The following is a 144,179-nucleotide window of genomic DNA, read 5'->3' on the forward strand; positions in this document are numbered from 1 at the left end:
AGGCCCTCCAGCAACCCACTCTTTCTGTGGTCATGAGGTTTATAATAAGTGTTATCTCAAGTTCTTGCCACGATGTCCTGCCACAGGCTCACAGCAGTTGGGTCAAATGACTATGGGCATAAATCTTAGGAACCATAAGCCAAACAAGCGTTTCTTCCTTTACATCGATTCTGTCAAGTATTTTGGCATGGTAATGAGAAACTAATGCGACCTTCCGAGAGGTTAAACTGAGGAAAAACAAAGCAACAGAATGAGTTCTTACCACAGTACGATTCATTGTTATAAAAGTAGACACACAAACCAAAACACCCATTTATTTTGTGATATGTATATATACTGGGGCATATTTCAAACATAAGAGAGGGTGCCTCTGTGTGTGTGTGTGTGTGTGTGTGTGTGTGTTTACAGGTGTGTTTCATGAGGAAGCCACAGGAAGCTATCCAGCATGTCCTGCTCTGCTTTTCCCCTTTGAAATAGGGTCTCTCACTGAAGCTGAAGGCAGATCCAGGTATCCTTTTATCTCCAGCCCCTACAGTGCTTACAGTGCTGGGGTTACAGGCTCATGCTGTTTTTTTTTTTTTTTTTTTTGTGTGTGTGTGTGTGTGTGTGTGCTGGGATCTGAATTCACTTCTTTAAGACTGAATAGCAAGTGCTCTTATTCACTGAGCTATCTCTTCACCTCCTTAGTCTTAAAAACAATTGTGTGTGTGCTCACCTATGTGTGCATGCACGGAAGATGGAGTGAATGTGGAGGTCATAGAACAACTTGTAGGAGACAGTTTTCTCCTTTTACCTAAGTGTGTCCAATGGATGGAACTCAGGTTGTCAAGTGTGGCAGCAAGCTCCTTTACCCATTCAGCCATCTTGATCTCACACTCCTTTCTTCTTAAAAAAAAAAATAAATGTAGCCGGGCGGTGGTGGCGCACGCCTTTAATCCCAGCACTCGGGAGGCAGAGCCAGGCGGATCTCTGTGAGTTCGAGGCCAGCCTGGTCTCCAAAGCGAGTTCCAGGAAAGGCGCAAAGCTACACAGAGAAACCCTGTCTCGAAAAACCAAAAAAAAAAAAAAAAAAAAAAAAAAAAAAAAATAAATAAATAAATAAATAAATGTATATGGTGTTTTGCCTACATATATGGTTGGCTGTGCACTACATGCGTGCATTGTCCAGGAGGTCAGATGCCCTGGTTGGAGTTTCAGAAGGTTGTTAGCTGCCATGTGGATATGCTGGGAATTGAACCCCTGTCCTCTGGAAGAGCAGCCAGTGCTCTTAACTGAGCCAGCCATCTCTTCAGCTCCTCACCAGCCTTATTCTTGCTAGAAGCAAATGTAAGCGAGTCAGTGTGCTCCTCTAGAGCAAGGCACTACTACACCAAGGTCTTAAGTATCTCTTTCCATCCACCATGCCAAGCACTAGCTCCCGGTACCCTAAGAAGAGCTGCACTCGTCACAACCTGAACATGTCCAAGTTTCATTCTGAGGGGCCGACTTTAGCCTCTCTTAGTTAAAGTCTTACTGATTTTTCAGAATTTAGTTTATGTCTCTCTTCCAGGAGGCCGTTTGGGACATTTCCCTTGCCCCCACGTCAGCGCTGCAGGATTGTATTCCCATACACCGGTCCCCTACCCTCAGGCACACACTGCGCCCTAATTGTCCGATTTGGCCACTCAAGTGTCCCCTAGGCCCTGAGCTAAGCTAGCAGGGTTTGTCTGCGTCAGCAGCGGGCTAGCTGGGCAGAGCAGCCACCAAATAACCGGAGAGTTACTCTCACAGGTGCAGGACAGCCCAGCCCACCGTCCTCTTCCCCGCTTCACTCTCATTGGCTCAGCCTGCCCGCGCCCATTCCCCGCCCCTAACCCGCCTCCTGGCCGCCGGGAGGCCGGGGGAACACGCGGAGAGCTCTGCGCACGCGCCGAGAGGCGGGTTGCTTGCCTGGGGGCGGGGCGAGGGCCGAGGGAGCCCGATGGGGGGCGCGTCGTTGCGAGGCAGTTGCGTCCTACGGCGCGCGCAGCCCCCGGGCGGGGGCGGGGCCGAGGCGGCCGCTGAGGCGGCTCCCTGCCCTGGCCCCGCCCCCTCCGTGCGCCCCGCCCCCTCCACCCACCCCGCCCCCTCGGCGCGCTGCGCTCCGGCTCCCGCCGCGCTCGATCTCTCGCCGCCCGCGGCCTTTCGCTCCGCTTGCCCGCGGCCGAGAGCCGGACCGGAGAGTCCTTCTGGTGGGCGGCGCGGGGCTGCGCGCGTCCGGCATCCCGGGGCCGCTCGGGCCGGCCGGCGAGGGAGCCCCTCGGCGGTCCATGCATCCGCCGCCGCCCGCCGCCGGCGTCGCGATGGATTTCGGGCAGAACAGCCTGTTCGGCTACATGGAGGACCTGCAGGAACTCACCATCATCGAGAGGCCGGTCCGCCGGAGCCTCAAGGTGCGCAGGGCCGAGAGACGCTCCCCTCAGGGCTGCCCGCCCGACCCGGCGGCGTCCGACGGTCCCTCGGCGCTCCAGCGCCAGTCGCCGTGTCACCGCAGCCGCTACAGAGCCCCACTCTCCGCCGCAGCCCAGGGTCGGCCTGTCCCCGTCCCCTGGCTGGAACCAGTCCGGCCCCTTGACTGAAGCCAGCCCCTTACCCTGACTGGAGCCAGCCCCTTACCCTGACTGGAGCCAGCCCCTTACCCTGACTGGAGCCAGCCCCTTACCCTGACTGGAGCCAGCCCCTTACCCTGACTGGAGCCAGCCCCTTACCCTGACTGGAGCTAGCCCTGTCTCCTGACTGAGGCTGGCCCCTTCCTCTGACTGGAATTAGCTGGGTCCCTTGACCGCGGCCAGTCCTGTCTGGGAATTGAAATCAGCACTGTCCCCTGACTGGAATCAGCCCCGTCCCCCGACTTGGTCCCTCGACTGCGGCCAGCCCTGCGCCCCACCCGGCTCCGGCCTCCCCCGCGAACGGCCAAGCCGCTGTTCTTGTGGCCAGCCTCCGTGTGCCCCTCATCCGCAGCCGGCTTCTTTCTGGGTCCGTGTTCCCAGGTTCTGGTCGCTGGCCCACCCTCGGGTTCACACAGCCCTACCTCCATCTCTCACCCGGATATTTCAGGTCCCATCCATTCATGGTCCTTCCCCCACCTCTGCATAAGATCAAGCTTGGGTCTCCGTGCCCAGGGCAGCATGGCTTCCCTTCACCTCCCAAAGACAGGCACCCTTCCTAGAGTCGTCCTAGTTTAGGGTTTCAAAGCCTCTCTCAGTCCTTTGCCCCCATCCAGAGTCACCATGCATCCTTTTCCTCCCAGCATCTCCAGGATTGTAGGTGGGACCCTGCTTCCCAACTCCCTTAAAGGAGCCAACCTTCTGTTTGTCCCCCCCCCCAATATCTCCCCCACCCCACACAGAGTCATCTTCTCAGCCTTCTGAGTCACCAACCCTCATCCTCACAGATAGCAAACCTAGTTTAAGGACCCCTTCCCTACTCATCTGGCTCCCTCAATAGCTCTCTTGAACCTTTGATTGCCTTTCATTCTAAGTTTATTCGGTTCCCAACCCAAGCTTCCAAAGCTTGTCCTTTTCAATCCCATTCAGCAGTCTTCAGTCCAACCCCCCTTTAAAGCATTTCCTGGTGTGGAAAAATGCTGTAGAGTCTTATTCTGTTGGAGATAAAAACATGTGAATATATGTATATATGTCCACATGTGTTATATAGGCGAATGAAGTTGATTCCAGTGAGGTCCTGCAGTCTATAAGTTAGAGCAAAAACAATCCCCCCTCCCAGCACTGAACTGGAGACCTTTGTGTTTGCTAGAATGTAGAAGAACCATCAGACTCTGGATTAGTTGTCATTGCTATAATTGTGAAACTTTTTCACCAATAGGGTCTTCGAGGGTCTTTGGGAGGCAAGAATGACAAATGTTTGTATGTCTAATTTGCATATTGTACTTGACAGACACCAGAAGAAATAGAAAGATTGACTGTTGATGAAGACCTCAGTGATATTGACAGGGCTGTTTATCTGCTCAGGTATGTCTCAGTCTTTCTGTCAAATTGCTGCTCTTTGCCTGTGGGGCAAACATGAACTGTTTCTGAAATGTCATGTTTCAATTGTTGTTGGTGTTCAGATTTACTCTCCCACTTGGAGAGAGTACTTTTGCATGCATCACAATTATGTTGTGAATTAAGTTAGGTTTGGGCTTATGAATTTGAGAACTGAAATCAAATAACATATCTAATTTAAAGAACATTGCCTGGAGGAGGAGAAGCAGAACAGCTAATGGTTTGAATTGAATCACATCCTTTTAAAATTCCTTTCCAACTTTGCTCAGTTAGGATAGATAAGATTTAAGGGTAGCTTGTGATTAATTTTTAAGTTTATTGTAGAGTATGAATATTACATGCTATTTACTGTGTAGAAAAAAATTCACAAATACAGATTTGTGCTCAGGATATATTATTTATATTAGTCTTGCAATGTGAGCTTTATAATGCCTGAGAGTTTCTTTTTTTAAAAATTGAGTCTACTCCCATTTAAGTTTCAGACCATCTCGAAGGCTCTATAGAGTAGCTTAAGACAAATCGTTATGTTGTTGCTATATATGTGTCTGACGATTCTACATTGTATCAGACACAAAGGTCTTCAGTCCCGTGCCTGGGGAGTGGGGGAAGCCGGAGCAGGACTGTTCTTACTCTTCTAACTTGTAGACTTCAGGACCTTGCTGGAATCAACTTCATATGCATATATGAACATATTAATACAAATGTTATGAATCATTTAGAAAGGTAAATATATTGATGAAAAGTCTTCAGAAATAGAAAATGTCCTAGGCATTTTGTATATATTTAAGAATTATTTTCACCTGTGTATATATTTTTTCCTTTTGGTAAATTAGTATTCGCTTTTGCTGTTTGGAATCAGATTTTGAAAACTGCTGTTACCTCCTACGATGTCTGTTCTTGTTTCCTTTGCTTAGGTCTACTTTACTAGTTTCAAGTGCTGGCCAGCTTCTTATTCTGTTCTTGATTATAGATGATAGATCATATTTCCAGTCCCATGATAATTATTGAATGATTATATAAGAAATTCCTTCTCTAAGATTCTTCCTCCTCCTCTTCCTCAAGGCCAGGGCCTTGCTCATGTGAAACAAACTGTTTACCACTGAACTGTATCCTCAGCCTCTCTCCAGGACTTTTCTTAATTATGATTTAGCTCCCGGTGGCAACCTGAGTTTCTGTTCTTACTGTGCATCAATATACCTACCATTCAGACCCTGTTGATCATGGTCTTCAATGATTATACCAAACAAAAACCAAGCCAAACAGATAAACCTACAGATAGACAGACAAACAAACACAAACAAGCAAGCAATCAATCAATCAAGCAAAGCAAAGTGAAGGCGAGCGTGGTGGCCACACCTGTAGTCCCAGTGTTTGGGGGAGGCTGATGCAGGAGAATTGCTGAGAGTTCAAGGACAGCCTGGGCTACATAGGGAATACCAGGGCAGCCAGTGCTTCATAGTGAGACCTGTTCCTGCCAATTGGCTTTCACCATAATTATTCTTCTGCAAATGACTAGACAGTTTAAAAATACTGGATACATTTCTCTTGATAAGCAGCAGTTAATGGTCAAAAATAAATTCTGCTTATTCCTGTGGCATGCTTTTTTTTCTTCTTTTAGTGTAAACCCTGGCTTATAATCGGGAAACTGAGAGTCTTACTCTACTTACAGCTGACAGCAGATACCTCATTCTAGATGTCATTGATAAACCTTTTTTTTTTAAGTTTGTTTTTTCACTTTGCTTTTATTGTTGATTAGAGAACTTAAGTTGTCTTCCTTCCTTCCTTTCTTTTTTTTTTAGATATAGAACATAAGTTTCCTTTAGTCTGGAACTTTATAAAGAGCTTATGAGGCAAATCCTCCCCTCCCAGTCCCCTTTTCAGAGAAGAGAGTTTAAAAAGAGATCATGTGTGTCCTTTAGTTTCTTATGGATAGGGGATCACTAGTTTGCTTGTGTGTGGGTTATCCAGCTAGGGTCTTCTTTTGTATTGCTACCCTCTTACTACCACCTCCTGGGGGCAGGGGGGCCAGGGGGCAGGGGGTAGGGAGTAGGGGGAGTAGGGGGGCAGGGGGTTTCTTTCAGGCCTGCCTCTGGAGGGATTATGGCAGGATTGCCTGAAGGGTTCTTTCTTCTCCAGGATTCAGGGGAGGGGACTGGGTTGTCTCATAGATGTATTCAAACTGTCTCTTTTAAAGCTTGCTTTCTTATCTGCTCTCTTGGAGTGAGCTTTCTATTTTAAATAATTTATTCCTTTAAAATATTGTTCTGAATATTCTAGAACCTAATAGGGACTTAGGTCTTTTCCCTCTGTGGATGATTTTCAGGTTTAATTTTGAGTGCTTCACTATTCCTAGTGTTGGATATGTATATTTACTACTTTTGTGTGTTATGTTTGCTTCTTTAATTCTCTTATTGTGTATATTAAAACTCTGGAATCCTTTAAAATATTTATTTTATGTATATGGATGTTTTTTCTGCATGGATGTATGTGCACCACATGCAGTCAGTGCTTGAAGAAGGCATTGGATCCGATTGAACTGGAGCCCCAGTCCTCTGAAAGAACAGTCATTACTCTTAGCCACTGAGTCATTTTGGAATATTAATAATTCTGAATTAGAATTCAGTCAAATGTGTAAGCTTCAGTAGGTGAAGCTTTACATTAATGGAGGTTCTCATAGCATTTAAATTGAATCCAACATCCAATGACAGAAAAATTCACTGTTTAGTCTGAAAGTGTGACAGGTCAGTTATCATTGCCATTTTAACAGAAAGTTTAGAATGTTATGATGCTTGAAGATTTAACACAGATGATTTTATGGTTTTTGCATAAATATGATGCTGATAGACCCATCTGTGGCATTTAGCACTGAAGCAAAACAACTTCCCAGTAGTCACAGCTTGTGTCTTAGTCAAACTCAGATCGCAGCATCTTTTTCCTGTTCTCTCTCTTCTGTGTGATTTTGGCATGTATTTTAGGAATGTACTTAAAATATGTGAATAATTTTATTAGAGAAGAGTCTATGCATACTGTATTTTCATTAAGTAAATTTTCATTTTCACTCATAAATCTTGAATTGTTTCCTAGATAATCGTAGACCCTTAAGGCATTAAAAATCCTTGGTAAGTGTGACTTCTTTGGCTGGGCATTGTGATATCCTGTTTGTTCCTCTATTTTTTTATTTATTTATTTTTTTGGAGACAGGGTTTCTCTGTGTAATCCTAGCTGTCCTAGAATTTGCTCTTTAGATCAGGTTGAACTTGAACTTACAGAGACCCACCTGCCTCTGCCTCCCAAGTGCTGGGATTAAAGGCATACACCACCACTGCTTAGCTGTTCCTCATTTTTTCAAATGGCTTTACTGAACTGTGTTTCATATTCCACATGGTTTTCTTTTGAAGTGAACAGTTAGTGGTTTTCATGTATTCACAGAACTGGGTAACTAACACTACTGTCAATTTTAGAACATTTTCATCTCCCATAAAGCTTGTACTTCTGAATCCTTCCAACTTTTGGGAGCTACTTACTAATCTGTTTCCTGTCCCCATGGACCTGCTTATTCTGGCATTCCTATAAATGGGATGGTATATGATGTGGCCTTTGAATCTGACTTCTTTTACTTAGCAAAATGTTTTCAAGGTTTATGATAGATCATCATTACTAAATACCTTTTTGTTGGTAAATAGTGTTCGATTGCATAGGCATATAGTAGTTCTTGCTTAACTACAGACCATATGTTTCAGGACCCCCTACTGGATGCTGAAACTGCGGAGTACTGAGTCCCGATATTTAACACATTTTCCATTGTTACTAAGCATAACTTTTGTAGTTTGAGATTAGACAGCAGCAAAATAAGCACAAATGTCTTTTTCCTTATCATTTTTACAAAACTATCTTTTCTACCATTTGTTTTAGCAACTCTAGTATACAGCTTTTTTTTTTTTTCTTATTGAGAAGTTCACCTTCTCACTTAAAGGAAGCACTTCATGGCTTCTCACTGGCATATCCAAATTGCCAGCACTACTAGCCGTATGCTTTGGTCATTACTAAATAAAGAGTGCTTAAAGACACACACACACACACACACACACACACACACACACACACACACACACAGAGTGCTATACTGGAAGACATTATGAGAAGGTGATAGTAACTGAGGGTGAATAACAAACCACAGAACACAAAATCTTGTAAGGAGGAACTATTGTACCACATTTTTGTTGATTCGTTCATCAGCAGACAGACATTTGGGCTGTTTCTACTCTTTTGGAGCAGTAATGTTGATTTTTTTCACTGTCACTTGAATCCACGTGGTCATCCTTCACTCTGCCTTTCCTCATCCCAGCATATCCCTTCGTCAGACCTGTCTGACATTTACCATCCCAAGATCCAGCTGCACTCTTGAACCAGGAGGCCTTCCCTAATGCCAAAGCTTCTTCAGCTCCCCTGTTGTTTTAGTACTTTCCTCCCTCAAAAGACAAGTATTCTTTTATGCTCTCTAACTTGTAAGTATTTTCCTGACCAGATTTCACACTTTTGAAGGACAAGTCATGTTATGTTATGTCTTTAATTCTTTCTTGTTCTTTTTGTGATATGAATACACACACACACACACACACACACACACACACACACACACACACATTTTTATTTTTTGAGACAAAATTTCTCTGTGTAATAGCCCTGGCTGTCCTGGAGCTCACTCTGTAGACCAGGCTGGCCTCAAACTCAAAGAGATCCACCTGCCTCTGCCTCCCAAGTTCTGGGATTAAAGGTGTGTGGCACCACTGCCTGGCTGAATATATACCTCTTAACACAAGTATGTGTAAGTATATTTAAGTTGGCCAAAACCCTTAGAGGAATTAAGCAACTTGTGATTGTATGTATGTGTATGTGTTTGTGTGTGCACATGTGTGTATGTGTGTGCGTGCACACATGCAAGAGAGTGTTATGGGATCCTATTCTATTAGTCATTGCTTTTGTGATTATAGGAAAGCTACTAAAGTTTTGGAACTTTGATTTTTTTCATTTGCAAAGTGAAAATATCCCTGTTTTCCAGAAATGTGAACTGTGGGGAGCACTTAGCACACAATGGGTACCCAGTTAATTCTAGCCTTCAGTCTCTTTTCTGCTTTCCCTGCTTCTCCAACACTCAGAGCTCTGCATACATTTCAAAGTCATAAAGAGGATAGTGCTATTGCTTTTTCCTTCCAATAATTTAATGAGTATAAGTAAAGTTATCAAGTGCACTTTGTGATAGATATCTGGTAGCTTCCTTTGCTGGTAGTACCCATCAGAAACCAGACTCTCCACAGAAGCATTTTCAACTGAATGACAGTGAGATTGGCTTGCAAATGTTTAGATATATTGCAAATGGTGCCCCATCTTAGCAATGTGCTATTGATATCTTGCACCGAATGTGTTCATTAGGTAGTGTACCTAACCCATCTTTTAATGTTGCTTACTTTTAAAGTCACTTGAAAGTATTTCCCACTTTGTGCTGTGAGTTTTCAAGCATTTTGTACTCTGGCTGTCAAGGAAGTTCAGGGGTAATGAACATAGGGCAAGAAATTGTGGTTCCCACTAAGAGCTCCACCTCACTCTGTGTTTAAAACCCCAGTGAGGTGGTAGCCAGGGGCAGTACCAATGATTAGCTTTCTGTCATCTAGTTTTTGATTTTTATCTTTAGAATACCTATTCCTCTTGCTATCTGAAGTAAACATTTGTATGGAAAACTTCACTGGATGCATATGTTTTAAAGAGCTTCCATTTCCTCACATATATTTGATTTTTTTTCATTATTGTGATTTCTAGTTTTGAGACCTTCTGCTGTTAGTGCCATTTAATTTATGGTGAGGTCCTACAGTGTAGCCTGTTCTTTCTACTCTTCAAATTCTTATGGTAAAATTAATGAATTTGGAATCTCACTTAAAGAGGGACTTTGTGTGTGTGTGTGTGTGTGTGTGTGTGTGTGTGTGTGTGTGTGTGTGTGTGTGTGTGTGTGTGTCTGTGGTGTTATCCTCTGAAGCAAACTTTGAATATACAGAGAAATGCTCAAAGGTCATAAATATACAGCTTGTTGAACTTTCATAAATGAAGACAGCTAAGGAGCTAGCATGCATATTAAGAAATCAAGCATTATCTATTGAATTAGCCCAGTAGCCTCCCACAGACTCATTCCTTTCCCTCCAGCTTCTTGATAGGGACCACAATCTGCTTCTGGTTTATTTGTGTGTATGTGTGTGTCTAGTCTCTTTGCTGACATTTAAAGAGAGGTTTATCCATATTGTCCCGAAGAGCAGTAAGTAGTTTGTTTTCATTGCTGTATGATATTCCTGTAGAAATGTACACAGCTTATGATGCCAATGATGGATGTCTACCTTGCTTCTAGTTTGGGGCTTTACTGCAGAATGCTGCTATAAGTATTATATACAAGTCTGTAGTAAATAGATGTATTGCTTTTAGTTATCTTTTCTAGAAATAGAACATTTGGTCATAGCATACTCCTATGTCCAACTTGAAGAACTGTCTAATGGGTTCTGAAGTGCTTTTCTCAGCTTCTGTTTCTGTCAGCAGCGTACAAGAGGTCCCAGCTGATATATTTTCAGGAAACCAAGTGACAAACTTCCTAGCACACCAGAGATGACTGTCTGGTTACCAGCCTTTGGGTGTTTCTGTCCTTTGTCCCGACTTCCTCACGTCTGCTAGCTTCTCTTCTTCCCTACAGGAGAGTTTCTGTACACTTTCACAACTGGTGCTTATTCTGCCTAGGCTATGATTAGAAGACTCTTGGTTACAAGATATGAGACGTTTTGTGTATTTTTGTCAGAAAGAGAAGCAAAGTGAATGTTAGAAGTCTTTGTTTTTTTTTTTCCTGTAAGTACCACCCTGGTCCCTGTACTTTTAATGAGCCCAAGAGGTCCCATTTTTAAAAATTGCTGAGGTGCCATCCTCTGTGAAATTGATGTCCAACTGATTGATCCCTTTACATAGAAATTTCAGGACTCCTATTGTTTGTGTAGGACCATTGTTTTCTGCATTAAGAGAGCATTATAGATGGAGCTCAGATACTTGTCTTCCATCATTACTAATGGCAGATGACTTTAGTTCTTGTCAAACTATGAATTCCCTGTTTTGGAGAAGTTCTAGGTCTCTGAATATAAGAGGTTTGGAGATGATCCCCATCTCTTTTTCCTTGTCTTCTGTTCTGAGGACAACTTCAGGAGATGTCTGCTTTCTTTTCCTCACATACTGAAGCTGCAGGAAGCTCTCTCTGTGGATCAGAAAGCAGAGCGGTCTCACGGTAGCTGCAGGAAAAGCTTCAAAATAAAAAGCGAACTATTTTCATCATTGTAAAAGTGACCCATATAATGTCATTGGAAAGGCCTGGAGTTTAATAGCATGATACTGTTGTGAGAGAGCTGGGCAAGCTTTCATCTTGTTATTTCAGTTATTTAGTTACTTTTTAAAGTACTTAGAACTTTCTGTAATAAAATATCATAGTATTATTTAAAATAAATGATTATATACACTTGAATACAATATAGACCAAGTCATGTAGCTATAATAAATGTCAGTTTTATATACATGTATATTTTCACAAATAGCTAACACATATATACTTTGGGGATGCAGGTAAGGATTGAATTTTATTCTAAAGAATACATAATGGGTTCCCAGTAAACATTTGGAATTGTATTCCTTAGCTTGCAGCCTTAGTTGAAATTGACAATGGTTTCTTAGTGCTTGCATCAAGGATTAGTGTTTATTATATGTAGCTAGAGTTTTCCTGCCTGGCCCACAGTCAGGACAAATCTCTCTCACCTGCCAGTCCCACAGCCGCTCAGACCCGACCAAGTAAACACAGAGACTTATATTGGTTACAAACTGTATGGCCATGGCAGGCTTCTTGCTAACTGTTCTTACAGCTTAAATTAATCCATTTCTATAAATCTATACCTTGCCACGTGGCTCGTGGCTTACCAGCATCTTTACATGCTGTTTCTCATTGTGGTGACTGGCAGTGTCTCTCTGACTCAGCCTTCCACTTCCCAGCTTTATTCTCCTCCTTGTCCCGCCTACACTTCCTGCCTAGCCAATGGCCAATCAGTGTTTTATTTATTGACTAATCAGCAACACATTTGCCATACAGAACATCCCACAGCAATTATACAAGTGATAGAAATCATATCTGTCTTCAAATATTTAGGGCTAAATGAAGGTCATAAAACCATTGAACAAGTTCTATTGATCATTTAAATCTGTATATCTTTTGACATGGACATTTAAATTAGTATAGTATCTTTCATGGGCCATGTTGGCCGTCAGAAGTAGGAGGCAAGGAAAAATGCTAAGAGTTAGTAGTTTCTCATAGTCTCTGTTTCTGCTATATCCTCATAATACTCTGGTGTATGATAATTACATCACAATTGTTGAATATCTTATCTTGTTGAATATCTTGATCACAGGCCTCATAATGTAATCTTCCTTCCAATCAGAGATGTTAATAAGGGAAGAGATTTGTAGTTCAGCTAATGGTTACTTTATAATGAATCTTATGAATTGAAATAGAAACATACCAAATATTTATCAAGCATTTACGTGCTAGGCTTCTCCTAATACAGATACCTGTATTCAAGGAAGTCATAGTTTAGGAAGCAAATGAATTTTATGGATTTTTGATGGTATAGAAGTCATCCCTAATTCACAGGTATTTTTCTCATTGACAGTCATATGTGGAGACTAAGGCTTACTTACTTACTTTGATAAACCTTGGATAAGTCGTGTCTCTTCTCTGAGCCCAAGCTTCTCCTAATCTAAGTAGGACTGGTAATATCTACATTGTAGGATAGGCGAAAGGATTAGAGGGAATGTACGTAGGTGGCACTGGATTGATCCAGAATTGTATGTTCAGCAAAAGGTGATTTTTACTTGCCTTTTAAATCACCTGTTTTCAGGGCACAAAGTATTTCACTTTTGATACAGAGGAAAATTTCCACCCAGAAACTTTGTGTAGTCAGAGTTTTTTGTCTGGATTTCTAGGTTGCAATATCCACCCCCCTCCTACAATTTTATGAAAATAATTTTATTGAGATATACTTCAAATAAACTAATCATACATTTTGATGATTTTGAAAAGCAGATCCCTTGTATGACCAGCATTTCAATCAATATATAGAACATTTACACTGGTGTCATTTTGCAGTTAATCCCTCCCCTGACCCTAGGCAACCATTGATGTTTTTTGTGACTGTTGGTCAGCTTTACTTGTTCTAGAATGTAGACATGTGTTTTCATATCTCTTGGAGAAGTACTTTAGAATGGAATGCAACGAGTCATCGGCGAGTATATTTTTTCATTTTTATAGCTTTGAGATACAATTGACATCCAGTAAGCTGTACATATTTAAACAGTGAAATCTGGTAAGTATTTACACATGTACTTATCTGTGAAACTATTATGATCAGTAATAAACATATTAGCCATCCTAGAAAGTTATTTTGTATTCCTTTGTCATGGTTTTTACTTGTTTCCCAGCTCTTCCTTCACTCAGGACAATTGTTGATCTCTTTTCTGTTGTTGTAGATTAGTTTTCAATTTCAGGGATTTTATGGACATGAATAGTGAAGATTATCTACTCTTCCTTTATTTGCTATAATTACATTGATGTAACACGAAATCTAATAGGTTTTTTAATAAAAAAAACCTGGGAGCCTGGTGTTGGGGTAAATGCTGAAAGATCAGGGAGACAGAGAAACAAGCCACTGCTGTGTCTCACCTCTAGAACTCCTCAGCCTGAAAAGCCTCAGCCAGTAGGACTCTAGCTGAATGAGCTTCCTCAGCCGAAAAGGCTTCTAGTTCCTGTCTCCTCACACCTTATCTATCTTTCTCTGCCCAGCCATTAAAGGTGTGTGTGTGCTTCCCAGTACTGGGATTAAAGGTGTGTGCTACCACGGCCTGGCTCTGTTTCTCTCCTAGACTGAGTCAATCTCATGTAGTCCAGGGTGGCCTTGAACTCACAGAGATCCAGATGGATCTCTGCCTCCTGAGTGCTAGGATTAAAGGTGTGTGCCACCACTGCCTGGCATCTATATTTAATGTAGTGGCTTGTTCTGTCTTCTGATCTTCAGGCAAAGTTTATTAGGGTACACAATATATTTCCACATGTTGAAATTCATAATTTTTCATGGATATGAGATATTTTGTTTATCTATTCATCAGCTGATGAACATTTGGGTAGTTTGGGGGGGATTTGTGTAGTTTTTGAGTGTTAAAAAATAAGTGACTATAAACATTAATTTACAAGTCTTTGTGTGAGCTAGGCATGGTAGCACATGCTGTGGTCCTACAATGTGGGAGGTTAAAAACAGGAGGATCAGGAGTTCAAAGACAATCTCAGCTACATAGTGAGTTTGAGGTTAGCCTGAGATACGTGAGACCCTGTTTCATTTGTGTGTATGCGCGCGTGCGCGCGCGCACAGGAACACACCATCCTTGCTCACTGTTAAACAACTAGAAGTGGAGTGACTGGGTTGTATAAAGGGTCTATGCTTACACTTTTATGAAATAGCTAAACTGCTCTGGAGTGATGGTACCATTTTATGTCAGCCTGTTTGAGCATTCTCCTTAATTTTAAGCCATGGTGATTTGTATGTAATGATATTCCATAATAGTCATAATTTGGATTTCACAATGGCCAGTAGAAGTTATGTGTGTTAATGAAGCAGCCATAAATAAGCAATCTTTTTTGGTGATGTGTCTGTTTGAATCTTTGCTCATCATTGGACATCCTTTCCAAGTATTTTCTTCCAGCTAGTGACTTGCCTCTTGATTTTCTTAAGCGTACGTATCTTTTGAAAAGTAATATCTTTTAATTTTGTTGAGGCATAGCTTATTGATAGTTTTCTTTATCGTTACTACTTTCTAGGTCTTATTTAGGGGATGTTTCCCTAATAGGTCACCAAGGTCTTTTCCGTTTTTTAAAAAAGGAATTTTAAGAATTTAGCTTTTGCATTTTAGATCTATGCTCCATTTTCTTAAATCTTAAAATTTTCCAAATCTTAAAATTCTACAAGTATTAGATGTAAATGCTATAAGGATTAGAGTTAATGTTTCTTCAATATGACTTTAGCAAGGGCCAATTTGCTTTTGTAAAGTCAGGTATTTGGATTCTGTTTCTGTCACCTAAGCTCTTCAGTTGCTGTGTTTCCTGGTTCAGGTGTTCAAAGTGATAGGCTGAGCCTGAGAGAAACTATCCTTTTGATTCTAAGGAGATTGGACATCAGTTTCATATTCCAACCGCTAGGTGGTGCTAACAGAGATGACTGTGGTGTGAAACTGCAGGATGAAACTGCCAAAGTGGACAGGAAAAAGCCTGTGGGGCCTCAACCCCACACAAAGAACCATAGGGAAATGAGGAAAACGGGGAGCAGAAGAGGCGATGTATTGTCTAGTGTCAAAGTGTGTATGAGGTAATAGATAAGTTAATTAGCTTGATTCTGGTATCCACTCTACAATGTGTACATTTCTCAAAGCGTCCTGAAGGCTCGCTCTCTCTCTCTCTCTCTCTCTCTCTCTCTCTCTCTCTCTCTCTCTCTCTCTCTCTCTGTGTGTGTGTGTGTGTGTTTATAAGTTGTCAATTTACCTTATAGGAGATAAGATCTCACTATAGTGTATATCTTGAATGTACATAAATTTTGTCAGTCATACCTCAGTTAAGCTTAAAATCCCTTCTTTTATAGGTTACCTAGGATATTTGTATTTCATATATTAAGAGAAATGGTAAACTTGCCTAAAATAGTTATTTTACTGAGGAACATCAAGAAGAAAATTGACTTTCTCTTAAGGAAAACATGCAGGTGTGAAGTGAAGAGTTATTTAGGAAATCATGAAAGATGTTAGAGGACTAATAGGTAACTGTTTTAATCAGACTCTTGCTTTGTGGAAATCATGCTTTCACCCTGAGAGTTGATTGACTTTGAATGAGCTCCATAGTTGCTGTCTTTACTGTTATGAAGTAAAGGCCATGAGAGAGGTTATTTGTATTTCTAAATCCCTGTTTAACTCCCACATTCTATTATATCCTATTGTTTCTTGTCCTTCATGTCACAGATGGCTGGCTGAAGGTCTCTTTGTTCTTTTGGGGTAGAAATCATGAGCAGGCAACAGGAGCAGCTCCCATTGTGTTGATGTCCCTGAGCTCTTGAGTGCCAGAGGCGTCCAGGCCAGGCTTTCAAACCTAGAGCCCGTAGCTCTACAGTCCTGAGAACTAGGGACTCATGGCTCCACGCTTTCTAGGCCACAGACTGACTTACAGCTTGATACTCAGGTCAGTGCTTTACTGCTTTGGGCTGTGAATGCCTGTTGTTCCTTGCACCCAGCAGCTAGTTTTGCTGCTCTTGAACTTGGGGTGTTGGTGCCCTTGCTTCTTAATCCTTGGCAGCCCTATAGACCCTCTTTTATTAACTCTGGCTGCATCCTTCCCTCTCTGGTCTCTCTTATTCTGCTGTCCTTTATTGTCACATTCCTTAGTCTGTACTCTGCTACTCTCTGAAACTCTGAAGCCACCTTCATGTCTCATATATATCACAAAATGGTATATACAATGAATCTTCATTCATTGATGAGCACCTAGGCTGAGTTCATAACTTGGGTATTGTTAGTAGTGCATCCTTAAATAGTAGTTTGTTGGTTCACACAGTAGCTAATTTTGATTCTTTTAGGTATATACATAGCAAAGGAAATTCACATTCCTCACATTACCTAACAAGGCCTAACCCCCAGCCCAAAGCCCTGGGTGAGGCTTTGATGTGTCTCATTAGCATTAGGGAGAAGGAGTCCTTGTTCCACACAGCTTTTCCAGACTGACTTGGTTGACTCAAGATCCCTTAAGTGTTATAATTGATTTGTTTGTATTGCATTTCTTCTGACTCAGTTCCTTATTTACTGGCATATCAGTCAGATGAGCAGACAGGAACTATTATGTGTTATTTGGACTCTATGTGGGTCATGTTATCCACTCTGGATTTTAGTCATCATCTCCATGATATCATTTTCAAATCCGGGCTGTAGGTAGCTGTTCTTGACCTTTTTCCCCTTCCTGAACTTCAGGCCAAGATACTTTGTTGGCCCTCTGGTGCTGTACTTCTACAAGGTGTCTCCCCTAGAATGTCTTGCTGGCCTTCCAAATGTGAAATGGAGTTCACTTTTTAGTCCAAATGTGTTTACTTGTTATTGAAGCCTGACTATCCTTTTGTATCATTTCAGTTGTATGTTCTTCCTTTTCCCATCAGTACTCTAAGTACCCAGCCACTAATTGCTACGTGACAAAGCCTATTCTAGGCATAAAGCATTATTAAGTTGTGCTAGAGAATTGAGACCAGTGCCTGGTAGTCAGCATTTCTGAATAAGTACTTCCTGCAAGATTGACTTCATCAGTCCACTTGTCTGCTGTAGTTCAGGAATTGGGCCTTGTCCTCTTCCTGCAGTAGCTACTTGCCACCTCGTTTTTATAGGTGCCAGGCTTCAGGTCTCTGTCTTCCAATGGTTGCTTGCCATGTTACTTTCCCTTCCGAGCTTTTCTCTTACATCATCTTGCTTAATCTGCCCATCCTGTTAGGCAGTAACATCAAAAGTATGTTTTAGAAGCATTTTAACAGGATTTTCCTTGAAACGTTTTTAGTTAATGGGGAAATCAGAAGCTTGTTAAAAAAATCTAATGGGAAGAGCTTCCAGAAGCCTTCCTATTTTGCATACCTTTACACCTTCAGCACTACCACTATAGCTCAGGAATGAAAGACCTTCAAAACCTCCCATTTACTCTGCACAACACTACAAAACTACAATCTTCACTATTATGCTTATCTGCCTGTATCCTCACCAATAGGAATACACTTTAAATTGTGATTGGCTCTATACAAATGCACATTTGTGTGTGTGTGCTTATTAATACATGTATTTATAAGGAAAATTTAACAGTAATTATTCTATGTCTATGTCTAATAAAACATCAAAGTTAACACCAAATATAATCTTAATATGGAACTACAAAATGGGAAAAATTCAAAGTAAATTATATAAAGATAAGATTTAATGATAGCTCAGGTGTTTTTGTATTTTATAAGTTAGTTCCATCTCAGGTAAGTGGAGATTTTATCCTGTGTAGAGTGTTGTGAGGTGTGAGGAGAGGGAAGTTTAAGCTATTTCTGTGATGTGTATTTGAGAGTCAGAGGGCTGTTTTGCGTCTCTGGTAAAAAGAGGTAGCTGGAAAACCAGCTTGGTTTTAGGTAGTTGAGGCCATTCCACAGCCAGTGGTCTTTTTGCACCCAATGATGTGTTTAATAAAGTTGAGTACTGTGGCTCTTTACAACACACACAAACCCCTGCAAACATAGCGTTCTGATAGTAGAGGGAGCATCACAGAACTCATCAGTAAAATAATTTCTATAGCATTGATATTACCAAATAAACCATCTGATAACCTAACCCTTGTGGCAGGATCAACTGAGATCCTTTTTTTGGTGGAATTGGGGATCGAACCCAGTTGTGTGTGCTAGGCAAGTCCTCTCCCATTGAGTCAGTCCCCAGCCCAGAGAAATTATTTGAAAAAGATTGACTGTTGATCTGCTTCTTAGAATGGGATTGTGACCTGAGGGGATGCACAGCCATAGATTATGGACTTAGAAATTGTAGGGTGAAATCTTGCCTGTAATCTTTACTCATTGATAACTTTGAATGAGCCACTTTCCCTTCCGTGGGTCTCAGTTTACACAAATATAAACTATAGCAATGTATTTCTTCTATAATGTAAAGATTAATGAGATACCGTAGGGATAGTGTTTTGCCTCATGTAGTAAGCAGGGCCTTCAGTGTTAATTTTTCTTGTACTCTTGCTTTAGTTATGTTAAAATATATATATTAATTTTTGTGATACTAAGCATGGTCATTATAATCAGGTTTGATGGTTCTCTGACTTTATGACTCTTTTAAGGCATTGTTTTGAAGATTTAATGTTGATTTTGATGAATAAAGAAATAATTAAATAACTATATAAAGTTTAGTTTTTGTTATGATCTCAAAGCAAGTCCTGTTTAGCACTCAGCTCCTCATGAATTCAAACACACTGTCTCAGTAATTTCTGTGTTGTGTTTTGACCTTAAGTGAGAGCCACTAGGAAGGGCTCCTTGGCTCTGTAGGAGCTCAGGTCTTTTAAACCCTGCACTTAGTCAAGTCTCAGATACAGTAGTGACTGTGTCATCCCATCTTTTGTGGGTAGCATCCACTTCACTTCTTTCTTTACTAACTGGTTTAAGATTAAGTAAACTATATAGATTGTTTAGGCTAGGAAAAGAGAGGACATTATGCTATATAGTTAATATTCTTATCATGGGAATCTGTCTTCTCTTTGAATTTTGAGCTTTTAGATCGTTAGAATAGGGTACTGGACTAGTGATAATGCTTTAAGAATATAGATTCATTATAATTGCTGGGGATCAAAGCCAGAGTTCCTTATATGTTAGGCAAACATTCTGTCATTGAGCAACATCCCTATCTTAATCTATTGCAACTTTGTGGGATTGGACAGGGTTTTATAAACTAGAGCAGGTAGTCTCATTTTGAGAGACTAGCGATAATGTTTCTGAATTTTCCTTCTTTCCCTCCCTCCCTCCCTTCCTTTCTTGATAGAGTCTTGCTATGTAGCCCAGGCTACCCTCGAGCTTCTGTCTTTCTCATTCTCTCTGTTGCTTGATATTATAGGTATGTGCCCTCCCCCCTCACACACACACACACACACACACACACACACACACACACACACACCAACCTTCCTTCCTTGGTTGTCTCAGATTGATTACCACTTTGTGTATTCTTCCACAGTAGGGGCCCGCAGAGCTTAGCTTAGGAGCAAGCGTGGAGTGAATAAAGTGGAAGGAGAGGTTTGGTCTTGGTTATACAGTCAGTTTGTATTAGTTACTTTTCTTGTGGCTGTGATAAAAGACCTGGTAGAAATGACTCAGTGAAGGAAGACTTGATTTTGACTCATAGTACAGAGGGATGGTGGGGGAGGTAGTGGGTGGCTTCAGTTGTTGGTGGGGGGACTTGTGGCATGCTACACCATGGTAGCAGATGTGAGCAGAGGTAGTTATACCAGAACCTTAGATGGGCTGTAACCCTCAAAGACTGGCCTCAAGTGTTCCACATCTGCCACCTATGCTCCATCACTTAAGTGTCTGAGGCCTCACCAAATAGCACCCCCATCTGGTGACCAGGGGTCCCAACATGAGCTTGTATATATCTACACATCCAACATTAGCAGAGGCTGTGTAATGTAGTGATTGGCAGCATGGGTTTTGAGTTGTGCAGGATGGATAGCTTTGGAACCTTTATCTTCCTAAAGAGGAAATAGAATGTAGCCTGTGATAGTATTTGTCCACTTGATAAGATAATTGTGAGAATTTGCCTATGTGAAAGTAAGTCAGGTGTTTATTAGCACAGTGCCTGGCATATAGTGTAGCAGACACTATTTTATCTTGTTATTAGGGGGAGAAGCAAAGAAAAAACATTTTTGGTGAAAGTTTAATTGATGTAGCATTGAGAGCAAGGCTGGCACTGAAGAAAGGAAACCGGGAAGAATGCTAATGTTAGGAACTGGAGAATCCAGGGCTGAGGAATTAGAATTGTGATGAGTGTGAAACTGGTCTTAACCATGGAAAAAATGCAAAGTCAAGGGTTCTGGCCAGCAAGGAGATCAGAGTTTAAGGTTCTGGGCATGGTAATAAGTTCCAGCTTTTGACAATGAGAGTGGAATGCGGATGTGAAATAGAGGCAAATAAGTATTTACCCTATGTCTGTGTGCCAGGTATGGGAGTCTGTAAGATCTGGGCAAAACACCCTTGACTAGAGGAGGTTGGAAACTGCCAGTTGGTCACTTAGTCACCTGAATGGTGTTTACTATCACAGCAGAGGGTGTGGCAACAGTGACAATCAAACTTTATTGTGGTAACAAATGCTTGAGTTTTCATTGGCTTAATGTATCACCGAGGAGGCTTTTTAAAATAGGTGCATCTCCCAAGGGAAAGTGAATAATTAGTAACACTAATTTAGAATTTGAAAGATAGCTGTCCTACATCCATTTCTTTAGTCTTATATTTTCTCCTCTTCCCTTTTTAACCTCTAGTGTACAACTTAGATGATTAACCCAGTTCTTTTCAGTGTTAGAGAAATGGCTTGCTGAGTGACTTTAGCGTGAATTGTTTGTATCCTTTTTGTTTCTGAGTGAGTATCCTAAAAAGGAGCATGCCCTAATGACTAGGGCAAAAGGGAGCCATGGGGCAGCCCGTGAATGTTCTTCATGCTTGGCTTTCAACAGAAAGCTGGAGGTTTTGAAGCTTTGGAAACTTAATTTGTTTAAACAGAAAGGGTAAGATTAATCAGATAATTATTTAAAGACTGTATATGCTGCATTAGGTAAAAGATTTTGCATCAACTCCTTTATATGGTTTTGGGTTCCTTCCACTCAGTGATGGTAGTGCAGATGTGTATTAACTACATACACTTGTATAGTAAGCAGTGTCAGCCTCTGAAACATTATTGCTTTGTTAATATCGTATTGCTACCAAAATCAGTGATGGCATGATTTTTTTGTTGTTAAGTAACTTGTTCATTTGGATACCCAAATAATTTTATTTTCTTTAAAGTTCAACAATTTATTTAAGTGATGATTGTGCTGTATTGATTTCTTGGGAATATGGTATACTCTTTCATTTTTTTTTAATTTTAGAAAAAATTTTTTGAATTATATGTATGGGTGTTTTATCTCTGTGTGTGTCTGTGCACTACATGTGTCCTTGGTGCCTGTGGAAGTCAGAAGAGGGCATCAGATCCCCTGGAACTGGAGTTGCAGACAGAAATGAGCCACCATATAGGTGTGGGAATCTTACCTGGGTCCTCTGCAAGAGCAGCAAGCACTGTTAACCAATGAGCCATCTCTGCAGCCCTTAATTAAAAATTTTAAATATTTACTTATTTTTTTCCATGGGATGAATGTGGAGGCCAGAGGACAACTTTGTGGAGTTAGTTTTCTCCTTTCACTTGTGTATAGGTTCCAGGAATTGAACTCAGGTTGTCAGGCTTAGAGGCAAATGCCTTTACCTGCTGAGCCATTTTGCCAGCCTTAAAAAAAAAATTGTTTTCTTTGACCATTTCAGACATGTGTCTAGTGTACTCTGATGACTCACCCTCTCCTTCTGCCTCCCTCCCTTCTTCATAAAATGTCTTCCATATTCATAACTTTGTTTTGTTGTGTCCCCACTGAGTTTAACTTGTTAGGTCTGTGTGACAACGGGATTGAACTGTTCTCTGGAGCCTCTAGGCTCAAAAGTAGGCACACAACTGGATACTGTGCCTCCCTCCTCCCAGAATGTTAGTTGCCAGTAGTTGATTAGTAAGTGGTGGGGTCCTTTGAGCCCCTCCTCACCCATAGCTCTGTTGGTGGGGCCAGTGTTATCTACGCCAAATGCTCATGTTCAGTGACGAGACAGCATGACCCAGGCTACTCTTATAAAAGAAAACATTTAATTTGGGGCCTGCTTGCAGTTTCATCATCATGGCAGAGAGCATGGCAGCAGGTAGGTGTGGTGCTGGAGAAATAAAGAGCTACATCCTGATCCATAGGCCAAGAGAGGGACGCTGAGCTTGGCATGGGCTTTTGAAACCTCAAGGCCCACCCCTAGTGACACATGTCCTCCAACAAGGCCATACCTCCTAATCCTTTCAATCTTTTCAAATATTTTTAACTTAAATGAAATTTCTTGCTTAGTTTTAATCTTTGGATTCTCCCTATCAGCATGTTGTATTCTGTCCATCTTCTGTATTATGTTCTCTCATAGCCTTTTTACTTTCAAATCTTTTATTTTTGTATTTAAAATTTCCCCTTTTCTCTTCAGCAGTGATTGTTTCATTCACCTTTTTTCTAGTTGAGTCATTTTCCAACTTCCTGCTGAGTTCTATCACCTCAATTCTACATTTTCATAATTAACGATGACTGTGATGTTTTTATGTCTTATGCATTTTAAAAATTTTCTTTTGCAGACAAATAGTGGGTTATAGTTATATGTTTTATGGGCTCTGTCTCTTGTGATCAGAACTACTAGTCTTTGCCTTATTAGAAAGTAAGTACTTTAAAGAGAACTTTAAACACACACACACACACACACACACACACACACACATACACACGGAATTGGATTATAATCTTTAAACCCTATTTTCAGGGTTTTAGAGCCCTTTTTTGTTACGTTTTGTAGTGTTGAACATAGGATGTTTTGCCTTTTGAGGTCCAGGTGTTCAAATACATGAACCTATACTCACATTTAAATAACAACCGTAGTATATTTGTTTATGTGACTGATGTAATACATTACCACAAACTGGGTAACCTGGAACAACAAGAAATATTGTTTTTATAGTTCTGTAGACCAGAAGCCCAAAATCAAGAAATCAGTGGAACTCTAGGGGTACACCCAGTTTTGGCCCTTTAGCTCCCTGTGGGTGTCAGCATACCCTGGCTTGTGGCTGCATCACTCCCATCTCCATTTTTGCGGTCAAATTGCCTTCTCCTGTCCTGTGTTTTCCTCTGAATAACTCCTTTATACACACATGGTATATTAGACCTAGATAATCTAGAATGATCTCTTCATCTCAGGATCCTTCTAAAAATTAAGAATACACCCCAATATTCCAGGATTAAGATGTAGACATATTTTAGGGGTTCCTTTTCAACCTATGACAAGTAATTTAGTTTCCACCTTCTGACCATCTTTCTAGATTAGCATAGTCCCCTATTTCATGCTAGTCTCTTTTCTTTCTTCATTTTTTTCTTTAAAAGATCTACTTATAAAGGTAAGGACAGTGAAATTATTGTGATACTCTGTATTCCATAGTGTGCTGTACTGCAACAGGCTAAGACTTGCTACATGGCAGGACAGCTTCATTCACAACTAGAACATATTTTTTATGACTGAAAAAAACCTACACAATTCTGAAGAAAAAAACATATTACTTATACTATTTGAAAACCTTATATTTAAAGCTCACATACATTTCATAAAACCATGAATAGTTCTTGTCATAGTTACTTTTCTGTTGGTATGATAAAACACTATAAAAGAAAGAGTTTACTGGGGTCTTACAGTTGCAGAGGACTAGAGTCCATGACCATCGTGGTGGGGAGAATGGCAGCAGGCAGGCAGGCATGGTGCTGGAGCAGTAACCGAGAGTAGAGCTTACATGTTGAAACACAGTCTTAAGGCAGATAGAGGGAGACTCAGAATTGTTCTTTTGAAACCTTAAAGCCCACCTCCAGTGACATTCCTTCTCCAACAAGGCCACACCACCTAATCTTTCCCAAACAGTTCTACCAACTAGGTACCAAGTATTCACATATATAAGCCTATGGGGGCCATTCATCTTCAAATGACCACAGTTCTTTTTGAAGAGAAGTAAAAATAATTTTAATTTATTAAAAGTATGTAAATAAATAAATGTTATACCATAAGCATTTAATGTGTTTGGTATCTGTTCAGAACAGGTGGCATTTCCCTTCAGTACTTGACATGCTTACAAAACTTGTATCATTCAGGCTGTACTTTAAAGGAATATTTGTAGTTTATGGAAATGTTCTTTCCAGAAGAACTTGAATATTTCCCAAAGTACTTATGCTTCTAGAATACCACAGAGATTATTTTGGGAAAAAAGCCTTAATGCATGTTAGACCAAAAAGGACTTATATAAAATGTCCTAGTGGCCTGTAAGAGCTTTGAGTGTATCTTTTAGAAGTTTCTTGCAATTCACAAAGCCAATCTATACAAGCTATTTCAGTGTACTCAATATTGTGTTTTGGCCTAGATTATTTTAGTTTATTATTATTTAGTTATTATCTTACTATATTTTTATCATTATATATTTTTATAAAGTATAGCAAACAATCAGATTACAGAACAAAGTATGCTAGAATTTTAAAGTATTAGTAAGATTGTTAACATTTTATGACACGTATATATAAACAAGAAATCTTATTTTAGCATAACTGTAATGTCTACATGTATTTGTTATAAGATTCATTTAATAAAATTTTATAACTGGTTTTACTTTTGTATCTCAATGACGTGTTTAAAACATTGTAGAAAGTTATTAAAAGCAGTCATTTTTCAAATTAACCCATTTAATTAAAAATTCAGCTCCTAATTTTAAATTTAAAAATTTGCATTTTCCTTGTAAGTGCTGGTCAAGATATCCAAGGAACAAGTGTGATTGCAAATCTTCCATTTTTGATGCGACAGAATCCTACTGAGACACTTCGGAGAGTCTTACCCAAAGTCAGAGTAAGTTGGTATGAAATAAGATTTAAGTTTCTTGGTTTTTTTTCCGTCCCCCACTAGCATGTTGTCACTATTGAGAGAAAATTTCAGAGCTTTGATGGCTGATCTTTTACACCTACTAATGGAGTAGAAGAAATGTTATTATGTTTATTTTGAATTATGATAAAAATATTTAGGAAAATTAGTTGTAAAGAGTTCCTTGGTGATTTTCAGTAAAGGTATTTTAAAAGTAAATTTAATATCTTAAAAATGTGTAACTATCTTTATAAAATTATAGATATATCATTTAATATTGTTTTCAAAATTTTCAAAAATTAGCACACTAATTTTATGTCTTTGCTACTGATAGTAATTTAACTAAGATCCTGCATGGTGGGCTGTGGTGATTTCTGAAGAATCCTCAAATGAAATTCATTATGGTCATCACAATTTTAGTTTACATGGATTTCATTCCTTCCTAAATTTCTTGAGAATTAGTTTCTTGTTGTGAACATATTTTCTCTATTGTCACATTTTTCCTCAAGTACATAATGCCCATTGATTATTAATATTTCATGCTAGATATTTAATAATTAATATATATTATTTGCATCAGTGTACATTTGAAGAACTTTTTTTTTTTTAATAACAAGTATTTTGTGAGCAATCCGGACAGTGGTTTGTGTTCTCTAGCATCTTAACCACTAGTAGGGTCAGAGGGTGCCTGTGGTTGGAAATAGTATTTGCTAATAGTGAGTTTATTTACTTACCTTCAGTTTTCCATTTGATTATAACTGTTTACAAATTAATTTATACATATTCAAAACTAATCGATAGCATATCTTTGAGTTTTGTTGTTTGGAATTATTTATGGCATGGTTCCAACTACTGTCATTTTCATAAAAAGCCCATATTTCTGTAAGACAATATGAATTCTTACTGGCTACCATGGGGATTCATGAGTGCATTAAGCTTTGTTATGTCTCTTATCCCAGAATCGTGCCTAATTTTGAAGTGAGTAAGCTTATATAAATCAAGCCTACTTGTACATTCGATTTTGGTAGTGTTAACTGACCTAACATTGTCATCATGACAGCCAGAGGCACCAGTTAGATTGTAGAAAGTAGTTCATGTAAGTAAGACAATGTTTTTAACATAAAAAAATGTCAAACATTCTGCATACCATGTTGAGTTGGCTAAGTCTGGTCCACAGAGATCAGACTGAGCATCCAAAGTACATGCTTTGTTCCCAAAGAGGCCAGAAGAGGTTATTAGGATTCTGGGACTAGAGTTATAGATAGTTGTGAGCTGCCATCTGGGTTCTGGGAATTGAATCCTCTGGAAGAGCAGCCATCTCTCCAGCTCCTAGCATCCAGTTGCATAAAACAAGAATAAAGGATGTAAGGTAGACATCAGCAGCCTTTGGAGGTTCTGAAATAGTTCTGTCAAAATTTTGCTAATGTACTCATAGTAAAGGCATTAAGTAACTCCTAAGAAACTCTGCATGTGTGAGGAAATGCTGGGTTCATTTCAGTCCCCAGCACCAAAACATCTCCCCTTTAAAAGAAAAGAAGAAAGAAGAATATGCATTCATTTTGTATATACAGTGTATTTATATACAGTTTCAAATATTTCTTCTGAAACTATAAGGTAGGCTTGAGTTATGGAAGCTATGTTTGCTTTTTGTTTTTTTGAGACAGGGCTTCTCTGTGTAACCCCAGTTATCCTGGAACTCTCTGTAGACCAGGCTAGCCTCAAACTCAGAGATCTGCCTGCCTGTGTGCTGGGATTAAAGGCATGTTTCACCATACCTGGCTGAAGATATGGTTTTAATATAGAATATTTCAGCTGATTAATTGGATTCAAAATGAGTACCCACTAATGAGTTTGTTTTAAGAAAATCTTTATTTATTGAATGATTTCCTTCTTTTTATTTTATTTTATTTAATATTAGTTTCTAGTCAGAATCTCATGTAGCCCAGGCTGATGTAGAACTCAGTATGAAGCTGAGGATAACACTGAGCTTCTGCTGATTCTCCTGCCTCCACCCCCTAAGAACTAGTATTAGAGGATTATATCCCCATGCCCAGTTCATGTAGTACTGGGGCTTGAACTTAGGGCTCTGTGCAAGCTAGGCAAGCACTCTGCAGTTGAGCTATAGCTCCAGTTCTTCATTCTTTCTTCAGGATAACTAGTAAGCAAGCATTTGTTAGGACTTCCATTTCTCATGCCTGCACTGTTTGAAGGAGATACAAAAAAGGTAGAAGGGTCTCAGGTGGGACCCCACATCAGGAAAGTCCTTAAGTCATGCAGTTGGGTGAAGGGGCAGCAGCATGCAATAGAGTACTGTCTGGTTCACACTTTGCATAAAATCATTCAAGTGAAGCATAGGAGAAAGCTTTATGGGGTAAAAGTGATGATAGTGCTTTTGTAGACAGCTTCATATGCAATGGAAGATGGCCAAACCTTTACCAGTGCATTTTAACTGGTGAAACTGTACCTGTTTGCAGATGATTTTAAAATCATGTGCTCAGAGATCATAAGACTTACAGGTACTTCAGGCTGGCACATTTTCAGGTCTGCCTGGCTTATTCCAGAGATGAACTGTGATAATGTATTTCTCATAGTCAGTTTCTTCACCTTGCTATCCTGGTGATTTCTTAATTTATGGCAAATCCTCTTTGTATTTATTTACTGAGCACTACTTGTCAGGTGCAAGGCACAGTTATAAACACCGAAGTAGAGATGAATAAAAGACAGGGAACTTGTTCTTTAGGAGGCTGTAGTGCAGAAATGACCCAGACTTTAACAAGTAATCAAACAAAAGGCTGACTGTCACTTGTGATAAGTGCTCTGAATGTAAAAGGACAAAACTGGGACACTGAGACAAAGTAGTAAGTTAGCAAGAGAACTTCCATGCACTGGGAGGGCAAGGAGAGCCTCTTAGCAAGACTGTGACAAGCAGGACAGCAGCAGGTGGCCTGAGAGGCAAGAACTGGTGGGACAGTGATAAGTGTAGTTGGGGCTAGTAGGAGGTGGAGTGTGGACAGAGAACAGGCTGGACAAATGTCAGTGACATCGGTTTTGAGGACAGCGGAAAGCTATTGGTGACTTTGAACTGTGCTCATTTTGATGAATGTGTAGATCACAGACTAGAGTGGGACAGTTCCAGAGCTTCAGTACTGGGCCTCTAAAAGTCAATGGCAGGTTGGATTAAAATGATGAATTTAAGCAGTGGAGCAGTGTACATATATGTCTCAGATGCATTATCAGGATGAACAGAATTCCATAATGGATTGGAATAAATGAATTCCAATTGGGTTGGAGTTGGAAGCAGCTTCCAGATGGTTGGTGTGAGCATCTGGTGGTTTTCAGTGTATTAGTAGAAGATCTGTTGAGTCCACAGGTGATAATAATCTAAGTACTTGTTAATATTGGTCTTTCATGATTCACTTTGAGAGGACTTAAAAATATAAGCAGTAAGTATTTTATTCAGGAAGTAATTATTCCCAAGGACATTACCACATTTGTGACTCCAGACTAAACAGCTTTGAGAGCTCACCCCTTACCTTGCTTCACCCAAAAGAACATGAGGAAAAGGGATGTTGGGGGCTTTGCTGGTCTTACACATTATAAAATTGTACTGATGTTATTTTTTTTTACTACATTTCCCTTTAATTGTTGCTGCTGTGTCTTAATGAAAATATGTTTTAAAGGCTACTATTTTCACTGTTTTAGAGATGAAGAAATTTGACCTTTTTTTTCTCTTTTTTTGAGACAAGTTCTCTCTAGATAGTCTTGATTGTTGTGGAATTTTCTAGGTAGACAAGGCTGTCCTCACAAAGATCGTTCTGCCTCTGCCTCCCAAGTGCTGGGATCAAAGCTGTGAGCCAAGATGAAGAAATTTAAACTTTAAAGCAGGAGAGATGGCTCAGCAGTTAGGAATGCATATTGCTCTTCTAGAGAATCTGAGTTTGGTTCCCAGCACCCAGACAGGATGGCTCACAACCACTTGTAACTCCAGCTCCAGGGATCTGATGCTCTCTTCTGGCCTCCATGGGCACTGCATGCATATGTGCACACATGAACATGTGTGAGCATGCACACGCAAACACATACAATTAAAAATAAAATCTGAAAAACAAAATAAATAAGTAAAATATTAAAATGCCAGCAACAAAGTTAGAATTATAATTGAACTAATTTCATTTATTTCCAAAATTTCCTTTCTAAGCTATATCCAAAGTGGTTGTTGAATTGTTTTGTACTTGTCTCAAGGTGGAATTTAAGTAAGAATCAAGAAAGAAAATATTTGACTTACAATTTAAGTTCTTTTTTTTTTCTGGAGCTGAGGATTGAACCCAGGGCCTTGTGCTTGCTAGGCAAGCGCTCTACCACTGAGCTAAATCCCCAACCCCACAATTTAAGTTCTATAAATGTGAAAATACTTCAAGATATAGTTATTTTACTCATGTTATGCAACTTAATCCTATGGTCATTATTGACCTAGTATTTTTCCTTCAACTTAATAAACTGAATTCTGAGACATTAGATTTTAATATTGAACTTGTGCTTATGCTATGCGGAAGTGAAGGGAAATTGACTGTCAAGATAAATTTCTAAAATTCTGTATCCTTTTATAAAATTACAAATGAGGGTGATATTATTACACTTAAGATAGCATAATGGGGTCTGTTATAACACAGCACCAAACATTTCTTCCTGTTGAACTTTTGAAGTAATTTCATTGTTCATTTACTTATATTTTTCTCCAAAAATGTCATAATATTTATTGTACAATAGAAAATGTGTGGTGTTAGACACAGAAAATAACTATAGTGAGTACTTACTAAGGTTTACTGATCAGACACTGTACACTGTTGAATGTTTTATACATTTTAGTTTCTGAGTCTAGACAACAGTTCCATGGTGCCCATCCCACAGAGGAAGAGACAGCTGAGTCAATTTACATTCCCATCAGAATCAATCTACCTCAAGACCCAGCTATACCACTCTTGAGCATATACTCAGAGAATGCACAATCATTCCACAAGAACATTTGTTCATCTATGTTCATAGCAGCTTTATTTGTAATAGCCAGAACCTGGAAACAACATAGATGTCCCTCAATCAAAGAATGGTTCCTTCCTTCCTATTTCCTCCCCCTCACCTCTGCCCTCTCCATCCACTCCTCCTTTGCTTCTGTTCAGAAAGGGGCAGGCCTCTCATGGGTATCAACAAAGCATGGCATATCAAGTTGCAGTAAGACTAAGTACCTCCCCTTATATTAAGGCTAGGCAAGGCAACCCTGTACGAGGAATAGGGTCCTAAGAGTCAGCCAAAGTGTTAGGGACAACCCTTGCTCCCATTGTTAGGAGTCCCACAAGTAGACCAAGCTACATAACTGCCACATTTATGTAGAAGGACTAGGTCAGTCCTATGCAGGCACCCTGGTTGTTGGTTCAGACTCTGAGTTCCTAAGAGACAGGCTAGTTTTTTACTGTGGGTTTTCTTGTGATGTCCTTGACCCCTCTGACTCCTACAATCTTTCCCTCTCTCTCTTCAGCAGGATTCCCTGAGCTCGGCCTAATGTTTGGCTGTGGGTATCTGCATCTGTTTCCATCAGTTACTAGATGAAGGCTCTCTGATGACAATTGGGGTAGTCATCAATCTGATCACAGGAGATGACCAGTTCAGCTTACGTATCCACTATTGTTAGGAGTCTTAGCTGGGGTCAACCTTGTAGATTCGTGGGAGTTTCCCGTGCATCAGGTTTCTACCTGACCCGAAATGCACCCCATTTCCAGTCATCTTTTTCAGTACTCTCCCCCTCCATCTACCCCTCAACCCAATTCCTCAAGTTCCCATGCCCATTAGCCCCAGTTCACCCAGGAGATCTTCTATTTCCCTTTCTCAGAGAGACCCATGTGTTTCCCCCTCTTGGGCCCTCCTTATTACCTAGCTTCTCTGTGTCTGTGGATTGTAGCATGGTTATCCTTTACAGCTAATAACCACTTATGAATGAGTACATACCATGTTTGTCTTTCTGGATCTAGGTTGCCTCACTCAGAATGCTTTCAAATTTCCTGATGTCATTGTTTTTAACAGCTGAGTAATACTCCATTGTGTAAATGTACCATACTTTCTTTGTCTGTTCTTCAGTTGAGGGGCATCTATGCTGTTTCCAGGTTCTGGCTATTACAAATAAAGCTGCTATGAACATAGATGAGCAAGTGCTCTTGTGGTATGATTGTGCATCCTTTGAGTATATGCTCAAGAGTGGTATAGCTGGGTCTTGAGGTAGATTGATTCCCAATTTTATGAGAAACCACCATACTGATTTCCATAGTGGCTGTACAAGTTTGCACTCCCACCAACAGTGGAGGAGTGTTCCCCTTGCTCCACATCCTCTCCAACATAAGCTGCCATCAGTGTTTTTGTTCTTAGCCATTCTGAGCTTAGTCAACCTCCTGATTGGCTGATCTGATTGTAGAAATCTCTAGTGTGTAATTTACTTCAGGCCTCAGCTACCTTGTCTGATCTGCAGCAGTGGCACACAGGACCTATTGCTTCTACTTTGCTCTCTAGAAGCCCCTCATACCGAGAGGTCTTTAAAAAGAACCAACCAATCATGTTTTATACTCTTGTATGCAAAATATCACATCAGTGATGAAGTAAAGTGACATACTTTCCCCTTCTTTTGCCTCTCTTCCCTTATCCCCAAGAATCAAGCCCTGATCCTAGGTAACTATAAATGTTACCTTATTCTAGAGCAAGGTAATTTCTGAACTTGGGTAAATAATGGATATGGAGATAGGGAGATTGTCTTGGATCATTTGGCTGGGGCCCAAATGCTGTCACATGTCTCTTATAAGAAGAGGGCAGAAGATGAACAAGTGGGAAAGACAGCAGTAAAGGTGGAGGAAGATGTGGGAAAGCCAAGAAATGATAACACAATAGCTAGGCATGATAAGGAAGGGATGCTACACTGCCAACTGTTTCAAGAATGTGGCACTGGACATCTTGGTCTGAGTAATACTGCATCAGCACCTCTGGCTTCTAGAACTGTGAGAGAGTAAATTTCTGTTGCTTTAACATAGTTAGCTTCTGTTAATTTGTAATAGCAGCTACAAGAAAACTAAAATAAATAGCTTTTCATTTCAAATAGAATAAAACTTCCTATCATGCCCTTTCTGACCTTGGCATCTACTGTCTTTCCCTCTTTTCCATAAAAGCAGAATCTTTGTCACTCTAGTTTGTCATTTTATCCTCAGAGCCTAGAATGGTGTTTGGAAATAACAGATACTCACAGCCAACTTTAGAAAGAATGGTGATTGAACTGAATGTTCTGAGACAACCAGTGTCTACCCAAAAGAGCCATGACGTGTTTGACACTCTGGTCTGACTCACTGAAGGATTCTTGAGTGAAAACAACATTGATCACATGCTTTGATACTGACTTTTTCTCTCAGACATCTTACAGGAGTGAGAGGAGCAGGTAGCAGTACATAATAGAAGACAAAAGAGACATAGTCTATTAAATCAATATGAAATTTGACTATTTAAAGTTGGTAGATGTGATATAGCAATATTTTGATTCTGCAAAGATCCACTACTTCTACTTTTATTACCATTTGTGACTTTATTTTCACAAGTAGATACAGTAAGAAAATACCAAAAATATCTTCCAGTGTGAATAATACAGCATTTCATACTGACTAGAGATAGATTCTTAAATGATCTTGTTTTGAATTTGAATAGAAAGCATTTACTTTGCAAATAAAGATATTTGTGAATGAAAAGCTGAATGCATTTTTAAAAAGTCTTATTTGAGGTAGTACAGTTGAATGGACAAACAATAATGATTTGTGGAACACTTAATGTGGGGCAGGCACTGTGCTTCATGCCTTAGATACATCCTTTAAACAAATGTCAGCCCCATATGATGTATTATACTCGTTTAAAGCTGAGGAAATGTGTACTTAAAGCTCAATTTTTGACTGTAATGCTTTGTTAGAAGGTTTCTAAGAAGTATGAAAGAAAATAATTGGTTTTGATACTTCTCTGAAATAAAAACAGTCTTAACTAAGGAATGAGGGAATATAAATGAGCAATACAAACTGCTGTCTTCTTTGGTTTCAGAAAACGTTCCTCTCTTCCTCACCACAGTTGACATTTTCTGAGATAAAAGTTTAAATTCCGAGAAAAGCAAAAGGGTTTTATGAAAGCAACACAATTATACATCTGAAACAGAACATGATGTTCCAGGACCCCTGCAGGTCACAGATGGCTTGTGGTGGAGCATAGCATTCCATTGGCTGACACTCTGATTGCAGGCAGGGAAAGAGGGGAGGGGAAGGATTCCCACAGTGGTATAAGGTTAATGGAGGTTTCCAGCATCAGAGGAAGAATCAGCTGTGCAGGAGGCCTTGTGGTCTAGAGCCATGAAGTTATAGAACAGTCTCCCAGTTCACCAAGAAAGAGAATGGAGACAACTGGGAGGAACTGGAGCAGGGACAGACAGTGGGAACTGCTCTTTTGTGCTTTATAGTGTCAAATAAAATTATGTTGACCATAATCTTTCAAGGATAATGTCTGTTATGTTTTTTCATTTTATCTTTATTTGTATTTAAGGATAAAATAGATTGACATTACTAATTACTTTATAATACTAAAGATCTATGGAAACATTTACAAGTATGTAGATTGGACATAAAGGAAGAATAATATAAGCAAGAGAATAATTTTTTTTTTTCAGTGAAACAAAGTCTGATATAATCCAGGCTGGTCTCAGATTCTCTATGCATTGAAAGATGGCCTTGAACCTCTGATCCTCCTGCCTCAGCCTCCCAAGTATCAGGATTACAGGCATGTGTCACCAAGCTCAGCAGTTAATATTTTTAATAAATCTAAAGTTTGATTTTTTTCATAAAATTCTAGTAAAGAACAGTGTTCATATATTTGCTTCTTGGTTATTTAGTCATCCATCTTGCCTGTAATAAAAATGAGTTGGATTTTCTCAAGTTCTTTTTAATGTACAGTTGAGCTTAAAAGAATATGAAACAATTCCTGGGTTCAAAAAAATGGTTAGCTCCACTCCCTCTTAGGTTGTAGAAGAGCTGTAAGAAAGTATTATTCTCCTTCTAAAACTAGGTTAGCTACTAAATCCACATGCTTGTATATTTTCTTGAGCCTGTCACAGGTCACCAGGCTGCTACATGAGTTGAATTCTAAAAAGCAAGATGATGATGAATCCTTTAAAGAAGGTGGGATATAGGGACACTGACTTTTTTGTTTGTTTGTTTGAATGCAGACTCTGTGTTGATCTGGCTAGGCTGAACTCATAATCCCCCTGTCTCTACCTTCTGAGACCAGCTGCAGATGTGCCACGTAAGAGTCTGTATCAGGTTAGAATAACTTTCGACTTTGAACTCACCAGCGCCACCCATACATTTCCTCATCTATGGCCGGCCGAGCAGTAGAGCTAGCTCTCCTTGGTGCTGTAGGCATGGTGGTGATTAACTACTACTGAGAGAGGAAGCAACTGTGCCTACTTCCCCAGAACCTTCTCTTTGGTAAAGCATAGGCTTGATGAGGGAAGAGCAGTGAAGACCCATTGTTCTGTAGGAGTGTCAGAAGAAGCAGCAGCCTCTTCTGGAAGAGATACCAGGTTTCCTTTCTTCATTGACATTGACATTTTCATTGACATTGAAAGGCAAGAGAATGTTAGGTCTAAGACTCTGCACCAAATAAAGCATAGAGATCTGCCAGTGGGGGAGTGGCAACAAATTTGACCCTGCCAAATACTACCCTGCTCCAAGAAATAGCCAGATAGGTACACTGAAAAAGCTCCATTCTTGCAGCCTGGACTCAAAGATCCTGACTAAGATGACACAGAGTCAAGGATGAAAGGCTCTTACTTCTCCCACTAGCCCAACGTACAGCCATAAGCAACAGAGCTTTACTAATAGGAAAGATAAAGTATGAAAAGAAACCCCTGCTTGAGAGGTATTGTTGGGTCATGGAGGAGAAACCTTTGGCATTACAGACTGCATGCTAAATACAAAGTAACAGTAGCCCACTGTTGGAGGAATCTAAAACCAGTGATGCCATAGAGGTTACCATAGCAACAATAAAACTTAAACCCAGGTGAGGTACTAAGTAGATTTATTTGCCACCACCCCAATAACCTTGAGAGGAGGCATGTTAGTTTCAGAGCTGTTATATCTGTCTTCAATAAATAGTATCGATTAAAAAATTGCTAAACTCCCAAATCAGGGGAGGAAATGACCAAGTATCAGTGATGACCCAAGAAGTATGAGATAGGTAAATAACTGTGATTAACTTGTTAAAAAATGATGTGCATGATCTATAGGGCTTTCAACAGAGAGATGGAACATAAAATAGTCAAATGAAAATGCTAGAAGTGAAGAGTAATTAATGTCAGACATGAAGGATGTGTTTATTGTTTGGACACAACTGGGGAATCAGTGAACATGAAGACAGATATTAGCCAAGCCAACCTCAAAGACAACGAAGAATGCAAAACTTAGCAGAGAAGTGACCTTGGATACAGGTTGAATCTCAGAAAGACAAAAGGGAAAATGGAAGAAATAATGGCCAAGACTCTGAAATTAGTGAAGGACAAGAAACCATAGCTCCAAGAATATAAGGACACCAAACAGGAGAAACACACACAAATGCACATATTCATACACAAACACACATACATAAACACTCTCCCAGGAACATGATGATAAAAACTACTGAAGATAAGGGAAAATGAGATAGTCTTGAGAGCAGCCAGAAAGAAAGGAGCAGGAAATATTACTTAGGGGAACACAGGCAAGAATTTCTGGTTAGAAGCACACTGCTGGTGGGAATGTGAAATGACTCAACCACATGGGAAGACTGAGTTTCTCAAAAATTTAAATATGTACTTAGTATGGCACTCAGTTGCTTCCCTTCTGTGGATTAAGACTGATACTGATGTTTTCATAGAGACTTGGTCATGAAGGCGTTGAAGTTCATGGCTAGTTACTTGCAGCTAATGCTGAAAACAACTGAAATCTACACCCATAGGTAATGGATAAATAAATTGTAGCAGCATAGCCATGAGGTAATGCTTTTGTTTTAATGAGACAGGGTTTCACTATGCATTCTAGGCTCACCTTGAACTTGTATAATTCTGTACCTCAGATTCCCCAGTGCTGGTATTATAGGTGTGCACCACCATACCTGTACTACAGGCTCATTCTAAACGTCGTTCATTTTAGGTACAGGATTTTAGAGTGCTTACTGGCAGGGTTTTGTTGTTGTTGTTGTCTTTTGGGGCACACATACGGCGTCTCTAATCTGTGGTTTATTTTATGTTGCTAGCTAAAATTTCTGAGCTATCATTTTTTTTTCCAAATGTGCTTCTATTTCATCCCTTCTAGGTTTCCCATTTCTCATATAATTAGACCTTTTCTTAGTATCTTTTGTCTTTTACTTTTTCTGTCATTTTTCCTCTTTGTGATTTATGTTGGGTGTTTAGTCCTAACCCATTGTCCAGTTCACTAGTTTGTGTCTAACCAATTTTAATTTTGATTACTGTATTTTTCTGGTCTGGAAATTCTACTTAACTTTTGTAAATCTTCCACAACCCATTTAAATATATTAGAATTTTCTGTTGAAATTCTTACTGTATTTTTTGTTTTCTTTAACTAGGCAATGTATTTGATACTATCAGGACCTGGAACTCCTTTTAGTGTGTTTGTTTTTGAGACAGGGTCTCACTGTGTGGCTCTGGCTGGCCTTAACTCTTTCTAGAAAAGGTTGGCTTTGAATTCAGAGATCTGCCTGTCTCAGCCTCTGGAGTGCTTAGGATTATAGGCCTGTACCACCATGCCTGCCCAGTGTGTTTTTATTTTCTGCTGGATTGCTGATTCTTTTCCATATTGTCGAATCTCCTCATCTGCCTGGATATTATGGATTCTGTGCCTGATCTTATATTTGCCAACTTACCTGTTACATAGTTTGAGGCCCACAGGATAGCTCCATTTGGTAGGGAATATTTTTCTTCCAGTCAACTTAACTATTGTCATAAAGTCTCTTGTAATTCCATTTCAGGTATAGGATGTATTATGATTCAGATATAAATAACTTTGAAGGTACTTGGGTTGAAGACTTCAGTCCCAGCTGGAGGATTGTGGAGAACTGATTGAATCATGAGGATGTTAACTTTATCAGTTGATCATTCATTGATGATCACAGGTGATGATCATAGGGTTACTCAAAAGTGGGGCCTGCTTGAAAGAAACAAGTCATTGGGTATATGTCCTTGAAGAGTAGATCCTGTCCCTGGAACCTCCCCCTCAGTTTTATGATAAAACTATTCCTGGGGTGATGCAACACACATCTAATCACCCCAGATATGGAACCCATGACAGAACAAAGTTTGGATACCACCAAAGTCCAACTTGATGAACCAGTGAGTTTTATTGGGTTTACTTACAGGAGTATGAGTGAGGATTTACTTACAGTAGCGGAAGTGACTCAAAGACAGCTACATTACCAAGGTCCACCCCAGCATGGGTGACAGGAGCAAACTGTAGCTTGCAGGCAGTTCAGCAGGTTGGAGGGGGTTCTTTCCAAGTAACTCTGGTCTAAACCTTTTCAGGCAGCTTGGCTGGTTTCTGTTCCTCCCAGGCAGCTGGTCTGGTCTCAGAGTCTTCTTTGAAGCTTCATTTGCCTGAGAATCATGCAGCTTTATTGTTTACTCTGGGAGGGAGGGGCCTAGTGAATCCTGTCAGTCTCAGGGACTTCCTGAATTTATTTTGAGTTATTTACCTTCCTGCTTAAGGAGCATTCCTGCAAGATGGAATGTTTCAATCTGTGGGGAAACTTAGATGCTAGCTCCTGAGTCTCCCCTTTCTTTCACTCATGAGTATGCAGCTCTGGCACTTTCTTCTGGACTCTCCACCTTCTCTGCTTTAATATTCTGCATCATCATGGGCCACGGAGTTAGCCACCTGTTGACCAAAGCTCTGAGCCAAATTACACTTTTCCTCCTCTCAGTTGCTCTGGGCATTTTATCCAAGTTCTAGAATGCTGACTGAAGCTAGAGGGTTCTCCTCTGATTGAAAGAGGGCTCCCAGGGCCCCAAAAGCCTAGCAGAGTTGTCAGCGTCTTTAAGCTGCCAGCCTCTCCTGACCCTCGCCTAGAATCAGCAACTATTGAAGAGAAGCAATTCAAAATTACATGCTTGATTTTCTGTATTTGCATAGTTTCTTGGTGGGTAACTTTTCACTACCTTGTTTATTTCTATGTATTTTCATGGAGACAATTTTTATATTTTGTCTAGATTTTTAAAAAATGATCCTTGTTGGGAGTATTGATGAGAATTACCCCATCTGCTATTGCTAAGAGAGGAAGTTCTCTTTATTTTTCCTTGTTTTAATTTCAGAATGTTAACAATGAGATTTATTTATTTATGTGTGTATGTATGTAGGTATGTGTGTATGTGTGCACGTGTCTGAGGAGACCCTGGAACTGGAGTAACAAGTAGCTTCTTGTGTGAGTGGTGGGAACCAAACTTGTGTTCTCTGGAAGAGCAGTATGTACACTTTATACCTTTTTTTTTTTGGGGGGGGGGGGGTTTTCGAGACAGGGTTTTTCTGTGTAGCTTTGTGCCTTTCCTGGAACTCGCTTTGGAGACCAGGCTGGCCTCGAACTCACAGAGATCCGCCTGGCTCTGCCTCCCGAGTGCTGGGATTAAAGGCGTGCACCACCACCGCCCGGCCAGTATGTACACTTAACCTTGGGCCATCTCTCTAGCCCTCAGAATGTTAACTTTAAATTTTTTGTTTATGTAACTGCATAGGTTTTAGGTATGCATATATCCCTTTGCTATTCCTGTAATTACCCTTGCACTCACACAGGCCAATTAATTAATTTCTGTGTTATGTTAGCAATACCCGAGAACCTATAGTTAAATATTTTGTTAAAGATTTGTTACAGATATCCTTATATAAATGTTATTTCTTTTTTTAAGATTTATGTATGAATATTTTGTCTGATGTATGCATATGTACCAGGTACATGTCCGGTGCTCTTCAGAGGTCAGAAGAAGGTATTAGATTCTCTTTGGAAATGAAGTTATAGATAGTTCTGAGCCACCACGTGGGTGCTGGGAATTGAACCTGGGTCCTTTGCAAGAGCAGCCAGTGCTCTTAACCACTGAACCATCTCTGCAGACCAACACTGTGTTCTTAAACTCCTATTTTTTGTTGGGGTGAAAATTGTTTCCAGTGGTAGTTTCCCACTTTCAACTCTGTTTTCTCTTAGGAAATCTCATAAATCCATCTGTATGGATCCACTTATTGTCTTTGGTTTACTATTGTTGAGCTAAAACACAATGACCAAAAGCAGCCTGGGGAGGAAAGGGTTTATTTGGTTTACATTTCTTGAGCCACAGTCCATTGAGGGAAGCCTAGGTAGGAACCTGGAGGCAGGAACTGAAGCAGAAGCTATGAAAGAACACTGCTTTACACCCCACAGCATTACTAGCTTGCGTTCTATAGCTTACTCAGCCTGCTTTGTTGTACCAGCCAGGGCCACCTGCTGAGAGGTGGCACCACCTCCCACACCATTATTGAAGAAAATGCTCTCCAGGTTTGCCTGTAGATAATTTGATGAAGACATTTTGTCAACTGAAGTGCCTCTTCCCAGATAGCTCTAGTATGTATCAAGTTGATAAAAACTAACTAGGGCATTTAAAGAGGATGAAATCTGTATGTATGGTATTCTGCTTGTGATATCTATTTATGCCTCAAGTCAGCAACCCAAAACTGAGCTCATGGAATTTCTTTTTGTTGTTTTACATTTACTTATTTTTATGTGTGTGAGTGTGTGTGTGTGTGTGTGTGTGTGTGTGTGTGTGTGTGCGTGTGCGCGCACACAACTTGGCAAGAGTTGGCTTTCTCCTTCTACTATGTGGGCATTGGGGAGTAAAACAGAGACCATTAGGCTTCTTTACCCACAGAGCCATCTTGCTGGCCTGCTCATGGCATTTCTCACAATATCTGGGTTTCCTTCACTGTCTTCTATCCTAAGGTGTTTCAGTGTTCTCCTAGCTTAAGAATTCTCCAGGTACCTTTGGTTCTTATACCTTTTACTCTCTTATATAGTCTTGTTTATTTTATGTCATAATACTTCTTGAATTTATCTTCTTTCCCCAGCCACACTGCACCCATGCTGGTCCCAACAGTTGTGCTGGTTTGTTTGCTCTGGTAAGCACAGTAGCTTTTCAAGGTTACCCTAATCCTTGCTTCCCTCTCGTGGTATGCTGCTTTCCTACTTCTAATTCCATTTCCACTCTTAGTAGGAAGGACATTTCAAAGCATTTAGAACTGCAGTGTGTGTCTTCTTGTGCTTAAAGGGTCTGAGGCTTTGCCTAATTGAGCTGCCTATTCACTGCCAAAGCAAACCCACCTCTTTGCTCCAAGCAAATGGACTACTCTTCTAGTTCTCTTGTTCAGCATGTTTCTCCATACTCCTCAATGCTGGATGCTTGGACCGCTCTCTTTATTATACTTCTTGCTTTCCTGTGTAGTGGGTAGCTGTTCTAGCTATGACCTTGGAGCATTACCCCTAGTGAGGTTTCAGGTAACTGTTACACTTGACCTTGAAGTCCATCTCCCTGGGGCATGGCCACTCGGGACTCTTAAGACCTGGGATGCACATACACAGCTCTCTCTTCCAAGCCTACATATATTTTTACATACATTGTAAACTGTTTAGAGTTTTATTCCATCTGAATCTGTCTTATTGTGAATCTGTAATCATTTTTTGACCATTGATTTAAACTGCAGTGTGGCTAGGACTGAAGCAGCAGTCCTGGCTGCAGGCTCTGCCCACCTCAGCTTCCCAGCATGGTGGAGGTATGTTTACCACCAGCTCTGGGGGAACCATGCTCACTACCAACTCTGGGAAACAATGGGTCTATGCCTCCATCCAACAACATGTAGCCCAGAAACCTTTTTTTTTGGGGGGGGGGGGGTCTGTACTAGCCAAAGCTAAACTCACCATGCAGTGTGCTGCATGGCTTGGAGAAACCTCTATGTACTATGGTGGGAATTCTCCATGCTGTAGCTCAAGTCTGCATGCTGTAGCTTCTGTGTATCACTGCTTGCCTACACACAACTAGGAAGCTGTTTTTAGCTCTGTTTTAGAATCTTTTTTTTTTTTTAAAGCTTTCTCAGATTTGGGTGGAAATTCTTGCTACCACATCTGGGCGCCAGAATGTGGTCAGAAGTTTTCCTGTGTCCTGCCTGGCCCCACAGCTGCTCAGATCCAAGTAAACACACAGAGGCTTATTTCATTATGAACTGGATGGCCTATGGCTCAAGCTTCTTGTTAGCTAGTTCTTATAACTTAACCCATTTCTATTAATCTATAAGTTGCCACATGGCCATGGCATTACCGGTCTGCTGGCATCTTGCTGTTCCTTGGGCAGTGGCTCACATCTCCCCTTACTCTCCTTTCTTCTTTCACTATCTCTCTTGGATTTTCCTGCCTGGCTCCATCCTGCCCTGTCATAGGCCAGTGCATTTTATTTATTAGCCAATGGGAGTAACACATATTCACAGCATACAGAAAGACATCTCACAGCATTCCTGCCTCCTCCTGTTCTACCCTCTGTACAAGTTTTCCTTTCTCCTTACACAGGTTGTTACTTCTCAGGAAAGCTTTCTCTGACTTCTCAGATATTATCTGCTAGGGCTCTCATGGTGTCTTAAGCTTCTCATTCTTAGCTCTCATCACAATTTTAACAGCAGAATTAACAGTATTATTGGAACGTAAGGTACACTGCAGGTCTTGCTTGATTGCTAAGTCTTTAGCACTCAGCATAATCCTTGAATGTGATTGGTTATTTCTTGAGTGTTCAAATGTCTATGAATAGCAGGAGTCATTTGAAGGTAGAGAACCAGATCTTGATTTTTCCCAACTACTCAGGCCTCACCCTGATTCTGGTCCTTAGCAAATGTGAATGAAATTAAAATTCTGTCAGTTCAGAAATTTGAGTCTTGAAAACACTGGATCTGAGAGAACATGAGCTAGAGTCAAGATGGAAGAACCTCAGCATTCCCCTCCCTGCTGTATCCTGGCTTACTAACACTACAGGCACAGTAGGGAGCAGCACCAGGTGTAGACAGATTTTTCTTTGGGCTACCAGCTCACAAAAAAATGACATGGAGACATTAATTATGAAAACTTGACCTTAGCTTAGGCTTGTTTCTGACTAGCTTTTATAACTTAAATTAACTCATTTCTATCAATCTACAGGCTGCCACGTGGCTTGTGTCTTTTACCTCTCCTCCTGTATGTCCTGCTTCCTCTGCACCTGGCCAGTGACTCTATAGTGCTTAGATTCATCTCCTCTTCTCTCTCTGCCCAGAAGTCCTGCCTAACCTCTTTCTGCCTAGCTATTGGCCATTCAGCTCTTTAGTAAGCCAATCAGAAGGCACCTTGGCTAAGACACATCTTCACAGTGTACAAAAAGATTATTCAACAACAGCCAGGAGCTGAAGAGACACTTCAAGATGGAGCTCTGCCCTGTCCTAGAGGCTTACAAGGAAGGTCCTGGCTGCCAGACTCAATCTGAAGGATCAAGTTGAAACTTAGTTCCATTGGCATAGACACACATAGGATCAGAAGCACATCTGTGAGCATGCACCCCACCCTACCTGGCTCAACCTGGTCTTCTCCTCTTCCAAGACATTTGACTGCCACTGACTACAAAGAGAATGGAGGAGCAGCCTTCTTGCCATCTGTAGAGGAGTTGTCTTTGCTGCTCAGAGAGCATAGTTGCTTTTACTGGGGCTGGGAGTGCAGGACCCAGCTAGATCCTCCAAGGACACAGGAACCCCCCCCCCCTTTGTGGAGGGGTGCTCCCTGCAGCTCTGGAAGCCTTAAAGAGGCTCTAGGTCTCTACCTGGATATCTGGTACCCAGGCAGAGATGGCATATAATACAATGAACCAATCTCCAAGGATTCCAGAATGCTTGGGGGAGGACATTCTTCATACCTCACAGGGCCACATCTGATTTCCCAGTCTGCAAATACTTGGTTGCAGCCTTCTTATTTTTTGAGGGGGCTAATGGGGCCCAGGCTTCACTCAGTGTAGGAGAGGATGACCTAATTCCTCTGCCTCTACTGTGCCCAGCTATTTTTTGTTTTTGTTGTTGTTGTTTTGTTTCTGGTCTGGGATTTGGAGCCTCCACCTCCCAGATGCTGGGCTACCCAACCAGGGGTGTGAGACTTTTGGTTGTTTTGTTTTTCTTATGTGAGATCTTTTCTCTTCTCTTCTCTTCTCTTCTCTTCTCTTCTCTTCTCTTCTCTTCTCTTCTCTTCTCTCTTTTTCCCTTCCCTCCCTTCCCTTCCTCTCCACTCTCCTTCCCTCCTCTCTCCTTCCCTCCCTGCACCCCTCTGTTCCCCTCCCTCCTCCCCTCCCTGCCCCCTCACCTCCTTTCCCCTCCTTTCTGTGTGTGTGTGTGTGTGTGTGTGTGTTTAGTTGTTTGTGTTTGGGTTCCCTACTCCACTTTGAGGCAGTTTCATTCACATCCTAGTTTATTGATGATTTTCAACTTGCTTGTTAGGGACTTGTTGGGTTTCATTTCTGTCAGTGGCAGATTGATAATAAACTTATTTATAGAAGCCTAAAGAGCTTTGATTCTTACTAGACTACTTTAGAGAACAAGTTTAGGTTAGAAAAATATGACTATTAGGAAAACACTATTTCCATTTGTAACAAAATTTTCCCAGGGGCCTGCCCTGAGAAGATTCCTCCCAGAGTCCTGGGGAAGATGCTATGTCCAGCATGGGGTTATCTGAGGGAAAAGAATCTATGTACACCATGCTCTTACATCCGTTTACTTTATTTCTCTAAGACAAAATTCTATCTACACAGCTTCAGTTCTGTCCTGACACTCAGTTCCTCTCTGTACCTACTTTTTCTGTTTTCACATAATCCTAACTAAACTCCTATGCTTTTGACCTTATCTTCATCCTCTGTTCCTTCACCCTCCCATCTTTCCTTCCTTGCTCCTTACCCCTGGCCCTGAGAAACTCTGCCTTCTTCTCTTCTCTCCGGCCATTCAGCTCTGTCTACCATCTATAGAAATTCTCCTTGTTCGCTTCTCTCTGGCCATGCGGCTCTGCTCACCATCTACAGAAACTACCTTATTCTTTCTCTCCTGGCCAGGAGACTCTGCTCTGACCAGGAATCCTGCCCCATCCTTCACTCCACCTCCTTGCAAAACCTCCTTGGTTCTGAGTCAATTGCTCTGGAATGCAGTTTTCCCTGTCTGGGGAAGGGAGGTCTGAGCTTCATTTGCACAAGAAACAAAGCTATTCATCTACAGCCCACCTGTCTCCTAGGTCTTGTAGGGGTGTTAGTTACCTAGTGGATCAGCAGTAGGTCTAAGAAGCTAAACTCTTCACCAATATGGCCTAGTAGGATATGGGCACACAAGAATTTCATAGCAGAAGACAGCTGATATATTAAAAACTGAATAACACCATCTATTCCTTGATAAATGGCTTCCTCTAGAAAAATGCCTTGAATTTTCTAGGTATAACTTTAATATACAGCTGAATCTCTAAATATGTTCTTGTGGCCCGCTAGACATTTGCTTATAGAAATCACTAGACTTTCCATTACTACTGTTCACTAAAGAAAACAGTTTATAGTTTTTTCCCCCCACAAAATAGTTAACTAATTAAATACTTTATGGATCATTTGAAGTGGTTATTATAGATATCAAATCTATTAGTAAGTATTTCTTTCATGAACACACTCTTTGCAAAGTGTTAAATTGTTACTTTGCTTTTGAAATTGAAGCTATAAAATCCATTATTCTAATTAATTATGTATAAGAATGACTTATAAAACTGCTGAAAGTGCAGTTTTAGGACCTTGCTTCTCTCACTCCTCCTCTTCTTCTTCCTTTTCAATTTTTTTTAATTTTTATTGGTGACCCTGTGTTTTTGCATGACAGGGCATTTATTCACCCATTTATGATAGTGTAAGAGTGATCATTGCTATTCCCTTTACAAAAAGGCTCTTAGGATATTGTTTGTGTATATTCTCATCAGTCCCCTGCTCAGTCACTGAAGTGCAGATTTAAAGAAGGGCTCCATGCATCCCTTCATTGTTCTGGTTTATTATCTGTAGTGAATGTCCCTCTCTGCCTGACCTGCTGTTCTTAGCCAGCTCTCCTCCCAGCTCTTTCTATTGGTTTGGGATGAGGAAGAAAATGAGGTATGGGAGAAAATTGTTATAGGCATCTTAGAATTGGCACATTCATTCTATCTGTTTATCTGTAGCTCAGATTTAGTCTTTTGTTAATGTTATAATTCTGTAATAAAAGAACTGCCACCTACTGTTAATTATTGAGAGTTTTCACATTAATTTCCCTTAATCCCCCGAATATTTAAATTCCTATTATCTAAGTTGAAACAATCAGTGTTGTAATGTACTTTTCGGTTTTACTTAGTAATTTTAGAACATGTGAATCTAGGATATTGGCTCATTAGGAGTAAGCCAATAGTTTCCTAATGCTTCTCTCTGTTGTATATTGGGAAGAGAAAAAATTTTTTCATGGATATAATACAGGTTCACTGGAGGCAGTTATTTCCCTCTCTGCAGGAGGCAGCACACTGTTTTATAATACCCTAACTAGAGTGGATTACAGAAGTACCTAGCATGTTCTCCTTCCTTCAACAGGACTAGTTTTAAACACTTTGGAGCGTCCCATTATGCCACTGATGAAATACCTCATTTCTTTTTTGAAGAGTTTAGACTGGGCTGCCTGCCAAGCAATAGTATATAATAGGAATGGTAACTGCCTTCAGGCATGCACTTAAGCAAGTGGAGGAATTTACTTTTCAGTGTCTTCCAAGGTCTACGAGGATGCACACTTACTTATTTATCCCAAGAGTATGGATTTCACATGTGTTTGTTCAGAGGTGTGACTCTGGAGGAAAACACTTATTGGTAAGTATGAGATTTATTATATTATATTTTAGAAAAAAAAGTTTAGAAATTAATTCTTTTCTTTTTTCTTTTTCTTTTTCTTTTTCTTTTCTTTTCTTTTTTTTTTTTTTTAAAGCAGTGAGGAAATCTCTTAGTCTCTCCTGGTTTCTTAACAGTGGACAGTCCCAGATGTTGAAGTCAGCACAACAAGAGAAAAACCTAAATCCTGATAAGAGTTGAGGATTTTTCAAAATTAAATGCAAAATAGTTGGGGCAAATGTTGCTGCGAGAGTCAAGGTTAAGTCATATAGTAAGAAGACAAAGCCGGAAATTCTTCCTTTTTACTTTGCATGCACTTTGCCTCTGTGCAAACCCAGGACATAAGGACGTTAGGTGCCAGGAAGCAGCTCTTGGAACTTAAAACAACAACCCATGTGAACTGGAATGCACATGTAGCTCTCACCACTTATTTGATTACAAAGCCCTTTCTGTTTCTAAATAAAAGCTATACCTTTCAAACCTGTAAGTCTCTATATTGGCTGCTCAGATTTTTTTAATGTGTTCTCCAGATCCCAAATGGTTTGTATGGAATGAATATTTATTCTGGAAACAGCAAAGCAAGGGTGATAGGAAGGTTGGTTTCAGAGACTAATTATATCCTCTGCCTTAACATGCCTTTTCTTTTTCTCTCAGCCAAAGACTCTTAAGATATGGGGCTTTATGAGAGTTAACCATATTGCATAAACATTTGCCATAGCAAAAGTCACTGTGAGATTTCCCTCACTGCCCCATGAGGCTTAACGTTGGTGAATGGACATGTGGGATCTGTGAGGAAGAAGTCAGTATGCAGAAGAGATTTGGTGGGTTGTAGGGTATTTGCTCAATGGTCAGGCACAAACACTTCATTGCTCTGGTGGTCCTTCTGCTGGAGTATTAGGTATGTTATTTCCACCTGATGACTGGCATCTGTTTCACTGCACTAAATGAAGCAAGGACCATGGGCACAGTATATAAATAGTGGTGACAGTTGTTGGAGTGGAGCATAGCAAGAGCAGCTTTGTATGGACGTAGTTGAAAGAAGAGTGAGAACGTGGACCTGTGTGTTTGGCCTTACCTTCTGTCTGATTCTGCCAATCCCTAATCTTTAGGACCTACCTCAAAATTTCTTGACACTATCTTTTAGGAGCTGTTGAAAGTATGTAGGAAGAGAGAGAACACCCAGAGCAGAAAGTTCTATCCTGAATGCATGCTATGTGGTCAGAGTCAGAGTTACAGTGGGCCAACAGACAAGAGTCCTCACAGTCATAAAAAAATTCTCTTTCGGCCGGGCGGTGGTGGCGCATGCCTTTAATCCCAGCACTCGGGAGGCAGAGCCAGGCGGATCTCTGTGAGTTCGAGGCCAGCCTGGGCTACCAAGTGAGTCCCAGGAAAGGCGCAAAGCTGCACAGAGAAACCCTGTCTCAAAAAAAAAAAAAAAAAAAAAAAATTCTCTTTCTAGGAGAGGTAGACCATACTCAAAGGGCTGTGCTGCATGTTGGGTGATAGCTTAAGCCTTTCCCAGGGCTGATGAACTGGGGGTGAATGTGTTAGGGAACATGATATTTGCATATTCATAAGTATGTCCTTTTTGAGAGTAGAATGCATAACATTTACTTTTGAAGTGGTTTAAAATAGGACTGTTGAGGAAGACTCATTTTAAAAATGGTATCAGAGTACAGGCTTACAAGAAGAGGTCAGGGAGCCACTATGTGGAAATCTGGGCAAAGGAGGATTTGTGAGTAGATCCTGGAAGTCACCAAAACAACTTGGACTCTGAGTGAGAAGGAAAGCCATAGGCGGATCTGAGCAGAAAGGAGCATAGTCTGAGTTAATTCTTGAGAGAATCTCTCTGGTTCCCTAGTAGAAGATAAGAGAGGGGCAATGATGAATCAGACTAGATAAAGATTATTTGAATAATTTAAGCTGGAGTTGATGGTGGTTTGGACTAAGATAATAGTGGGAGAGGTGATAAGTTAAATTACAGATCTGTTTTGTAGGTAGATCCTTTTGATGGGTCGAATGAGGTAAAAAGAGGAGCTAAGGATGACCTTGAAGTTTGTAGACTAAGAAGCTTGTGAAAACAGTTGTCATTTACTAACAGAGATGAGGAATGTGACAGGAAGCATAGGTTTCAGGACAAGACCAGTGAAGATGTAGGCAAGGTGCTGTTCCTTCTATGAACTCAAGGGTAGTGTAGAGAAAAGTACTGGATGTACAGTGGTCATTATTTAAATGATCATTTGCATAATAAGTTAGTAAATTGTACAAATAAAAGCTGTTTAAATGATTTAAATTTGTATGATGGTCATGTTGTAATTGACTTTTATTATATAAGGAAATAATGCAGAAAGGTTAGTTTTCCTAAGATCACAAAAACTTAACTTTATAAGTGTCATGACATTCTGATAACTTTGCTCTGCCAGTCACAAAACTGACATATAAGTGAAATTATCACAGTTTATATAATTGAGCAAAAAAAATTCTTCTCTGCCTTTACATTTTACAGACACCCCTAAAACCAACAGGCTTGTAGAGAAGTACAGTTATCTCAACATTTGATAAGGCTTACTTAGTTTATTTTTTCAGCCTTTGATGTAGTAAAAGTGTATATTTTAACGTAGGCTTTAAATTTGAATATTCGTGTTCAAATTTTTAAATGGCTATGAATAAAATTTATTGTTTAAAAACATTCTTATATTTAAGAAACACCCTTAAATTGTTTACTTCATGGTAATTTATTCGCTGATCAGTTGTATCAAGGGGAAAGAAACTGCATTTACACTTTTTTTGTTTTTGTTTTTGGAGATAGGGTCTCACTGTGTAGCTCTTGCAGGCCTGAACCCCTCTGTAGATCAGGATGGCCTGGAACTCACAGAGAGATCCTCTGCCTCCCAGTACTGTGATTAAAGGTGTGTGCCACCACACCTGGCCATTTGGGCATTCTTAAGTATTTCCCTTCTTACATGAGAATGTATAATGTTTATTTATTTTAGATTTGTTCTATTTTTAATTATGTGTAGCCTTGTGTATCTGTCCAGGGGTATGTGCATATGAATGGGGTTATCTTCAGAGGCAAGAAGGATCCATTAGATCCTTGGAGCTAGAGTCACAGGCAGTTAAGAGCTGCCTGACCTGGGTGCTGGTTGAATTGAATTCAGATCCTCTGCCAAAGCAGTACAAGCTCTTAGCCACTGAGTTCTCTCTTCAACCCTTATGATGTTTATTTTTGAAACAGAAATACAGGAATGAGAATACGTGCGATTGAGCTTTGACGTTATTGTGCTCAGTAAGATGACATCTGCATATTGCTATTAGCAGTGTAAAAGTTCAAATCCATCAAAACCACCTACTCTGGAAATCATCCCAAATTCCTCATATACTTACTGTCAGCACATATTAACTGAATGTAATTTTAAATCATGCTTTAACATCTGTTCTTCATTTTAAATAATTTTGTCTTAAATGTTTAAGATTTCAATAATAAGTTCAAATAAAATTTTAAATAAGAAAAACAAACCACCTACTCTGTTCTTTAAAATTTTACATGCGGTTTATCATTTTCATCCAGTAAAGCAAAAGAATGTTATTTATTGTATAAATTCTTAAAACATTTAAGATTTCTTAAGAAATTTATCATTGACTGAATTAAATATTAGGGACAGGTTAATATGGTCCTCTTAAGTAATAAGAGGTACATCCTTAAAGGTTGTATTTAGTGATATGTGGAGTATGACTGTTCACTTTCTGTAACCTTGGCTCTTTTAAGCATTACCCTTCTGACCTCTCATCTCTATAAATAGCTAATTCTTTCTGATCACACAGGAAGTCCTGCATGTTGCAAGCGTGGAAATGCAGCTAACGGCTGCAGTGTCATTTCTGACCATTCTGCAGGAAGAATCAATGTCAGTCCACACCTATGCACACTCCTTTCTGCAAGTCATTCTCCTGCACCTGGAGCACAGGGACACAGGTCAGGGCCGAGCATACTTAATTACATTCCTGTTTATGGTATCTAGCAAATGGCTGTGGTTCATTTGCCATCTATGGGCCTAATGAAAATAGCTGAGATCTCTCTAAGAAATACCCCTGGGAACAAGAACACACTAGTTTCTCAGGGTTATTATTTCCTTAGATGTTTTTCTTTACATTTATGTTCATGGGGTTATCCTACAGTGAAAACAGAATACCTTGAGTTAGAATTATCTCCTTCAAATTATTTTTCAGTGTTTAAAATTTTCTAAAGTTAGTCAAGACAAAAGCTGTGGAAAATGTCTTAGAATAGTAATAATAATTCTTCTTATTTTGTAATAAAATGTGATTGCGACTGGTAATGGATGAGTTGAGAGTGCACTTGCCCCTGAGATGTTTAACCCGGCATGTTGTGTCTTTGCCCATTAGGTGTCAGCAATGCATGGCTGGAAACACTTCTCTCTGCAATAGAATTATTACCAAAAGAAACTCTGAGGCATGAGGTAATACTGTGTTTTTTTCTCTCTCTCTTTTTTAAGGAATAAGATTGTTTTCCATTGTGAAAGCAACATAATTCAGAAAATGTAAGGAAGAAAAGTAATTTATACTTCTGTAGTTGGCTGCTTTTAAGTTTTTGATATATGTCCTTCAGATTTCCCCCTCTGTGTGGTTGCTGCTTATCATGTCAGTAATTGTATTGAATCTGAGAGTGGTCACTTTTCACTGAACATTATTTCCTGTGTGTAGTTGCAAATTATTTTACTTGTTACATGTTGGAAGCCATTTTCAGTCTTAAATTTTACTATCAAAGCATCTCTGTAGAGCTTTTCAGGTAGTTTTTTAACTGTGGCATCCACAAAGGTGGTATCGCCTGGTAAGAAGACATTAATATTCTTAAGCTCTTCACTAAACATGTGAAATGTAGTTACCCTGAGTTTTTATTAAAAATAGTGTTCCACTGAGCCTGTGACTTAGTTGGTAGACTGCTTGCCTAGTGTGCACTAAAACCTGGGTTTGATCCTTAGGTTCTTATACCTGCAATCTTGGCACTCAGAAGGAAAAGGTAGGAAGATTAGGAGTTCAAGGTCCTCCTTGGCTACGTTGTGAGTTTGAGGTCAGCCTAGGTTACATGAGACCCTGCTTCAAAATCAACAACAAAAATGGTGTTCCAGCTTAATTTGATAGGCTAAAAGCATGACTGCATTTTAATTGGAAATGTTAAATTATACTGTTGACTGTTATGTCATATATTATATCAAATTAGTTGTATTTTTTTTTTGAGACAGGGTTTCTCTGTGTCACAGTCCTGGCTGTTCTAGAACTCACTTTGTAGACCAGGATGGCCTCGAATTCACTGAGATCCACCTGCCTCTGCCTCCCGAGTGCTGGGATTAAAGGCTTGCGCTACCACCTCCCAGTATCTTTTATTTTTATTTTAATTTTTTACTTGTACTTATTCTTTAGAAATTATCTGATCCTATCCTTTAAGCACTATTTACATATTCCATCTCTCTGCCATCTTTTGTTACATTTGTACATATTTGTATAAGATTATTCACAGTTGGTTATTTGCCTTTTAATTTCCAGTATGGTTCATTCAGTCCCTCTTGAAAGATTTTTATTATAAATTAAGATGACAGGCTAGAAAAAATGGGCAGCAAATCTGTCCTCTAGCAATCTTGAACATTATCCCTGTATAGATTTCTTTGCACACATACCATGGTAAAAAGTTATTCATTGAAATACCCTCCACTGATTTTATTGTGTCTTTGTCCTTATTATAGTTTGTCATTCTGTCACAATACCAGAATGCTCTTTAAAATGGCAAGTTTTATCCAGTTATAAGAATGTGTACCTGATGACAAGTAGCTGGCCATCACACATATTGCACTGAGCACAATGTAGAGACATGCTCTTTGTGTTTTTGAAGAGCAGTGTAAACGTGAATGAGGCAATCGCTACTCAGGAGTGCTCAACATTTCTAGCATGTGATCTTTGATAGAATCCTTGGGATGAGAAATAGCAAGGTTAAAAATTAAAGAGTTGGTGCTAGAATAACAGACCACCATTCATAATTCTTTGCAGTGTGCCATGCTATTGAATGTTTGAGTGCCTAGTATATGCATAATATAACACCAGACTTTGGTTATTATGTTCAAGTAGCAGAATTTCCTAAATAGATTTTTCTGTATTTTTAGGATAAATATAAAACTCCCTCTGAAAAAAAGTACAGAGTATCTGGTAACTAATTTGCTTTTCTCTGTTAAAAATGTATTTTCAAAATTATCTTCATATGCACGCAGATCACTGCAGTGTTTTCCATGAGCTTTACTCCAGTGCTTTCTCCTAATTGGTTTTAATTGCGTAGTTTGACATCTTTTCCTTAGCCAAGAAGACCAAGAAAGTGCTCTGGGTTAAGAGTGACCATGTATCTCAGTTGTAATGTATGTTATTTAAAAGTGTTTAAAACATAAAAACATTCTTTGAAGAAGTTGATGTTAGTGTCAAGAATATATAATACTTCCTACATTTATTTTCTAAATTGTTTCCTTTTAGATTCTCAATCCACTTGTTTCCAAGGCACAACTTTCTCAAACTGTCCAGTCGCGTTTAGTTAGCTGTAAAATTTTAGGAAAACTAACCAACAAATTTGATGCCCATAGGTGAGTATGTATGTATATTTTTTGTCTCTTTTATCAAATTAAATTGATTTAAAATATGTAATGGCTATATCAACAATGATTACTTTTATATTATTCTACATTACTCACAAACTTAACCATTTTAGCTGTATAGACTTCTCAGACAGAAATCTACTTCCTGGAAGCATTTCTTCTCAGTTTCATGGATTTTCAAGATCAAGTCTTCCTAATCCCATACCATGTTTTCTTGTGAAGATAAAATAGCATTATCTTGGGACTTCCAAAATTGGTAAACATGACATAAAGATAAGATCTCTTACATCACCATTATGAATTCTTTATTTTGAATAATTTCATAACAGAGCATGTCTACAGTGTACATGCTGCTCTCTACCTAGATAACAAATGACACATGTTCACACTTGGTGTGTTATAACATGAGAGTAAACATCAAAGCAGAAGTATATTTTGACTGACAGTTGCCAGAATCAGACATTGCATCGCTAAAGCCTTTTGAATTAGCTATTGGCATTTAACTGCTGGGACAGATACTGTTATAAGTTACAAGTAGCTGATGATAACATTCCAATTTAATAACACATGTGAAAATGCATTATAAACTGGTAAACCTAATGTTAAAGTATATGGTTAATAAGGCAAGTTATGATTTTAAAGAATATTGTAATATTATTCTTTAACAATGTCACACACACACACACACACACACACACACACACACACACACACACACACAAAGCATATGTAACCCAAATGCCCCTTTACTCCCATTAAGCTCCTCCAGATACTTCCCTTCCCACTTTCATGTCCTCTTTCTCTTCTTTTTGAAAAATAATCTACCAATCAGTGCTGCCTGCATGCATATGGATGTAGGGCAACCTATCCCCCCACCCTGGAGAAAAGCAACCCCCCACATAGCTATTAGTTGCCAGTAGCTCCTCAGCTAGGGGTAGAACCTCATGTGTCCTTTTCCCATCCATGCTGGACTGTCAACTATATTCCTGACTTGTCCTTATGCCAGTAAGCACAGCTGCTGTAAATTAACGAGGACAACAGCCATGCCATGTCCAGAAGACAGAATTTCACAGCATGTCTCTCCATCTGTGTTTCTCACATTCTTCCTGCGCTCTCTTTCTCAGTGGTCCATGATTCTTGCAGGGCTGGCCAATTTAGGGTTGAATACTCAGTGGGCACTTACTCTCAGCACTTTGACTAGATGTGAATCTTTGTGCTGACTTCTCCTACCACCAAAAGAAGCATCATCTTTAGTTGAGATCCACACTAATGTATGAGAATACATAAATCCTTATAAGGCAGTTTGACAACTGTTCATTTAGCAGAACAACTGTGGTGAGTTTCTACCTAAGGCCTATACCCTCCCTAGCTGTGGGCTTTTGACCAGATTTACAGCAATAGGTATGGATTCTGTCTCATGGAACAGAACTAAAACCCAATCAGAAAGTAGTTCCTTACTACCATAACAGTCATGCCACTTTTGTACCAGCAGTCACATCTTGCCTCACAGGTCAGTATTGTGGCATGCAAGATCAACCACTGGGTAATTCTATTGATAACTTTTCTCTACTGGTCACCTGCATTGTACCTTCTGGAACCATGAAAGCTAGCCAGCAGGGTAGAAGTTTTCATGTCAGTTATGGCTTGATTTCTCTATGTCCTACAACTAAAGTATGTTGTGTCTTAAGTAATAGGGTCTTACTATATAATTACATGGGAAGCCAAGAATCTCACTAGTAGAGAGATATCCCACACCTGGCACCAACATTTTCATTTAATAACCCATGTCTTCTTTGGAAAGAAATATTGTATACCCATGCAGGGTTCTGCCTTTCAAACTCCTTTATAAAAAAAATTGTACCTTAAAAATTACCTGACAAAGCAGTAGTTTTCCTTAAAGCTTTTCCATATACTTTAGTTTTGGTTAACACACTGTCTCAGTCAATGTTCTGTTGCTGTGAAGAGATGCCATGACTATGGCAACTCTTACAAAAGTAAGCATTTAATTGGGGTTCGCTTATAGTTTCAGAGGTTTAATATGTTATCATCATGGTGGAGAGCATGGAGGCAAGCAGGAAGACAAGGTGCTGGAGAGGTAGCTCAGAGTTCTACACCCAGGTTTTCAGGCAGCAGGAAGAGAGAGAGATACTGGTCTTGTCTTGAGATTTTGAAACCACAAAGCACATTGCCAGTGACACACTTCCTCTAAAAGGCCACATCTCCTAATTCTTCTCAAGTAGTGCCATTCCCTGATGACTAAGCATTCAAATATATGAGCCTGTGGGGGTCATTTTTACTCAAACTACCACACCCACCCTCCACCTCATTTATCCCTCCATTCTCCTGCTTCAATCCCTGCTTAAACCTTTAATTCTCAATATTCCCCCTGTACTATTTTCATATCGTAAATACTCTCCTATCCCCTCCCTCAAAGCCTCTTCCTCCCACCATCTCACGTGCCCTTTCTGGCTTCCTGATTTCTACAGACACTCCATATTAAACATACAAATCTAAAAATTCAAAGATGTTCTCTTTCATATGTGGTAATTTGAAATTTTGAGAATTATTTGAAAATATTAGTAAAAAATGTTCATCCATTTACATGTGTTTTTTTTTTTTTTTAAATCTGTCTTCCTCAGCATTAAAAGAGAAATACTTCCCCTGGTAAAATCACTCTGTCAAGATGTGGAATATGAAGTTCGATCTTGTATGTGTCGGCAGTTAGAAAATATAGCTCAGGGCATTGGGTAAGTGTACTTCCAAGTCCTTATGCCACACAGTTTTATTTCCAGATTGTGAGACAGGCATATCCTGCTCATGTATTCCATGAAAGTGTGCTATTCATTTCTTTATGTGCTTTCTCCAAATGATCATAGCAGGCCTCTCCTAATATGTCTACAGTAAGAGAGACAAGAGGGGATGTGTTTAGCATGGCAGAAGATATTCAATTAATATCAGTTTCTTTCTTTCTCACCCTGGTTATTCAGTTATAGTTCTAAGCAACCAGGTCCAACTAGGGACCATGTCCCAGCAGAAACCATATCTGGACTATAGTTGAATGTTTCTTTTGGATGACCTTATCCTGGCTATATTTTTAAGTGTTTTAGGTGGGTTTGCTGTCATTGAAGTGTGTCCCTATGCAATTCCAAGCTCTATGTGCTTCTGGATTTGTGGCTCTTCTTGCCCTTTGGGGACATACTGTTCAGGAAGTAGAAACACAGGACAGGCAGTCCACCCTCTGCTTAAAATTAGCTCCCAGGTCAGGGTACAAGTATAGTATTAAAGGAAATATCTAAAAAACCATCTTGGGAAATGATTTTTGTTTTAAGGATTCTAAAGTTAGTGGAGAAACATTGGTGTCTTATTTTTAGTAGATACTGCATTGATTTCATCTGTTATTGTTTTTCACAGATAAGGACAGTGAGCTTATGGTAATGGTGGCTTTGGAAAGCTTTAGGATATCACTAACAGACTCAGGGCATAGTCATATACTTTGTGCTATGTCTGCTAATCAGTTCTTTTGTTTTGATCTCAAAACTATTTTCTGGTAAGTCTTCTGAAGCTACATTATTGTTGTTGGATCACTGTGGACTATAATTAACTCAGTCTCATCTAAACCTATGCTTATGAATAAGAATCAGAATTTGATTTTTTTACCACCTGACTTTTTTTTCTTGTTTGAAAAATGGGAAGGCCATGTTTCTTAGTTATGGTTCTATTGCTGTGAAGTGACACCATGGGCAACTTATAAAAGGAGGCATTTGGCTGGGGGCTTGTTCACAGTTTCAGAGGGTTAGTTAATAGCCATCATGGTGGGAAGCAGACAAGCATGGCACTGGAGCAGTAGCTGAGAGCTTTACATCCTGATCCACAGGCAGCAGGCAGAGAAAGAAAGAGAGGGAGGGAGAGAGAGACAGAGACAGAGAGAGACTGGGCCTGATGTGGCCTTCTCTAACAAGGCCACATCTCCTAATCCTTCCCAAGCAGTTCCAACTGGTGACCAAGCATTCAAACATAACCAACCATCACACCAAGTATGTTCAAATTTTGGGATTTTTTTTTTTAAGGATTAATTTATGAAAATAAAATTACAGAGAATATACCAACTTCAGTAGATTAGAATCTTTTAATGAACCAATTTTCTTGACCACATATGCATATTTATTTACTGCTGAGTTCTCTTGTCTTATTACAAATGTAATTACAGGACTTTTCATGGTCCTGATAACTGAAAGGTAAAGGTACCTTATTTCTAGTTGTGTCAGTCAGCTTTCCATTGTTTTAACAGATGCTGAAACAGCTTATGGGGAGAAAAGGTTTATTTGAGTCATCATTTAGAGGTTTTTCCTCTTGCTTTTGGGTCTCTAGGGAGACAGCACATCATGGTGTGTAACACAAATCTTAAAAGGTCTTATTAATTAAAAACAAACCCAGAGCCAGGTATTGGGGTGAATGCTGAATGATCAGAGAAACAGAACAAACCACAGCTAACCTTACCTTCTCAGCTGATCCTGTTTCCTCAAACTGGAAGCCTCTGAGCCCTCATCCGAATGGATCTCAGCTGAACTGCTGTTGAAAGCCTAAAAACTTAAAAACCTAGTTCCTGGTTTTCATGCCTTATATACCTTTCTGCTTCCTGCCATCACTTCCTGGGATTAAAGGTGTGTGCCACCATGCCTGGCTCAATTTCCAGTGTGGCCTTGAAATCACAGAGATCTGGATAGATCTCTGCCTCTGGAATGCTAGGATTAAAGGCATGTGCTACCACTGCCTAACCTCTATGTTTAATATAGTGGCTGTTCTGTTCTCTGACTCCCAGATAAGTTTATTGGGGTGCACAATATATCAACCACAGTGGTGGAGAGTGGTGGAGCACAGCCATCACTTCTTGACCAGTAAACAAAAATGAGGAAGAAGAAGGGGCTTTCTGCTTCCAGGGCATGTTTCCAGTGTCTGAAAAACTCCCAGTATGCCCTATGTCTTAAAGTTCCCATTACCTCCTTATAAGAATCAAAAAACAAACAGAAAAAAAACAAAAACTGTTTTTGGCTCTAATGAAAAGAGAAAATTAATTCTCTCCTTAACATTTAAAGTTATTTAAATTCTCACCAATACAATGTGGCTGAAGATTTAATGAGGTGACATTTTTGAGATGAAAAAGCTGTGAGAGTGAAAGTTTAAATAAAGTTAAAATTAACTTTCTTAAAAATTAAAATAGGATAGAAAATTCAAATACATAGTGAATAGTTGTACACCATCACTCTCCGAGTTCAGAAGAGAGAGATGAATGTATGAATTGCTTAGAGGTATACTGTTAGGTGTGTGGTCGGGGAGGAACTATCTACCACATGGTCTGCTGAGGTTCAAGATGGTGCCCCATCATACAACAAATGCAGTAATTATAGACAACATAGAAGAAAACTTCATTCCAGACTCGTGTGAGGAAACTGAAGGAACAATCTTCTGTTGAAGGCCTTTTGTTTGATTAATTGATTGATTGATTCATCTATCTATCTATCTATCTATCTATCTATCTATCTATCTATCTATCTATCTATTCTGACAGGGTCTCACTATGTAGCCTTGCTGGCCCGGAATTCACTATGCAGACCAGGCTGGCCCCAAACTCAGAGATTCACCTGTCTCTGCCTCCCCAGTGTTGGGATTAAAGGTGTATGCTGCCCCTCCCAGCTTTTAATTTTTTTGTTGTTGTTGTTTGTTTTTTTTGAGATTTATTCATTTATTTATTAATTTATTTGGGGTTTTTTTGTTGTTGTTGTTTTGTTTTGTTTTGTTTTTGGGTTTTTTTTTTTTGAGATGGTCTCACTGTTCCTGGCTGGCATGGAACTTACTTTATAGACCATGCTGGCCTTGAACTCACAGAGATCCACCTGCCTGTGCTATTTTTTAAAAAAAACTTTGTCAATATAATATACTGGATATAATTTATGCTATCTTCCATATTGCATCTAGGAAAGCTGGCTATCTGTTAAGACTTTCTTTTACCCAGTCTGGACCCCGTCATCAGTAGGAATGAAGTGCTGACTATGCGCTGCTCATCACTATGTTCTAAATGTTAGTTAGTCTCTAAAAGCATCTTTCAGACCTTTTTCTTTTTGTGGACTATCCAGTGCTGTCTGTCATTCTTCTGTGTGAAAACTAATTATTGTTATGTTGTACTTCAGATGATTAGAAAAATAACATATGTCCCAAAATCTAGATCAAATGATTTTGCTTGAATTTTGACAAATAGTTATAATAATTTTTTTTATTTAGCTGGATCATTTCCTGAAGTTTCTTTAAAATAGAAAATGAATAATTTATAAAGCTTAATATAATGTCCTAGTCATTAAAATTTCTATAGCTAACAGTAGTTTACAGGAGAAATTAGAATTGGTTTAATCATATTACTAGTATTTCTTTATTTAAATATTTTTAATTCTTTGAGAATTTCACACGGTGTATTTTAATTATATTCCCTCATAACCCCCATAACTTCTCCCATATCTACCCTGTACTTCTTACACCCATGGCTGCTTTCCTAACCAGATGGCATGCTCGGGGACAAGAGTGGGGCCCTGGGACCAGCTGGGCTAATCACTTGCTTTTCACTGGACTCTGCTGCAGGTTTGCTGATCTGACTTACTCTCCTCTACTGCTTATTGTGCAGGACAGAACTGACAAAGAGTGTGGTGCTCCCCGAGTTAATAGAACTCTCTGGGGATGAGAGTGGCAGTGTGCGGCTTGCTGCTTTTGAAACCTTGGTTAACATGCTTGACATGTTTGATACAGGTAAATCTGCATGTGCAGACATCTTTATTTCTGAAAGACTGTTTCCCATGTTTTATATTACTAATAAAGAGCAAAGACTAATTCAGCATTTTTTGTTTAGAATTTTATGATTCTTCTCTTTTGATGTCTTCCATGCTTCTACTCTTACCCTCCTGGAATCTAGTGCTGCTGTATATTTCTGTCTTCAAAACTTAACTGACATGTAGAAGTTGAATTTGTCTTGAGAAGTAGCCCTTAACTTCCTCAACTAACTGATGTTAAGTACTGATTGTAACATGTCTAAATGACTGTAACATGATTATAACATGCCTAAATGAATTCTTTTTTAATAATGTTTTAATGCCAGAAATCTGGTCATGGGAGGAGAAATTTGGAGTAGATAATTCAGTGGGAATGTGTAAGAAGGCATTTCTTGTTCTTCTGCAAACCAAGCCACAGAACAGCTAATTGCCCTACCAAGTGTGTACCCAGGCCTAGATCGGTGTCTAGTCCTACACAAGTAGTTCATTTGTGTATGTTAGCCACCATGACAAGGTAACACGGAGGGCTAGATGTCAAGACTGAGGGGTGAAAGTCAGTTGTGTAATTAGGACTGGATTCACTAGGTCTATCAACATTTTGTCTGAACTGGGAGGACCTCTGAAGATTATTGCAGTATAGACAACAGTATTTCAGAATGATCATTGAGGTAATATGATAAATCACAGGAGCAAAACTGCACATAATTGAATGAATCTTCTTGCCTCTAATATTGGGGGCACCAACAGGATCCAGACTGGAAATGTTGGCCTTGGTCTTTTCCCCTTCACTGCACTAGGTTCCATTGTCACAGACCTTCCTTTATTTCCTCCTGCTCTTCTCCTGGTGCTCTGATTCCAGCACCTCACTGGCCTTTCATGTCCACTTTCCTCTCCTGATTTGCCTCTAGTTTTCTTTTTTCCCTTCTTCTCTATTTTTGTCCTATATGACTTCTAGGCTTCGTGTAGTGTCCAGTTCAAATACATTTTCCTCTCATCTTTTCAAATTCTTTACATGAGAGCTTGGAAGGTTATTTAGAAGCTCACTCAATCCTGGCTGTTGTGCTAAAGTTTATTGGAACTTAGCTATGTTCACTTGTTTATATATTGTGTGTGGCTATTTTGGTGCTATGGGGACAGAGCTGGGTGGTTAGAACAAATAACCTGCAAAATCTAGATCATCTAGGAAACCTGCTTTCAGACCCCTACCTATGCCACTCTTTAAAATGGTGACCTCATTGTCTCATCATTTTGTGTGTTTGGTTTCTTTGCTGGTTTGTTCTTTAAGTTCTAAGACCATTTATTATTCTTCATCTAACAAAACTTCTCCCCCTTCATATAATGCTTGCTTTGTTAAGCAGTCAATATTGTATGGATTTCATTTGATAACAACTGAAGATAAGGCCCTGAATTGGGATGTAATAGCAGTTGTAATAGCAGTAACAGTCCTGCCCCTGTTACAGCTTCTTACTCATAAATACTGATGCACGTCTGATAACTTAATCAAACTGTGGGGGTTTTCAAGAGTGCCTGGAAGGGAGACTTAAATATTGCTAATCTGTCAGCAGCATATGACTTAAGTAGATATACTTAAAGAATAGGACAACTTCTAAAAGCCATCTAATTTTATGCTAAGTAAGAACATAAAATTAAGTAGACAGGTTACATTTCAAGTTGACTTTGATTTAAAAAATAATAGTTAAATGTGTCATGGGATGAATGAAAGAGAGAATTAGAAGTTTCCTGGGCCTGCCATCTTTCTATTTAAATTGAAAATGTTAGAATTCTTCTGGTGGTTCAGACTCAAGATCTCAGTCACCTTATTGTTTTAATTGTGATAACCCTATCTTCATTCCTCAGTGACTCCTTAGAAGTCCAAACTTAAAGTTTCTGGTGATCTCACCCCTTGTTGCCACTTCCTGTCACTGTTATCAAATATTTCTATCATTGTTAGTCCAACATAGACGTGTTTCTTCTGGAGGGTATATGTGTGTTAGTTTCCACATGGTAATGTGAGCAACTAGCTCTAAACTATATGTTGTTTTGTTTTGTCTTTCAGATGACAGAAGTCAAACTATACTCCCCTTAGTGAAATCATTCTGTGAAAAATCTTTCAAAGCAGATGAATCAATTCTTATTTCTTTATCTTTTCATTTAGGAAAGCTATGCCATGGACTCTATGGTATGTTACACAGGGCTTGCAAGACTAGTTGTTTTTCTCTCCTGCTCCTACTCACTTCAGTCAGTTCTTTACATGGAGCACTTGTTCTCAAGTGTGTGAAGTTTTATGGTAATGTAATTTAGAACGCATCTAGAAATGACATTTTCATGAATGGAACCTTGTTTGAAAGAGTCAAATAAGCATAGCCCTTGGAATTTCTGGGCATTTTGTATCTTTAAGTTGGAGTGTGCTAATAGGAGGTCAGGTATGTTAACTGCTGGTGTGTAGTGAGAATAACGTTAAAGCCATTTTTCAAATAATAAATATAGCATGTGACTAGTTCAGCTTAGAATGTAGACCAATACCCAAGAGTTGAGGTATTTGAACATACTCTTAGCTTACTGTAACCACGTAAGAATTAAGCTCTTATCTAGCATAGTAATATACTTTATGTGAATTGCAGACATCTGGTAATTAAAAAGTGTTTTATAATATTCAGCAGATTCTTAGTGCTAAGAGAACTGATGAACATGGAACCATTCTGTTAATTAATAGTATTTCTAGTCACTTTCACATCTTCCAGGCTAGGTGCTTAGGTTCCTTCTCTGTAGATACATATGCATTTTTCCTGCAGATTTTAAAACATTTACCATAAATAAACAGCAGTATTGTAAGTACAATCCTGATGATGATGATGTCTTAGTTCTCCACAAGCTGTGTGACTAATGTAGACATGATTCTTGTTTTCTATAGTTTGCATTTTTAAAATTAAAATATTATTATAAGGTGAAAAAATATGACCTGTTAGCTTTCTTCAGAGTAATTCTTTGCTCATTGCTATAATTACGAACCATCTGTAACCATTATGCCTAAAGATTTTGTTCTACATATGTTTTTATTGCACTTTGAATTTCTTTTTCTAAATTTTTGTTTACAATTGAAATGTTGGACACAGGTTTTACCTTTGTTTTAGGAATTTTCACTCCAGATCAGCACTTGAGATTTTTGGAATTTTATAAGAAACTTTGTACGTTGGGTTTGCAACAAGAAAATGGCCACAATGAAAACCAGATTCCATCCCAAATTGCAGAGCAGGAGAAGAAATATACTTCAGTACGAAAGAACTGTGCTTACAACTTTCCGGTAATAAAATACTTGTTTGTATTTACTGGGTGTGCTGATTATGACTTTAAAATATATGAGTAGAATGCATTAAAATATTTACATCTCTGACACCTGCTGTTTAACTGTATAGGAAGTATTCAGCAAATATTGGTGGAATTTATATTTCTGTATGTAAATCAGAATTATGTGCATGCATTTGGGTTTTACAAACATAATTTTTTATTAAATATGCTTAATAGGATATAATTTCAGTTTTAGTGAGATGATTATATTAGGTATTGATGCATGTTTTTCTCTCCTTCCCATTCATCTCCTTCCACCTCCACTAGGCCATGATTGTTTTTGTTGATCCTAAAAACTTCCACATGGAACTCTATTCTACATTCTTCTGCCTTTGTCATGACCCTGAAGTACCAGTCAGATACACTATTGCTATTTGCTTTTATGAAGTAAGTCTGAGAACACATGTTGATTCTGTCTGTGTATAGTAGATGCTGTTTTAATATTCTGTGTGCTGTATTTACAGACGTGCTATGAGATAGAGATTCCATAGCGCTTTCATGTTATAGTTTTAAGTCTTATTTTTGAATTCCCATAATTCTCTTCTCTTTTTAGTGTGTTTACAGAATCCATTTACATAAATACATTATATTCATTTACTCATTAACCTATTTTTCAGCATATCTAAACTTGAATACTTACTTTAAGGCAGACATTATGATAGCTATAATTTTATATGCTTTATCATATTTGTACTTTACCCTTATGTTTAAGTAGTTTTAGGGTAAATGGAAAATTGAGTAACAAATTATTTACATTTATTGCTTTTACTGTAAGTGAATTTTTATGAGCATTACTTTTAGTTTCAGTTGTATAACTTTCCATAAATTATGTTAAAAGTAAAACAAAGTTTTATGGTGAACATAATTAACTTTCATCTTTGAAGTTGAAATCAGGGGCCTGTTTCTCAGAGGATGGCAGTAAAAACACATGTATGTAACAGTTGCCAGGCGTATGTCCACCACTTGTCTCATTGCTGTGACAAAATACAGGACAAGAGCAGTTGAAGAAGAGGGTTGACTTTAGGTCTTAGGTCTGGGGCACAGTCCATCATGGTGGGGAAGGTCTGGTGGCAGGAACAGAAGGCAGCTGCCACTTGGAGTTCACAGGGAGCAGAGCAATAAATGCTGCTCCCAACTCCTCTTTTTTATTTAGTCCAGAATGGCAGGCCATGGATGGTGCTGCCTGTAATTAGAGTGTGTCCTAGTTTGCTTCTCTGCTGCTCTACTAAGTATCAGGACCAAAAGCAACTTGTGGGAGAGAAGGGTTTACGTGGTTACGATTCCATATCATAGCCCATCCCTGAGGGCAGTCGAGGCAAGAACTCAAGTAGAAGCTCAAAGCGGGAACTGTGGTGGAATGCTGCTTTCCAGGCTTGCTCTATGACTCTCACCTAGCTTTCTCACAGTTTGGGCTGGGCCTTCCCATATCCACTGTCAGCCAAGACAGTGCTCCATACATATACCCTAGGCTAGTCTAATCCAGGCAATTCCTCAGCTAAGCTCCTCTTCCCAGGTGACTTCCCAGGTTGACAGCTGAAGCTAATAATTAAGACAGTGTGGATCTTCCCACCTAAGCTAATCTAACCTAGAAATTCTCTCACAGATGGGTGTTGAAGTTTGTCTGCTAGAGGAAGTCTAGATCCTGTGACACTGACAATCAGTATTAACCATCACAATATATAAGCTATAACTTGTCAATTCAAAATAATCATGACAGCCTCTTTATAATAGATATAAAATTTTTTCTTTCCTTGTAAATGCTATAGTAAATTCTTATTGCCAGTAAGAATATTTCATCATCTTACTTGCATTGTACCCCATGTCAAAGCACTACTAGATTAGCTGAGAGAATGAAGGATATTTATAGCATCATTATAAATGTTATTTAAGCTTTTTCAGGCTGTTGAGTCATATTCTCTACTTCTTTAAAATAGCACTTTTCTGGGGTTAAGGAGATGGCTCAGTGTGTAAAGTGCTTGCCTGAGTGTGAAGATCAGTTCATATTCCATGTAAATCTTGGTGGGCATGGCAGCCTGTCTGTAATCCATGCCCTCAGGAGACAGAAACAGGGCATCTCCAGAGCAAGCTAGCTAGCTAAACTAGCTGAATCTGGAGCCCTAGGTTTAAGTGAGAGACCTTCGATATATAAAGTGGAGAGTGATCAAGGAAGATACCCAACATCAACTTCATGTGCCCACATACATGTGAATATGCACATACACATGCACACACCAAAACACATGCAAAAATGAATAGCAATGAAATAAAAATATAAAAAAATTACACTTTTCTGACATGGATGAAATCATAGTACAAAGTCTAGGAAGTCTTCCACTTAAATGATACGATTATTTAAAGTCATCCCAATGTTACACAGTTGTATCGTCTCTGTAAATTGACCCACAAAAGCTTAAGTTTGGAGGAGGAAAGGGCAGAATGTGCTTCCAGTGGCACTTGCAGGTTGTTGTTCGTTAGGTTGGTTACCATGCAGTTTTCAGAGAAAATTGCATGGGAGTGGACTCTGAGGATATCTAGGCAAATGTTAGTTTCTCTTATTGCCTTTGTTTAATCTTTGATTTTAGTTATAATTCATAGCAGACTAAACAACATGCACACACATCAGTATTTCTGTAAAAGGAGTCACTTTGGAAATGGTTGTTCTATGAATTTTATGAATGTCTAGTTTTCATATTCTCACAGTCATACCTAATGTGTGTAGGCTAAGAGTAATGTTCAGTTCCCTGAAACAAAGGGTTTATTTTATTTTGCCCTTTAAATAGTGAAAATTTCCCATTGTATTTACAGTTTTCTGATCTAGTGTTAAAGCTAGATTTGATAATTACTATATTGTAACTTTATTCTTATTTTTCAGAAAACGCCAGTTTGAAAATATTTTTAACAACTTAGAAACAACCCAAAGCCAAAGATCTTAAAGCACTTTCTTTACTCAGGCATCTTCCCATCCCCAACCCCTGCAAACAAACTGACCCAAGCCCAGGATAGTTTATCTTCTTTCCCACCCTTTAAAAGGCAGAGTACAAATGAGTGAACTCACCTTTGTGGGCTCTGAGTTTACTTCATGGGATGAAACCCAAAGCATTGGTCTAGACTGGTAGACTGTCAGTTCCTCTCAGACTGAGGACAGTCCCTGACAGGGATGAGGAAGACTGCCTTGCTGGGAGTCACTCCACCCCAATGTCACTAAAGGCCTTCTTCAGTCCAGTTTCTGTCACTGAGAAGCTTGAATGGGAGTGAGTGCCTGTATGCCTCGGCTATTCGTCAGACCCTTTGATTGTCCTAGGACTGACAGTGTGGATTAGAGGCGTCTGGGGGTTGTTACAGGCTGGTGCAGAAGTTCCAGAGGTGGTAATCTTATCCTTGGTACTTTCCCTCCCCACTTCTGCACATCTTGCCCTGTGGTCATACATACTAGCATGTTAGGAAACAGATCTAGGCAGCTCAGTTTACCAGAAATTGTTGTATTTGTGTTGTAACTTATTCTGTAGAAGGAATATTTAACAAGAATGTATTGAAAAATATGTATCTTAGCATTATATGGTTTCAAATCTGAGAGTTTTATTGTTATGTTTTAGGTATCTAAACTTCTGAATTCTGGAGTATATTTAATACACAAAGAACTGATAACACTATTACAAGATGAATCACTGGAGGTAATACAAGTCCCCACTCTGGTATTTACTTCTCTTATGTTAAGTCACACTATATCAGCACCCGTGTCACTGCATCACTGGGATGATCTTAGAAATTAGGACTTCCAGTACATCTGCTTTTAAAAGTGGAAGTGTGTGTTGTTTATTAAGGAAACTTGGGAAGCGCCAACAAGTAGACAAAAAAGAACCTTTAATTAAATCACCATTGATACTTTGTTACATTTTTTTCCTGATAAGTGTTGCATTTTTCTACTAGAGGTTCTGTTCACTCTTAATAATCATATCACATTTTGGATTTTTGCTAAGCATTTTTTGAGAGTATTTTACCTTGTACATAGACTCACAAAGATACTGAATTTCTTCCATCTGATGCTATGTTTGGCACATCCTATTCACCAAAATGACTGTTAGCCTGGGGGGACTTAGCTCATCACATGATACCTAAGGGTGTCACCTGATGTGACAGTTTTAAAGACATTACCTTTCTCCAGTTTAGATAAGTGGATGCTACAATTATTATTTTTTTAAATAGAAAATACTCCTAATGTTGTTTGGTCAAAAATATTTCTGTATATAAACTGAAGTGTGGAATTAACTAATTTAGAGGACAAATAATAACCATTATAAACACAATCAATATCTCTTTAAAAGGTACTAGATGCTCTTATAAATCACCTGCCAGAAATCTTGGAACTTATGTCTATTGGTGGAGAAAGCAGTGTTCAAGAAAATAAGGTAAATTTCATCTTTCAGAAAAGTTAGAAGTCTGTCATCTTATTGTACAGGGTGGTTGTGAGGAAATAGTGAAAGAATGTGTGAGAAACATTAAAATAGTGCTTGCCCTGGTGCTGGCCAGTGTTCGACCCTCTGTGTATTTGTCAGGACCCAGGAATGGCAGATAGTTCATCCCTAGCTGGCTTTAAAATTTACACGAGGGGTGTAGAGAGATGGCTTGGCAGCTGAGAGCTCTACTGCGCTTGTAAAGGGCCTGGCTTCCATGCCGGCTCCCTTATTGGGCACCTCATGATCACAGGTAACTAACTCCTGTCTCCAAAGGAATCCAGTGCCCTCCTATGGCCTCCTGCAGCACTGCATCCCTCCATCACCACACACACATGCACATAATTAAAAAATAAAGGTAAATGTATGTAAACAAGTTTGCATGAGTGTTATGCTATAGAAGGAAGGACAGGTTACTTTCCTAGTTCTGAGCCATATTTAGAAGGATTACTGTGAGATACCGACAATTAATTTGAAACAACTTAAGCTCTCAATTTCTGTCCTGTTATTAAGGAATTTGAAGGCCAAAAAGCCATAGGCACCACACACCTATGTTTTCCCAGATGGTGAAGTGATGCAGGAACGAAATCTTCCAAGTTACCCCACTCCTTTCCTCTCAGGCTATTTCTTGTGCTTCTGCTGTATGGAGTATGTAGAGTACTTGAAAAGTTCTAAAGGAAGGCCCTTTTCAAATATTTCAGTATTTCTAATCATTAAACTTACTGTTTTTACAATAAACATACAAGCAGCTAAATACAATAGCACCTGCTGCATAGCCATGCTGGTGCCTGTGAAGGCTGCAGCATGAGCTGCCCTCTGCAGCTACCACAATTCTTATTGTCTTTGGAATTTGTATTCATATTTTCAGTATTAATGATTATTACAAGTATAGCAAGTAGGACAAAGGGTAGGAATTTAGAAGGTCAAACTTGCCCAGAGTGATATGAAAGGAATTTTGCTCTAGTTAGAATTGTTGCCTTGGTAACCACCAAGGAAGAATAATAAGTCCTGGCTCTAGAGATTTCATTTCCTGGTGCCATAAATTTTACTCAAGCATTTTTTTCTTAACTATTTGATTCTGTGTGATAACTACTTCCTGGTGATAGCTGAGATGGCTTCTAAACTCCGAAGCCCTTCCCTGGTGTATGTTTCCATTACAGGCTGCAGTTGATGGCTTAGTCACCATCAACCTTGTATTTCTTTCCAGTTATCTTCTCTGCCTGACTTGATTCCTGCACTCACGGCTGCTGAGCAGCGAGCTGCAGCCTCTCTGAAGTGGAGGACCCATGAGAAGCTGCTGCAGAAATATGCCTGTCTGCCTCACATCATATCGAGCGACCAGATTTATTACCGTTTCTTACAAAGAATGTTTACCATCATGATGACAAATGTGAGCCCTCCATTTCCTCTGATTGTTTTGAACTTGGGATTAATTTTGTCATTACCAAATTCTTCACCTTTCTAAGACACACAAACCTTGGTTCCTGTCAGCTTGGAAGGAAGGGCAGCATTTCCGCAGGTCTCTGAGAGAGTAGTCAAGTCTCCTCTGCTTCCTTGATTTACCATTTGATCTTCTACCATTAGCTGCAGGGAAGTATGAACAGGACTCAAGTTGCACATACTCTTTGTCCACTCTCAGAAGAGTATGGATAGACTCACCTCACACTTCTGTGTTGTTTTCAGAAGCAGTGCATGGGTAGCCCAGTCTGCCCTCAATTTGATTATGTAGCTGAAGGTGACATTGGTTCTCCTGCCTATATCTCCCCAATGTTGGGAGTATATGTGTGTGGCACCATATTTAGTTTATGTGGTGTTGGGGATTGAACTCAGGGCCTCATGCATGCAGGCAAGTACTCAACCATCTGAGCTACATCTCCTGCCCTTTACCTCAGACTTGTTATAGTATTTCTGGAGAGAAAGGTTGACAGGACTCAGTAATGTCAACTGCAAAAGAACCTCTGCTTTGCTCTTCCTTCTGAATGTACCCACAATGTCAGCATCTCCTATCTGCCAGGCCTTTATTCCCAAGACCCCCAGCAGTCCCTGTTTGCGTGTGTTCTGTGTCTTTTATAGGGCCGAAGGACAGGTACACTGAACGTATGGATGCCTTAGTGTAGCTAGCCTATTCAAGTGAAGGAGTGACAACTTGCTGTCCAAACAACTGTATGAGAACCTCACGAAGTTGTCCACCTTTTATAACACTTCCAGAAAGGACTGTTGACCTGCAGTCCACTGTGTATACATGATGACATCCTAATAACAGTTTTGAAAGTTTTTTTGTTTTTTTTTAAACTGCAAGTATTGGGGATGTAGTTTAGCATTAGAGTACTTGAATAGCATGCATAAGGTCATAGGTTCAATATCCTGTAGCAGGGCAAAACCAACCAACCAAAAACCTTACGTATGTTTCTACTTTATAATCTGACCTAAAGTATCTTAACTTTTCATTTCATAAAAGGGAAATGAGGAATTCAAGAGTCATCTCCAAAATTCAAAAACAGTTTTAGTTTCAAAGATTTAGAAAGGAGAAAATATTATTGGTATTATTTTCAACTTAAAATAAGCAGCATAATATATTACCCACCACCCAACAAGTCCATCACACATAGCAATGGAAATCTGAGAAATCGAGGATTGTGCTGTAGATATAATAATCTTAAAAAGTGATTTGACAAGAGTAACCCTTGTCACTTTTGTATTTATTTATTTGTTTACTGTGTGTGCATATGTGTCTGTGTAAGGGCACACAGGTGCCATGACACATGTAAAAGTCAGGGACAACTCATGGAAGCTGTTCGGAGGCCGTTATCATTGATTTCTGTCCCAAATAGATATTTGTCTTGCATTATAAGACATATTACATGAGGCATAAACTGAGCATAAATTTCATATATCTTGTATATATGCATTTGAAATTCTGTCATACTAAACCAAATGAAAGAAGAGAGGAACAGGCTTTTATTTAGTTCACAGTCTGAAATTCATTTAAGCTCTATTATAGTTCTGCTTATGTACTGTTATTAAATTTTCAGCTCTAAACCGTAGAAGATTTTGTATTTATCAGTTACCAGTGTCACATAGCATAGTGCCCAGTAGAGTGGACACTTGTGTAGATGTAAGAGGGCACAACCAGCACCACTGTCTCTACACTACACAGCTGCTGTCCACTGCATGTCAAGAGAGTCCCACTACAGTAGTCTGGGTTTCAGTGATGGAATATTATAATATTGATAGGTAAGTCAGGATGGTGAACATGAGTTTACAATGGACACAGTAGACCTGGTTTAGAGATTTTCTTTAAGGTATTTGTTTTTTCCCTCTAATTTCCAGTAAAGGTAACTGGTTGAATTCATTTAGAATCAAGGCTCTGTATAGTGGTGTGATGGGAATCTGAAGGACAGAGGGTTTGGAATACTGGTAATGCAATCTGTCAGCTGGCTGGGTCCTTTTGCTTTGCTTGGTGGCACTCTTCAATATTAATACCCTTTTGTAGAGTTCTGGAACCTTTACGTCCACACTAAACATTACAGCTTTTGTGTAGGCATAGAAAATTTAGCTTCCTCAGCCCTGACAGTGAATAACATTGTACCTCCTGGGCTAAGATATTTAGTCTCCAGCCCTAGAAATGATGCCAGCCCCCAAATTCTTCAGCAATGTATCTAAACATGGATCTCTAAATTTCTGCGTTAAAAGTGGTACAGTTTTGGTGATGTAATTGGCACGTGGTATGCTCCTGGAAATGTTTGTTGGATGTGTAGAAATAGTAATATTCCACTGGCTGAAAGGATGGTGGCTGAGGAACATGTCATTTAGAATGAGGTGGCAGGGAAATGATAGTCTAACGTGGATGATTTGGATGTGACTATGAGATTGAATTAGCTTGTGATGTCTATCTTATTTCCCTGAGTGACATTAACATAAGGTAGCAGAGATGCCTCTAGAAGGGTGTGAGCTCAAGGTTTGAAAGACCATGAGAACTTCTCATTTAGCCAATTGCTAATTGATTTGGATTAATTGTTGAGAACATATCTTAGGGTAGTGTAATTGTCTTTCCTGTTTTATTTCTTTAAGAATGTCTTACCTGTCCAAAGAGCAGCTGCACGAACTCTGTGCATTTTTCTACGATATAATCGTAAACAAGAGCAGAGGCATGAAGTCATTCAAAAATTAATTGAACGTAAGTAATAATTTTTGAAAAAAGTCACTGAAGTAGTGACCTTAATTATATCTGCAATGCTTTGTATATCATTTTTCGAAGATAAAATAGGCTGATGGTGGTGAATATCTGATAAGTGCTTTTAGTTGAATTTTGTAGGTTAATTTGTGTTTATCTTGGAAATCTTTATGTCATGATCAAAATTTTCATAGATGAGAATAGTATTTAATCAGAGCTCTCTTTTGTGAATTCCAACACTTGAGAAATTTAAATATATAAATGTATGTTGAAAGGCTAATTTCTACCTTGATGAAATAGCATTTGAAACTAAAGCATAAATAGAATATTTTTTAAATCTAGTAATTTATTTTATAATACTGTTTTCAATATTAATTGAATGAACAAAATGTGGGCTTATAATTCTTTCTTGAATGGTGTTGACAGCACATATTAATGTGAAGCTAGTGAGCTGTTAGGATTTGACTGAATTTAGAAACTAGGTTAACACATGTAAATTTTTTGTGATTTGTTAAGGGCTAAAAATCACGGCAAAAATCTTTAAGTTGTTAATTCTGGTGGCAAATATATACATTTTTAGTGAATTTATTAGTCATCAAACACTTACTTTAACTAGAATTATGCTTAAATATTTTTTAATAAAACTACTATCCAGCACAGACAAGGAAGAGGATTTCCTGACTGTTAGAATTCACCATACTAATCATGAACCACCACTTTTCAGGAAAAAAAAAAATACTTTTGTAAAATTGTATTTAAGGAAAATTATGCTCAGTATATTTGGATTTTTCATTTTATGGCCTGTTTAATTCTGTTTTCATTTTGCAGTAGTAGTAGGGACTTAAAATTTAAAGTAAGTCTCATTTTTAAAGCTTCAGTTTGGTGCCGGGCGGTGGTGGCGCACGCCTTTAATCCCAGCACTCGGGAGGCAGAGGCAGGTGGATCTCTGTGAGTTCGAGGCCAGCCTGGGCTACCAAGTGAGTTCCAGGAAAGGCGCAAAGCTACACAGAGAAACCCTGACTCGAAAAACAAAATTAAAAAAAAAAAAAAAAAAAAAAAAAAAAAAGCTTCAGTTTGGTTTTAAGTATTAAGAATTTTGCCTTTGCACACTTATGTAAAAATGAGCTCCTTAGTTAGGGGTAAGGGCTCGTGAGTCCCTATACCTTCCATACTAGAACACTGACCTACAGCTGTTAGATGCTATGTGCATATAACACATATTACAAATCGTGTCAGTTTACATATGACTTTATTCACATCAGGCATTTTTAAGGAAACAAAAAGAGAACAGTTAGTTTAGTTTGAAAGGCCTTAGAGGGTTTGCAGACTGTGTTTGAATTGGTTTAAGTGTGTCCACCCACTCAGACTGTTTTCCAGGTTTCAGTAAGATACTGTCTACAGGGTACTTAGCATATAGGCAATAGTCAAACATAGTAACTGTAGTTACTCAGTCATCACAGTTCATCAATGAGTACTGAATTTATCCAGTGTTAATAAAACCTTTTCCTAGTAAATATTGTAGTCTACAAACCTAGAGTATATAATGACTATTTTCTCTTATCTATTGTATTTGTTAAATAAATTGTAGGTAGAATGAAACTTTGCATACATTTTTGGTGTTTAGCTTTGTAATATATAATTTCATGTAGGGAAAATTAGGTTATGGTATTTTTGTTGTTTGTAGAGTTGGGCCAAGGGAAGAGTTATTGGAATAGACTTCGGTTTTTGGATACCTGTGAATTTATCATAGAGATCTTTTCCAAATCATTTTTCTGCAAATATTTCTTTCTACCTGTTATTGAACTAACCCATGACCCTGTAGCAAATGTCAGGTACGTATTGCTCTGCAAGGTTTGAAAATGTTGCATTTCTCATGTGTCCTTTGTGGTAAATGTTTGCAAACTCTTTTTCTTAGTTAATTAAGTCAAGTGAGGAATTGATGCTTGCTTTCAGAGTCTTAGTAGTTGTTTTTGAAGGTTGACTTAACAGTCACACATTTATGGGATACAGCATATATGGATATTAGATGTAGCAATAATATCAGGATAGTTAGCATTTTTACTTCCTTAAATATTTGTCATTTCCATGTGCCCAGAGCCTTCAGCCGACTCTTCTACTTATTTATAAAATATAGAATGAGTTGTTGTGAACTGTAGTTACCCACTTTATTACAAAGGTTATAAGATATTCCTCCTATATTAACTGAATTTTGGCACCCTTTGCTTACCTCCTTCCAACCTTCCTTCCTTCCTTCCTTCGTTCCATCCTTCTACTTGCTAATGATGGAACAGTGGTTCTACTAGTCACCTTTTCGGCTTCCACATCTGACATGCCGTACTTATCTCTCTGTGCTGACCTTCTCTCTCTTTATGGGACGCTTCCTGCTCCATCTGTGTTGCAGCAGTGTTTCACTCTTTGTTAGAACTGTGTTTATATTATAGTATGGGTAGACATCTCAGTTGGCTTCATAGCCTGGTTGGTAATAGTCTTGGGATAAAAATCTCAATCTCTTAACTGATATCTCAGATCTTTTTTTAAATTTATTTTTAAAATTTATTTATTTAAAAAAAAGGTTTTTTTTTTTCATTTTACATACCAATCCCAGTTCCGCCTGCCCGCTTCTCCCACCCCCCACTCCTCCCCCATCCCACCCCCCATCCACTCCTCAGAGATGATAAGGCCTCCCTTGGGGAGTCAACAAAGTCTGGCATACTAAGTTGAGGCAGGACCAAGCTACTTCCTCCTGTGTCAAGGCTAGCTCAGATCTTTTGTCTTACTGGGTAGAGCATGCACAAGTCAAAGCCAGCCTGCCAGGCTGGATGAGTAATTATTATTAATATGATAAGATCCTTAAAAAGTATTTCTTACTAAAAGTGATAGTCCTTATTTTCAAGAACTTTATAATCTTGTGGGCCCATGAATCAAAATGTTTTCCAGATATACTTTGGGTAATAAAGAGTGAATTATGTTTTGTGTGCTTTTCTACACAAATGTTTTAACATTTAATTTACTGCGTTTAGACACCATCAAGGCTGGGAAAATCACATTGATATTGAGGAGCCTTCTCCTCGGTGGCCAGAAGTGAAGTAATTTCTCTGGAGTGGACTTGAGGGTTCTTAGTTACAATGTCTCCAGTATCTGTTCTGAATAGTGATTGAGATGGAGACCACAGTGTTGAGAATCTCAGAGAAGAGCTTCTTCACCTTTCAGATGCACAGAAGCAAGGGCTCCTGTGTAGAAAAAGCTCTTGAGTCAGGCGGTGGTGGTGCACGCCTTTAATCCCAGCACTCGGGAGGCAGAGCCAGGAGGATCTCTGTGAGTTCAAGGCCAGCCTGGTCTACAGACCGAGATCTAGGACAGGCACCAAAGCTACACAGAGAAACCTTGTCTCAAAAACAACCAACTAACCAACCAACCAACCAACCAACCAACCAACAAACTAACTAACAAACAAAAAAACAGAAAAAGCTCTTGGCTGAAGGTCTGCCCAGACAGCATCCTGGAAACCTTAGCAATGGGACTTAGCTGCCTTAAGATTTGCAAAAGAAACACCTGGAGAATTAACCTGTAGAACACATGATGAACAAATGAATCCACTAGCTGTAAGATAGACAACTGCCTACCATCCCTCCCCAGAACTAGACTAAAAAGAGGGAGAGTTGGAGTTTAACAAAGCCAAACCTCTCATTGGCAACCTTCTCTTGGGAAGGATTCCTTCACTCTCTTAGATATCTGCTCACCTCCCTGGCATTCTGTAACCTCCTTGTTTCTTCTTTTCTCAGCTGATCTAGACAGTGGTAGTGCCTTAGTGTGTTTCCCATTTCTCCTCATCTCTCTCCTCCTCTTCTCTTATTATGCTAGTGATCTCTCCAGTCCCATGCTTAAATTACCATTTTCATGCATTCTTGACTTTATCTCTTGCAAGGACATCCTGGACAACATGCTTACTGAGCTAGCTGCATATTTATAATTCCCATAGAATATCTAATGGGCATCCCAGACTTAATCTGTCTAGCATTCAGTACTGGCTCTGCTTTGTTTGCATCTCTTCCTTCTGCAGTCTTCTGCATCTCACTAAGCAACTGGTTCATCTTCCCACTGCCCAGGCCTAAACCTAAAACCTTTTTTCTCTGTCATCCCATCTGCAGTCCCTGAGGCCACTCTGCTGGTCACAAAAGACATACGGAGAGCAGGCTTCTCTGGGTACCTCTGCTGCTCCTTCTGGCCTAATGCACCATTAGCTCTTACTTGGGATTTTCCCCATTGCTTCTCTTTCCTCCTTAACCATTTACAGTCTAATCTCAAAACAGCAGATGATAACTAGGAAAGTTGTTAGGTCACTTTATTCCTCACTCATACCCTTCAGTGCTTCTCATTGCATTTGAAATAGAAGCCAGGCTCTGTACAGTGGCCCACAAGGCCCCACATGAACTGGGCCCCTTGTCACCACTCAGGTCTCCTACTAAGCTCATCTGTGTTCTAGTCTGTCTTGAGGCTAGTTTGCTAATTCAGAGTATCACTAGGCAAGCCTTCCTTCTTGGCCACAATGCTTTTCCAGATACTTGAGTGTCTTGCTCTCTGATTTTCTAGGTCTTTCCTTGAATACCATATTTTCAGTGAAAACATTACTAACTTCTCTAATACTGCCTTCTAGACTGACTCACCACTTTCTGGCTGACATTTTCTTTATATGCATTCTGTTTTCCATGTCCCATATTGGAATGCAAACCCTGGAAGAATGGAGGATTTTGTTGGTTTGGTTCAATTTTGTGTCTTGGCATCTAGAATAATGAATACCTTCTAACTAGTAGGCACTCCACACATATTTGTTGCATGGACAATTGAACTCTGAGCTTTTCTAAAGCTTGAACTTTTTCAGTTGCACATTCCTATTATTGTTAGTTATTATTAAGCTCCCTGTAAATACAGAATGAAACTTTGCTACCTGCTGCCCAAAGTGAAATCAGCTCTGAAGATTCCTGCAGACATGCATCTCCTCCAGCAGTTAGAAATGTGTGTGAGAAAACTCCTGTGTCAAGAAAAGGATAAAGATGTCCTCGCTATTGTGAAAAAAGTAAGTGTCTCTCCTGCTCTGAAAACACGTTTATTGCAGTGTGCCAGTGTTAACTTCGGCTTCCCTACCTTACCTTAATAGGGTAATAGTCTGCAAGTGTGGTAAGAATGACTAAATGGCAGATGTATTTGCTAATGCCGGGTACACCAGTTCCTTTGAAGGGCATTTCTAAAGGGTAATCATTTTGTTGCTAGCAGTATGAGTTCCTTGTGGGCGAGCTGAGCACCTGCAAGGTGTTTGTGAACCTAGCTCAAATGATGACCAATACCTCATTCACTAGATTTTATTTACAAGTGATCACAATCGAACTGGCAGTAAAATTGAGGAAGTTATGTTTCTAGAAGTATGTGGGAAGACCCCTCAGAGTGAGTTCAGTGCGCTGCCTGGCTTTGTAAAGGCCCTAGAGCTATATTTGAGAGTATTTGAGAAATACTTGGTTGATTGTGTTTCATTACTGGTGAATCAACTGTAATCTCTAATAACTGGCTGCTGAGAACATGCCAATAGGTGGTGGAACCAGCATCCTGGAGCTCTGGCATCACCCAAGCACATCTCTTTCCAAACACTCTGACTTTATGCCGTATGATTTGCTCTAGCATGAGGATCTGTTATGTAGATTGGTTGGAAATGTTGGAAAACTAAGATAGTAAAAAATTTGGGTTAGTAACATCAAAGCTTAAAATGCTTCAGCTTTCAAAAACTGCACTTAATATGTAACTGACAATGTTATATGATTAATAAAAAGATTATTAATGGGTGTGACTTTGGAACACAGTTTTTGAATGTATATTGATGGTGAAAGATTAGCTTATTAATATCATAGTGTAAACTCTTCTCTTTGAACCCCTGGGGAAGGGGTTTCTTTGAGAAATACTTGGTTGATTGTGTTTCATTACTGTTGAATCAACTGTAATCTCTAAAAACTTTCCTTGTAGACAGTATTGGAGTTGGACAGAATGGAAATGTCTATGGATGTGGTAAGTACACTCTACCTTATAGTAAAGAGATATTTACAGTCAGCAAGAAGTTGTCACCAATGATTGACAATGCCATTTAAAATTTTAAACAGTTTCAGAAAAAAAATTATGAGAAAGATTTGTTGGATCAAGAGAAAGAAAGAGAAGAACTGATGTTCTTGGAAATGGTATGTTGTTTCCTCCACATACATCCTTCTGATTAGCGTTAGCTGGCCTTTGACAGTAAACCTAGAACCAATTTATTTTAGTTTTATATTGTTCCATATTTCCTAAAAGACTGAAGAAAAATCTTGATCCTGAACTTTTATCTTTTATAAATTGGAAGAAAAATTACAATTGAGGGTGTTTAGGACAATGAGTTTCTTAAGTGAAACTAGTGCCTGTGTAACCACATGTATTCAGTCCTTGTTGAGCCATTCCCACCTGCCCCCGGCACTCCATCCCCAGCATCCATTGAGTGAGTTTCTAGCACTAGATTGATCATGTTTCCTAGAACTCATAGGGCTTTAAATATCCCTGATGCCAGATACTAAGCAGCTTTGTGTTTGTTTATTGGCCATACAATCTTGCTTTTTATAAGATCTATTTTGAGAATTTAAAGTAGGTTGTGTTCATGTTGTTATTAAGAGCTCTTTTGTCACATGCTCATATTGTGAATATTTTCTTGAACTCTGCCTTCTTTTGATGTATTTAACAGTCTTTAGAAAGTTTTAATTTTGATGTTCATTTTATTCTTTAAAAGGACTTATTTTTAAGTGTGTGTGTGTGTGTGTGTGTGTGTGTGTGTGTGTGTGTGTGTGTTGTATGCACATAAGTGTGATTTCCCTTGGAGGCCAGCAGAGGGCATCAGACCCCTGGGGCTGGAGTTGTACGTGGTTATGAGCCACCTACTGTGGGTGCTGAGAACCAGACTCAGGTCCTCTGCAACGGTCACAAGTACTTTAGCTACTGAGTCATTTCTCCAGCCCTCTAGTCCAACTTATTAAGCCTTTCTTTTATGATTGTTGTTTTCTTTAAGAATCCTTGTCTGTTTGATTTTCTGCAATGCTTCTACAAAGTTTAGTTTTGAATTTTACCCTTAGGTCTTTGCCCAATTTTAATTTAATTTTCAGATCTTTTGATTACTAGCTGTTTTGGCTCCACTTATCAAAACCCCTTCTCCTCCACTGAATTGCCTTCCCACTTTTCACAGGTGTCAGTCATCCCTGGGTCTCCCGGCTCCCTGTTCTGCTCCACTGATTTGTGTGTCTGCTTTTTTAGGCAATACCAACTTTTTTTTTTTTAAGATTTATTTATTACATATACAGTGTTCTGCCTGCATATATGCCTGTAGGGCAGAAGAGGGCACCAGATCTCATACAGATGGTTGTAAGCCATCATGTGGGTGTTGGGAATTGAACTCAGGTCCTCTCCAGCCCCCAGGCAATACCAACCTGCTTTCATACTGTTTAACTGTAGGAATTTTTAAAATCAGGTAGGGTATATTTTTAAACTTTTTAAAAAGAATTTATTTATTTTATGCTTTGGCCAGTGTAGGACCTCTGGATTTTGACAAAAGGTTGAAACCCAGTTTGTCAATTTTTATTTACCAAAAGCTTCTTGGCATTTTAGTTAGTGTTGTGTTAACTGGGGTTATTCTAGGGGCTGGAGGTGTAGCTTAGTGTGCGCAAGGCCCAGGGTTCCATTTCCAGCACCAGCAGAGCAGAAACAAAGTGTCAGAACAAGCATCAAGACAAAGAGAACTTGAGCTTTTATTAACTTTTTTAGTTAGCCTACAAGATAATGGTTTTCATAATGATATTTTTATACATGTGCAGCATTGTCTTTTGTACATACTCATCTCCCTACCAGATCCATTGGGAACACAGGCAGGAAGGCAGGCCTACCACAGTGAAGTGGGGAAAGCTCTGCTGTAGCTGTCAGGTGCTGCCTGATGACATTTGTAGCTTTTGGATTGGTGGAAGCTAGTGTCCGTTAAAGCATGATTCTTTTTTATTTTTAGTTGTGTGTTGTGTATGTGAGTGCAAGTGTCCACAGAGACCAGAGTCAGATCCCCTGGAACTTGTTGCAGGCGCTGTGAGTCACCCACGATGGGTCCTCTGCAAGAGCAGTACTTGTTCTTAGCCACTGAGCCACCTCTCTAGTCCCCTAAAAATACATTTCAAAGGTTTTTCCTGATAGTTAAAAGATGTTAAAACAAATACAGCAGTGGGCAGTGGATGCCTGTTTAAAGGACTAAAGCTAGTCCAGGCCAATTTGATTCTGTCACTCTCTCCATAATCACAAGCTGATGGTCAGTCAGCCTTGCAGAATCTTCAGTGTGGAACTGAGGTCTTTAGTTTATACTCCTTTTTTTCTATATATCATGTGTCAATAAGATATTTTAAATATGTTTGGTATACTTTTCCCTTTCCTCTCAGTCTTTTGTTTTTTGTTTTTTGAGACAGGGTTTCTCTGTATAGCCTTGGCCATCCTGGAACTTGCTCTGTAGATCAGCCTGGCTTTGAATTTACAGAGATCTGTCTGCCTCTGTCTTCCGAATGCTGAGATTAAAGATGTGCACCACCACTGCCCAACAAAGGCCTCTCAGTCTTTTTAAAGAAAAATATTTTGTTGTTTGCCTAATAGGAATTGAAATAACCATAAACAATGCTCTGTTGATGAGAACCAGTGAACACCTTGTAGGAAATACATGCTCATTGTAGAGTGAAGCCAAAGTCATTGGTTTAGTTGAACAAACTCCCAAGAGAAATGTTCTGTGATATAAAATACCACATATTAAAACAACAGCAACAACAGCAAACCTTTGAATTCTGTACCAAAGGGAAGCCCCATTTTTTAAAGGCATTTTTTGTGAGGTATATTTGTATCTCTGAAGCCAAGAGTCATTTTCCCCAGAACAAGCTCCCAAGCTGCACCTGTAACACAACACTGTGTCCCAACAGGAACAGCTAGAGAAGGAGAAGCATCAAAATGATGGGCGGTCGAGTGACAAAAGCTTTGAGAAGAAACGTAAGTGGTTCTGTGTCTTCTCACTTAGTTACAGGGTTAACATTGGGTGACTGGGGAAATCTAGGGCATTCTTGTTAATACAGTAATTTAAGAATACATGCAAAAGGAAGCTCAAGAGCAACTTTGTTGGTTTTCAAAGAAAAATCTTGGAGTAGACAAGCTGCTAATCTAGGTGGCTGCCTGGAGGAGGAAGATAGGGAAGAGAAAGAAAAAGCCATGAGTTAAGCTGGAATGGAGGACAGGAAAGCATCTGGTGGGGAAGGGAGCATTAGAGTGAAGCCCAAAGCATTAGGAAAAGCATGCTGAGAAAAGCAGACCTCTGAAGCTGCATTCCTGCAGCTCTCTGTAAGCAACTGCACAGAAGCCAGGAATTCTGGGAAGGAAAGTAAATCATTAAAGGGATTGTTATTCCTCCCTTCTCCATATCAAGGCAAATCCACCTTCCTAAAGCATGATGGTCCTTTAGCCAGGTTTTTGACCAACCGAACTGGACTAACTCTTAATGGAGCCAACCTAGGCTCCACCCAGAGGTAGATTCCATTCCTTTGACCTTTGGGCCACCAGTGCTGCAGTAACTATATCTTTGTATCCTGAAATACTATGTGGAGCTTTAATTTGGTAGGAAAAATTACTTTCTTGCAGTTCAAAATAAGTTATTTTTGAAAAATTGTGGTATAGGTATTAGGAGTACATAAAAAAGGGAGGCGACAGTGTGAGGCTCAGAGCCTCTGCAAGGGAAGCTTAACGTTGGGTGTCGGTTGTAAGGCTGTGGAGTTGAGCCACAGTAGTGGAGACTGAAATGTGGAAATATATAAAGTAAGATTATTTGGACAGTAGTGCTGATTAAATAGAGATAGTGACTTTTACTGGAGTCAGATGAAATTACACAATTTAAAACAGAGTTTACTTTAGGCAGAGACTCTAGGACACCAATGCAGAGCCTACCCAAGAACATCCCCATTTCTGTTCCTGGACCGTCTTCTACTGCTCCATCAACAAGTAAGGAATCATTCTGTTTTATGATTCATACAATGTTTTTAATGACAAATTGCAGGTTTATTCACTGTTAGATTAGATATATGATTTCTAGAGTATCTACTCATTTATTTTTTAATAGTGAAAGCAAAAATGGAGATTTATTCAATGTGGCTACCTTGGGAAGAGGAACAAAGATCCAGTGACGTCTCCTCCCCTCACTGCTAAGTCCATTTTCAGGGTCCTGTTATGAGGTTAAGGTTTCATTAGAGGGCCATAGTTATGCATATTTGAGCAGTCAAGGTCAGCATGTAGTCCTCTCAGCCATTGACTCATGTCTCCTCTGTCAGGTGATCTGACAGATTGTAAATCTCTTATCCAGGAATTTAGCCTCTCTCTTCTCCCTGCATGAAGTTCCTGGGAGCATTATAGTTTCTTGAAGTCTACTGTTTCAATATTCTGAAGGCCAAAGGGTGGGGAGAGTTGTCTGTGTGGAGTATCTTCATCCTTGTCAGGCCATTATACTTTCTCACTCTGAATATGTCCTTAGCCTTTTCCTCTTAGTTTTTCCATTATCCTTCATGGTGGTTTGAATGCGAGATACTGCAGTCAGCTCAGACCAAGGAGTGGAAACTTCACCTAGCTGGGTTTTTCTGGACATGATGGATCTGAGGAGGACTGGGGGGCTGGAATGGTTAAGGGGCAACTGAATGTTGTATTTTCCTTCATTCTGCTTTACTCTAGGCAAAGAAATCAAGAAATCCAAATTGATTCGAAGCCAATCTTTTAATAATCAAGCTTTTCATGCAAAATATGGCAACTTAGACAAGTGTGCTAGGTATGTGCTGTCAACTGTTCATTCTTAACTGGAGTTTTTATTTTGTGGTCACCCTATTTATTTACATGAAATATTTACATCACTATAATCAGAATTAATTTTGAATTCTTTTATGGGCTGATAATTTGACAACTTCTTTTACAGATAATCTTTATGATTATCACACTAAAAATAGAAGGTATTTGCTATTTGTATAAAAATAGGTATCTTTGCACTGTATGAAGACTATTGCCATGACATTATATAAAAAATCATAGAATCTGCCCATCATTTATGAGAAAGGTGGAATATACTGTACATTCCTCTTAACTTCCAAATGAATGTGAGCATGCTCTATTTGCCAACAGGCTGCACATTCATGCACATTGTATTATTTCTATATATAGAGAAGCCACAGGTATGTTTAGCCAGTGAAGTGGTCACAACAGAGTTCTGATAGTAGATATATATCTGCTTTTTGTTTATAGCCCAAGTCAAAATTATGACCAGCTAAGATTAGAAGAGAAGCAGCATGATTAAACTACCATGATTTGTAATATGTGTTATATGCATATAGCATCTAACAGCTGTAGGTCACTGGAAAACCCAAGTAGTTTTAAGAAAATATGAGGTTGCTTGTACAAGACCTGTGCACAAGATCAAGCCAGTCAGTATTCTAGCGTGGAAGGTGTAGGGACTCACGAGCCCTTACCTCTAACTGAGGAGCTCCTGACAGTCGATGGCTTCTGGGAGAGCAGAATCTGTTTTCTTTAAGGTTGTGACCCCTGCTGGGTCAATTCTCTTCTGGTAGATGGCCCACACTTGTGAGTATATGGGTAGTAAAAATTGTACTTGGTGGGTTATTAAAAAAAAAAAAAGACATGAGGTTGGGAGAGGGTGGGGAGATAGAAAAGGGGGTAGATCCAGAAAGAGATAGGGGTGAAGTGTAGGGAGAAATATGGTCAAAATACATTGTATGAAATTCTCAATTAATGAAAATATCAAAAAATATTATTATAAAAAATTATATTATTCACCATATATTAGATTATATATAATTATTATATATTATTATGTAAAAAGATTTTAAAAATTAAAAAGAAAACACAAATGCCCTAAAGAAGGTGTTGAAGAAAAGTACGTTTTTTTTCTGTTATTAATCATACCTTGTTTCAGACTTATAGCTCTAGCTTTTGGCATCATCGGTAGATCCATGTATTTTTCCTAGCCAACAGTGTTCTCAGGATGGAAAACAGGATTGTAACTAAAGATAAGCTAGTCCCAGGAAGGCTTTACCCATCTTACCTAGCTTTGCTGAGCATCAAAAGAAGAGCTGTACTTTTGATGACGTAAAGGAAATGCTTTTAAGTTGTAGAAAAAGTATGTATTTGGAAGCATGGAATATAAAAAATAATAAATGCAACAGGCATGTTTCTTAAGAAGTAAAAGAAAGTATTTACACAACAAGGTTAAACCCCCCAAGTGTTGGGTAGTTAAGACTTTTCGTGGTTTAGGTTCTAACTACATCACATTCTTTTCTAGTAAAAGCTCCACCTTAGCTCACACGCCTTCTGTCTCAGGGCTGATGAGGACTGCCATGCTTTCACTAACTGGTAAGCAGCAGTGTACATTCTTCCAAAGATGGCTACTTTAATGAAGTATTATTTTCTTTAAACAATACATCCTTCTAATTCTAGATATGATGCTTTATTTTAAAATTTATTTTCTTTTATGTGCATTAGTGTTTTGTCTGTGTGTGTGTCTGTGTGAGGGTGTTGGATCCCCTGGAACTGGAGTTACAGACAGTTGTGAGCTGCCATGTGGGTGCTGGGAATTGAACCCAGGTCCTCTGGAAGAGCAGCCAATGCTCTACCTCTGAGCCATCTCTCCAGCCCCATGATGTTTTTCTTAAATGTGTGTCCTCATCAAGTCTTTAAGCAATAAACTTTTCCTGTCACTGGGGAAACTGAGGTCCCTTTGTGGTTCTTAGTTTCCTTATAAAAGAATTTATAAACAGATTGAAACTTGAGGATAGTTTTATCAGAATTTAAGGGAAAAGCAACAGGACAGTCAAGCTGGAAATCAGTTGCCAGGAATAGGAATGGAGAAGAGAGAAAGAGGCAGCAATGCTGTCTGAGTTACGGCAGATGGCAGACAAGCAGCCATGCTGTGGGGAGGGGTGCTTTAGAGAAAGAGGAAGAAGTCCAAAGTACCAGAGAAGGTGTGCTTGGGCTCTGGGCAGCACCTGAAAGGAAGAGATGGAAGAGCAGGACAAAGAAAAGTTCTGCCTTTCTGAGTCAGGCCTCGGGAAGTTGGGCAGATCCAACAGAATCTCAGAGGGGCTCCAGGGATGGAATTCTGAGAAGAAAACTACATTATCTCATGTAAGGATAATTATTCTTCATAGCTCTTTAAGCATGGCTTCCTGAGTGATGATCCTTTGGTCAGGTGACTGATCTGTCCAGCTGGATTAACTGTTAAGGGAACAGATGATGGTATGTTTCCATCAGAGGTAGATTAACTGTTAAGGGTACAGATAATGGTATGTTTCCATTCAGAGATGGATTCCACTAGAAATCAGAAGTGCTTTGATCATGGGATTTGTTTAATGGTGTTATCACCATATTTTGTGGTACATTAAAAAATGGCACTAGACCCGTTGGGTACTTACATTAAGAAAACCCAAACTTCAACCTCAATTAATATCTGAAATTATATAGAAATCATTAACTCAAAATGTAAACTTAGGCACAAAAGGTAAAATTACAATTTTTTTGAAGAATATATGGAAGGAAGTCTGTAATTTGGGAGCAGAAAGATATTTAATCATAGCAGAAAAAGAGTGACATACTATATTGTATCAGAATTTAGAACTCTGTCTAGGCTTTGAGATAGGGTCATAGAAAGACACAAGTCAAGACCTGGAATGGGAGAAAATATGCATAATGTATCTTATCTGAAAAGAATTTTTGTCAAGAATGTTCAGAGAAGTCTAAGACTGGACAGCTAAGCTTAAAATGGCCAAACGTTTTGAATGTAAGCCTTTAAAGAAGATAGAGATGTAAGTGCATGAAAAGATGTTTGGCATCACCAGTCATTAGGAAGTACAAATTAGAACAGTGAAAAAGTGGAGCATAGCAGTGTATGGCTGCAATCCTAGCACTTGTGAGTTGGAGGCAGGAGGATCAGGAGTTCAAGTTCATCCTTGGCTACATGCAATACTGATGTAGCCTGGGCTGTAGGGGACCTTGTATCAAAACCAAACAAAGTAGTAGTTATGGGGAAAATGCTGTACCGCCTGTTGCTCATAACATGTCTGAAAATCAAATACTTATAATATTGATTTCAAAGATGAAGAGTACTCTGTAGACTTCCATACATAGAGAGAGGGAGAGGAAAGGAGCTAGACAGTGCTTTGGCAAATTCATCTGAAGTTAAACACACTAAAAAGCTCACTTTCCCCTGACCATTGTCCTCCATTACCCCCACCCCCACCCCCAGTTTGCTCGTGTAGATCTCATCCATTTCTCTGTCACTGGGCGATCCCTGTGTCTTTCTTAGGGTCCTCTTTACTAGGTAGCCTCCCTGGAGTTGTGAGTTGCAGTCTGGTTATCCTTTGCTTTACATCTAGTATCCACTTATGAGTGAGTATATACCATGTTTGTCTTTCTGAGTCTGGGTTACCTCACTCAGGATGATATTTTCTAGTTCCATCCATTTTCCTCAAACCTCACGATGGCGGGGTTGGGGGGGAAAGCGAGATTAGGGGAGTGGGAAGTCCCAGCTGGATCAGGAACAGAGTGGAAGAACAAGGAAAGAGACACCATGATAAATGAAGACCCCAATGGCAATAGGAAGAAGCAGAGTGCTAGAGAGGTCCCCAGAAATTCACAAAGATACCTCCACTATAGACTAGTGGCAATGGTTGAGAGAGTGCCTGAGCTGACCTACTCTGGTGATCGGATGGCCGAACACCCTAATTGTCATGATAGAACTCTCATTCAGTGACTGGTGGAAGCAGATGCAGAGATCCACAGCCAAACCCCAGGTGGAGCTCCAGGAGTCCAACCGGTGAGAGAGAGGAGGGATTATGTGCGCAAGAGATATCGAGACCATGATTGGAAAAAGCACAGGGACAAATAGCCAAATTAGCGGAAACACATGAACTGTGAACCAATAGCTGAGGAGCCCCTATGGAACTGGACCAGGCCCTCTGGATAAGTGAGACAGTTGATGAGATTGAACTGTTTAAGAGGCCCCCAGGCGGTGGGACTGGGACCTGTCCTTGGTTCATGAACTGGCTTTTTGGAACCTAGGGCCTATGCTGAGACACTTTGCTCAGCCTTGGTGCAGGGAGGAGGGGACGAGACCTGCCTCAACTGAACTACTTACTAGGCTGGACTGAATCCCTAGGGGAGAACTTGTCTTGGAGGAGGTGGGAATGGGGAGTGGATTGGGGAGAAGGCTGGGAGGTGGGAGGAGGGAGGACAGGGGAATCCATGGCTGATATGTAAAATTTAATAAAATAAAAAAAAAACACACTAAAAAACCCCCAGCAATCTATTCCTAAGCATTTACTAAAAAATATTAAAACATAGCTACCCACAGATTTATACACAAATGTTCATAGTGGTTTTATTTATTAAAGTCAAAAACTGGAATCATCCAAGTGCCTGTAAGTGAACATTTAAGACAAATGTTAGCCCATCTATACAACACCAGTTATGAAGTACTAACATTCCTATGCAGATGAATTTCAGTTATACTGATCATATAAAAAAATAAGACAGTATATTCCATATGACTTTTTTAATGCAAAATCCTAGAAAATGCAAGCTAATCATTAGCAAGGGAAAAATTTGTGGTTTGTAGAAAGAGGCGGCAGAAGAGGCATGATTATGAAGGGCCCAAGGGAACATTTGGGATAGCATGTTTTCATGTCTTGATTGTGATAATGGCAGTGAATTATATACATGCCAAATCTTAATATAGTACACTTTACTGTATATAAATTATAAGAGAAAAGGCCCACTGGAGTTTTCTCTCCTTGGTAAACGTCTTTCTGAGGGATCAACACCTCTGCCTCTCCACATGTTACTTCCAGATGACTCATTCCGGACTCGCAATACCAGTAATGTTCCAGCTTCCTTTCCTCCTAATCCTGTCTTGCCCAGTACTTCCCGTGGGACAGGTAACACAGCTGATCCAAAGAGCAGTGGAAGTAAAGACACACAGCCTCGGAAGGCTACCTTGTGAGTACCAACTTTCCACTGCTGAGTGTGCTGTTTGGTTCAGGGCACCTTCCTTCCCACTTCCACACTTCAAAGATCCGAAAATGTCTCTAGTGAGGGAATGTTTAAGATGAAAGTAGTTAAGTGAGAACCTTGACTATGTTAGTGTGTATAAGATATCTGATATTAACATATGGCAAAGACATCTTCACTAGGCATCTAAATACCTAACTCTAGTGCCTGATCACCTGGATTCAGAAAGGTAGCACAGCTGATGTCACTTTGCAGTGCCACAACAGCATGGGATGCAGAGTGTGGGCTCAGTAGCTGAACATATTTGTAGACAATACTTGTGCTTTGAAGTTAAAGTTATAAAAGGCCTGTTTTCTTTCCATGGTTCCTTTTTGTGTGCTATTTGCTTCTTGATTGAATTAGTTGCTTTTGAACATTTAAAAGAATGGTACCCTAAAAATCATCACAAGAACACTGCAAGGATGCCCAAACTGTAGTTGCAGTTTTGTTCTTTCATACAGAACAGCCCTTCAAGTCACAGTGAAACTTAGCAAGATTCAGATTTCCTCTTGAGACTGTGTCATTAAATTCATGGGCTTTCCCCTTCTCTTCCTTCTTCCCTTCTTTCTCCTTCCCTTCCTCCTTTCTTCTTTCCTTTCTTTCTGTTTTTGAGATGAGGCTCACAATGTAGCCCACTCTGGCCTAGAACTGGCAACCTCTTGCCACAGCCTCCCAAATACTGAGATTACAAGTATACTTCACTATGCTTAGCTCACAATTTTGAAAAAGTTTTTCACTTGCGTCTTTCTATAGAAACTCTTCTCTGGCTGACTGGAGTTCCTTTTAGGAGCTAGTTGTATTATAATTCATTTTAAATTCTGATTGGCCATTGGGTATGTACATTAGAAATATGTGTACCCCATTTCATTCATAATTCAAAAATAAAGATATTGAATGGAGCCCAGAATGTGGGACTAAATGCTCCAAAAATAATCATAGGAACAGGTGATTCAGATATTGCAGAATAGTGGTGCCAACTTGAAGGATGTTCTCTCTACAGAAAGCCCCAGTGCTGTTTAGGAGCCATGGAAGCAGAGGTAGCATGGGTTGGTAGTCTGCAGCACTCTGGACTAGAACCATGTACCCAACTCCAGCATGAGCAAAGTCACTGTGTATTGGTGAGCCTGGCCCTTGGGCTTCTGAACATCTGCCAAATAGCAGCAGGTCTGGCCCATAGCTCATTTAAGGGGCCTCTCAGTTCCATCTCCTGAGATCTTTCTCTCTCACTATAGACCCTCTTCTTCTACTGCCTTGAATTTCTCCTGAGGAACATGGTAGCATCATCATAACTAGTTTTGTTTTTTAAAGAAAAGACTGCTGAACCAATATTTCGTGGTCGCTTTCCTTTCTTCCAGATGCCTTATCTGTTTTTACATTGCTGAGTACATCTTTCCTTTTTGCAGACTGAATTCCCTATTTGTATAACTGATGGCTACCAAAATGAATCTACAATAAAGACCAATGAGAACTCATGTAGAGTTTGTACCTTTTTCAAGTGATCTGAAGGAAGGCTTGCTAGCATCCACAGCCACTTCTTCACACATGTCTGGCTGTGAAGCACCTGGCTGTTCCCACACATGGTTCTAACATGCTCATTAGCTGGATGGGTGATTGGTGTCTACACACGTGTTTTTCCAGTGAAGTATTATCCACAATTAAGAGACCGTCATATCAAAATTGAAAAGAAAAAAGTCCTCTTTATTTAAAATAAGCCTATGAAGTGATTGCAGAAAGTGTTACCTCAGTTTTTATTTCTTAGAGAAATTCTGCGCAGTGCACATGTTTTACCAAATGGCACCTCTGGTGTTGACAAGCAGTGTGTCATAAAGGAAGTATAGGTGTGTGGCAGAGCTTCTGTCTTCCAGGGTAGGACAGTTGATATACCTGTGTAATTTTCTTTATGGTTATGCAATTGAAGGGGATGCTATTAGGTGTGCACAGGATGGTCTTTGATACTTACAGGTAATTCCTTAATGTGTAATTCATTTCCTCTTTATCAGAGTTCTCATATTGTAGGTTTACTCAGAGTAGCATATTTATATTTCTTTATTTACTTTATGTAGATATTTGTTTTACATTGTCTTTTTGGTCCCTTTCTCCTTCCCTCCCTTCTCTCCTTCCTCTTTTTTTCTTCTTTCATCAGAAAATCTCGAAAATCCAATCCTTAAGTCAGCTGCTTGGTGAAGGAGGTGAGCAGTCAGCAGAGACTGTGATGGTGAGAAGGCTCCAGTGATGGCCGGGCATGTTAAAGAGTGGAGGGAGAGAGGAACATCATGCAGCTGATGGAAACTTACCTCATTTGGAATTAGATTCCCTAGGAGGTATGCCATGTTTTAGTGTGGGCTCTGAATCCCGTTGTTCCAGTGCAGTGTAGTGAGCTCCAACTTGAGGTGTGTACTCAGACTGCAAAACAGACATGCCTGGCTCTGTGGGAAGCTGGCTGTTGATTACCTAAATTGTACATTTAGAAATTCCATGGCAGTCTGAATTTGCTGACTGTTCCTTGGGTAGCTCCTTGGGCAAGGACACAGGAGGTAAGGAAGGCACTGTATTTCCTCAGAGCTCTCTAAGCTGAGCAGACAAGTCAAACCGAACACTGTGGTCCTATGGGTGCTGGGATTCTGTGACAGTGTCAGCACCTGGACGACCCCAGTCTAGATTCGGCCATGAAAATCTGCAAAGATTCTTGAAAAATTTAGCTACAAATACCTTAAAAATGATAGATTAATGATTTCCTTAATTTCTAGAATTTATTTTATAAATGCTTTGTTTACATTTTGGATTGTATCTGTCCTTAATTTCAAATGATGAATCTAGTTTGAATCAGCTGTTATTCCAAACTATCATGCTCATGCTACATCAACAGCACCCATTTGTACTAATGCTAATACTTCCATCAAATTTGCCTGTGGAACATAGATTGTCCTTAACTTTAAAATGTCGGCTCCTGAGATAGAATGTATGAAGCTATTGTCAGCTTCTCTATTTCAAGTGCAATCAGCATATACCTATATTGATATCAGAAAATACTTGTTTTTTAAAGATATATTGATGTATGATAAAGATGATCTAATTTGTGGATGCATACATGTGCGTGGTTACTTTTTATAATGTGAAATGGATAATGAGCTTGTTTAAAATAAAGCAGAGGTGAATGAGCTACCAGCACTTGTGAGAAAAGTTTTAAATACTTCCCTACAGTTCTTTCTCTATAAAGAAAAGGCCTTTCATCTTTAAATAATGGGCAAGTGGAGCATATTTGTGTCAACTGTAAAGGACTCAGGGACAGCGGCTACTGCTTCCTCCTTTTTGTCATTCCTTTCCTTCCCCGTGACCTCTGTAGGGCACTGTTGAGGGACTCCTAACACCCTTCATCAAGGACAGGCAGGGAGAAGTGAGAGTCTAGTAGCCATGAGAAGCTAGACCGTCCTGCATAAGGAAATGCACTTGAACTAGTTTATGTCTCCTACTAGCGTTAGTAATATGGAATTGAATCTGTTGTGGTCTGGGGCCATCAAGGCTGCATCAGGTTTTTCAGTACTCTGGTTCAAAAGGTCGGCATTGACTCTGTCTACTTTAAAGAAAATGGAGAGTTTCAATTTGATTGTTAAATAATACACTTAGTAGTTATAAGCTTTTTATATTCCTGTTATTTATGTGGGATAAGGGGAAAGTGATCTGACAGAGAATAGTCACCACTGCTTATAAAGTTGGAAGTCAATTGCTTAGGCATTAAATTCTCAATTAAAACAGTTATTCAAAATTACTTTTGGAAGTATTTTTTTCACAAGCATTAAAAACTTTAAAAATTTTTGAATCTTTGTTAAAATTATACCCCAGAGACAAAGATGCCGGAAGATTAAAAAGCCAATGGGTGGCAGATAGGAACATCCACTCAGATCTTCTTATCAGAAGACCTGATCTTCTTTAACTGGGTGCGTTGACAGTGCTCTGCTCCATCTGCAGTGCTGGCCTGCCTGTCACTGGCTTTGGCCCTGTTCATTTCAGTGTGGTATAGCCATAGGCTTCCTTTTCTAGATTTCATCTCTCAAAGTGAGAAAAGAGCCAGAGCCCTCTTAAAATTCCTCTTTCTGGTCCCAAGTTCAATTCCCAGCATCCACATGGTGGCTCACAACCACCTATAAATGTAGTCCTATGGGACCCCAAACCCTCTTCTTGTGTGCAGATGTACATGTAAACAAAACATTCGTATACATAAAATAAATCTTTAAAAAAATTAAATTTCTCTTCCTACTATTTCCCCACAAACACACCTGAATAACTGAACACAAGTACCTACAAATGCCAGTTAGAGCCGTCTTCTCTCTTGTCTATCTTCGTAGGCCCCAGAATTTTCTGGTCCTAAATGAACATCTGTTAATGCATGGGATGACTACAAGAGTGAGTTCATGTTGAGACTGTGGTGAGGGAGTCTGATTTAGACTGCCTCTTGACACTACCTCCTGTTCATGTCACTCATGACTTCCAGTCATTAAGTAACTAATGAATAAACTCTAGTTGTGTTTATCTAGTAGATAGCACATAGAAATGCAACTAAGCATTTAGTCAGCACAGCTGACATTTTGAGACTAGTTAGCCCCACTCAGGAATCTCTGCTTTACTCCCTAAGTACTATCTTATTTCATTTCTATAAGATAGAAAATGACTGCCCAGGAATAGAGGTGTTTTCATTTTCCTTGCATACTGGGACAAAGTCCATGCTTACTTTTGTTTAAACACAGTGGGTGACCGAGGCAAAGGCCGCCCACTACTAGCAGTCTCTGAGAGACTGTAGAGAGGGGAGATGGAGTAACAAGGACTTGAGACTAGAATAGGAAGGATTGGCTTACCATTGTCACACTGAGTGGCCTTGGGCAAGTGTTTTCCTCTCACTGAGATATAAGGTTTGATATATTCATCATGTGCAGTGGACGCTAGAGTCAAGGCCCTGCACACGATAAAGGCTCACCAAGATGTTTCCTTAATCAGCAATGAGGATTACATAGACTTTTTGTTGGTAAAAATGAATATAATTGAGACTGTATTCATCACTATACCAAAGCAATTATAAAAGGTCATTGTTAGTATATGTATTTATGTGTACATATATAAACTCTTATGAAGAAAGGAGTGTGCAGAGGGAAAAATACCTGTCACTCCTGAAAGTCAGGATGTGTCCCTGTTTCTGGTCCCTGTTTGTTTTCCTTATAAAATGAAAACATTGAACTGGATTATCTGTGGTTCCTGTGATGGAGGCATGTGACTAGATGTGTCATGGAGATGAGTGGGTGTTGTTGAGCTGGACATTGTGATTAGGATGGATATGGTGATTTCCTGCTAATTTTAATAAAAAAGAATTCTATGATTAATTAAAACATTACAACACAAAAAACACTGAGCGTGATGGCACACACCTTTAATTCTAGCACTCAGGAGGCAGAGGTAGTTGCAGGCCAGCCAGATTTATGTTGTGGGCCCCTCTGGGATGGGGAGGGGGGAGGGGAGAGAGAGGGAAAGAGAGAGAGAGAGACAGAGACACAGAGAGAAGCACAGAGACAGAGGAGAGAGAGACAGAAAGAGAAATTCTGGGATAAACTAACACTGATTTTGCATGAGAGAGAAATAGAGAGGGAGAAGCATGCCTATAGGAGAAGGTCCATGTACTCCCCAGAGACTTTGTCCTACACCAGCTGTCCTTCCTACTGCTCTCAAAGTCCAGGTATATGAGCTGCAGAGAAAGGCTCTCTCAACTAGTCTCCAGTCAGTCAGCAAAGGCTCTCAGGAGCAAGTTTAAAATGCCAGACAGATTGCACAGACGTCTCCTTAAAATATGAGTCATTTTAATTTCTGTGTTAATCAGAGAACAGCCACAACAAACTGGCTGGGTACAGAGGACAGAGGACACATCCTTTACCATTGACCACCAGCACTCTGGCTCAGCACTGACTGTGACTGGGCTTACACATGCCTGAGTCACAGGACAGTGGGGTTCACCACCCTGCCCAGAAACAGAAGCACCCTGGACATCTCCTCATAGATCATGAAATGAAAAGGTCGGTCCACTTTAATGACAGGAGGCATGGAGTAAGCGACAATCTCTGACAGTGTCCCTGCCACTGCTTCAGTTCCTCTTTCATCCACCTCAAGCACTGATTGTTGTAAGACCTAGAAGAAAAGGAAAGGATGTGGAAGAACATTTGTGTGGCAATGGGAAGAGGGAATTGACAGAAATTTTCTACAGTGATTCTGCCCACCCAGCCATGTTCCTGGGGTTCAGTGTTGCAGCCTATCTTTGCTAAGAGGTGCATGAGATTGCACCAGAGACTGCCTCATAAATCAAAACAATACCCAGAGTCTATGGGAATTGGTGTGGGGTGTGTGAGATGCATTCTGGGCTTGGAACCAGGGAAGCTGGCTGGTAAATTTCTACATGTGGGGCATCTAGTGTGTATTCATTGAACATGTACTTTGTGATGCTCATTGTTGAGCTGAGCTGCTGGCCCTTGAAGGCACTTTGAACTGCCAGATACTGCTCTGAGGCATTTCCTGGGGGCAAGCCTGAGGGTTTGTGGTGTCTTCCTGGACCCTGATTGCCTATGCTCAGGCTGAGGTTACCACTTTAAATCTCTCAGAATTGACAATTGCATGGACAAATCTGAATCAAACTCTTGATTGTGATGGTGAGGGAGAGAGTCGTAATGAGCACAGACCAGGAATGCTAACTAGTTCACTGTAGTGCACAGAACTGCTGAAAGAACCAAGATTACTTCCCATGAGAAACACTAATTAGCTAAAGAGATTTGGTGTGAGCTAGCAATAAAACTAACACTTTCCTTGCCAGCCAAAAGGATATCAAAGGACTCAGCATGTCCAGGCACCTCAAAATACCTTCCAGAGGTACCAGCGTGGCCCCAACACCAGTAGCATGAAGTATATGCTTACTGTTACCAAAGTTGAATAAACTTGTTCTCAGTACTTCAGAAGCAGGACCAAAAAAATGTGAGTCAGAGAACTTACCAGTCAACATATTACAAAATAATCATCCATTTGCGTATTGGGCTGCTTTCCAAAGAAGGGATGAGTTCCTTGTCTGAAGAATGGGAAGGAGGGGGGAAAGATGAGGAGAGGAAGAACAAGAGGGTCTTCTGAGGCTAATTATAGAGGAAGGTGGAATATCCATCACAAGGCATGGGAGGTTGGGCCAGGTGATGACTAAGGATTTCTTTCATGCTAAAGGCGATATAATTTCATGATCCTTTTCAATATTCATCATAGGTGCTGATGGGTTATATGCCAGTGTGTATGAGGGGCAGATGCCTCCCTAGGCCTTGGGAGAGAAGAGAGATGGAGCTCTTCAATGAGTACCTAGTTAAAAAAGGTGTTTGAGTAGTATGGCTTGAGGTCCTTTGAACACCCACCTTGGATGCTACTTCAAGTTGTTAGAACTGGAGTCAAATTCCCTACTACAACTAGACATTTAATTACAATGACATGGTTTTCGAAGTATTTGTTGGTTTCAGTGGCACTGCATGCTGAGGACAGCACCTTAGCACAGCCCCTGACTTGCCTTGGACACCTGAAGATCTCTTGCCACGGCTGAGAGTTCGCTGAGGTCAGCTGAGCTGGAGAAGACTTTCCTGATTCCCATCTGCTGGAGCAGCTTATGCATCTCATACCTCTGGTCCAGCTTGAACTTGGGAAAGAAAACTTCCATTTTCCTGTGACACAAGGACAGATGATGGTGAAATGGCTGGAGGCTGCTGACAAGGACACCCTTCCTTCCTCCAAGAGTATTTCCTTCGCTTGACTGTATATAGTTCATGTGATCCTTTTGTAGCGTTCTATCAGAGAAAATACTTCTGGCTTATGAAGCATCACTGTATCTACCCCAGTGAGCTAGTTCTTAGCTCACTACCCCAAATCCTTTTTAGCAAAGAATGCCAGACTCCATGCCGTTTTTCTTATGTTTAAAAAACAACCCTAACCAACTCCCTAGCTGCTTCCTGTATCGTTGCAGACCGCTGGACGATGCTGTTCCCAGCCCAGAAACCCAGACCTCAGTATTCCTCGAAAACTTGGGAATGGGCAGACAAAGAAGCAAAGAGGGCTTTCATCTAGCCCTGCCATCTTAGCCTGGGAGGCTCTGAGGTTATTTATTTTCCCTACTGTGAGTTCTCTGAAATCATGAGATTTGGAAAGGTAAGTTTTGTGGCTCAGAAAAAAACAACAATATAAAAGCTACTAATTACATCAAATTAATCTTAATTTTCAGTTTTCTTGCTCCATAAAGAGCAGTCAAAAGTACATATACCAATATCAGAGTTGTTGCAAAGAATGATTGACATATGCAAGGTGTCCAGAACAATGTCTGGCATACAGCAGCTATTTCGTAAACACACTCTTCCTCCACTTCTCTCCTTGTTGCACAGCTGGACCAAGGCTCCAGGCTGGAAGTAACTGAGGATGTGACACTTCCTAAGTGTTAATTCATAAATATAGTCAGTCAGCAAACTTTGTTAGGGTTTCTGTTTCAGTCCTTTGCTAGTGCCTAAAGATGGAAAGAAAAATGAAAGTGAAACCTGTAGCCAAGGACCTTGGATTGAGCTCCTATCTGTACCAGTTCTGGAGTGGCAGGACTTGAAAGGCACACCATGAGATTCTTACTGGAGCTGTCTGCCTTGTGTTCCAGCAGGTGGACTGACTTCCAACAAACACCAAGTGTCTACCCTGCCTTTCCATCTCTTCTCCACACAGAGTCCCCTCCATGTTACCTGCTCTCATGGTCCTAATCCCAGCCAGGCATTTGTCACTCTTAGAGTCAGACTCTGGCCTAGCCCTGGCCTGGCCTCCTTCATGTAGGGCTCAGGGAGACATTTCTAGTCCAGATGTTAGGACTGAGCTATAAACTCACTACCAGACTCATTCCTTTCACAGTCTTAGTAAGTGGTGTACCCATCCTTGAGATGCCGAAGCCAAGAACTACAGCTACTGTTGACTGACTGATATCCCCCAGGATCCACATCTCTGTTTTCTTTCTTTTTCTCCCCACCCATTGCTTATCTAGTCATCAGTGTCATCAGTTGTTGCTTACTGACACATCCAGAGTCTAGTCTCCCTCTATCACTCCACCGGCTCCTACCATAGCCTAAGCAGTGGCATCTTGAAGTTACACAGCATCTTCTGACTGGCTTCCTCATGGTCCTCCTCATCCTTAGTGCCTGCTCCCAGCACAGGCTCCTGTGTGATCCTTTCATCAGATCTCCTCAAGCCTCTGTTCAGAACCCTCTGTGGCTCCCCATCTTCTGCAGGCAAAGCGCAGGACTTCTGTGCTTGTGATGTGAGGTCCTGAGGTGGCCATCCCTGAATCCTCTCACCTCTTCTCCAATGGCTGCAGCTACATAGGCAGACTCACGAAATTTGCCCCTCAACACCAGATGAGAACATCCCTGGCTTTGACCTGCACCTGCTGATGTGCTCTGTCCTCTTATAGTGTTGTTTCTCTCCCTCTGCCCGGCTTCTTAACTGATGCAACCATGGCATCAGTAGGTACCTCAACAGGCAAACTGTTGTATTTGCTGAGTTAATGAGCAATAAAGCCAGGCCTACATTGGATTGATGTTGAGGATAGAGTGGAAAATAGAACATATGTTGCTTCCACCTGCAGGAGCTTGGTGCTCACTGGGGAGCATGAGCAGCAAGCCACAGGGCATTGGGTAAAACTATTGGGAGTGGTCATGAGGATGGCAGGCCAAGTCTGCGAGGCAGGGGAAGCATCATACCTGGTCTTCATATTCTGGAGCCATGTCTCCACGAGATCTGTGGTCAGGTAGTCCTCCAGGGCCAAGTGGTCACCTGTTTTCTCCATGAGCACCACTAGCATGGTGGCATTTCCTTGGTAGGGCAGCTTGAGGATGTGACAACGGAACTTGTTATCGAAGGTGGAGGCAAAGTTACCTTCCCGGTACATCATGGGCACCATAACTGCCTTGTATTTGTCCAGGTGGAAAGTGTCAGCCTCGGTGAAGACAGGGTCAAATGGAGTCAGCCACTTCCCTGAACAAGTCAGAAGAGAGCCCCTATAGAAGCAAGCCTTCACAGAACACGTTGGTCTTACTCAAGTGGTAGAGGAGAGAGCAACCTACTACCCCCTTTACTCCGAACATGAGTGCTGTTCCTTTTTAACATTTGCTTGGACCACAGCCCAGGCAGCAAATTCCCCAAAGACCAAACTTCAGATCTACCCATGTCCCACAATGGAACCACACACAAAAGCAAAGACATCCCCTCCTCTCATTTGTTCCACTTGTTCTGGACCTGAACAAAACTTCATTTCCTGGTGGATGGCTTCCAATGCCTGTCTGCATGAGGGACTCCTAGCTACCATGGCCCCAGCATGCCCTTATGCAAACATATACTTTACAGGTAGTGGGGGTGTTTCCAGCTCAGCATTGCTTCACGTGGTTCTGGGAGCAGACGAGACCACGATGTGACTCTACACTAAGTATCTGTTTTGGGGTGCTGGCACATGGCCCTTCTTTTTGGGGTGCTGGCACATGGTTTTGTGAGTCTCCTGGTACAGCTTTAAGTACCAGAGGCACCTGCACCATACCCTGTGCCCTGTTGGAGCTGGAAGAAATCAGGGTTATGAGGTCATGGGATCCCTCTTCACATTTAGCCTCTGCCATTCGTGTGTGATCCTGATCAACCTAGTTTCCCCAACCTTCACCTTCATCCCCTTAAGAAAGGAGACAGTGGCCCTACTCTGCTTGCTACATTGCCAGGAAGAACAAAGATGCAGTCTGTTCCTGTCCCATGGTGGGTAGTAAGTGCCAAGGACAGTGTTCAGTACCTTGCATATATCAGCTCTTGTGGCTTTATATCTATAGCAAGTTAGAGTCCCAATTTTTATATAAAAAACATCCAAGACCAAGGGACTAGAGAGGTGGCTAAGCAGTTAAGAGCATATACTGCTTGTACAAAGGACTCATGTTTGGTTCCTAGCACCCATATTGGGTGGCTCACAACTGCCTGTAACTCCAACTCCAGGAGGATCCAACACCTCTGACCTCTGGGTGTACCTGCACACATATGCACTCTCACTCTCACTCTCTCTCTCTCTCTCTCTCTCTCTCTCTCTCTCTCTCTCTCTCTCTCTCTCTCTCTCTCTGTCTCTCTCTCTCTCTCTCACACACACACACACACACACACACACACTATAATAATGACAACAACAAATCCAAGGGTAGAGATTTTGCCCCAGATCACAAAAACAGAGAATGGGAGTAGAGATGCAACCCAAGCCTTGCTGATAGTGAACTGCTCATTCAACAGCCCGGTGCTACCTCTTCCAAACATTAGAAGAAAACCAGGCAGAGGAGCTGTGGAAACTGAGGACCACATGTCTGCAAGTGGTGAGAAGGGGGCCTCAGGACCACAGGTCTGCAGTTGTGAGAGTGGGGGCCTCAGAGAAAGCATCAGTCCCTCCTCAATGTATGCTGCACCTACAAAGCAGAGCCCATGCTTGCCGAGCATCCTTTAGCTCTAACTACACTGACCAGAAGAAGGGAAGGGAAAGAGGGTCAGGTTTTTGTAGCTTTGCAGCAACAGAACACTATCAATACCTTTGAACAAGATGTAGTCCACCAGAATTAACTTTGTTTCAGGATTAATTTCATCAAAGAGCTTGGGAATTTTTCCCCGTGTCTCTTTGTTAATGTAGTGGTTCACAAGTCCTTTGGCCTGTGAGGAATTTCGAAAATTTGTAGGCACGTACTCTGTATCAAAGTACTTCTTGGATAGATTGAAGTATGTCTCTTTGATATCAAAGTCCTTGTGGATGAAGGCAAGGCTACCTAGGATGAGGTCCAGATCCTGGTTGCTGGAGAGGGTCTCTCTGAGCCTCTTGAAGAGGGATGGGAGGATCAGGGGTCCTGCTTGGCTCAGAGCCTGTAGATGGAGCCCATTCTCCACCTGGACTTTGGTCTCTCCCTTGGCTCCCAGCATCAAGCAGACCATGGCCACTGACAGGCCAAATGGTGAAAAGATCACATTGCCATCGTGCCTCATGGAGATCTTTCGAAGCAGGCTGAACCCAAAGTTTGAAGTCTCATTGGAGAGCTGTTGCAGGCTAGTCCTCAGCCAATATTCTTCCTCTTCTTCATCACTGGGGACAGTCCATGTGTTCTCTTCCCAAGTCTGGTTCTGAAGATCCTGAGACTCCAACTCTGCTTGGGCCTCTGGTGAATGGGAGCTGAAGTTCAAACTGGTTACCAGCCACACCTCTGCCAGGAGGACAGGAAGCAAGAGGCTAAAAACCACCCTCATGTGCTCAGCTGTGGAGGCCAGGGGCCACTTCCCTTCATCCTGGGAGAGAGAGTCGGGGGGAGGATATCTCAATATCTAATAAAACATCTTTGCTAGGTGTGGACTTCCCTGGGTTCCTGCAGGTTAGTTATACACTAGACTGACCTGGAGCAGATAGATGTGTGGAGGGTTACCACCTGTTTTTTGTTTTGTTTCGTTTTGTTTTTTTACAGTCTTCTTCCATGTCCTGTCCTCTGCCAGGTCCTTGAGCATCTTGTGGTCCCTCCCCAGTTTCTGCTCACTGACTTTCCTCCAACAGGGCCAGGTATGGCTCTTTTCTATGGAGTGGACCTCAGAGAAAGATCAGTGGGAGTTGGGGCCATTGACTGATCTGCTTCAGGCTTTGCCTTTATCATTTGGCCACAAGACCTATCAAACAGCCCTCCATGCTAGCCCCAGGACCTTGATGTGTGACACCTTTGGGGATTTGGAGTGTCCAAGAGGGAATCTGACAAAGGGAAGGCTTCCCCACACAGAGTTTTCTGATTTAGGCCCCTCCTCTCCTGCACTTCCTGTACCCAGTTCCCAGTAGGTCTCCTTCCTCTACCCACAGCTCTAGGATGGCTGCAGGAAACGTAGCTGATTCTTTTTTACACAAGACCTGGGCTCAGCCCACTCAGTCTCATTGATCCTGAAGGCACACACTGGCTACCCATGCCCCAGTTCTACAGCCCAGTGGAACCTAACCCTGCCTTGGCAGTAGCTTTCTAGTACCACACTCCTCCCTCTGACTGTCACCACAGTCCTTCTGACTGTCAGTTGCTACCTCTCTGAAATTCCTCTTCACCCTCAAACCCAAAATGTGGCTCTGGGGCTGTGCCATTCATTATACTGTGGTCAGCTATATTACCCAGTGTCCTAGAGACTGATGTATATGTCACCAAGATGTCCCCAATAGCTCACTCTCTCGTGGCCCACAAGAAGGCCTGGATGGCAGTGGGTTTGGGGGATGCTTGACAGTTCCCATCAGTAAAGCCCCTTACTCTGATCATGGGACCCGAAGTCAAAATGTGACAAGTTTCTGAGCTACTCCTGGTCCGTCTTCTGTACGTGTCACAAACCACATCCAGCTCCAGTACACAAGCCCTTGTCACCTGCTTTGCTAAATGCCCCTACAGAGTCCAACGCTACAACTTTCTAGCCTGAATGACCCTGCTGGGTTTCCCAGATGTCACTATTTAGGATTTGCTTCCCAGTCCCAAGGACAAGACTGCATTTCATAGGTCATCGCATTGCTGTAAGCATTGGGTCATTACCTCCTTCCAGGTACAAAATATCCCCAGTCTCATGCCTTCATTTTTGAGATGGACACCATACCTCTGTTCCTTCACAACTCAGAACTGAAGCCTTACCCTCTAAGGTGAGGGTATGGCGAGATGGGGCCTTCCAGAGGCGACTAGATGAGGTCTTAAGCATAGTGATGGTGATAGATTTAGTGTCCTTAGAAGAAAAGACACCACAGTCTCCCTCTCTCCACCAAGGACAGCCATCTGCAAACCAGGAAGTGGGCCCTCACCACACCCCAACCATGCTGCCCCTCACTTTGAGCCTTTAGAACTATGAAAACTCATTTGTTAAGCCTCCAGAATTTGTTATTTTGTTATTTTGCTCCAACAGCCTGAGATGCCCAGGAGAATTATATCACTGTGTTTAGCTCAACTTTGTAAATTTAAACCCCTCAGAGTAGTCCTGATTTCATAGTTGCTTCTGATAGTCTCAGCCATCAGGAAAATCCCCAGTGCACTCTAATATCCTTTCTTAGGACTAAGTCTCACACTATTCCCGAAGTGGCCCTATAATGCCTGGCTGTTGCTACACCTACTTCCGAAACAGTGTAACTTGTCCTTACAGGCTTTCGTTCATCACGGGAGCCATCCACAATATATACAGGGTGCTTGATCCTGGGATGGTGCTCCTAGGACTAGGGCACCATCAGGTATGCTGAGGACACACCTTGTCACACGGAGCCTGAACAGTAGGAAAAGGGATGTTTACCTAACACTCAGCTCTGAGCAATGTGTGGGGAGCAGTGCCCCACTTGCCACTCCCCAGCCCTGGTGGGACCAGGCTCACATGCCTGGGCAGTGAGCTGTGGCAAACAAATACCAAGTCTTCAGAGCCATTTCCTTGGCTATCTGTCTATAGCTGACATGCCTTCAATGCCACCCTGAGCTCAACTTGGATTTACAGTCATTTGGAGTTTTAATCTGGAATCCCCTATGCCTGCCTGCCCCCTAGATCTCACCTTGAAGCCCACTAAGACAGAGTGAAAGCAGCTCTTCTCCCCACCCTTCGCTATTAGACACTCTGGAGGGCCCCCGCCATCCACCACCTCTTACCAGTTCCAGACCTCTGGTGCTGAGATCATTCAGAGCAAAGAGACAAGCATAAGCTTTGCAACCCAAAGCCTTCTGCAAATATTTGTTATTCCAAAGTGTGGTCCCCTTAGGACTGTTACTGATTAACACCCTGCTGGCATATGGTTGAGTTTCTGGAAATTCCCTAGGTTGGTCCTGTGGCCCCAACTATGACCAGAATTCACAAGAGGCTCACCCTTGAGGGATGGGGAATGAAGGTTCTAGAAAGAAGGTTATGGTGGGCCTCATGGCTGCTTCTGGGAACCATAAAGGGGTTTGGGTGGAACTTAAGAACTATTGTCTTGTCCCCAAGGAACTGTCAGTCCAGTGGTGGAGACCAGCTTCCTACTGGGTCACCTCTTACAATACAAAGCCTGTTGCAAGGTCACTGTACTACTTTGTGTTGAGACTGACCCTCTCAAGGAAGAACTGAGTCAGAGCTGGAAGTTACTCTTTAAGACACAACTTTTCAGACTTAGCAGGTTGCCATGTGTAAGCTTTGTTATGTGTCCCTTCCTATTCTTGAGGTGAGACTTAATGTAGCCTAACCCAAAGAATAGGGGGAAAAAGTAATAGGGGCTGGGTTGTAGCTTAATTGGTTGAGTATTCCCTGGGTTTGGTCCCCAGCAGTTCATAAAACAAGGCATGGCGGTGCACACCTGTAATGCCAGCACTAGGGAGGTGGGAGCAGGAGGATCAGAAGTTCAAGGTCATCCTTGGCCATATGGCAAGTTTGAGGCCAGCCTGGCTACATGAGACCCTATCTGAAAAAATAAAAGAATTTCTCAAAAAATCGATAAACAATAATGCTCCAACTATAATAGGAAGGCAAAAGAAAACTCCATGTCTTTAAATACAGTGATATTCCAGAAAATCTACCCTGGTAGATGTGGCCACCTGCTCATTTCATGATGGAGGCCAGTCATTGGAAAGGAAGATGGCCATTGGGGAAGAACTCCATTAAGCAGTGGACTAGCTGACTGGAAGTTGGTGACCTGTCATCTTGAAGAGCCATCTTGCCAGAAAGCAGACTAAGCTCTTTTTATACAGAAGGCGTGTGATCGCCAGCTGGCAGGTGCCTCCTCATAGGTAAAGATGGCTAGATGACACATCTCATGTGAACCAAGTATTCCCAAGGTGTTTTTCAGTTCTTCAAATATCAAGAAAGACATTGGTTAGTATATTTTGTCAAAGACTGCTATTGCCTTGTTATTGGTTAGTGTGAGGGAGGCAGCTCTCTAGAGAAGCACGACACTGCAGTACCTGGACTAGAACTCTGTCAGGTGAGTGGTCTCTGTCCATTCTATCTGACTCATTTTGAAAGAACAGACCAGCATCACCCTACAGGATGAATAAGAGCCATTTTTCACAATCCAATTTAAAGACATTTTTCTAAAGCAAATAGTAAGTCCAGTAGCGTTTGTTACTGTGTCAAACTGAAGTGCTGGCCGTGGCTTGTGGAATAGCAACCAACCCCTGATCCTACCTTTGGGGTATGAAAACATTCCCACTTATTCTCATTTTCACTCTCGCCTACACCATCCTCTGAAGAATATTTATCACAGATCTTTGGAGAAGCATGAAAATCAATTTTCTGAGATATTGCGGACCCCCTGTTTTGACCACAGAGCTTTGTCTATTTTCTGGATCAGATATGGAATCAACCAAAGAACAATAAAGATGAGATCTGGAAGATTCCTCTGGAACAACCTGGATGAGGTGGACAGAGGTGGGCAGATCCAAGATCACATTGACATGAAGTGGGATTTTGTGGTCTTACTGACAGAAGCGTGACCCTGGGTGGTATCAAGTCCAAATGCATCCCATCACTGGGACTAAATGGGGGCCTGCTTGGTTAGCTAGTGTGAGTGACTTCACTGCATTGGAATGATGTCTTAAACTAAGATCTGAGTCAGGCTCATTTTTGGTACCAGGGTCCTGTTGAAGCATTCCACATGCCGTGCTAATGGTTCTTCTGTCTACAGGCGCCTGGGGAACTAGCTAGGATCATGCTGGGGCAATCATGGTGACTGCAACTCAGGATGGATGCAGGCTTGCCACACTGAGTTCATATAAAGATTGTAGATGGCCTCATCTTTGTAGGGTGCACAGTTACTTGCTTCATTCCTCTACACCCTTTACATGTTGCGTATGTCCCATGTCACATTTTCCATATATTTTTGATATAGGTAAATATAAGTATATTTATTTATTAACACTATTAAAAGAGATCCGTAGCATGAATCTTAAAGAGTCTTATTAATAAAATCAAACCTGGAGCCAGGTATTGGGGTGAACTGGAAGATCAGAGAAGCAGAACAAGCCACAGCTATCTCACCTCACCAGTTCCTCAGCTGATCCTGTTTCCTCAGACTGGAAGCCTCTGAGTCCTCATCCAGAATGAAGCTCAGCTGAACTGCTGCTCAAAAGCCTGAAAGCTTAACCAGCCAAATGCTTCTAGTTTCTGGTCCTCACGTGTTATATATCTTTCTGCTTTCTGCCATCACTCCCTGGGATTAAAGGCTCACTTTCTGGGATTAAAGGTGTGAGTCACCATGCCTGGCTGTTTCCAGTGTGACCTTGAACTCACAGAAATCCAGAGGGATTTCTGCCTCTGGAATGCTAGGATTAAAGACATGTACTATCACAGCCAATCCTCTATGTTTAATATTGTGGCTGTTTTCTTCTCTGACCCCAGATAAGTTTATTAGTGTGCACAATATTTTGGGGGACACAATACTACCACAGAGATCCATGGATTCTTAAGTACACTCAATACTTCCCAACTCAGGGCTGTTTTTTATTATTATTATGCTTGCATTTATGTGTGTCTCTAAGGATGCGTTTATGCCTTCAACTCATATCTAGCCCCACAGAACTGTTCCTTGTTCTCCTCTCCCTTCCTTCCCTTAGTCTGCCCTTCCCTCCCTTCCCTATTCTGTCCCCCTTTGTCTCTCTCCTCTGTGTCTGTGTCTTTGTCTCCTCTGTCTTTTTCTGTCTCCTCCATCTCTGTTTCTCTCTTGCTGGGGATTGAATGTCGGTCCTCACACATCCTAGGCAAGCATCCTCCCTCTGAGCTGCATCCCCAGCACTCTTCCTTGCTTTCCTGGTCCATATTTGCATTCCCCTTCCTTACTCTGTCCCACAAGACATATACATAATATTCACAATGGCATATGCTTACCCTACTCCGAAAGCAAATCTGTAAAGAAAACTTGGAGATTTGCTGGCAGTGTTTCCTCCTTTGAAGCGGGAGCATATGGTCCAAGCACCATGTTCAGAAGATCCTTGGCTCAATTCTTTCTCTCCCCTTCTGTGTGGTTATCTGAAATGTGCTTGTCCTCGTTTCTTTGAATTTTCATGTGGCTTTGAGACTTTTACCATCTTAATTGCATCGTTGAGTCTGTAAGATGTTAATGTTATTCCCAAAGTCTAAGCCATGCAAAAAGGTACAGGAAGAAGTGCACCGTCCCAACCATCCCACCCACTTTCATCTAACCCTCCCCCAGGCTCTCGTGCATCATTTAACCACTTTCTTTCCAGTTCCCTTTCTTGTATTTCTTTATATAAGGATAAACATATGTGTTTGTACTTCCTTAATTCTTCTTTATGAAATCGTGATGCTCATAAGGATTGTTACTTTTTTATTTGACTTCACAGTATTCTAGTGTTTACTCAACGAATTTCCTATGTTTAGGCTTTTATGTAATTTCTAATGTTTTGCAAATTACAAAATATTTTAGGGAGATTATTTTTAAAACTGCCAGATGTGTGTCATTCGTTTAAATTCCTCAAAGTCAGCCTTCTGTAAAAAGGGTAAATGCTTAAAATCATACGTTTTGTTTTGTTTTTTAGAATAAAGTTGGAATTGACTAAGAAGAGGTTTTAATGTAGATTTAAGCATGAACATTAAATGGGAGAGAAGTGTAAGAGAAAGACAGTACATGCCTTGGGGTTGGGGCATGCACGAACACACACACACACACACACACACACACACACACACACACATGCACACACACACACAAAACACACACACACACATACACACACACACACACACACACACACACACACACACACACACACACACACACACACTGACCACTTGGGATTAGATAACCTATCAGGGAGTTTTATAAGAGCGTGTATATATGTATGTGTGTGTGTGTGTGTGTGTGTGTGTGTGTGTGTGTGTGTGTGTGTGTGTATGCATTTGAGAGTTCTTGCAGATGGCCTAGATTTGGTTCCAAGCACCCACATGGTAGCTCACAGCCATCTGTTAACTCTAGTTCCAGGAAATCTAACACCCTCTTCTGACCTCCATGGGCACCAAGCATGAATATGGTACACATACAGACAGACAACACTTATACACAAAAAATAAATAAACCTTTAAAAAAAGAATGTTTCATTAAATGAGTGGATAAGGAGGTTTGTGATAGTGATGCCCCCAAATATAGCATGAGAGCTAACTGAGAACATGTAAATGTGACAGAGTTGGGTCAACTAGTCTTTGTTGCTGTAATTAAGTTGATGATGGAAGGAAGAGACTGCTGGATTGAAGAGGGCCCTGGCTCGGATGATGAAAGTTCTCATAAGAGAAAGGCAGAGGGGGGCGTAAGGCAGAGAACCATCAGGGGGAAAGGCCACATGAAGATGGATGTAGAATCTGGAGTTGTATCTATAGTCAAGGAACGCAGAGGGCTGCTGACACCCACCAAGACAAGAGTGAGACATGGAGTGGACAAACCTTGACCTTGAACTTAGCCCTCCAAAGCTGCATGACTTCTGTTGTTTGAAGCGACTTGGTTTATGGTAATTGGTTGCGTCAGCCTTAGAAAACAAACACCAAGTATATTGCCAAATTCTCTTTGCAGGAAAAATCTGGCATCTACTAAAGATGGATGAGAAAGGCTGTTTCACTCCTAGGCCACACCGCCATGCATTCACACTTTCTGCCAACCCAGTGCTTAGCAAATGGGATTTCAGTGTAGTTTTAGTTGGTGATTTTTAAGTGAGGTTGAGCATATATCCAAGTGTTTAATCACTATCTCTGTATTTGTTTGTGTTCATGTCTTTCTGATCATTTTTGTGTAAAATTTTTAATTTTTTTCATTAAATTGTGAAGTAATTATCATGTATGGTAGTGTTGGTATTATTTTTCTCAACATTTTGACAAAACACCCAACTGAAGCTAAGGAAGGAAGATTTATTTTGGCTCATGGTTTCTATGCATCACCACAAGGGAAGACACAGTAGAGTTCCTGGTGCTAGAAGCATGTTCTAGACACTCCTCACATCTTGGTGGATCAAGCAATAGAGAAAAAAACTAGAAATGGGGCCCAGCTATAGTCTTTAAAGGTCCCTACTTAAGTATCCTAAATCCCTGAACTAGGTTCCATGTTCCTAGGGGACCATAATCTCTCTCAACAGCACCACCAACTGTGTATCATGTGTTTAAACATATGAGTCTATGGGGTCATTTTACACCCAACCATGCTCTTGCCGTAGCTTACGTCCATCTGATAATGCAATATTCATTCCAATAGTCCCCAAAATCTTAGCAGTTCCAACCCTGTTTAAAGTCTCTTCTGGGACACAAATCAAACTCTTTTTTTTTTTTTTGGTTTTTCGAGACAGGGTTTCTCTGTGTAGCTTTGCGCCTTTCCTGGAACTCACTTGGTAGCCCAGGCTGGCCTCGAACTCACAGAGATCCGCCTGGCTCTGCCTCCCGAGTGCTGGGATTAAAGGCGTGCGCCACCACCGCCCGGCCAAATCAAACTCTTAGCAGCAAGCCCCTGTGAAGTCAATTCATGACTTACATCCTTATTCTGTCAACACAGTCTCCGTTCCAAACGAGAGAACAGGAGGACAACAAGGAAAGATTGTGCCACAGTGAGGATCCAAAACCAGCTGTGACAAGTGGTGACATTGTGTAGGCTCCAATGGGCTTGGTTAGTCCCATTCCTGTGTCTCTGCTGCCCGTGGCACACGTGACCTCCCTTGTCACTTAGTCTTTATCTAAGCACATCTCCCCGTACACGGAATTCAGTTCTGTTACATGTTGCCTGGTCTCACTGGTTTTCCTCTAGAACTCTGATGCAGGTCTCCATGACCTCAAAACCCTTGAGATCTTTGTGCTTGCAGACAGTACCTGTTATATGACATCAAGATGACATCATCTTGAGATTAGCTCATCATGGCCCACTTGTACCATGGACACCTGTGTGGCTGAGCCTGGGAAAATACCCACCTAGGTTGCTGTTTGAACTGTGTGCCCTGGAGGCTCAATCTTAAGCACTTACTTGGAAAGGAGGGTGTTTATAATGACTTTGCATTTTTACACCCTGGGTCCTCAGCTGGAGGGCAGGACCCTCTCAGGGCACATTTCTTAGTGTGCCAGAGCAGTGTGCACAGCTGCCTTTCAATTGTGCCCATCACTTTAACAGTGTATCTGTACTCACCTTGTCTGTAGCATTAAACTCATCCTCCCAAACTGCGTATTTTTTCACAACTTTCTGCTCCACTTTTCACTCTAGAGTATCATTATAAAAGGGGCCAGGAGCATAGCATGGTCTGCATGTTACACTGTCTTGAAATTCCACCAGCCAAACAAATCTGCATATTATTTTAAGATCCTGTCTCAAAATTTCTGGACATGGGCAGAAAAGAGCCAGATTCTTTGTTAAAATGAACCATGAATGGCCTCAAATCCCAGTAGGGCTCCTCCTCCCATCTGGAGGCCATGAACACGGTTTCTGCTGTCCAGATGGTATCAGCAGAAACTGATACCATTCTGAGATCCTTCCTCACTGGCTCCTTACACTGTCCTTACAGCGCTCTGGGCTCCAGTAGCCCACAGCGTCAGACCCCTCCACCTTTCTCCCACAAACCTGTTCCTAAGGCTGCACTACATGGTCAGATTCACCATAGCAATGACCTCACTTCTTGGCGCCATTTTCTGCACTACTTGCTTTCTTCCATCACAGTGACAAAATATGGGACAGAGCAATGTACAGAAGACAACATTTATTCTGTCTCCAGGATCCTATCCGCCACAGTGAGGAAAGCACCGTAGTGCTTACAGCAGTGACGAGCTCCTGGCACAGGCTCCCCACATCTTAGAAAACCAGGACACAGAAGACAGGAATAGAAATAAGGCCAGGCTAAACCTTTAAAGGCATGCCTCTCACAGTCTACACCCGTGAACTTGACCCTATAATCCAACAGGTCTCATAACCTCCCCCACAGCATCACCAGCTAGGGATCGTGTTGGAACAAATGAATGCACGGGGACATTTTCCTTTTCATACAGTGGAGCTTCATTTCTTTGTTCATTTAGATCTTTGGTCCTTTTTATTTCTGTGTATGATATCTCACATGTTGAATGGCTCGAATTCTGTCTCTCCCACTCCCAATTCAAATGGCCACCTAGTTGTCCCAACGTCATTTATTTAAAAGTCATTCATTTAAAAAATATTTATTTATTTACTTTATCTATCTATCTATCTATCTATCTATCTATCTATCTATCTATCTACTATGTATGTATGTATGTATGTATCTATTTATCTATCTATCTATCTATCTATCTATCTATCTATCTATCTATCTATTTATCTATCTATATGAGTACTCTATCTGCATGTACAGCTGCTTGCCAGAAGAGGGCATTGGTTCCCATTACAGATGGTTGTGAGCCATCACGTGGTTGCTGGGAATTGAACTCAGGTCCTCTGGAAGAGCAACTAGTGCTCTTAACCACTGAGCCCTCTCTCCAGCCCCTAAAGGTCAATTCTTTATCAAATATTATTGTCATTTGTGCTTGGGTCATTTCCAGACTTTCTTTTTTATCCTTTATCAATCGTCTTTAATTATGCTTTATTTTAATTGCAGTAAATCACTGAGCTAGCTATTATTATCCAAATTAAAAAGAAATTGTAAATTATCTTACAAAGTAGCGGGTTTCCTTAGTTTGTTCATTTGCATCCATACTTTGTTTTGGTTGACTGTTCCTAACTCATTTTTGGAGCTCTTATCCATCAGTCTGCCTATGTGTTCATGTGCCAGTACCAGCGTTAGAACTAAGGAGTCTGTGTTCCTCGCTTTCCGTCTGTCACAATAGCCTCTCCCCTTCTTCCTGAGCCCACAGCTACTTCTTGTCCTGGAATCCTTGGACATTTTATAAGTGGATTTTGATGTCATATTCTCTATCGACGAGAAAAAAAAGTTGGTATCTTTACTGGAATCCCAATAAATTAATTCATTACATTAGAGAAAATAGTATGTGGATTATTTTGAACAATCTCATTCAGGAAAGAATAACTTTCCACATCTAATTTGTTTATATCTGATTTTGCATTTTTTCTTTTTTTGTTTTTGTTTTCGAGACAGGGTTTCTCTGTGTAGTTTTGGTGCCTGTCCTGAATCTCACTCTGTAGACCAGGCTGGCCTCGAACTCACAGAGATCTGCCTGGCTCTGCCTTGCCTCCAGAAGTGCTGGGATTAAAGGTGTGTGCCACCGCCACCCGGCCTAATTTTGCATTTTTTAGGAGTGTTTTCTTTTATTCAGCGTAGGTTTGGGGCACTGGTACATTCATTCCCATGTGTTGTATCTTTCAGGCTGCTGTTGGCTTTGCTGTTTGTATTTTTGGCTGGTGGTTATTTGTGCATATCAAAATGTCATTTTTATGTAACCTGACATCTTGCTGAACTCATTTACTGATTTGTGTGATTATTGGTTTTCAAGTGTATTTTTGATATAGACTTTGATATCCTTTTGTCTATTTAGCGATGCAGGCATATGACCACATCATGAAGATGCAGATAGTTTTATTCTGTCTGCCCCTCCCATTCTACTTTCTTTTCTGTAATTAATTGCATCATCTGATAAATAATCCCAGTACAATGTGAAATGACAACGGATATAATGAGTATTTTTGTCTCAATTTTTGCATTAGTAAGACTCAGTTTAATGTTTTTTCATGTAAGAAAAATTCTCACTTTTAAGAATCAGATGTATATGTGTGTCTACATGTGCATTCAAGAGGCATAGTTAAGAAAGTATCTTTCAACTATTATTTTTCAGGGTGTATAGTTCCATCATCGGTCTGCATCCATCTAGTCACCTATCCATCCTTCTAACTATATTCTAAGCCTCCACCTATTGTCTATCGTCCCTCTGTCTGTCTGTCTTGTCTGTGTCTAATTATCATCTAGTGCTCTGTCTCACTTATTTGGCTTGAACCAGACAGGAAAGTGAAGCCGGTTCATTTGGTAGTGTTTCTCTGGCGCCCTCTACTGACAAAGTCTCCGACCATGCCCAATGTGTGAAGGAGAAACATTAAAAAGACAGTTGTGTAGCTTGATCTGCTTGGGAGGCCCCCTGGCAGTAGGATCAGAGTCCATCTGGTGCATGAGTGGGCTTTTTGGAACCCACTACTTATGATGAGACACCTCTTGCAGCCTTGAGGCAGGGGGAAGGGCTTGGACTTGCCTCTACTGAATGTGCCTCCCTATGGGAGACCTTGCCTTCTTGTGGGTGGGAGTGGGGGGTGCGTTGGGAGGGGGTGGCTGGGGGGGTGGGAGTAGGGAAGAGGGGGATCTTTGATTGGTGTGTAAAATGAATGAAAAATTTTTCTTAACTAAAAAAAATAAAAATAAAAAGATCCAGTCTTAGATTTGCAGAGCAATGGTGATGGAAAGACTTAGAGCTGATGAGTAATAAATTGATAACTTGCATGCCTAATTGTGTAACTATTGTACATGACCACCATATAACCATCAAACCTGGACAAATTGTGTAACTATTGTACACGACCACCATATACCCATCAAACCTGGACAAATTGTGTAACTATTGTACACGACCACCATATAACCATCAAACCCGGACAAATTGTGTTAACTATTGTACACGACCACCATATAGCCATCAAACCCGGACAAATTGTGTTAACTATTGTACACGACCACCATATACCCATCAAACCCGGACAAATTGTGTAACTATTGTACACGACCACCATATACCCATCAAACCCGGACAAATTGTGTAACTATTGTACACGACCACCATATACCCATCAAACTCGGACAAATTGTGTTAACTATTGTACACGACCACCATATACCCATCAAACCCGGACAAACTGTGTAACTATTGTACACGACCACCATATACCCATCAAACCCGGACAAATTGTGTAACTATTGTACACGACCACCTTATACCCATCAAACCCGGACAAATTGTGTAACTATTGTACATGACCACCATATACCCATCAAACCCGGACAAATTGTGTTAACTATTGTACACGACCACCATATACCCATCAAACCCGGACAAATTGTGTTAACTATTGTACACGACCACCATATACCCATCAAACCCGGACAAATTGTGTTAACTATTGTACACGACCACTATATACCCATCAAACCCGGACAAATTGTGTTAACTATTGTACACGACCACCATATACCCATCAAACCCGGACAAATTGTGTAACTATTGTACACGACCACCATATACCCATCAAACCCGGACAAATTGTGTAACTATTGTACACGACCACCATATAACCATCAAACCCGGACAAATTGTGTAACTATTGTACACGACCACCTTATAACCATCAAACCCGGACAAATTGTGTTAACTATTGTACACGACCACCATATACCCATCAAACCCGGACAAATTGTGTTAACTATTGTACACGACTACCATATAACCATTAAACCCGGACAATTCATAGGGAGACTGTATTGTGTTGGTAATATCCACTCATTCAAATCTCGGTTGCCCCACCTTTTCTGGTTTAGAGTCCACTCCAGGGCTCCCAGTGCAACTGGTTTTCATGGCCCTTTGCTGTCCTCCCGACCAGACAATACGAGCTTGTTCCTTTTCTCTCCAGGCCTGTTGGAAGGATTCTGCCTAGATATTTTGTAAGTTTTTCATTTTAGGCTTGTCTGAAATTCCTTCCTGTTAAGTTCAGGGTGTGCGGTGTGGGTCGGAATCATACAGAAAGAGAGTGTGCTTCTCCGTTCAGCATATTGAGTATCTGACATGACTACGGATGAGAAATCCAGCCCCAGCTTTACCTTTGTCCTCTGTGTGTAGAGTGTCTATTTTTTTCAGCTGATTTGAAGAGCTTTCTCTTTATACTTGATCATGTTGTTCCTACCCAAGGTCCTTCGTGTTTCTCTTGTGGACCTGTGCTTTCATCAAGTTTTGACAAAAAAGAAACAAAAGCAAACAAAAGCAGACGCCAGCCATCTCTCATCAGCTTTTCTCATTGCCATGCCTGAACGCCTGACAGAAACGGCTCAAAAGACGGAGAGAGGTTCATTTTACTCTGAAGGCAGACATTTCCAAAGCACGATCGTTGAACCCCCTCGTAGGGGAGCTATAGTGATGTTGACCTCTATGATGGTAGAAACATGTGAAGGAGGGGGACTGCTTAGTTTACGATGGGCAGGAAACAGAAATGGAATAGAGGAAGTGGCCAAGGCAAGGTGTGGCACCCAATGACACACCTCCAGTGACCTGTTTCCACCAACTTGGCCCCACAGTCTACCTATCCTCACTTCCCAATAATGCTAGCTTATTTTTCCAAGTATTTTTCTTCTGCTATACCCACCTTCTTCAGGGGCTCAGATTTCAGGTGATAATGCCATGTGGAAGCCTGAATTACAGGGAGTTTTATTTGTACAGTATTGATTTTATAGTATCCCAGGAAGATAAGTAAGAACAGACTATTCAATCAGCCACCGTTGTCCCAGGCCCAATCCAACCTCCTCCCAGTCTTTTAAAATAATAAGTGACTCAGTAGAGAAATTAACTTTCCTATTTTTATCCCTCTGTGGTGGTTTGAAAGGAAATGACTCCCAAAGGGAGTGGCACTGTTAGGAGGTGTGGCTTTGTTGGAGTAAATATGGCCTTGTTGGAGGAAGTGTGCCATTGTGGAGGTGGGCTTTGAGGTCTCATATATGCTCAAGATACCACCCTGTGTCACAGACCACTTCCTGTCTGCCTGTATGATGCAGAATTCTCAGCTACCTCTCCAGTACCATATCTGCCTGCATGCCACCATACTCCCAGCCACCATGCTCCCTGGGCATAATGATAATGGACTAAATCTCTGAAACTGTAAGCTGCCACCTCAATTAAATGTTTTTTTAAAATAAGAGTTGCTGTGGTCATGCAATAGAAACCCTAACTAAGACACCCTCCCTCACCCTCTGTGAAACCCAGTTGACTTTGTTTATGTAGCTCGGTGTAGCAGCCTTCTCTTCAGTGGTCCTGGGTTTTACATAGACTTCCTCTTTTTGAAGTTGTTTTAAAAACATATATTGGCTCCTTACTTCATGATGATTTCATTTTTTTTGTTCTTAAATCTTTGATTCATCTGGAATTGGCTCAAGGATGAGAAGAATTACACGTTTCCTTTAGTACCTAGTGATTCCCAAACATTACATGGCTTCATAGAATTTTTCCAACCAATTAATTTCAGAGGGCACTTTTGGTTTATGCTAAATATCCATTAAAGAATGCATATGCTGAAACTATATTACACATGCAACACACATATAGTGTATTTAAGGGTAAGTGGACTTAAGAGAAAGGAAATTTATGAACTTGGTTTGATTATTCTCTGACTTACAAAATTGAAAACAAAACCAAAATCACAGCCACGGCAGGACAGAAACAGTGTTCTGCGTGTGCATGGTTGACATGGGAGCTCTCTGGGTAGAGGTAGGGAAACTGCTTCAGCATGGCTGACCCAAACCCTGGGATTCCACATCAGTGTGCGTGTATTGATTCCGAGGTAAGAACAGAGAACGAAGTGTTAGAATTGATCCCTCACATCTGCTACTTTCTCCTTTGGTAACTCTGTGCCACTCACCCATGACAGACTTCGTCTGTCAGTCCTTCGTTGCCAGCCCCTCTTCCCCCCAACCTTATAAAGAAAACCACATTGTTCTAGTTTCAGCTTAGGACCACTCTGTGACCTGGCTGGGTTTCTGTCTCAGGCTAGTCTCCCTCTGAAGCCACACATCTCCCTGTACACACTGCACTCTGGACCTGTGACTGATCCAAGATGCTCTGTGCTTCTGTTCCTGTCAGAAAAAGAGGTGGTATTGTTGACCGGAGTCAGCCCTCTTGAGGTGCATGTTATGGACGTGGTAGCATTTAGCACTATATTCTGCGGACTGAATGTCTCACAGATTCATTTTGAAACCTAGAGTTAAAAGTCTATCAGGGCTCCGGGGAGGTGATGAGATCATAAGGGTGGAACCTCCATTAACGGGATTAGTGCCCCTCTGAAAGACCCTAGAGAGTTCTCTCTGCTCTTCCCTCCATGGAGGACAGTGAGAAGGCACCACCTGTGTATAAATCGAGAAGGAAGCCCTCATCAGAATGCAATGACCCAGGTACTCCACAGAGTTTGCAAAAACATCCTTTAATAACTCATCTTTCTCAGGGGTCCCTTCTCAACTGTCATTCATTACAAAGCATCTAAAAGTAAGGATACTTGGTTGGGTTGGGGAGAACCTGGAGAAGACTGGGGAAAGGCTTTTATGCCCTCCCAAAGTCAGGTGGCACCATGGCGGCTCAGGGCATGAGCTTAGGCTGGATTCATGATTTTAGCAAACAATAGGCTGCTCCACGTGAAGTCGTCAAAAATTAGGAGAGTGAAGGGCCTGTTGAAGGTGATGGTGAGTGGTTCAGGTATCGGGGGAGCCTCTCTGGTGACAACATGCCGTGCACCTGTCTCATCCAGTTGCAGCATGGCCTTGTGGACCACCTGTGAGAAACACGTCAGAGGCGGGAAATGAGTCCTTGTCATGAGGAAGGAACTGTCCACGTCTCATCACGTGGACACTGCATCCATGGAAGGTGAAGCAGCCAGGATGCCCCAAACTGCCTCCCTGTTGGACTAGCAGGCTGCACACACCACACCGAAGTTAAAGGAACCAGGTCTCATGGTCTATCCTGGGCTCGACTTACCAGACCCTAGGCTTCAAAACACCTCACGCTGCCCACCTAGCTACGGAAACAGCAGAGCTGAACTTCTACAAAGTGCTTTTGCCTCCTCTGCCTAGGAAAGTCCAGGCTGAAGTTGAAAGGCAAGCCCTTTGCTGTTGCTGTGCTCCTTTTAATGATTAAAATTAGATGGAATTCTGAAGACAGCTAAATGGCTGACAGATCCCATCCCAGCAACTAAATAATAGGTGACAATCACTGTATACCCAGCATGCCTTGGTGGTGGTGGGGTCTCATCAACTCCACTTCTCAGCAAGTCTGAAGGTCCCTGAGTGTTCCTGCTATAGGCTCCAGGCAGAGGCTGAGCTGGGACTGGGACCTCTGTGGTGAGTCTCGAGGATTTGAGATCTTGACCCAGAGTCCAACATGCAACTGTTTTTGTTGCTGTTTGGTTTTCCTAGCTCCATGACCATGTCAAGCTCTCTGCCTTTCCTGGGTTAAGGATTGCCCTGAGCAGTTGGGATAATGTCTCCCTTCTCTATATAAACTTGAAGCTTCAGTCAGTGGTCAGTGTGCTTTGGGGCCTTAGAATATTCTATCCTTTGGTATTTCTAGTACAGCCATACTGGGGGAAAAATCCCTTTCCTGTTTTTCGAAAAGGAAAAAAAGGGGTAAAAGGAGGCTTCTGTGTGGCTTAGCTTCCTCACTGGCTTTACTCATCCACACAGCCCATTTATTGAACTCAGATTTCACTAAGTAAGGATTCCACGCACCACCCAGGGCCCTGTGTTTTGAGGACAGTGTCCACATCTGAGTAATGGAAACATATCTGGATCCCAGCACAGGCTTGGGCACATAGTAGGTGTTCAATCAAAATGTTTGGAATGAATTTATGAATTGAAAACATCAAGCTGAAGGCTGAGGCATGCAACTGAGTAGAAGGCTCAGTGTGTTGCTGAGGAGGATCATTACTGTGTCCTCTATGTCTTTTTGCCTGGGGCTGCTCTCATTTCTGCCACGACAACTTTGTTTTCCAGTGTCCCCTCTCTCGTGAGGCTTCATGGGTTGGGTAGCTGCCGGGGCTGTGACTCTCCCTTGTCATGAGCTTTCTGTGTGGTTGTTTTCTTGCTGAGCCTCTGTTTACTGAACTGTGGTTGACGGGGCTTGGTCCTGGGGTTTTCAGCTTGGGATCTGCAGGACCATTCACAAATGGGCTTGTGTTGCTTACTGTTAAGATTTTTTAGTGTAAATTTTGGAGAAAAAGCTCCCAAGATACTTACCTTTAACGGCTTTAGTGGAGAATCCTCGGTGATGTTTGAGAAAGCTGATTGACTGGTGAACAAATCTGTAATGCCCATGCCTGCCAGTGCATCTTCAAGGTCATAGGTACCAGACATGGAGACCTTGGGGATGTACAGGTTCACCCATCTGCTCAAGGTGAAGCAGAAGAAGTTAGAGGGTCCAAGGCTAGGCCTTGTGGTAGAGAGCAGCATATCCTTTCCTAGACAGATCTCTTCAGTACTTGTAGCAACAGGCTGACTCACTCACTAGGGATGACAGGAAGGGCAAAAAGCAGGAATGATCTCTTCCTCATATGTAAGCTTCTTCTCTGGGTCTTTGAATTACCTAAATTCATCTTTTTTTTTCTGGATGATTCCTTTGAGCTGATTATGTCTGTGATATAGCTGGACTATTGATCAGTCTTTATGGTCTCTGAAGAAGGGAGAATAAGAGTGTGGAGAGAACTCCTGGCCAGAAGCAGTAGTTAGTCCTGGCCAACCTACACAAATGATTCTATGCCCCAACAGCCAAGTCCTGTCCCCTCTGCTAATATCCTTATCACAGCTGGTTCAGCCTATGTGCTGTTAAGGCCTCTCATGGTTAATCTTTATTTTCAAATGACTAGACTTTAATTTCAAAATGACATTTTCAAGTGTCACCTAGGAGACACACTTTCAAACATATCTATGAAAGCATTTCCAGAGAGGTTTAACAGAGGAGGGAGGACCCATCCTAAACAGCCTGAGTTCTGCTATGAGATGGAGAAAAGGGAAATCAGAGGGAGAAGTTTCTGCTTATTTTCATGTCTTGCTGGCACTTTCATCTGACCTTTCACCTGCTCTGTTGCTGCCACCACAGCTGCTTCTGTCATCTTAAGCTGCCATCAGAATCCAGATTTTCAGACTTCTACTATGGAATGAAGACCAACTACTCTACAGGAGTTCCGTAGGTCTTCAGCATCAGATTTGGACTGATGAGCCATCCAGCCTAATGGATTGAGAAGCTCCTGGTTTTTTTTTCTCAACCAGGGCAAGACTTCCATTGTTGGACTACCTAGACTATAGTGGTGTATAAACCAACCTAATAAATCTTCTTTAATATATAAAAATGCAAGGGAAAAAAGTAGCTGAGAGGCCTGATGAGCACAAGCATTTGCTCTTACTGTTTCTTGTCTATGGATGCACTATGACCAGCCATCTCACTTTCCTACCATCATACCTTTCCATCGCAATGGACTGAATGTATCCTCTCTTAACCCAGAACCCAAAATAAAAACTGCCTCCCGTTAAATTGCTTCTGTTGAGTATCTGTCACAGCAAACAGAAAACTAGTACAGAAAATTGGTACCAGAAGTGGGGTGGTTCCTATGACTACCTGGTTTGTAGACCTTTGGAAATGGTTTTGATGAGGAATTTAGAAGAGCTTGAGCCTGTGGTCTAGATAAACCCTAGAGTTTGATAGTAAAAGCTGGTAAGAGTGTGCAAGCCAGATTGCTAATAGAAATGCAGGCAGTGAAGTACTGGATCACAAGGTTTCATCTTGAAAGGAAGACTCTATTGACAACAATCAGACTACAGGCCATCCAGGTTACATTATGTGGAAAGTGTGGCTGTGTTCTGTCCATATCCTAAAAGCTTGGATGAGGATGAACTCAGAAGTAGTGGACTAAGTTGTTTTGCAGGGGAAATTTCAAGAAAACATCATCCAAGTTGTGGTACTGTTATTACTGACTGAATTTACCCAGATTTACAGGGAGAGGTATCAGAAAATTAGAGCAGAAAGGTGTGGAAAATGTGTAGTTTGGTGAGGAAAGGAACTTAATGCTGGTTGAAGTTGAGGACAGGATGGGCTTAGATAAACTGACCATATTATTATTAGAGAGATTAACATTGTTAGTGAAAACCAGAGACTTTGCACTGGGACAGTAAGAAAAGAGCCTTGAGTGCAAGTTCCTACTTACTCTTCAAGAGTGCAAAAGACCCATTTGAAAGGCTAGCATCTGAAATGATGGAGCCTTCAAGGTACCTGTAAGAAAATTGTTACCTAGGAAAGGATCTTCTGAGTCTCAGACACAAAGGCATACAGAGGCTACTGCATTTGTGATCCGAGGAGTGACATCTCAAGCTAGCAGTCGAACTTGGCATCACCCACATTGGGAAATTTTGGTAGGCATTAAAGATGCAATAATGAGGAGTCATAGAAGCTGGCACCAAGTTTCCAGGAAATCTTTGAGGCCAAGCAACGTATAGTATAAGTTTCCTATGCAGAGTTCCTGAGCAGGCTATGTGAAGGTGAAGCCTCAGTGGCAGTGGAGATTCCAGGATGTTGAATGTGACAGGTCCTTTGGGTGACTGTCAAGGATAATTGCAGATGTGGAGTGGAATCAGCCCAGGAGAGAGACTACATCATCCACAGGCAGCAAAAGGGAAGCAGAAGCTGTTGGGGCCTGAATGAGGCCACCAAGATGCCCAGACATGAAACTGCAGGATGTTGCTTTTGTCCTTTTGGATTTTAGTCTTGCTTTGGTCTCTCTCCCCTCTCCCAATCGACCCTTCTATAATTGGAAATTTTATTCTGTGATGTTGTATATTGGAAGTATGGAAACTGGTTTCTTATTTTACAGGGACTTACAGTCAAGATATTGCCTTGAGTCTCAAAAGAAGCTTTTGACTTTTGAACAGTGTCAATATTGTTAAGCCTACTTAATTTTTAAAGAAGTAAATTCATTTTGCATTATGAGATGGCCATGCACCTATGGGGGCCAGGAGTGGGATGTGATAGTTTAAAAATGATGTTTTTTTGAGTATTAAGTTGTCAAGGGGTGGACTTGTGATGATTAATCTTCACTATTGATTGGATTTTAGAACCAGGTAGCAGATACACTTTTGGGTGTGTTTGTGATGGTGTTTCCAGAGAGGTTAATTGCAGAGGGAGGACCCATCCTATATGTGGGTTGGGTGTCCTGACTATGCGAAGGGGGCAAAAGGGAGCCAGTGTTCTGCTTCACCATAGATGGGCCCAGAAGCAACAGAGCCAAGTTACTATGGACTGCAGTCTTTGAAACTGTAGAGAAAAAGACATCTTTCTGTCTCTTTCAATGTTTCTCTCAGGTATTCACGACAGCAATGAAGAATGAAGTAACACAAACAAAAACTAACATATCTCATTCCTGGTACCAGGAATCGCTTTCTGTGAATACCAGACAATGTGGTTCAGAAGTCTTGAGAACTGGCTTGAGGAATTGGAAATGCTTGGAGGTCCAGCTAGAGAAGCTCTAGAATTCTGTAAAAAGGAGCCTACTGTGTAATTGGGGAGGGGGCTCAGAAGAGCAAAATGCTGATGGTCCCATGTAAGTAAAGACTGCTTAGGAAGTTTCAAGTGGGAATGAGAGCTGGGTAGGGAATTGAGCAAGAGGAAGATCATGTTACATTCTGACAATCAAGTTATCTGCACTTTGTCCATGCCTTGAGACTTGCATGGGGCCTGGATTTAAATGTGATGAATAAATTCACAAAGCATAGGAGATTTCAAGGCATCCCAGTATCATGCCATGGGTTCTGTTGGCTGCTTTGATCAGATTTACAGTGAGAATTGAGAACAAAAATGCAGAGTGGAAGGATTTAAAAAAAAAAAAGGACAATCTGGTCAGAAGAACACGTTAAAAGTTGTGAACAAGGAAGGGAAGGTATGGTTGCTCAAGACATTTGCATGATACCCAAGAAATGAGCCTGAGCCTTGTGGTAATCTTTAATTTCAGCTACTGCAGACCCCACAGCAGGAGACTGAAGCGCCAAAGCCTGCTTGGCATACAAAATGAGTTCAAGGCCAGTCTGAGTAAACCCACCTTTAAAAGGTGGAAAAACGGCCCAGCGGTGAGTTTAGCATGCAGAGACCTCAGGTTTAATTCCTAGTACTGAATTTAAAAAAGAGATATTTTAAATTGTAGCTATAGGAGCCACATCTGGAGGTGAGACCACACACACACCACAGGATTCATATGTGAAAGCATAAACTCACTTAGAAGATATTTGCTTAAGAAAATAATGCAGCTAGAGCAACAGGCTCACACAGGGCACCTGGGCAGCTGTTTCTCCATGATTCTTTTCACTATGGTCAGTTGCCCAGGATGCAACAGTCATTTGCACTGTACCTTACAGAGGCCCCAAGGACTAACAGATTCCCTTTATAGTGAACCAGCTAAGAAAAGAGAAAAGTGGGGGAGCTTGGTGCTTGGTGAGTTCCCTCTAAGGAATTGATATAAAAATATAATGTACAAAATGTCTATGACTATGAAATTCACAAGAAATGGGGATTGGACGTGTGGTATGCCCCAAACGACCTCTGTGATAGATGGATATATAAGTATACCGTCCAGCTGCAGAAGCTCACAGCCTATGGGGAGCAGTAAGGCCTTGTGGGGTCTATCTTGGAGAGGAAGAAGTCTCCCTGCCTTGTTTTCCAGAAACGTACACCTTATAGAAACCCACAAGGTGACTGGAGGCTTTACCTTTTGGTCAGAAGCTTGTCCCACCTCTCAATTGTGTCCCTGTTAAGTTTGGCGATGACGGTGTCCATCTGGCCCTGGTCTGGAAGGATGAAGAAGGTAGTTCCATTTCCCAAGTATCTCATCTTTAACACTTGGCAGGGGATCTTTGAGTCGTGAAGATAATCCATATTGCCTGATTGGAACATCATGGGCACCCTGACGGTGCTGGTCTCGTTCACGTGGAAGTCCTCATCCTTGGTATTTTCTGGATTTAAGGGAAGCTCCCACATGCCTGGAAAGATGCAAGGCGGGGGGGGGGGGGAGGAGATGGGAGGGGTTATCAATCATTAGGTTTGTAGACTGGGAATTAAAACCAAGCTTGGACACCCTCTTGTGAAGCAGCGGAACACCCACTGATCCTGCAGAAACAAGGTAAGGTATGCAGCCATCTGCTGCAGGCCAGGAATACCCTGCTTGAGCTGCCCAATTCCCAGAAAGATGCAATAATCCTCAGGAGCTTAAAGCCTATTCTGCATGCAACAGAGTGGTGCAGCAGCAGTGTGCTGGGCTATGCAGCCTGCAGCAGCATGCTGGGCGATGCAGCCTGCCCTGTCCCCTGCTCTCTGGTGGTTGAGGATTAGCTCTGCTTGAGATTAGCCTCCAAACACAGGCAAGGGGAGAGAAAAGGACCATGGGTCTTGGATTGCAGATAGGTCCCACTTAAATTAGACTTCTAACTGGGCCTCTGGGCCTGAGGTAGGTCTCAGTGCTGAGAATTTTGGTGGTCCTAGAACTCAAACCTTGAATTCATGGTCTCTGGTGGGAAGAGGGAGAAGCTCACTTTGGAGAAATGAACCATCTCAAAAGTCTGGCCAGTTCCTGGAGGAGGCTGGTGCCTCTGCCACTTAGAATGAGGGCATTCCAGACAATGATATATATATATCATTGTCTTCCTGTGTATAGAGTCAGGATACAGGATGTTTTCAGGCTCACAGTTCCCCTTCCCCTCAGCTGGTGGAGTCACTGTCTAGCCTGTTTGCTTGCTGTGGTACTGGTCAGTTCTGACAGAAAGAATGTCATTCCTTAGACTGAGTCAAAGCTTGGCTGCTTGCAACACCTGCCCCTTAGCCTCTTCTGTCCTTCAGAAGCCAGCCCCAAGCAGTGTGGCCCGGTCTAATCTCCTGACCTCCACAGTTAGCAGATAACAAATGTATACAGCCACTGTCCACAGTAACTTGTTACAGTATTATCAGGAGGCTCATACAGGCTTCTGTGGAGGCAAGCATGCTCAAGGACAGGAGAGGAATTTGGTATAGTCAGTCGAGTGTGTGTGTGTGTGTGTGTGTGTGTGTGTGTGTGTTGTATGTATGCTGTGTGTGTGTTTGTGTGCTGTGTGTATGTGTTGTATGTGTGCTGTGTGTTTGCACGTGCACTGTATGTTGAGATCTTAGAAAAGGGAAAGTACTGAGACACAAGGCTAGAGAAGACAGAAAAAGTAGAGGGTTCTAGACCAAGGCTTTCACTCTCGACACTCTAGATATTTAGGGATGGTGACACCATGAGGGGGCTTGTATGTGTTTGTGTATATGTTTATGTATTTGTATGTGTTCTCTGTCTATGTTTGTGTGTGTGTGTGTGTGTTTGTGTGTATGCGTATTTGTGTGTGTGTGTGTGTGTGTGTGTGTGCATTGTGAACAGCATTGTGAGTTGCATGTCCAGTAGCCTTCCTGGCCTCTACTTACTGGATCCCAGTCCCTCATCCTATCTTACCCCTAGTTGTGACATAAAAAAGAAAAAAAAGTGCTCCTCAAAGTTGCCTAATGTACCTGGGAAGGTGAGAGCCTCAGCTTCTGCTTAGAATCAGTGTTATAGAGGAAGGTCAGATTTGATTCTTAGGAGCAAGGTGTCTCCTAACCAACTGATCATAAAAATCTTGTTCAGTTGGTGGAGGGGCACACAAGACACATTCTGGGCTCTCCTGTGGAGGTATTATTTCAGCAAGGCAGCCATGAGTTCTGGAATCTATAATTCTAACAAATCTTTCAGGAAGTGTTCAAGAACAGCACTGTGGGTATCCTAGTTCCAATCTGGTAGACACTGGCATTTGTCAGGGATAGGACATGGTCAGAACTGGCTGTGAACTCTAGGCCATTTTGTGTGGGGTGGCTTTGTGGGCACTAGGGAGATCTGTGGTGGAGTGGGATCTCATTAGGATGGGAGGGAGGGGAGAGCAGTACCTTTGAGGAAGATGTAGTTGACCAGGATGAGGGCGGCTGGACTCTCCTGGTCTGAGAACACATGTGTGATTTTCCCCTGTGTCTTACTCTCAACATGCTTGTTGATCTGCTTGCTGGCTTCAGCCCAGTCATTGAAATTGGTGGTCAAGGCCTCTGACTTGTAATAGCGTGCAATGTCTGTTAAGAACAAGTCCTTTAGCTTCAGGTTCTTGTTGAGGAACATGGCATTGCCCATGCTCATCTCCAAGTTGCTGTCTGACTGGCTGAGAAGGTGACTGAGCTGCTCGAATTTCTGGTAGATCTCATCTTCAGGTATCTCTGTGAGGTTGAAGCCCACGTCTTGGAGAAGCTGTGTCTTTGTGGGGCCCATTGTGCCAAGGGACATCATGGCCAAGGCCGTTGTGACACTCACGGGGGAGATTAAGATATTTTTGTGAGGCTCCAAGGTCGATAGGTGATGGTACAGGTTGAAGGCAAAGTCAACATTGGTGGGGGCCAGGCCTCGGTGAGGGCTCAATGAAGACTCAGCGGTGCTGTCATTCAAGGTGTGGGCAGTCATGAGGACACTGGCAGATAGCCAGAGGAGACAGGTATGCAGAGCAAGTGGCATTGTTCTGGTTGAGTATACCCTGCCAAATCAAGAGTGCTTGTTAGAGGATATGGCAGTCCCAGAGTCGGTGGCACATGGTGCTGTTGGAGGCAGGCCAAGACCCCACTTTGCCCTCTATTTTTCCCTTCCCATTGGCTGTTGACCTTGGCAGTCACAGCAGAGCCCTGGCCTTTAGGGTCCATATTGGAAGATGTTTTTACTCAGTGCACTTGCTAAGTGCCTAACACTTTCTCAAGCATCTTGCCTATATTCTCCTGTAAGTTTCATCAAAAAACTCAAAGTAGACTTTGTTAACTCTACTGTAGGCAGCCAGAAACTCAGACGGACTTAGGACCCATGCAACTCATATATTTAACATGCAAGAAAAGCTAAACCAAATGTGGCCAAGCTCTCCTTCAAAACTGAGGGCTTGCTAAACCATGCTCAGTTTGTACAGTATGAAACCCTGCTAAGTGGGTTTCCTTTTGATTCCAGATCAGAATGAAAAGCCACTGGACATGCGGTGGTGGCGCACGCCTTTAAACCCAGTACTCGGGTGGCAGAGCCATGAGGATCTCTGTGAGTTTAAGGCCAACCTGGGCTACAGAGTGAGTTCCAGGAAAGGCACAAAGCTACACAGAGAAACCCTGTCTTGAAAAAACAAAAACAAAAACAAAAAAAAAAAAAAAGAAAGAAAGAAAAAAAGAAAAGCCACTGGACATCAGTTAGAAGCCGATGGAGAGATACAGATGCCTGCTAAAGGGCAGGATGCAGACAACTTGCTAAACCATGCTCAGGCTAGGTGTCATTGGAATTTTACTTTGCAAATCCACCTTTTATATTCTATGTGACCTTTAAATCCACCTTTTTATATTCTATGTGACTTTTAAAAGCGTGGAGGTTGACTTGTTGAGGGTTCTCTGTGTTAACCACTGTCTGCTGCAAAAAGAAGCCTCTTTGAGAACCGCCCTAACCCCTGGGTAGAAGACAGGAACCCCCGCCCCAGGCAGTTTGTTACCATGTTTCTTTTGCAGAGTAACTGCAGTAGGGTTTCCATTGACGGCTTCTGGAAGAGGGAGAATTAGTTCTCTTTAAGAATGAGAGACTAGCCATGCTTCCGTAGATCGCCCTACACCCATACACATACTAGCCACAGAAAGTGGACTCAGTATTAAAAACAACAAAACAAAACAAAACAAAAAAAACCCACCAGACAGTGGTGGCACACACCTTTAATCTGAGCACTTGGGAGGCAGAGGCAGGCAGATGCTTGTAAGTTCGAGGTCAACCTCGTTTACAAAGTGTGTTCCAGGACAGCCAGACTGTAACACAGAGAAACATTTGTCTCAAAAAACAAAACAAAACAACAAAACCTCCAAAACAAACGAACAAAACACATGATGTTGGGGAGGATGTGCTAGGAAGAGGGAAGGACTTGCAGGGGAGGAAGAGTGGATTTGATCAGACCACGTTTCAGACCACGTTTTCATGTGTAAAATTCTCAAATTTGCGGACAACAACAAAATTATAAGTTGAAGTCTTGGGGGCTCCCCAATCCAGAAAGATAACATCTATGACTAAAAGGGGGTAGGACAGAGGGGCAGAAGCTGAGTTTTCAGGGGCTCCCTAGTGCCTACATGACTGGGGCACACAGTTGCCCTCAGAAACATCAGGAAGAGGAAGGAGGCCCAGCCCACTGGACCCTCATGACTCAGTCCTCCAGTTTTAAATTGGAGTGCTGTCTGTCTGTCTGCAACACTGCTGGGTGTCACAGGTTTCCTCAGGACACACACTGGATTGTTACCCTGCTGCAGGCCAGGTCAGAGGTTAGGACAGGGCAGGGCATAGATGGCAGAGCAGGTCACTACAGTCCTCTAGTGTTTGCTGAGCTCCATCCTGGCCTGAGACTTGGAGATAAAGATGGCGATATCCTGCCCTACCCATATGGCTCCACTCTGTGGGCCCCTCCCATTCCTTGCCTGGCTCATTCCCTTTTGGCCTTTGAGACTCAGGTGCTTGGTCACTGCCTCCAGGAAGCTTTCCATCCTCCTTTTTCTCTGCCACTGTCCTCGTGTTCTGCACAGTGACATCTTGGTTTCTGCACTGGGCCATGACCTGTCTATGATCCCCTTTAGGGGAAGGACCCCAGTCAATAGTAGGCTGGGCCTCTTTCCTCTTCCTGCTGTTTCTTGGGGGCAACCGTGTGCCTCATTCTTCCTGTGTCAAACCTCTACGATGGAGATGAAAACCCCCACTGCCTCATGAGATTGTTGTGAATGCTTGGTGTGGCTATCATCAACGCATGACTTACACAAACTCACTTCACGGGTAATCCTGCAACTCATTGTAGAGTTGGGGAAACTGAGCTGGACAAAGCAGGGCATCCATAAAGGACTGGGCATGCATCTCCAGAGCCACCCTGCTCATCTCTACTGAAAACCACATGGCCAGCAAGGTGTCTCTTTCAGACCAGCCTATGAAAAGGCTTGAGGGTCACGTGTTTCTTTCTAGCAATACCCTCCTTGCCCCTCCTCTCTGAAGTGGCTTGGATTAGGCAGGGATTTAGGTAAGCATCACAGCTCATGGTGTGATGCAGAGAGTTAACACAGGTCTTTCTCCTATTGGCAGCATCCCCACCCCAGATCTCCAAGTGAGGGTTGATGGATGAGGGGTGTGTGGACACTCTTCAGAGTGCCCCTGCATGTACCAGCTGTGCACCCCAACCCTACCCCATAGTGGTGCCTGACACCCATCTCAGCTCTGAGATCCCCCCCCCCCCAATTCCTGGGTGCTAATGCTGCTCCATCAGGCCACTGGTAACAATGAAACATAGTCACAGCTCCCAGTGATGGCTTCCTGGCAAGGAAGGAGCCCAAGGGAAATCAAACCCCAGTGGTGACTCCCAGACTCCAGGATCTGGGAAGCCTTCCACAAGGTTGCCTCATGCCACAGCTGACTGCCATCATGTTCGCCTACTCAAAATCTCGAACAAGCAAGCTGCATGCATGGCTGTGTTCTGGAGTGCAGCAGATGCAGAGGTGGGGATCCTGGCAAGAGCAGGAGGCATGGAGGGCTCTCAGGGGTAACTTACGTCCGCAGTGGGTTCCGCTTGTTCTTGCTGGCTCTGCTCGGCTGTCTGGGATGCTAGTATATGTACAGTAAGGCTTCAGGGAGGCTGCCCACTAAACCTTGTTTGCTAGTTAATGGTTAGAGGAGGGAGACAGTGGCCTTCACCATTTGGTGGTCCCCACCCCCCAAACATCAACCAATGGGAGGCTTTATAGGTAGTGAGGGTAAACACAGTAATGCTGTAAATTAACTTTCCACTGCATTCTGCTCCCTGAAGTTTTACTTTTAATATGAAAATGTGGCTGGAGTTGCGTCAGTGTTTGTGGGTGCTCCGTGCCAGCTGGCAGAGGATCCACTGGTGTCATTAATAAGCACCACAGCATGGACTCTGTTAAGAGCCAGATACTTGGCACCAGGAGGGGAAGAATTAGCCAAGGGTGGGAACAACACGTGCATGAATGAATGCATGACCAGCCAAGGGCTTCCTGTGGGTTATCTCAAGCCTCCCAATGGGTCGTTGAAAAGACAACCACCGTCTTTATGAGACTGACTTGACTACGCTTCTTTTTTTTTTCTTTTAATTTGATGTTTCTGTAGCTGCCAGGGATTCAACCTGAGGCCTTATGCATGCTGGTCAAGGGCTCAACCACTGAGCTACATCCCCCGTCAGCATCTGTTCTTTACATAAGGAAACAGAGAGGTGCTGGAAATGAAGGGAGCTGCCTTGAGATCATTTCTTCCCCGAAGTCTAGCACCCGTCCTCCTACCCAGGTGTTCATTCCTCAGATCTCCTTTGTTGCAGGAGGCACGCATTGAAACATCATAAAGTGAAAGGGAATGTTAGGGTTTTGTTTTGTTTTTGTTTTTTCTTCATGAATGAGACTTCCAGTGAGCGAAAAGGGCTTCAGGGTGTCCAGTTAGTCACGAGACCTTTTTCTTCCTTCTCATCTCCTTCTGTGACTTCCACTCTATTCAGTTATGGTGGGGAGAAGGAGTCTTCTGATCCCCAGGTTATGTGGTTCTCACTGGCTGACAGTGAAGGAAAAAAAAAATAATTATTTTGCCTCAGTGTTTCTTTCAGTTCCTCAGAGGACCGTGGACAGGACTGTCCATCTGTGCCTGGACCGAGCACAGTCTCCAAGGGGATACGCCTCTGTGAACACCCACCCTGAGCCCCGAGCCCTGTGTTTGGTTGACAGCACCATTACTTCCACCCAAGGGTGAGGGAAGCTGATAAAGAGAGAAGGTCAGAGGTCATGCCTAGAAGTTTGGAGCATTCCAGTTTTGTTAATTCTTTTTCTTTTCGAGTTTTCTATTTCATAAGCCAATTTTGGACTTTATACCCAAGGATTTATCTCATCTAGATTTGTAGATTAAATGTTATTCACAGTTATCTGTGCAGCATTGATTGTTAGAAGGTCCTATTAAATAAAAAACAAACCCGGGAGCCAGGTATAGGAGTGAATTCTGGAAGATCAGAGAAGCAGAACAAGCCACAACCAACCTCACCTTGCCAATTCCTCAGCTCATCTTGTTTCCTCAAACTGAAAGCTTCTGAGTCCTTACCTGAATGAATCTCAGCTGAACTGCTGCTCAAAAGCCTAAAAGATTAAAAAGCCTCTAGTTTCTGGTCTTCACGACTTATATACCTTTCTGCTTCCTGCCATCACTTTCTGGGATTAAAGGCATGTGTCTTTCCCAAGCAAAGACACGAGATCTCAAGTGCTGGGATTAAAGGTGTGTGCCACCACACCTGGCTGTGTTCCTAGTGTGGCCTTGAACTCACAGAGATCCACAGAGTTCTTTGCCTCCCAAATGATAGGATTAAAGGCGTGTGTGCCACCACCATTTTCTGGCCTCTATGTCTATCTAGTGGCTGTTATGTTCTCTGACCCCAGATAAGTTTATTAGGGTGCACAATATATTGGGGAACACAATATCACCACATATCTGGATTCAGTGGTGCACTCCTTTAATTCCAGCAGTAGGGAGGCAGAGCCAGGCTGATCTCTATGAGTTCTAGGCTAGCCTGGTCTGCATAGGAAGTTCCAAGACATCTAGGACTACACAGAGAAATTCTGTCAAAAACAAAACAAAATAAGTTATTCACAAAGCCTCCCACTGGTGTTCTAGTTATTATTTAAAATCAGTATTCCACATTTGTTTATAAACACACACACACACACACACACACACACACACACACACACACACACATATCTTCCTCTTCTTGATAAGTTTTGTGTGTGTGTGTGTATGTGTATGTGTGTGTGTTTGTATGTGTGTGTGTGTGTGTGTGTGTGTGTGTGTGTGTGTGTGTGTGTGTGTGTGTGTGTTGCATATACACAAGTCTGGGTATGCATGTGGAGGCCAAATACAACTTCAAGTAACGTTCCTTAGGCTCCATCCACCAGTTTTTGAGGCGGGGTTTCTTACAGACTTGGAACTCTCCAAATAGGCTGGCTGGCCAGCAAGCCTCAGAGATCAACCCATTTCCATTTCCTCAGCCTTACCATTGCAAGAAAATGCCATCACACCCAGATATTTTTTTTCCTGTGGGCTCTGAGGATTGAACTCAGGTCCTCCAGCTTGTAAGACAAGTACTTGATTTACTGAACTATCTCATATCCCTTTGATAAATCTTATTAGAGAAATCTGTCTAATCTTTAGAAGACTCAGCTCTTAGCTTTAAGAAAATTATTGTTTTCTTAAAGAGGAGTTGGAGGAGGAGGAGAGGGGGTAGATGTGACCCAAATGCATTGCACTCATGTGTGAAACTTAGAAAAAACCTATAACTGACTTCTATTTTTAGAAACCAAATTTTTAAAGAAGTGTCTGGGTGTTAATCTGTTGCTTTTTTCTATTTTCTTGAGGTAAAGTCTCAGCTTCCTGCTGTCATCAGATTGTTCAGTCCATCCTGGTAGGAGAGTCTCGTAGAACACCTCTGTTCACATCATGGCGAGCCAGGAAGCAAGACAGGAGGTGGTACTCTCCTGCATTTATTGTCTGGGTCCCAGCCCACGTGTTAGTGTCACTCACCTTCAGGGCGGGTCTTCCTTCCTCAATGAATGTCTCTGTGAACATTCTCACAGACACACTAGGGCATGCCTCTATCATCTCCTAGTAGAGTTGACAAGGAAGGTAAAGCAGTGCAGCTTGGAGCCATACCATGTCCGTTTCAAAACACAAGACACACTAGGTCCATGCTGAGGAGCTGGGACATCCTTACTGGTTCCAACATTGCTCAGGGAACTTTTGGCTGTGCACTTCAGTAAGCATAAAAGGAGTTAAGTACTTTCAAAATTCAGTGGTACATGACAGATGATCCCATTCCAAAGGGAAGACTGGTAAGCCACAAAGAAGGATGGGACCAAAGCAAGAAACAAAACAAAACAGAACACAGCAGGGCAAAGGTTAAATCCTCTGGCTCCACATTTGGTTTCTAGGGCCCAGGACACCATGATGTGGACCGCAACAGGCCCGAGCAACTCTGCTTCCGCACTCTTGGTGTTTTCAGCCCACGTAGCCTGTCTCCTGGGCGGTCTTCACTCATTTCCTATGGCTTTCCTTGGCAGATATCCCCTATTCCTGGAACCTTCAACATCCTGGGGTATCCACTGATGCTCAAATGTCACCCTCACAGTTTAAAACATTATTCTCAGGGCCTCTCTTGGGGAATTTGATCCCACTGAACACAGTCTAACTCCCTGGTCTTCTGTAAAAATGTGTGCTGATGCCTCCTGTGAACCAGTAACTCTTGTGTTCTCCATATCTATAAAGCCAGTACCATGTGGATGATGTTAAGGACAGCCACCTGGAGAGACACGTATGAATTAGGAAGTAAACAGAGATTCACAAGGCTCAGGAAACTCCTGAAAGTGACAAGACTCACAAGGCCCCTCCCCAAGCTTATATAAGCAGTAACGATTACTGGGAATGGGAGACTCTTCCACAGGTTGAGCAGCCTGCAAGTCATGCCAGGAGCGCCAGGGATTCTGTTCCGACTCACCAACCATGCTAAGATGTGCTCTTTGTTGATGCGAGTGATTTTGAGGCATCCATGCTTCTGTAAGTAGGCCCAGTAAACTCATTGGTTCACTAAGTGAGACTCGGAGTCTTTCTTGGTCTGTCACAGTGTCTATCATGTCTCCTTAGGAAAAGGCATGCAACGGCAGTGCTCTTTGGAATCTCATGGCCAGAAAGACTGAGCCCAGGCCTTGCCTGGCATTGGAAAGATCATGTCAAGCCAAAGACTACAGCGATTAGATTTTCCAGAGAAGGCATTTGGCTGGCCTTCCCCACCCTGGCTATTTATTCAAGGAGTCATGAGCTGTGTTGAAAAATACAGATGTCAACCAGTGCCCTTGGGCAGTGTGTGGGTGACATTGGTAGGCTGGTTGCTCTTCAGGGGTTTTCCACTGCTTCTCAAAAATTCTGAACTGAGAGTACTGAACGTGGGTGGGATGTCACTGATACTAGGACCTGTCTTTTAGGCCATGAGAACCAACTATATTCTTTCCTGTTGGTCACAGCCACTGGGGCCACCTGTCCTTACTCTTGGTCTCAGGCTTCAGGCAGACCCTGAACCAAACATCCCTCAAGCCCCCATCAACCCTCATTTTCATGAGAAAGCTGTTTATTTAGCTTTAGTTTCCACACTTCGCCTAATGAGGGTAGTTTGTTATTTGTCAAGTTACCTCCTTTGTTTTCTTTCTCCCTTCCTACCTCAGGTTCAGTTCTACTCTGTTGGTCAAGCAACATGTAGCTCACTGAGTTGAGTGTAATGCTTGGCGCCTCTCACAAGCTCCCACCTCTGCTGTTGGATGTGTGTTGACTGACTTATCCTTTCAGGAACCCTATGGGGTGGATGTATTATCATCTAGGGTAATGTAGCAATAGTTAGAGCTTGGATTCAAATCCAGATTTCTCACTTTGCTGCATACTCTTCAGGGGTTCCTAGGGTCACTCCAGTCCCTAGAGTCCCTCTGGAATGTCATGAAGTTTAGATGAGGTAATATATTGAAAGAATGTGGAATAGTGTTGACCTACTGTGACTTTATTTACCATGGATGCCAGTGAGAGTTGCCACTGGGCACTTGGGAAAACTGGCATAGATGTCAGATGAATTCATTAAGTCACTTGTGCCAAACAAATGGACAATGAAATGAATTTGAAGCCGGGCGGTGGTGGCACACACCTTTAATCCCAGCACTTGGGAGGCAGAGCCAGGTGAATGTTTGTGAGTTTGAGTCCAGCCTGGTCTACATAGTGAGATCCTGGTCTACACAGGACAGGCTCCAAAGCTACACAGAGAAATCCTGTCTCGAGAAAAAACAAAAAAAAAAAGAAAAAAGAAATGAATTTGAAACCATGGACCCCAGCCAAAGCCTATGCTCCTTCCACTAAATTCTACTGTCCTGTCTTTGTTCAGCTCGCTCTTGCTATGTCTCACACTGGGACAGAGGTCATGGCATTCCAGGTTTGAACCCTTGGCACTCCATGGAACACATCTGTTTTCAGAGTTTGAAACAGGATGCTGAGCTAGGGTAGAGTTGTCATGTGAATGCCTGCCATTGATCCAGATGTGACCCATGGATTCACAAGTTAACAGTGTCCTGAGAAAGTTCCAGAAACATGAGGTAGAGGAGGAAAGTTCTGCAGGGACCATCATCTTTCTTGCAGAAAACTGGGCAAAATCTGAGTTTTGCCTGGAGCTCTGTCATGATCTGAACTCTCTGAGGCTGGGTATTGTGGGGGCCACAGAGACTACATAGTGTGGCCTTATTCCATCTTGACTCAAGGTCAGAGAGTCTGAGCTGGTTTTGCCCGCAAAGTTGCATAATAGGATGTTTTGGCCAAAGGCGTGGTTACCAGGTGTCTTATACGTCAAGGCCTAATTACAGGATACTTTGCCATAAGGCACGACTACTAGATGTTTTGAGAATTAAGGAAGTGTTTACACTTATCTATACTTGAACCATAGTGTCCTTGATAGGGGGAGGTCTTTTGCCTCTCCCCTTGCTGGTGTATAAAAGTCCCATGAGAAATAGACTCTGGGCGACTGTGGTATTGACTCAGAGCTTTCCCGATGCTATTCTGTGTCTCAGTTTTTTTCTTTTACATTGTCTATGTCTCTATTTTTTCTATCTATTATTTCTTAATCCACACTCCTCCATTCCAGACTGTTCGATAGTCAGATGGGACCCAGCATATTTGTTTGTTTTCCTAGTTTGTAGTACTAGCAGCTGGGAAACTTTGAAAAGAAAAAAGTCCATTCACCCTCACAGTTGTGAGGCTCTAGGGCAGTTGTTCTCAACCTTCCTAATGCTGTGACCCTTTAATACAGTTCCTCATGCTGTGGTGACACTCCCAGCTATAAAATTATTTTCATGGCTACTTCATAAATGTGATTTGGCTACTGTTATGAATTGTGATGCTAATATTTCTGGAGATAGAGGTTTGCCAAAGGTCCATGATCCACAGGTTGAGAACCACTGCTCTAGGACATTACACTGTCATTATCTTGGCTCTGGGGAGAACCTCAGTGTGGACAGCATCACAGTGGTGAGAGCACACAGAGGTAACAAGGCAAGACAAGCAGCCAGAAAGCAACTGGGGACCAAATGAGGCCCACATCTACTAATGCTTTCTGAGAGCACAACCTCAGTCAACTAATTTCCCATCAGGCCTCATCTGTTAGTGACCCCATCACCCTGATACCAAAATTCCAAACTGCAGGCAACAAGCAAGCCACATCCAAATCATAACTTTTAGCTTAAAAAAAGTGTGTGTGTGTTGTTATGTGTGCACCCATATATATATGCTGGGCCTTGTGTGGAGGCCAGAGGTTGACATTAGGACACCCTTAATTCTCTGTTTTTCTTGTGATTAAACTGAAATTATGAGATCCAGCCATGGTGGCACTTGTCTTTAAATTCCAGCACTCAAGAGACAGGATCAGGCAGATCTCTGTAAGCTCAAGGCCAGCCAGGCCTACACAGTGAGACAGAATCTCTCCTTCCCTCCTTCCTCCCTCCCTCCCTTCCTCCCTCCCTCCCTCCCTCCCTCCCTCCCTCCCTCCCTCCCTGCCTTCCTCCCTCTGTTCCTTCCTCCCCTTCCCTGTGTGGGGGGAGAGGGAGAGAGAGAGGAAGGGAGGAGGAGAGAGACAGACCTTGGGAGATTCATAATGAAGTCAATTTCTAGCAAAGAATAATAGACTCAGACAACCAACACCTAGGAGGCACTTTGGAGATCATTAGGACAACTCACAAAGCTGTTTCCATCCAAGCTGCCATCTTGGGTCCTCTGTGGTACATCCTGGAGAATTACTGTAGTAGGGATTCTGGAACTGTTTGAACTGAGAAGAAATAGAGCCATGGTGATCAGTGATGTGTCCCATGGGTGTGAGAGCAGGCCTGGCACACAGACCAGTGCTCACCATTCCTAGAGGCCAGTGCTCTCATTGGGAGACGAGGAAGTCCAGGTCGGAAGAACCTGGACCTCACCAAGGTCTGCCCCACTGGAGGCCAAATGAGAATTAGAATCTTATTTTATGCTCCATACCAGCGAGTACTCTGTCTACTGTACCATGCTGTCTCTGGGCACTGGTGGGGAGCCACAATCAATTCTCAGTGTGTCCGATGGGGATAAACATCTGAGATAGAAACTGAATATTGATTCTGATCTCTACACTTGTACACCCACATGCTGCTGACCTTCACCTGCACTTATTTATTGAACAAACAAGCCTTTGAGCCAGTTTACTGAACCTCACCTGGCTAATCTCCATGTTGTTTCAGCGTGATTGCCCCCATTGCTTGAGCACCTACTGCATATCTAGAGCTTTGGATGTAGTACTGTATTAAAAACCTCCCCAAAACCCTCGAAGGAACTATGAGTACCCATGCCTTTGTGAACAGCAAAGAGGAGTCCAAGAGTATTACCCAACAAGACACAGCTCATGAATGGCTAGCTCCAGGAATGACCCCAACCCCAACCCCTTTCTTGGATATCCTTGTTTGGGAGATGCCATTGGGTGAGTCAGCAATGGTAAAAACTTTATGCTCCTTGCCTCAGTACCAGACAGACATGAGCTGCCCCTCAGGTCTCAGGGATGACACTCCTCTGTCCCTTCATTCCTCCCAAGGCAGACATTAGTACATGCTCACTTCCCAGGTCCCCATGTTTGCAAGAGGAACCTTCTTCCCTCAAACTCTACTGAATGCCATCCTTACATGAATACTCAAGTTCAAGTGTCAAGTTCTGATCAGGACACTGGGTTCCTTCTCCTGTGAAGAGCAGCCAGAAGCAACTCCGTTATTTTGCTCTGGTGGCCACAATGGAATACCACACATGGGCTGGACACCTGGTATCACTGCCTCCCCAGCACAGCAGGGGCTTAAAGAACACTTCTTTGCTTCCTGGTATCATCAAGCACCTCTGCAGGGTCACCTTGCATTTTCCTGCCTTGGTCCTAGAATCCACCATTTCTCCAAGAAGCTCCAGTTTCTGTATTGCAGATAGTAAAAACAAGGTTTCCATGTGACACATGCTCCTTGCTGCCATGTACCACCGCTTCTAGATTTTCAGCAGACTGTGCAGGGAGCATGCGTGGATGCAAACCTATGCACATGCATCTATGAGCACTTGCACATGTCTTATCTAGAAACGTATTAAGCTAAACATCAGTTCACATTTAAATCTCCAGTTCTCAGCCATGGGTTATTCGAATTTTGTTTACATTGTGTGTGTGTGTGTGTGTGTGTGTGTGTGTGTGTGTGTGTGTGTGTGCCTTCATGCACTACAGCGCACCCGTGGAGGTCAGAGGACAACTTGTGGGAGTTAGTTCTCTTGTCACACCATATATGGGTCCCAGGGAACAAGCTCAAGTTGTCAGGCTTGTCAGCAAGTATCTTTAACTGCCTAGGGCCCCCAGATCACTTTAGAGTCACCTTGATTTCCAGTCACCTCCCACCCAACTCGGGCTTCCACCAGCTCCATTCATTTACTCCATTTTGCGTACATATGTACAGAAGTGTCTGAACCGGCAACCCGCACCCCTGGGGGCAATGCCTTACTACCTAGAATCCAGCACTGGGTACAAGTCCTGTGCCTTGGACCTTCTCCCCTGAAGAGATCAGTCCTCTTCCCTCCTCCTCTCAGTGAAGTGACTTCACACTCTTGTCCTATATTTCTTTCCACTCTGAGATTCCACAGTTGCTAAAGAATGTTTTCAAAGTCTTACATTTTTTTTTTTTTTTTTTTTTTTTTTTTTTTTTTGGTTTTTCGAGACAGGGTTTCTCTGTGTAGCTTTGCGCCTTTCCTGGATCTCGCGCTGTAGACCAGGCTGGCCTCGAACTCACAGAGATCCGCCTGCCTCTGCCTCCCGAGTGCTGGGATTAAAGGCGTGCGCCACCACCGCCCGGCCAAAGTCTTACATTTTAAGGTTCATATTTGGTTCTATAAATTAGTTTAATGGGTTTTGATAAATATGCATTGTCATGCATCTACTGCTACACATCTTACAAAATGTCTTCTCACCCCATGCTCTAGTTCTTCATCATTCTCTCTTCCCCCACACCACTTGTAACTACTGATCTTCCTGCTGCTCCAGACTCTTCCTTCCCTGAAGGTCAGATGGTTGGAACCCCACAGCCTGGAGACTCTCCGTTGAGTTTCTTTATCACTGCAGTATAGGAGTCAGGCCACTGCATTCTTCTATTATTTCACAGGTCAGTTTCCTCTCATTGCTTTGTCTCTTTGTTGCTCAGCAATCTTGGTTGTTTGAATGCTTATCCATCTTTTGAGGGACATGGTGACTGTTTCCAATTTTTAATGAGTTTGAATAAAACCAATAGGCCTTTGGGTACAGTGTGTGTGTGTGTGTGTGTGTGTGTGTGTGTGTGTATGTGCATGTGTGTGTGTGTGTGTGCATGTGTGTGTGTATGTGTGTGTGTGTGCAGAATATCGATCAGATTGATTTGGAAATATCTAAGATGGTGGTTTTAGGTATGGTAAGACTACATCTCAATTGGTAAGAAGCCTATGGGTTATTGTTTCAATTTCTTAGTAGTCCTTTGAAGTCCAATTCTTGGTGAAGTCTGGTTTTCACCCTTTTATTGCTCATGTTTTTGGTGTTTTATAGGAACTTTTTGACCTAGGCTGAGGTCATGTAAGTTTCTCCTGTGGTTTATTTTAGAACTTTGATAGTTTTAGTTCTTGTGGGTGTATAGATTCATTGTGAGTTAATTGTGAGTAGGATATGAGGTGGGATTTTAGCTCTTTTTCTCCCCCTGCCTCCCTGCTTTCCTCTCTTCCTTCCTTTCTTTTTCTTTCTCTTTCCTCCTCACTTCCTCTTCCTCCCTTCCCCTCTCTCCCAATCCTCTTTTCCTTTTCATCTGGGTATCAAACATTCCCAGATCAGCTTGTTGAAAAGATAATTCATTCTCAATGGAATTTCCTTGGCACATTTTCTTTTTGAAAATGTATGAGCTTCTATCTTAAAGATTTTATTTTAAGTGTGTCTGTGAGTGTGTGTGCATGCATATGCGTGTGTGTAAGTGAGTGCAGGTATCCTCAGAAAACAGAGACTTGGAATCCCCTGGAGCAAGAGTTATAGGTGGTTGGGAACCACCTTATGTGGGTCCTCTGCAAGGGCAGCACACACTCTTAACCATTGAGCCATCTCTCCAGCCCCAGAGTTCATTTCTTATACATGTAATGCTGTGTACTTATGTTATATTTTTATCACCTGGACACAGAGTGATAAAATCTAGAGTTACCTGGGAAGAGAGAACATTAGCTGAGGAAATGCTTCCATTAGATTGACCTGTAGGCAGTATGTGGGCAGTTCTGTAATGACGAATGTGGTAGGGCCTAACCCACACTGAGAGGTGGTGCACCTGTGCAGATGGTCCTGGGTTGCTGTGGATGATTAATTGATAAATAAAACACTGATTGGCCAGTAGCCAGGCAGGCAGTATAGACAGGACAAGGAGAGAGGAGAATTCTGGGAAGTGGAAGGCTGAGTCAGAGAGATGCTGACAGCCACCACCATGAGAGGATGCTAAGAAACCGGTAAGCCACGAGCCACGTGGCAACTTATAGATTAATAGAAATGGGTTAATTTAAGATATAAGAACAGTTAGCAAGAAGCCTGCTACAGCCATACAGTTTGTAAACAATATAAGTCTCTGTGTTTACTTGGTTGTGTCTGAGCAGCTGTGGGACTGGCAGGTAAGAGAGATTTGTCTTGACTGTGGGCCAAGCAGGAAAACTCTAGCTACACTGGGTTGTATAAGAAAGCAAGCTGGGCAAGCCAGTAAGCAGTGATCTTCTGTGGCCTCTTGTTGTGGAATATAAATTAAAGATGTGTTATATTCTTTTATGCTGTGGAATAGTTATTTAATGATGCAAAGATGAGTTACATTCTCTTATGCTGCATTTGTTTGACTTTGTGAAGCTGAGTTACTTTGTCTGCTGAAAATACCTGATAGTCTAATAAAGTGCTGAATGGCAAATAGCTAGGCAGGAGAGGGGTAGGCTGGGTTGCCAGGCAGAGAGAATAAATAGAAGAAGTGAGAAAAGGAGGAGAGGAGGATGTCAAGGGCCAGCCACTCAGCAATACAGCTGGACACAGAATAAGAAGAAAAGAAAAGATACAGAAATAGAGAAAGGCAAAAGGTAGATGGGATCACTTAAGAAAAGCTGGCTAGTAACAAGCCAAGCAGAGGTTGGTCATTCATAAGTAAGAATAAGTCTCCATGTATTTATTTTGGAGCTGTGTGGTGGGCCCCTAAAGAGTAAAAAACAACAACAATTACAGCCTCTGCTTCAGTTCCTGCTTCCAGGTTACTGCCCCAAGTTCCTGCTTTGGCTCCCTTCAATGATGGGCTGTAATCAGAACATGTAAGGCAAATAAAATCTTTCCTCCTCAAATTGCCTTTGATCAATGTTTTATAGTAGCAATAAAAAGCCACATTAGGACAGAAATTGGGGTATTGATGTGACATCTCTGATCGTGTTTTGGAGACTGTTGTGGAAGGATCCTGGATAACTGGCCCAGAAAAGCTATTAGCTGTACAGAGATTAAAGAGGTGCTGTGGGATCTAGGAAGAAGATGCTGAGAGAAATGCATATGATGCTTGTGAAGTTTCAGAGGGAAACAAAGTATCAGGGTCATTCATGTGATTGTTTTTTATTAAGACACTGGAAATGAAACCTTTGTGCTGCTTGGTCAGGTTTTTTTTTTGTTTGTTTTTTGGTCTACTTCACATAGCAATGGTTATTTGTGAAGAGGAATCCTCAGTTGAGGAAACGTCTCCATCAGATTGTGACAACCAATAGGACAACTGGAAGCTAGGGATGAGAAATCAGCTGTGATTAAGAAGAGACCAACAGTATTGAGGTGAAATCTTGTGAAGTATTCCTCAGGGCATCACAGAGGGGCTGTGGGCTAGAGGAGGTCAAGGCTGCATCTTATTCTGGCAGCTGAGCTTGGTCATGTGTAAGAGTCTCTCACATATTGCTGGTTTTGATGGTATGAGAGCTTCAGGACTGAGGTGATGATGGGGAGCGTAAGAAGCTTGACACAGTGAGAGACTAGGAGAGGCCATTGGTGAAAGTGCAGTCTCATTAGCAGTGGAGACTCCAGGATTCTAGGGGTCACGGAGAGAGGCTGAAGCTTGTTGCCATGTGACAGGGCCAGAGTCCCCAGCAGGCTATTGGTGAAGGTGTATCCTGCAAAGACCCCAACATTTTGGAAATGATGTCAGGACTGTAGGAAGACTACCAAGGACAGCAGAAGCTGTGGAATGGAGCCAACCTGAGCCTGTGAGGTGACTTATTCATGTTGTGAATGGCAAAGCCGGAGTTGTTAAGCTCTTTGGGACCTAGAAGACTTTGAGTGATTCCTATACATGGGACACTGAGCAACAGGATTTAATTTTCCATGTTGGCATTTGGTTTTGATTGTTTTCAGAGTGTGACTATGCTTCCCTTTTGGAATAAGAAGTATATAAATATTTTTTAAATTTTATTTTACAGAGGCACACAATTAAGAGACTTTGGATTTTTATGGAGACTTTGAATATTTTAAAGAGACTGAACTTTTGAAGACTGTTAATCTTTTGGAAGTTTTAATGTGTTTTATATTGTGGTATTGAGGATAAGATGAGATCTTGTGGATAAACAAGAAAGGATAAGTTATGGTTTAATAGTGATGTGTTACTTGACAAATGTTAAGTTAATAAGGGGTCAATTGTGCTGGTTAGACTTGTGTCTACTTGACACAAGCTAGAGTCATCTGGGAAGAGGGAATATCCATTGAGAAAATGCCTCTAACAGATTAGCATGAAGGCAAGTCAGTGGGGACATTTTATTGATTAATGATTGATGTGGTGGTGTTCTCCAGTGGGGGTCTTTGGTGGTTTAAGAAAGCAGGCTGAACAAGCCATGGGAGCCCTGGTGTTTTGGTTTTTTTTTATATATAAAACTCATACTTTATAGAAATCCCATATCCTGGAACCCTTTTTATTCCAAGGCAAACTGCTAAAACTGGTTATCCTCACTGGAATACAGAAACATAACAATTTCTAAAAGCAGTAGTGAGTTAGTGAGAAGGAACAATGGTTTTCTATCTATCTGTCTATCTATCTATCTATCTATCTATCTATCTATCTATCTATATCTATCAATCATCTACCTATCCATCCATCCATCCTTCATCTATATCATCAGTTATCTATCAATTTCTTTCCTCTATGCATCTACCCATGACCTATTAATTATCTCTGGAGCATCTATATCAATACTACCCACCCATCTATCACCTGTACCTATGTATCCATTTAGCAGCTATCAATCTCTCTGTTTAAATATGAGGCAGATTATGTTTAAGAACCTATTTGTATCCAGTTAGGAAAAACTTGGTGATGGGGAAGGTCTGTGACTACAGATTCTGAAGTGAAGACAGGTGCAGCAGTGTTTGGGTGAGAGAGATAAAAGGCAGACACGGGGTGGCCTCATTCTGGGCATGACAGGGTCCTGATGTCACAGGAAGGTAGGTAGGGGTGGATGTCAGTAGTTGATGGTGAAAGAAGCAAGGTCATCAGCCAGGAATGATCAGAGAGGAAGGGTGGGGCTGAGAGTGGCTTAGAGAGGAAGGTGTGGGGAGGGGGTGGGATGAGTGTGGACAGTGGGATCGTGAAAGGCATGTAGGAGCAGAGTCACCACCCTGAGCCCAAAGGTGGCTCAGAGGTGACAGTCCTGAGTACAGTGAGGTAATCAGTGTGCACAGTCTTTGGCCACTTCCCAAAGCTGAGACTCAAGCATGGAGTTAGATGATTTTGGCCAGGGATAAGAGCAAAAGAGCTGGGATGGAACTGATCATGGACATTAACCGAGCAAGGAGGACCTGATGGAAGATGGGGAAGCGAAACCAGAAAACTCTATGGGTTATGCATCCTGGTGGGGCTGAAGTGTTGTTGGAGTTGCATACAAATGGAATGAGCTGGAATGAAAGAAGGCAACTGTATGCTAAGCAGGCAGCAATATGCCAGGCAGGACACAACTACTGAGTTTCCGTCCAGCTGGAGCATGAAGTATGTGAGGCTTTGGAGGAGGGGCAGCAGCTGTGGTATGACAGTGTCTGTGGGTGACTGAAGGAACTTTTGAAGTCACTACAAGTTCCTATCAACTTGAGCTGCTCATTCGCTGTTGCTTATTGGCATCAGCTGACAGCAAAGCTACCTCATTTCTCTCTCTCACAGTAAGGCAAACTGCCAACCCTGGGATGCTCACCCATTCCTCTCAAAACTCCATCTGACACAACTGCCAGTAAGAACATGAATCCTGTTTGTAGATCAAGACAATATGTTACAGTGTTAACCCATGCCTATGCATCCATGATGGCTGCAGAAGGGTGGCATGTCCTGTGCCTGTGGAATGGGCTCTTGAATTTGGAGACACTCCTCCATTTTTGTCTTTCAATCCTATGACTGCACTTTATACACAGTTGGTGCTTAATGGATGCTGACTCTAATGACTTGTGTGAAGACATCTTCCTCATGGAGGATGGTTCCCTCTCGGAAAGAGTGTACAGGAGCAGAGCTGATTGCTGCATGAAGATGGCCTTCAAAACAACTTAAATTCCAGTAACTCCTTTCATCAAAGTGACCCAGAGACATCCCCTGCTTGCTTTTCTTCTCAGCCATGTGCCAAGGAAGTAGAGGCTTAGCTGACACCCTTGTGAGCCACTGGGCCATCTAGATTCCAGCAAGCAGCAATGAAAGGATGACCTTAACCTTTCTGTCTCATAAGTATGCTCCCAGGTTGTTCTTAGCAGAGTCTCCAAGTCCTTCCCTGCCTGCTCATCCAAGAACACCACTCACAACATTCTCATTTGCTGTTTTATTGAACCAATCTTCAAAGGAATAGAACTCTACTACAACCCAGATAGTGAGGGTCTTAAATCAGAATTCAGGGCCTTCAGCCCCACTCTCCCCTTGGTGCCTTCCTTTGTGGTTCTTAAAGGACATGAGGTCTGGACCTCTCCCTCACAGATGCTCAGCCTGTGTGTCTGTCTTCCTCTTTGCACAAGGCCCCCTTGAGTAGCCAATTTTACTCCACAGATTATCAAACCACACATTCATGAGCAAAGGAAGGCCAGACTCACTGCCCCACCCCCTGCCTTCCTGTGAACCTCATAGGCCAGCCACTGTCTAAGCTTTGGACAGTTTTCTATTTTCCAGGATTCAGCACTTTCCCCATAAAGAGAAGA

At 41.5% G+C, this 144,179-nt stretch overlaps 4 protein-coding genes across 11 annotated transcripts in view; 1 reads left to right on the forward strand and 3 right to left on the reverse strand.

The window, feature by feature from the left end:
* The first annotated feature begins 2,105 nt into the window (after nucleotides 1–2,105).
* On the forward strand, nucleotides 2,106–91,185 carry Ppp4r4 (protein phosphatase 4 regulatory subunit 4). 8 transcript variants are annotated; one of them, XM_052738857.1, is made up of 26 exons: nucleotides 2,106–2,411; nucleotides 3,916–3,989; nucleotides 25,300–25,402; nucleotides 46,314–46,418; nucleotides 50,259–50,406; nucleotides 50,835–50,908; nucleotides 52,962–53,068; nucleotides 55,720–55,827; nucleotides 59,751–59,872; nucleotides 61,949–62,071; nucleotides 63,024–63,193; nucleotides 63,505–63,624; nucleotides 66,831–66,908; nucleotides 67,560–67,643; nucleotides 68,896–69,078; nucleotides 71,760–71,865; nucleotides 73,547–73,694; nucleotides 76,792–76,936; nucleotides 77,872–77,913; nucleotides 78,006–78,080; nucleotides 80,859–80,925; nucleotides 81,838–81,924; nucleotides 82,645–82,738; nucleotides 84,260–84,330; nucleotides 87,822–87,969; nucleotides 90,164–91,185. In XM_052738857.1, the coding sequence occupies exons 1-26, from the start codon at nucleotides 2,289–2,291 to the stop codon at nucleotides 90,186–90,188; spliced, it is 2,730 nt and encodes a 909-aa protein (XP_052594817.1). In that variant the 5' UTR covers nucleotides 2,106–2,288; the 3' UTR covers nucleotides 90,189–91,185. The 8 variants fall into 8 exon arrangements, with proteins under 8 accessions (XP_052594817.1, XP_052594818.1, XP_052594820.1 ...); XM_052738858.1 differs by lacking the exon at nucleotides 78,006–78,080; XM_052738860.1 differs by lacking the exon at nucleotides 61,949–62,071.
* Nucleotides 91,186–91,303: 118 nt separating this feature from the next.
* On the reverse strand, nucleotides 91,304–107,953 carry Serpina10 (serpin family A member 10). Its single transcript, XM_052738866.1, has 4 exons — nucleotides 99,642–107,953; nucleotides 97,800–98,073; nucleotides 95,588–95,738; nucleotides 91,304–94,185 (listed from the first exon to the last, which is right to left on the reverse strand). Exons 1-4 carry the CDS (start codon nucleotides 100,342–100,344, stop codon nucleotides 93,994–93,996), a joined length of 1,320 nt encoding a protein of 439 aa, XP_052594826.1. The 5' UTR covers nucleotides 100,345–107,953; the 3' UTR covers nucleotides 91,304–93,993.
* An 8,177-nt stretch (nucleotides 107,954–116,130) lies between these two features.
* On the reverse strand, nucleotides 116,131–125,362 carry Serpina6 (serpin family A member 6). The gene is made up of 4 exons (XM_052738207.1): nucleotides 124,744–125,362; nucleotides 122,528–122,798; nucleotides 118,020–118,167; nucleotides 116,131–116,560 (listed from the first exon to the last, which is right to left on the reverse strand). Exons 1-4 carry the CDS (start codon nucleotides 125,351–125,353, stop codon nucleotides 116,381–116,383), a joined length of 1,209 nt encoding a protein of 402 aa, XP_052594167.1. The 5' UTR covers nucleotides 125,354–125,362; the 3' UTR covers nucleotides 116,131–116,380.
* An 18,777-nt stretch (nucleotides 125,363–144,139) lies between these two features.
* The window catches only part of LOC128110629 (alpha-1-antiproteinase-like), a 14,473-nt gene continuing 14,433 nt past the window's right edge, over nucleotides 144,140–144,179 (reverse strand). The window contains 1 exon segment of the mRNA XM_052738261.1: nucleotides 144,140–144,179. This exon segment is cut by the window's right edge and continues 149 nt beyond it. Within this exon segment, the coding sequence (XP_052594221.1) occupies nucleotides 144,140–144,179 (40 nt within the window).

Source organism: Peromyscus californicus, unplaced genomic scaffold, assembly GCF_007827085.1.
Source record: "Peromyscus californicus insignis strain IS unplaced genomic scaffold, ASM782708v3 Scaffold_15__1_contigs__length_86483966, whole genome shotgun sequence".
Taxonomy (NCBI): domain Eukaryota; kingdom Metazoa; phylum Chordata; class Mammalia; order Rodentia; family Cricetidae; genus Peromyscus; species Peromyscus californicus.

Bases quoted from the DNA above. Each gene is read 5' to 3' on its own strand.
- Ppp4r4 (XM_052738857.1), top strand. From the start codon at position 2,289: ATGCATCCGCCGCCGCCCGCCGCCGGCGTCGCGATGGATTTCGGGCAG. The intron at 46,419-50,258 runs GTAAGTATGAGA...CTGATCACACAG, and splicing joins CTGGAGGAAAACACTTATTG to GAAGTCCTGCATGTTGCAAG. The intron at 63,194-63,504 runs GTAATAAAATAC...CACCTCCACTAG, and splicing joins ACTGTGCTTACAACTTTCCG to GCCATGATTGTTTTTGTTGA.
- Serpina6 (XM_052738207.1), bottom strand. From the start codon at position 125,353: ATGCCACTTGCTCTGCATACCTGTCTCCTCTGGCTATCTGCCAGTGTC. The intron at 122,799-124,743 runs GTACTGCTCTCC...GCATCTTTCCAG, and splicing joins CAACTACATCTTCCTCAAAG to GCATGTGGGAGCTTCCCTTA. The intron at 118,168-122,527 runs GTAAAGCCTCCA...CACCTTGAGCAG, and splicing joins GACAAGCTTCTGACCAAAAG to ATGGGTGAACCTGTACATCC.
- Serpina10 (XM_052738866.1), bottom strand. From the start codon at position 100,344: ATGAGGGTGGTTTTTAGCCTCTTGCTTCCTGTCCTCCTGGCAGAGGTG. The intron at 98,074-99,641 runs GTATTGATAGTG...TGACTTGTTCAG, and splicing joins GGACTACATCTTGTTCAAAG to GGAAGTGGCTGACTCCATTT. The intron at 94,186-95,587 runs GCAAGTCAGGGG...CTTTTCTTCTAG, and splicing joins GAGATCTTCAGGTGTCCAAG to GTCTTACAACAATCAGTGCT.